We start from the raw sequence: 144179 nt of genomic DNA, 5'->3' as shown, positions 1-144179 counted from the left end.
CCATATACCCATCATACATCCTTCATATCATAGTCCCATGCCAAAAAAACCCATCATACATATCCTCCATCCCATAGTCCCGTGCCTATATATCCATCATACTTATCCTCCATCCCATAGTCCCGTGCCCATATACCCATCATACATATCCGCCATCCCATAGTCCAGTGCCCATATACCCATCACACATCCTCCATCCCATAGTCAACCATTATGTCATCATAATGAGCCGCGGCAGGGCTTGCAACCTATGATGACATCAGCGTCGCCATTGCAACCATTGTGACATCATAATGAGGGGCGGGGCTTGATACGCACACAGTTTCCCCAGTATGCAAATAGGGGCATTATGATATCATAATGAGGGGCGGGGCTTGACGCGCACACACTTTTTCCCCAGTATGTAGACAGGGGCAAAATTGTTTGGTGAATTGGAACGCGTGGAGTTAAAATTTCACCTCACAACATAGCTTAGGGCGCTCTCGGGGTCCAGACGTGTGACTGTGCCAAGTTTTGTGGCTGTAGCTGTGACAGAGCGGATGCCTATCCCGGACATACACACACATACATACACACACATACATTCATACATACATACATACACACTTTGAGCTTTATATATTAGATTATATATATATATATATATTGTAAATGTACTAAAATATAGTATATATATATTACACACACATACACACTCGTTATTGCCAAATACAATTATTCTAGTGTTGTTCTAAATAATGGACATGTATTTAATAAATAAATGATTATTTCCAGGAACAAAATGGTGTGGGGTCCCCCTATAATTTACAATATAGACAGCAACACTATACTAGTTGTATTTGTCACTGATATATATATAAATGTATATATCTATATATATATATATGGGTCGCCCCCCATCCCAGGGCTGTGGGGTACTCGGTACCGGGCCGGTGTCAGGGGAATGTGTCACAGCAGCAGTGACCCGGTCCGTGGCCCTGGGCGCCCAAGTAATGGGGGTTTGTAGTGAATGGAATGGAATAGTTTGTGACGCCACCTGTGGTGTTTGGCAAGCAAGATGTTAACCCAACGCTGCGTGCAGATCCTCTGGGGCTGATGGTGTGTTGCAGCATAGATGGTGTAGCTCCCCACAGGTGAAGCTGTAACCCCAGGGCAGTGAATAGGCACAGGCGGTGTGAGAAATGTTGGTACCCAGAGGTAGCGGTGCTGACGGTGTTGGCACACAAATGAATGGAGGACACCAGAGCTTGTAGTTCCAAAGCTTTACGCACTGTTCGTGGTGCACACTGGTGCCTGCCTCCGTGCCGTGTCCTCCGGAGTAGAGACTCAATCAACCTCCCGGGCAAGTCAGGATTCTCCTCTCCAACACTCCGCCAACATGTACCTTTCCTGAACGACTCCTCTATTGCGCCTTGTAGTGTGAAGAGCTCCAGTACCATGGTACTCTGAAGTTCCTCCTGTCAGATGTTCCTAACAACTCTACTTGTATGACAGACAGCTGTAGCCTCTCTCAAGGACTCCCTTCTCCGGAGTCCTGGCTCTCTATCCAGTTGCTGTTGTGTCCCAAGTCTTGGATGGGAGTAGTGCATTTACAGCTAACTACTCCACCGGTGTCGGCTGCAGAACCATAAGTTTCCATAAAACCTCGGGGACCGGGCCCCGGCCTTGCGCTGAGAACCTATAGGCAGGTTTCCTCTTCCAACCCACAACTCCTCTATGTTCTCCAACTCCTTCATTCCGCGCTGTTCCTTCTCTCCCATATGGAAGCTTAGGTTGCAGTTCTACGTCTTTCTCCTTCTGTTCCCTTCCCGTGCCAGCTGGCTCTGGTCACTGAGGCAGCTGCAGCACTCCTTCTTCCATCCCTTCTTCCAGGGATCCATCCTCAGTCTCTCCTGACTGACTGACCCCCTGTCAGACTGACCTCAGACTCCTCTCACACTGTCTGTAATTCTAAACTTTCCCACTCTTTTATATCTAACTCCACCCACCTCCCAGCACATCTCGTGTTACGAAGCAAGGAGCCACGAAAGGTGCTCTGCTACCCTCTAAGCATGAAGCCGCAATCTGGTCCATTGCTGAACGATCCTGTGTGTGAGTGCAGGTGTTGGAGTGTGGAAAGGAGTTCCCAACTTACCTAGGTGGTGGGGCACTACACCTTAGGAGAAGGTGCACTACCTCTGTGGCGACTGAGCCTCAGGGGCGCCACATACCCCCCGTTAAACACAGCATGTCCGTGGGCTGCAAGAAAACAAAGTAGACAGCAAAGAAATATACAAAAATTTTGTAATGCATAACAAACCTTTCTTATACTAATCTTACTAGTATAGGAGGTACTCATCTTGAACTTTACAAACAATTCTATCTTAAATTCAATCTAAAATTTTTAATTCTAAGTGCAATTCTCAATTCAAAGTGCTATTCTCTGTAACACATTTTTCTCTCATTTTTCTCTCTTTTTCTAGATGCAAGACTCTGACCGCAAATACCTGGTCCTTCTCCTGTCACTTTCAATTCTTTACTCATATTACTCATCTCTATATCAGAAATTCCTAATTCTTCTATAAAAGCCATTTCTCAGTTACTAATACTCTTATAAAACACATTATCAAATGCTTCACAGTAAAACATTCAACAGTTATTCTTGTAAGTGCTGGACACCGCTCCCAGCCGGGATTTCTTTGAGGTAGACATCATCTTCGAAAAGTGTCCATGCAAAACATTAGCTTCGCAAAGTGTCCTTATGTAAAACATTATCTTCGCAAAGTGTCTTTTATATGTAAAACCAAGAGAGGGCACCTAAAGAGGTGCAACTATTTACAGATGAGAGTTTTTGGATCACTCCAAGTTCATGATCGCTAGTTCAAAGTTGGAAAAACGCTGCCATTGCAAAAACTGGGCAACAAAAGTTCTACCAGCAAAACATGATAACAAAAAGGCACAACTGGTGCAAACAAACCCTCCTGGGTAACGAGATTTGAAAAGTGTTTACTTGTAGTACCCTCCTGGGGTTCTGGAAGCTGAACTGGAACTGCTACCCGATTCAAGGTAATCGTTGACAATCTTTAAATATTCTTCCTCCCGTGGTGTCAAGCCAGGGATCTTTGGTCTGGGCTGCCGTACTGGAGCGGATGCAAGAGCAGTCTGGTTCCTGGGATCAGGTACCTGAGCAGCCTGGGTAACAACGGTGGGTGGAGAGGCAGCAACAGGTGGCTTTGGCTTGTACCTCTCAATAAGCTCTTCTGGAATACGACGTACATTCAGGGCATACCACCCCCTGAGCCCCTCATGCCGAGTGAAGGTCATATACTCCCCAGGCTGCAGGTCTCTGTCAGGATGTTCTTTTCTCAGATGTGATTCGACATCCCTCCTGCTGAAGAACAAGTCACTAATTCTCTTGGGGTCCGCAATAAATCCAAAACCCCACTCCTTGTTCACATTCAGCACTTGCCCCCATCCGGCTGCATCCCAGGGACCGTAATGACCTGCACGGGCCCTCTGCTTCCGGGACAGATCCGGGCCCAGCACAGCCATCTTTCTCTGCTCTCTCTCCTGATATTCCGCTGCCATCTGCCGGATGGTGGCCCAACATCCTGCCCAGCTCTCTTCTTCCTCCCGCTCATCCCTGAAACACTCCTCGCCCACCTGGGCCCGCGGCACCACCGTTAGGGGTCCAGATGTTTCCCTCTGGGGACAGTCATCCCGGTCCCAGACCAGGTCTAGCACGACCTGGCCAGCCGCTGCAGCCGTGGTGCACCCCAGGGTCTTCCCAGGTGGAGGAATATCTGATTTACCTAAGACCTCCTGGCGGTGCAGTCTCTGCTCCGGTGCAGGCTCGTGACGGTGGGCAGCTGCAGGGATATCCACCAGAATGGGTGGTCCAGGCGTCGGTGGTGGTGAGGCTGATGGCAGCTCTGGGTCCGCGCGGGTTTCGGTCGGGACCTGCGCAGCCGCAACAGGTCCGGGCGGGTGCAGGGTCTCAGCTCTCGGATCCTCCGGTACACTCAGCCACACAGACAGCGTGGAGGTGAAAATCAGCGCTGCCGGAGGACAGTCCGGTGCAGCGGTAGCAGGTACTGGTGGAGCGGGTACCACAGGCGTAGGCCCCTCGTGGGCCTGCTGCTGTCTCAGCTGCTCCAAGGCCTCCTGCCTCAACTGCAGACAGGTGGTCAGTTCAGCAATTTCGTCTTCTAGTTGCTGGTGGTTCATTCCGGAGTTCGGGTTGGAGCTGTCAGCCATGGCACCAGGGAGATCCGTTTCCCCGCGCTCCGCAGGCCTCCTTCCCTCACTCTCCAAAATGGTGTTCTGGCGTTCTTCCTGCCTCGGTCCCTTTCCCGCCACTAGCTTCTTCAGCCCCTTCTTCCGGGGGCGGCGTCTTCTTCCAGCGTCTCCACACCAAGCCAGTATACGAACCCCTCGGGGGGTGGGCCATGTATCTGTCACATAGTAATTCAGGCAGGGAAGGCCCAATACTCTTCGCGGTCTTTTCCTAGGACCTCCCATCTCTTCACGCCCTTCTCCTCCGCGCCAGTGGCCATTTCTAATGTCCATTTTACAGTCTATTAAATTAGGTCTTCTGCACATTCTCAAAAGTTCAAAGACTCACAAATTTCAAGCGCACAGAACCCAATGTGTTATGAATGAGTCACCGAGGAGGAAAAAACAAAAAGCAAGCTAAGCCCATAAAACCGGAGAGGTTGGTAACTAGCGGATTGCTGACCCCTGATCCTATCCACAACAACTAGCAGTAGCCGTGGAGCGTGCCTACGGTGGTCCTAGACGCCTTGTCACGGCCGGAGAACTAAATAAGCCTAAAGAAAGAAAGGGAAAATCTAAACTGCCCCAGAGCAGACCCCAAAGCAATAGACAGCCCCCAACATGTATTGTCGGTGAAACAAGATGAAAACACAAACACAGATAGAAAGATAGGCTGAGCAAACGATGGGGCCCTCACTAACTAGAAAGGACAGGAAGAAAAGCTGCTGTCTGCAATCAAACCCTGCCAAAAAATGTCCAACACGTCTGATAGAAAAAGGCCCTGAAGTCGCTAGACTTCAATTCCCTATATCAGCACTCAGGTATATTCTGAAGACAGATCCAAAGAGATCAACTGATCAGAGACAAAATGGGGATTCAGCCCAGTCCCAGCCAGGGCTGGCTGAACACAAAAACTAAGTAAACCAGACGAAAACTCATATGAGCAATAGCAGAGAAAACTTAGCTTTAAGCAGGCAGGAACCAAACTGGAAACCAGAAGCCACAGTCAGGAGAAATCACCAGCAAGAAACTAGGGAGTCAGCTGCCTTAAATCCAATCAGAAATTCCTGATGTCCAATCACAGTCCTCTTCCTCAGGTGGCTGGTCTCTGCCATTTAGATCAGCTTTATTACCTCCCTTCACCAACAGAGGGAGTCCAGATAGAGAACTCACTACTACTCTGTCAGCACAGCAAGCTCCATAACCCTCACCAGAAGCCAGAGGCAAACCCGAAAATGAGCTCACAACAGTACCCCCCCTTGAGGAGGGGTCACCGAACCCTCATCCATGCCACCGGGCCAATCAGGATGGGCCCGATGAAAAGCACAAACCAATCTATCGGCTTGAATATCAGAGGCACAGACCCCTGAATTGTCCTCCTGGCAATAACCCTTCCACTTGACCAAATACTGGAGTCTCCGTCTAGCCAGACGAGAATCAAGTATTTTCTCTACCTCATATTCCACATTACCTTTAACCAATACAGGGTCAGGAAGTGCCACCATAGGAACTACTGGCTCAACATATCTCTTCAACAGCGATTTATGAAACACGTTATGGATCTTAAACGTAACAGGAAGAGCCAATCGAAAAGAAACCGGATTAAGAATCTCCAAAATCTTGTAAGGTCCAATAAATCTTGGCAGCTTGAACTTTGGAGAAGCCACCTTCATAGAGATATTCTTTGATGACAACCAAACCATATCACCCACTTTAAACCGGGGACCAATGGTCCTATGCCGGTTAGAACACCGCTGGGCCTTTTCCTGGGAGAGAGACAACTTATCCACTAGTTGGTCACAAATCTGCTGCATTCTCTCTACCACAGTGTCAACACTGGGCAGGCTGAAGATTCCATTTGCCCTGAAGAAAATCGAGGATGAAACCGAAAGTTACAGAAAAAGGGGGACATCAAGGTGACAGAACTAGCTCTATTATTTAAAGCAAATTCTGCCAAGGGCAAAAATGAAACCCAATCATACTGATCAGCAGATATAAAACATCTCAAATAGGACTCCAAAGTCTGGTTTGTTCTCTCCGTCTGCCCATTGGTCTGAGGGTGAAATACAGAGGAAAAGGACAACTGAATTCCCAGCTTGGAACAAAAGGCTTTCCAGAATCTGGAAACAAACTGAACTCTTCTGTCCAATACAATGTTCTCAGGAATCCCAAGCAACCAAACCACCTGTTGTAAAAACAAGGGTACCAACTCTGAGGAAGATGGCAACTTTGGGAATGGTACAAGATGGACCATCTTAGAGAATCTATCACAAATCACCCAGATAACAGTCATCCTCTGAGAGACAGGAAGATCAGAAATAAAATCTATTGAATTATGGGTCCATGGCCTCTTAGGCACCGGCAAGGGCATCAACAACCCACTAGAGCGAGAACAGGGTTTAGACCGGGAACAAGTCCCACAGGACTGCACAAAATTCCTGACATCACGAGATAAGGCAGGCCACCAAAAAGACCGACTCACCAAATCTCTGGTACCAAAAATACCTGGATGATCAGCAAATGCGGAGCAATGAACTTCAGACATCACTCTCTTCCTCCACTGGTCAGGAACATACAATTTTCCCATAGGACAACGCTCAGGTTTGTCCTCCTGGAATTCTTCCAGAGCACGTCTTAAATCGGGTGAGATGGCAGAAAGAACTACCCCCTCACCTAGGATGGTAGTAGGCTTGGTCACAATAGGAGAATCGCAAAGAAACTCCTAGAAAGGGCGTCTGCCTTAACATTCTTAGTGCCTGGAAGAAAGGAGACCACAAAATCAAAACGCGTAAAAGACAAGGCCCACCTAGCCTGTCTTGGATTCAAGCGTTTGGCCGACTGTTACGGATTGTGCTAGGATGGCAGAAAGAGTTACAGCAACCCGGAGTGGACCCTCTGGGCCATGGCTCCAGAGCCCCTGCGGGCGAGCTGACCAGGTGGAGCCACCCCCTATACAGGGAGTGTTAGGGGCAGGCCCACAAGGGATGGAACCATGACAGCCGGAGCCAAAGGGGCGACTGGGTGAGCACCAGGGAGACTACGGTGGAGAGTCAGAGGAGCAGCAGAGTGGGGTGACAGCGAACACGGAGCTGCAGAGGGACACGGACGTCGAGCACTCAGGACTGGAGGAAGCAGGGGACTGTAAGTGAGAGAGCGGTAACAATAGAGATTAGGACATGAAATAAAAACGGACTAGGAGAACAATGGACAGCCGGTACACAGTAGGACACCAGAGACAGAAGGGAAGGAGCCAGAGGTGAGACAGGGACAGGAAATGGCGAGGAGCTGCGCACAACAGCAAACAAAGAAAGCACAAGCAGGGCAGACAAGAAAGAGACAGGGGCCTGGGAGCGTAGTGAATGTTGACCATACGGACAGCGACAGCACAAAGATACACAGGCGTCTTACCTGGGGAGGGAAGAAATAGACGGTGGGCGCTGCCATGTTGGGGGCGGAGCCACCGCATCACAGGAACTAGACAGAGCATCGGGCACAGGAGCGAGGGACAGACATCGCCGAGGCCGGATGTCAGGAGCGGGAGCGCGCCGTGGAGCGGGTGCACGCCGGGAGGTGCGCACGGGGTCGCACAGGTAAGTACCGGTGAAGGACGTGACAGTACCCCCCCTTCTACTCCCTCCCCTCCTAAGGTTGTCAAAAAATCGTTTCATGATTAGAGGAGCATCAATGTTTTCTCAGGGTTCCCAGGACCTCTCCTCAGAACCGAAACCTCTCCAATCAACCAAAAACAAAGTTCGACCCCTAACAGTCTTCATAGCGAGTATATCTTTAACCTCAAAGGTATTATCAGAACTGCTGGGTTGAAAATTTTGGGAAGAAGTTGAGTGGAAGTGGTTAAACACCGCAGGTTTGAGGAGAGATACATGAAAAGCATTGGGAATTCTTAGCGAAGCGGGCAATTTTAATTTGTAGGTTACGTCATTGACACGTCTCAAGATTTCAAAGGGACCGATGAAACGTGGACCCAATTTATAGGAAGGGACTTTTAGCCTGATATACCGAGAAGATAGCCAGACCTTCTCCCTGGGGTTATACGGAGGAGCGTCTAAAAGTTTTTTAACTGCATAACACTTCATTCTGTGACTGCCTCTCTCTAGGGCCTCCCTGGTGTCCCTCCAAATCTGGGAGAAATCTACAGACAAGGAGTCCGCCGCCGGTACACCCAAGGTGGGGGAAACGGGAAGGGGAATACCAGGATGTTGTCCGAAAACCACAAAAAAGGGAGACTTGGAAGAAGCTTCACTGGAATGATTATTGTATACGAATTCAGCCCATGGGAGGAGAGAAACCCAGTCATCCTGGTGAGCGTTGGAAAAATGCTGGAGGTAGGAAGTTAGAACTTGATTGACTCGTTCCACCTGCCTGTTAGACTGGGGATGATAGGCTGAAGAGAAATCCAGATTTATCTTCATCAGTCCGCAGAGAGCTCGCCAAAATTGGGAGGTAAACTGGACTCCTCTGTCTGAGACGATATGCTGAGGAAAGCCATGGAGTCGGAAAACATGGAGCATGAAAATCTTCGCCAACTCAGGGGCAGAAGGTAGACCAGACAATGGGACAAAGTGAACCATCTTGGAAAACCGATCGACGACCACCAAGATAACCGTACATCCCGAGGACGGCGGTAGATCGGTGACAAAGTCCATAGCAATGTGGGTCCATGGAGTCGTAGGTATGGGTAATGGATGCAGGAGCCCAGGAGGGTGGTGTCGAGGAACCTTGCTCCTGGCACACGAAGGACAAGAAGCGATGAAGTCCAAGACGTCTTGGCGAAGCGATGTCCACCAATAGTGGCTGGAGACGAGAGAGAGAGTCTTCTTAACTCCAGCATGTCCAGAAAATTTAGACAAGTGCCCCCAACGTAAGACCTTTGGCCTGTCCCCACTTTGAACAAAGGTTTTACCCGGTGGTGGTGAAAACACGCTGAGCGGAGCCACGGTAAGGATTTTCGCCGGATTGATGATATGCGTAGGACCATCCTCATTGTCCACAGGCGAAAATGAACGAGATAGGGCGTCCGCCTTGACGTTCTTGTTCCCTGGCCAAAAATGGAGTTCAAAATCAAAGCGCCCAAAAAACAAAGACCATCTGGCTTGACTTGGGTTGAGTCTTTGCTCGGACTGAACATAGGCCAAATTCTTTTCATCCGAGAATATGATGAACGGGTGAACGGCTCCCTCAAGAAGATGGCACCACTTTTCAAGGGCAAGTTTAATGGCCAGTAGTTCTCTGACTCCGATGGAGTAGTTTCGTTCTGGAGTGGTAAAAGCTTTAGAGAAGAATCCACCGGTGACCATGCGACCAGAGGAGGTCTTTTGCAGAAGGAAAGCTCCAGCTCCCACGGACGATGCATCAACCTCCAGGAGGAATGGGCTATTGGCATCTGGATGATGGAGCACAGGGGACTTGGCGAATTCTTGCTTTAAAACCTCAAAAGCAGCCTCAGCGTCCGTAGGCCACATGTTGGGGTTGGCCCCTTTGCGATCGAGAGCCGAGATAGGCTTGGTCAATGAAGAAAAATGAGGAATAAATTGCCTGTAATAACTGGCGAAGCCCAAAAAATGCTGAATTGCTTTCACACCTTGGGGACGCGGCCACTTGAGAATGGCAGAGACCTTTTCAGGATCCATCTCCAAGCCGGAACTTGAAACGATGTAACCAGAGAACGGTAGTGAAGCTTGCTCAAAGAGGCATTTCTCCAATTTGGCAAATAAGTGATTCTCCCTGAGACGGTGGAGAACTTGACGGACGTCTCGGCGGTGAGTAGACAAGTCGGAGGAGAAGATCAAGATGTCGTCTAAATAGACCACAACACAGACATAGAGGAGATCACGAAAGATGTCATTGACGAGTTCTTGGAATACTGCAGGAGCGTTGCAGAGTCCAAATGGCATGACTAAATACTCGTAATGACCGTCCCGTGTGTTGAACGCGGTTTTCCATTCATCCCCGGACCGTATGCGAACAAGGTTGTAGGCTCCTCGCAGATCTAGCTTGGTGAAGATTCGTGCTCCTCTCAAGTGGTCAAAGAATTCCGGGATTAGTGGAAGCGGGTACTTGTTCTTCATCGTGATGCGGTTGAGGCCCCGATAATCAATACACGGACGAAGAGACCCATCCTTCTTATTCACAAAAAAGAAACCTGCTCCCGCAGGTGAGGACGATTTCTGAATTAAGCCTCTGGCTAAATTTTCATGAATGTACTCAGACATGGCCTACGTCTCAGCTAAAGAGAGAGGGTAGATTCTCCCAGGGGGAAGAGTGGTACCAGGAATGAACTCGATAGGGCAGTCATCGGGTCGGTGTGGCGGAAGAACCTCAGCCTCCCTTTTGGCGAAGACATCCGAGTAGGCTCTATATGCAGGCGGTAATCCGGAGGGATCAGGGAGAAGACAGGGAACACCTATGGGACGCACCGGCCGCAGTCACCGAGACTGACAGGACTCCCCCCAGCGCAGAACATTGCCGTTACGCCAATCCAAAGTAGGCTCATGAAGTCGCAACCAGGGAAGACCAAGGAGAACAGGATGAGAGATACCGGCTAAAACATAAAATGTAATTCTCTCCTTGTGCAGGACTCCAATCTGGAGCTCGATCTCATGCGTAACTAGCTTAACAGTCTCTTGCAAAGGATTACCGTCTACAGAAGCAAGAATATGTGGGCTCTCAAGGGTCTTAACCGGGACAGAAAATTTGGAGACTACATCGAGCCTAATAAAATTCACAGCGGCGCCCGAATCCACGTAGGCTGCCAAAGAAACCCGCTTGTTACCTACATGCAAGAGGACAGACAGAGAAAGGGGTTGAGAGGAATCATGCACACCTAGGGAGGCCTCTCTTACCTGACCTAGGCGGAGAAGTTTTCCGGATGTTCCGGACAGGTTCGGAGCAAATGAGAACCACTGCCGCAATAAAAACATAGACCGTGGGAACTTGCCTCCTTGTGACGCTCTTCGGAGAGCTTTAGGAGATCCACTTGCATCAGCTCGGGCACAGACGCAGAAGGAAGAGCCCTGGAACGAGGACTGGGTGGTCTACAAGTGGATAGCATTGGGCGTGCGAGTCTTCTCTCACGAGCCCATTCCTGGAACCGAAGATCGATTCGAGTGGCTAGAGAAATTAGATCCTCAAGGGCAGTAGGAGTGTCGCAACCCGCCAGCTCATCCTTTATATGACCCGAAAGACCCCGCCAAAAGGCTCCCACCAGTGCCTCATTGTTCCAACCCAAATCGGACGCCAGGGTCCGAAATTGAATGGCATGTTGGCCCACAGTTAGAGAACCTTGGCTAAGACTGAACAGAGACTCCGTAGCGGAGGCGAGGCGGCCAGGCTCGTCGAATACTCGACGAAAAGTATCCAAAAAATATGTTAAGTGGGCAACCAGGGGTCATCGCGCTCCCAGATGGGGTTCACCCATACCAAGGCGTCGCCCTCAAGATGGGAGATTATGAAGGCTACTTTGCTGCGGCATTAATTCGAAATGGGGGCGACATTGGTTCAGGAAACCTCGGCATAATTTTGTATCACCGCTATAGTGGGGTGGTTTGGCCAACCGCGGTTGAGGGTGAGGAGTAGCGACTGGGGAAGAAGCAGCAGTGGCTGCCTGGAGCGAGAGCAAGCGACCATCAACCGAGGCCATGTAGCTGAGATTATGAGTCTGAGCGTCACGCTGCTGCGCTAGCTCTTGCTGTAAGCCGGCCAGCTGAGCCGCATTACCAGGATCAGAGGTTTGAAGAGCGGAGAGGCGCGCGTCCATAGATTTCATGAAGGACATTATACGCGTTTGATTCTCTCGTAAGAAAATTAACTCCTTCTGAGTAGCCGTGACTCCAGCGGGGTCCATGGTCTGTGTGTCTGTTACAGATTGTGCTAGGATGGCAGAAAGATTTACAGCAACCCGGAGTGGACCCTCTGGGCCATGGCTCCAGAGCCCCTGCGGGCGAGTTGACCAGGTGGAGCCACCCCCTATACAGGGAGTGTTAGGGGCAGGCCCACAAGGGATGGAACCGTGACAGCCGGAGCCAAAGGTGCGACTGGGTAGGCACCAGGGAGACTACGGTGGAGAGTCAGAGGAGCAGCAGAGCGGGGTGACAGCGAACAAGGAGCTGCAGAGGGACACGGACGTGGAGCACTCAGGACTGGAGGAAGCAGGGGACTGTAAGAGAGAGAGAGGTAACAATAGAGATTAGGACATGAAATAAAAATGGACTAGGAGAACAATGGACAGACGGTACACAGTAGGACACCAGAGACAGAAGGGAAGGAGCCAGAGGCGAGACAGGGACAGGAGATGGCGAGGAGCTGCGCACAACAGCAAACAAAGAAAGCACAAGCAGGGCAGACAAGAAAGAGACAGGGGCCTGGGAGCGTAGTGAATGCTGACCATACGGAAAGCGACAGCACAAAGATACACAGGCATCTTACCTAGGGAGACGCCGGGAAGAAATAGACGGTGGGTGCCGCCATGTTGGGGGCGGAGCTACCACCTCACAGGAACTAGACAGAGCCGACGTCGCTGAGGCCGGATGTCAGGAGCGGGAGCGCGCCGTGGAGCGGGTGCCCGCCGGGAGGTGCACACGGGGTCGCGCAGGTAAGTACCGGTGTAGGACATGACACCGACTCAAGGTAAATCAAATTCTTGTGGTCAGTGAGGACCACAACTTGATGTCTAGCTCCCTCCAACCAATGTCTCCACTCCTCAAATGCCCATTTCATGATTAACAATTCCCGATTCCCCACATTATAGTTGCGTTCAGATGGGGATAACTTTCGGGAAAAGAAGGCACAGGGATTCATTTTAGACGTCACCGGATCTTTTGGGGACAAAACAGCTCCTGCACCAATCTCTGAAGCGTCTACCTCCACCTGAAAAGGAAGTGAGACATCAGGTTGCCGCAAAACCGGAGCAGAAGTGAACCTCCGCTTCAGCTCCTGAAAGGCCGAAACAGCCTCTGAAGACCAATTCAGCACATCAGCACCCTTCTTAGTTAAATCAGTCAGTGGTTTAGCAATATCAGAAAAATTAGCTATAAATTTACGATAAAAATTAGCAAAACCCAAAAACTTCTGGAGAGCCTTCAAAGAAGTGGGTTGAACCCAATCATAAATGGCCTGTACCTTGGCCGGGTCCATTTCAATAGTTGACGGAGACAAAATAAATCCCAAAAATGAAATCCTCTGTACACCAAAAAGGCACTTCGATCCCTTAACATACAAGGAATTCACTCTCAAAATCCGAAACACAGTCCGAACATGTTCCACATGAGAATCCCAATCCCTGGAAAAGATCAAAATATCATCAAGATAGATGATCAAAAACTTATCCACAAAGTCCCAGAAAATATCATTCATGAAGGATTGGAAGACAGAAGGGGCATTAGTGAGCCCAAAAGGCATCACCAGGTACTCAAAATGTCCCTCTGGAGTATTAAACGCCGTCTTCCATTCATCCCCATGCTTGATGCGAATAAGATTATACGCCCCCCTGAGGTCAAGCTTAGTAAACCAGCAAGCACCTTTAACTCTGGAGAATAAATCAGAAATCAGGGGTAACGGTTACTGATATTTAACCGTAATTTTGTTGAGGGAACGATAGTCAATACAAGGCCTTAATGAACCATCTTTCTTGGCCACGAAAAAAAATCCACCACCTAAGGGCGAAGAGGATGGTCTAATATGACCCTTCCCCAACGACTCCGTAATATAAGATTGCATAGCCTCGTGTTTGGATCCAGATAAATTGAAAAGTCGACCTTTGGGAAATTTACACCCAGGTCTCAACTCAATTGCACAGTCATAACTCCTATGAGGAGGCAAAGACGCAGACATGCTCTCACTAAATACATCATAAAAATCAGCCAAATAGTCAGGAACATCATGCGACTGGGGAGAGGTGGAGAAAACAGGAATGTTGCCAAGAGCACACCGACAACCCCAACTCACCACAGACACAGATTTCCAAACCAAAACCGGATTATGTATATGCAACCAGGGAAAACCCAGAACAATGGTATCATGTAAATTATGCAACATCAAAAATCTGCAATTTTCTTGGTGGTCTGGGGCGACCCGCATTATCACCTGGGTCCAAAACCAAGGTTTATTCTTTGCCAAAGGAGTAGCATCAATACCCCTCAAAGGAATAGGCGTCCACAGAGGTGTCATAGGAAAACCACAACGTTTAGCAAAATCCAAGTCCATCAGATTAAAGGCCGCTCCTGAATCCACAAAAGCCTTCACGGAAAATGTGGATAAGGAGCAGATCAGAGTAATTGCCAAAAGAAACTTAGGTTGTACACCACCCACAGCAAATGTGTGTGCAAAACGTTTCTCTCGTTTCGGGCAGACAGAAATACCATGAGAGGCATCTCCACAGCAAAAACACAGCTTATTACGCCTTCTAAACTCCTGACGTTGCGCCCTAGACAAAACTCTATCACATTGCATAGGTTCAGACATTTGTTCAAAAGGTGGCAGTGCCTCCCGTGTAGTCTTGCGTTCACGTAAACGCCGATCAACTTGAATGGCTAATGACATAGAATCATCAAGACCAGAGGGAACAGGAAATCCCACCATAGTATCCTTTAAAGTTTCGGACAACCCCTTCCAAAAGAGAGCTGCCAATGCACTATCATTCCATGTTGTAAGGACCACCCACTTTTGGAATTTCTGACAGTATAACTCTGCAGGATCCTGACCCTGGTTCAATGCCAATAGGGCTCTCTCAGCTTGATCAATAGCATTAAGTTCATCATATAACAACCTCAAAGCTTGAAAAAATGCATCCACATTAGTCAAAACAGGATCTTCAGGTGTCAAAGAAAACACCCAATCCTGGGGATCGCCGCACAGCAAGGAGACGACAATTTTAACCTGTTGCGCAGAGCTCCCCGATGAGTTAGGCTTCAAGGCCAGGAATAATTTACATATATTCTTAAAATTCAAAAATTTAGACCGATCCCCAAAAGACACATCAGGAGTAGGGATCTTTGGTTCAACAGCATGTGAATGAGTGAGATAGGTGGAAATTCCCCGCACTTCAGCAGCAAGCTGCTCCACACGATCAGACAATTGCTTAATCTCCATCAAGGAGAAAAAAAAAAAATCCTCCTACGGCCCCAGAGAGAAAGCGGAGAAAATATACATATACTGTATATATATATATAAAAAAAAAAAATTAAACACTTTTTTTTTTTTTTTTTACAATTCTCTCCTGCTTTTGAGTACTATAGAATCTGCAGTATTGCTGGTGATCCTGTTATGAATGAGTCACCGAGGAGGAAAAAACAAAAAGCAAGCTAAGCCCAGAAAACCGGAGAGGTTGGTAACTAGCGGATTGCTGATCCCTGATCCTATCCACAACAACTAGCAGTAGCCGTGGAGCGTGCCTGCGGTGGTCCTAGATGCCTCGTCATGGCCGGAGAGCTAAATAAGCCTAAAGAAAGAAAGGGAAAATCTTAACTGCCCCAGAGCAGACCCCAAAGCAATAGACAGCCCCCAACATGTATTGTCGGTGAAACAAGATGAAAACACAAACACAGATAGAAAGATAGACTGAGCAAACCATGGGGCCCTCACTAACTAGAAAGGACAGGAAGAAAAGCTGCTGTCTGCAATCATGCAAAAAACCCTGCCAAAAAATGTCCAACACGTCTGGTAGAAAAAGGCCCTGAAATCGCTAGACTTCAATTCCCTATATCAGCACTCAGGTATATTCTGAAGACAGAGCAAAAGAGATCAACTGACAGAGACAAAATGGGGATTCAGCCCAGTCCCAGCCAGGGCTGGCTGAACACAAAAACTAAGTAAACCAGACGAAAACTCATATGAACAATAGCAGAGAAAACTTAGCTTTAAGCAGGCAGGAACCAAACTGGAAACCAGAAGCCACAGTCAGGAGAAATCACCAGCAAGAAACTAGGGAGTTGGCTGCCTTAAATCCAATCAGAAATTCCTTATGTCCAATCACAGTCCTCTTCTTCAGGTGGCCGGTCTCTGCCATTTAGATTAGCTTCATTACCTCCCTTCACCAACAGAGGAAGTCCAGATAGAGAACTCACTACTCCTCTGTCAGCACAGCAAGCTCCATAACCCTCACCAGAAGCCAGAGGCAAACCCGAAAATGAGCTCACAACACCAATGGCATCGGGTCTTGTCATCCTGTTCGTGATGCCAAAATTGGGTCGCCCCCGTCCCAGGCTGTGGGGTACCCGGTACCGGGCCGGTGTCAGGGGAATGTGTCACAGCAGCGGTGACCCGGTCCGTGGCCCTGGGCGCCCAAGTAATGGGGGTTTGTAGTGAATGGAATGGAATAGTTCGTTACGCCACCTGTGGTGTTTGGCAAGCAAGATGTTAAGCCAACTCTGCGTGCAGATCCTCTGGGGCTGATGGTGTGTTGCAGCATAGATGGTGTAGCTCCCCACAGGTAAAGCTGTAACCCCAGGGCAGTGAATAGGCGCAGGCGGTGTGAGAAATGTTGGTACCCAGATGTAGTGGTGCTGACAGGGTTGGCGCACAAATGAATGGAGGACACCAGAGCTTGTAGTTCCAAAGCTTTACTTACTGTTCGTGGTACACACTTGTGCCTACCTCCGTGCCGTGTCCTCCAGAGTAGAGATTCAATCAACCTCCTGGGCAAGTCAGGATTCTCCTCTCCAACACCCCGCCAACATGTACCTTTCCTGAACGACTCCTCTATTGCGCCTTGTAGTGTGAAGAGCTCCAGTACTGTGGTACTCTGAAGTTCCTCCTGTCAGATGTTCCTAACAACTCTACTTGTATGACAGACAGCTGTAGCCTCTCTCGGGGACTCCCTTCTCTGGAGTCCTGGCTCTCTATCCAGTTGCTGTTGTGTCCCAAGTCTTGGATGGGAGTAGTGCATTTACAGCCAACTACTCCACCGGTGTCTGCTGCAGAACCATAAGTGTCCATACAACCTCGGAGACTGGGCCCCGGCCTTGCGTGGAGAACCTATAGGCAGGGTTCCTCTTCCAACCCACAACTCCTCTCTGTTCTCCTACTCCTTCGTTCCGCGCTGTTCCTTCTCTCCCTTATGGAAGCTTAGGTTGCAGTTCTATGTCTTTCTCCTTCTGTTCCCTTCCCGTGCCAGCTGGCTCTAGTCACTGAGGCAGCTGCAGCACTCCTTCCTCCATCCCTTCTTCCAGGGATCCGTCCTCAATCTCTCCTGACTGACTGACCCCCTGTCAGACTGACCTCAGACTCCTCTCAGACTGATCTGTGATTCTAAACTTTCCCACTCTTTTATATCTAACTCCACCCACCTCCCAGCACATCTCGTGTTGCAAAGCATGGAACCACGAAAGGTGCTCTGCTACCCTCTAAGCATGAAGCCGCAATCTGGTCCATTGCTGAACTATCCTGTGTGTGGGTGCAGGTGTTGGAGTGTGGAAAGGAGTTCCCAACTTACCTAGGTGGTGGGGAACTACACCTTAGGAGAAGGTGCAGTACCTCTGTGGCGAATGAGCCACATCTATATTTACAATATATATTTTATATGTATAGATTATATATATATATATATATATATGTATATAAAATATATCTTATATATATAACATGTATGTCAGAAACTGACCATGTACCAGAGTCTACAGAGAGACTACAGACTGGCTCCATACCTGGAGAAACTCTCGGACCCCAGAGACTGACAGATCCTGAGCCGGTATAGACTCAGTGCCCACAGTCTGGCCATCAAGGTCGGCTGGCACAAACCGAGCTATAAGCCCAGGGAAGGCAGACTGTGCCTACACTGTGACCTGGAGGATGAAATCCACTTCCTGCTTCACTGCTCCAAATACTCAGCAGTGAAGGACACTCTCCTTAGGAGACTATGTAATCTTTTCCCGGATTTCAGCTCCATGAAGGAGGAAGAGAAAACATATATCCTGCTGGGGGAAGAAGAACGCGCAGTGATATGTGAGCGCATGCTATAGGCTGCGAGAAAGACAACCATGATATGTCATAGACGCCCTTACCCAATCCATCGTTCCTTCAGTCCCCCACCCATTATCCCCACAGTCCCTACTCCCTATTTCCTACTGGACACATGCTTTGGCAAAGCTAAAGTTTATTTGGTCCTGCCAATAAAGCTTCTTTGAATTTTTTATATATATATATATATATATATATATACACACACACACGCACACACACATACACAGTATATATTTATATTGCACAGTATGACTAAACAAAAGCCATTGATTCATTTGTCGGCTTTTTGTAAAATAATTGCAAAAGCCGACAGGATAGGAGACATAGTTTACATACAGTAAGCCATTTTATTTCATTTAGTTTTTTTCTATGTCTTTGACAAATAATTATATTAGCACTAGAAGTCCCAGAGAGGGGTCATTTAACATTTCTACCTTTGGAACCCAGAGATGGGTCCAATGACCTGAAGGATTTTATCTAACATCCTATAATCACTGTCTTTTGTTCTGTAATTAAGGCCACTACTGTCGCACCACAGGAGGTTGTTGTTTTCCATTGAGTTTAGCATTTTAGTTTCTAGTTAGTTCTATTCAGTTTATTGTATTTGATAAAATAAAGACAATGCATATTGTATTTAGTATTTAGTTTAGTTTTATTTGAGCAAAAAAGCACTGAAACAATGAATCATTTTTTATATATTTTAAATAGAGAAATAGAAATTTTAGAGCAAGGTACAGCTGTGAGTAATGACCAGAAGCATTTGTGTCTAAGTCAAGAGGACTGAAATGTCAGTGTGAAAAATATACAAAAGAACAACTGTTATTTGTCTCCATGCTTTTTATTTTTTATATAAAAATAATAAAAAAATTACAAGGAATAAAACAATTCCACACATATTTACAATAGGTGGCAGTGGGGGCTGCATGTGTGTGTGTGAGTGGCATGTCCTTTTCGTGTGACTAGCATTTCAGCACTCACCGAGCAGTCTATCTGCACTGTCGGAACATACCTGGCACTGCCTGGGTATGTCCCTGGTACATTTACCACACATGTATTTGTGAGTGGTTGAGTGCTGAGCCTTCTCTGCATTTTGTTTCTTGTGAACAAAATAGGTGAAGCAGTCACCTATTTATCCCCAACAGCACAAAATGCTGCATGCACATTTGCTAAAGTGCTAGCAACCTTATGCATATCCCCCGCACAACAATGCAGCTGGGGGTTATGCAGACACACTCAAAAGCAGCTTATATTCTTTTGCTCTTTTACAAGACCTTTGTTGAGGTGGAGCAACACAATTAATATGTTTTGTTTTTTTGTCTGTCATTTTTAACCCACTTCTTTCACATCTTTTTTTAAAAGAAAAACATAACTAAATTCTTTTAGAAAAATTTGAAAAATTGAAACAGATTGTATGTTTTGCAAACTATATGTACATTTGGCAAAATGACCTGGATAATGCAGCACAACATCACGGATCAGCAGCAAAAGGTCACATCTCTCCCAAAACACTTCATGTGTGCTTCAAAACAAAATGTGTGGTTTATACAAATTGTCAGTTCCCTCAAAATGCAAAGTCTCTTGACCTGTGTTTCACACAGTGTTTTAAAGATGAATTCAGCTCTACTCCCCCCTGCAGATTCCTCAGACAACGGCCACATTTACAAATGAAAGGATGCTAATTGGAGCCATCAGAGTCGTCAGTTCGGACTAAGGGTCATTTGACCCTCTTTCGGGACTTCAGGGGGAGCTCGAAATTTCTGGGACTTCTAGTGTTAGAGCATGTGTGTAAAATTTGGGACGTTTAGTTGTTAAATTAAGGGGTTAATTTGTTGAAAAATATTGCGTGGGCTCCCACGCAAATTGTTCCACAAGAAAGGGAACGCCAGTGAGCAAGGGCAGATTTTAATAGCCATGAGAGGCACCATTGTTTTTGCCCCCCCCAGCAAAAACAATCTGCCCCCTGACACCCCAGAAAAGGCGCATCAATAAGATGAGACTTTTCTGGCACTTATCTTCTCTCATCACACTCCAGTGTAGCCATGAGATATGGAGTAATAATGGGTTAATGTCACCTTGCTATTGTGAAAGGTGCCATTAAGATGATTAATAATGGAAAGGGGCAATAAGACACCTCTCCATTATTACCCCTAGACTAATAAAGGGCTAAAAAAAAACACACACAGATATTAATTAAAATTCTTTTAATGAAATAAAGACACCAAGTTTTTTACCACATTTTTATTAATCTGCTAATCCATAAATAAACCATGGACCTGTAACAAAATTAAAACAAAAAAGCAACAATTTCCTTACCTCTCCGCTGGTCAGTGAGGTCCCCCTCTGAAATCCATCAGAAGGGGTTAACAGGTTTACAATGGGACTGGTGCTAATGCGACCAGCCCGCTGTAAACCACTGCCAGAATTAATTAGTCTGCCGGAGATAAACTAATGAGCGTGGGCAAGTTTTTGCATTTTTTACCACTCTCATTAGTTCACCTCAGGTCAGCCAGGGGACTCCGCATAGCCTCACAGACATCAATGGTAATAAACCTGTTAACCCCTTCTGATGGATTTCAGTGGGGAACCTGACTGACCAGTGGAGAGGTAAGGATGTTGTGGCTTTTTTGTTTTATTTTTGTTACAGGTCCATGGTTTATTTATGGATTAGCAGATTAATAAAAATGTGGTAAAAAAACTTGGTGTATTTATTTCATTAAAAGAATTTTAAATTAATGTCTCTGTGTGTATTTTTAACCCTTTAATAGTCTATAGTTAATAGTGGATAGGTGTCTTATTGACACCTCTCCATTATTAATCGGCTTAATGTCACCTTTCAATAGCAAGGTGACATTAACCCATTATTACCCCATATCCCACTGCTACAAGGGAGTGGGATGAGAGAGGATTAGTGCCAGAAAAGACACATCTTATAGATTGTCCAGGTTCGTTCCCCATCACCCACCACCTGAGGATCTCCTCTCTGCCCAGCACATATTCACGGTTGGCTGGCAGTGGTGGTTCAGCACGGAGGCAGGCAGTCTGCGAGGCGCTCCTACCCTCCAGTGCACCTCAAAGAGAGCATCCCTGCTCCAGCAGGAAGCTCTCACCAGTGCCATGTTTCTCAGAAGGGCCCGCCCACTCAGCAGAGAGGCTGGAACTTTGAATTACCGGAGATACATCACAGCTCAGCACACCCACTGCATCAAAGAATCGCACAGATATACTTAGTTAGTGCCCTGGTCCCTGCAGCATCTGCCATGGGATCCAGAAACAGAACTTCATCATCAGGCTCTGCTGAAGAGCCAAGAAACCCCCTGCCTAATCCAAATAAAACAACCCCTCCAGCTTCTGTCCAGCCCTGCGCAGCCCCTGCACAGACCTGTGCAGCCCTTGCAGGCTCTAGCCAGCCCTGTATAGCCCGTTCAGCCTCAAGCCAGCTTGTTTTTACACCCCCTCAGATTCTAGCCAGCCCTTATAGGCTGTGGTCGCAGCAGCACCCCCTTTGTTCTGTGATCCACAGGCACAGGTGCAGATGCAGGCTTTACCCACTTCTGCTCCTATCCCGCCAGGTTCCAATATGCCTGGAGATGGTACCCCTGTGGCTCCTACCTCTTCAGCCCACCCCCACAGAGGTAGACATGACAGGCGTAGATGCCATAGTTTGTATTTTTCTTCTTCTTCCTCATCCCCTTATCCCAGCCATGGCCACAATACCTCAGATCGGCACAATAAGCACTCCGCACATTCATGCTGGAGGTCAAAATCCCACAGATGCCATAGATCTCGGTCCTCGAGACGTCGCTCTCCATCTTCATCATCTGAGATATCAAGTGCGGCTGCGAGCTCCGATCGCATGCCTTGACCTCCCTATGACAGATGGGAGTCAAGGGCACCTTCAAGAACTTCCAGCCTGGTCGAGCCAAGTGCACCACCGGGAGCTTCAAGCCATGGCCACAATTTTTCATCCGCCTATTCTGGAGCTGGAGTTCCTCCATCCGCTGGAGTCCCTCCTCCAGCTGCAGATTTGGGTGAGTGTATCTTAACAGGAATTCAAAGCAAGAATAGTATCGCATTAGTTGCTGCCCTTGAGGCACTGTTGGATCAGATATCTGAACCAGTTAGTTCAATGAAAGACACTAATAAAGTTACTTACCCTTAAGCTAGCATGTATAAAGATGCATTTTTTTGCGAGGTTAGGCAAGCTCGGGTCTCATTTAGATGAGGACGCCAAAAATGAGATTTGGAATAATGATTATATTGACATCTGGTCTCTAATTTCGGTTGACCAACATACTATTGATAAAGAAAGGAGAACAGCCAAAAGGACATTTGATAGGGCTAGGCAAAAGGTGGCTAAAACAATAAATTATTGGTTGCAAGCATTTTCAGTTTTGAGTTGCATTATGGGCTAGAGGCACCGGGAACGCTGTTCAGAACTATTCATATATCAGGACATGATATATTACTTGTACAAGGTGCACGGCGGCACTGCTTGGTGGTGCTACGATGAGGAGTTTGGGAGGAGGCTGGCCCTGCAACCAGAAATTGGCTGGGGGGTAAAAGCAACTGATGTTTGGCTGTGTCTTATGTTGTAACAAAAGCAATTTCATTTTCCAGCAGTGGCTACTGGACAAACTACAACAGGCCAGGTCATACGCAGAACCAGTGCCTGCTGGTTGTTTAATGAGGGACGTTGTCGTTTCTATGGCTTATTCAAATTCAAGCATGAATGCTCCACTTGTGGGGGATCCCACCCTGCTGCTTGGTGCCCCTGTCCTGCAGGAAAATTACCAACCAAACCCCGGCAAACAGAATGCAAGGACCCCGGAGAGCATAATCGTGATGGGCCCGTGGTTAGACCAGTACCCTAAAAAAGACGCGGTGGGCCAGTTACACTTCGTGTTCACGCACGGTTTCTTCATTCCGTTTAAACTGCAACGTTCGATTAATGTTTCAAAAAATTTAAGATCCATTCGTGAACATCCGGATATCCTCCATAGTAAGATCGGGAAAGAAGTTGCGTTAGGCAGAATGGCCGGGCCTTTTCAAGCTCCTCCTTTTCGAAACTTCAGAGTTTCTCCACTGGGTGTCATTCCAAAAAAAGACCCTGGCACATTTCGTCTTATAAATCATCTGTCATATCCTAAAGGGAACTCTGTCAATGATGGGATTTCACTGGACGAGGTTTCGGTATCCTACACATCCTTTGACAGAGCAGTGGCACTGGTCCGGGATGCGGGAGCTGGAGCCTGGCTAGCGAAGTCTGACATTGACTCCGCCTTTCGCTTATTACTGGTGCATCCTGATTGTTTTTATCTATTGGGATGCCAAGTTGACGATGATTACTACTACGATAAGTGCCTTCCAATGGGTTTTTCTATCTCATGTTACTACTTTGAACTTTTCAGTTACTTTTTAGATTGGGTGGTGAGGTATGAAACAGGCAGCAGTGCCTTCACCCACTATTTGGACAATTTTGTATTTGTCGGCCCCAAAAATTATGATTTATTCCAAATGTTGATTAGTAAATTAAAAACTTTCACGCAACACTTTGGTATAGCTGTCACCTGAAAAAAAAAATGGACCGATCCATACATTGTCTTTTCTAGGCATAGAGATTGATACCGTAGCAATGGTTTTTCGCTTGCCTGATGAAAAAATCCAAAAGGCGCTTTGTTTGATTGAGGGTTTCGTTTCCGTGAGGAAGGTAACCTTATTGCAGATGCAATCTTTGCTAGATTTACTGGCTTTTGCTAGTAGGCTTATGCCAGTAGGCAGAGTTTTCTCACGGTGGTTGTCTTTAGCAAGAGAAGGTATGTCACAGCCCAACCATAGATTATGGATTACCAGATCCATATGTGCTGATCTAGATGTTTGGAAGACCTTCCTGCTGTCGTTTAACAGTCACATATGCTTTATGTTGCCAGAAATTTCGAGCTGGGAATTAAAATTATTTATGGGAGCTGACGAATTAGCGGGTTTTATAGCGGTTTTTTGAAGCCAGTGGTGTAGGGACACATGGCCAGCATCCTGGAAGACTCAAGGACTGTGTCGAGATCACACCATTTGCGAGCTTTTTCCTATTGTAGCGTCGGTTGAACTTTCGGGTGCACGGTTGTCTAACAGGAAAGTTTGCTTTCAGAATGAAAGCGCCAGTGATACACGTTGTATAAACCATATGTCTTCTGCATTGCTTTCTGTATTGGGCCATCTCCACAGGTTAGCTCTGCAATGTCTAAAACTCAATATCTAGCCCCAGGCTCGACAGGTACTGTAAGCTAATAAAATCCTTGCTAACGTTTTACCACATTTTGATTGACAGGTCTTCAGAGACACCTTTCCCAATGCTCACCTGTTGGGTTTACCTTGCCCTTCTTCCATCTGGGACGTGTTAGCGAACAACTGATGCTGCTAATTCATTCTTTGGTTGCCCCGTCAACCTGGCACGCATATGGTAAGGCATGGGTGGAGTGGTGCCTCTTGAAAGGAGGCAGACCGGTTCATGGTTGTGATCACTCCAGATTATAGGTCACTATTGAATTACCTTCTCAGCTTAATAACAAGGGTATATTACATACGTCTGCGCATCAGTGCTTATCGGGTCTAGTGTTTTACTTTCAATTGTTGGGTTGGATGGATGTTTCAAAATCATTTATTATTAGACAGTCAATGAAAGGGTGGAAAAGAACACAACCTAGCAATGAATGCAGACGCCCCATTTCTTTAGCATTGCTCAGCCTCATTATCGTCATCATGGCCGTTACATGCGGCTCTAATTTTGAGTCAATGCTCATATCTGCTGCATTTGGGTTAGCCTTTTTTTAGAGCACTGCATATTAGTGAACTCATCTGACGGTCAAAGATTAGCATGGGTGGTGGTATGTTATACGATGATATGGTCTTAGCGAATAATGCGATACGCCTTCGTATTCGCAAATCTAAAATGGACCCATCGGGCAGGGGTACTTGGTTGCTATTACATAATTGAGACAGTCCAGCTTGTCCCATCAGACTAATTATCACTTATAAAGCAGTTGTGGGAGTTTTTTCTTGACACACGCAGACGGTTCCCCATTAACAAGGTACCAATTTCAAACAGTATTCGGTAAATGTTTAACAGCTGCAGGAGTTTTGTCAAGGCAATATCGGACACATTCATTCCGCATAGGTGTAGCCACAGAGGACACTAAGGCAGGTTTATCTGATTCAGAAGTTCAGAGGATAGACCGATGGTGCTCGGCATGTTTTGCTAGATATATAAAACCAGATTTGTTAAATTAATGCTGCTACTTTTATCTACAGGTGTCATCAGACCAGCAGTTTGGTTGTTGTGACATTCCTACATTTTTTGGGAAGCGCAACGGTATGAATGCCGTCCAGGCACAAGGAATTTGGGTGTGACGTCCGTCTGGTGCGAGTCTGGGCTACAAGTCAGACAGCACCCCGAGCAACCCTGAGACCCTTTACCCCTATACAGGGATCTGGAATTACAGAAGAGCCCAGGAGGTAGCTGTCTGTATAAGTAAGAGCAGCGGACCAGAGCAGGACGGTCACCAGAAAGGGATTAATAAATGGGACCGAAAACGTAGTCAGGAGTCCAAGTCAAAACCGGGCGGACAGCAGAGGTACAAAATCAGCAGGCTGAAGCAGAGTCAAAATCCAGGCCAAGGTCAGAGTCATAAACCGGGAGGGCAGCAGAGGTACAAAAACGGCAGGCAGTAGCAGAGTCAAAATCCAGGCCAAGGTCAGAGTCATAAACCGGGAGAACAGCAGAGAGACAAAATCGACAGGCAGTAGCAGAGTCAGAAATCCAGGCTAAGGTCAGAGTCAAAAATAGCAAATACAACACTAGCACACTGGGGAAACCAAGACTATATCTGGTGGCTTGCAGGAGAGGCCCCAAGTATTTGAAGGATAAGGCTATCCCTCACAGGCTCACAGTCTGATGACCTCATCTGGACCGCCCCCAGAACCAGGCCAGATGGCGATGCACCAACCCCTTCACCTCTGACAGAGGAGCAGAGCCTGCGCCCACCAGATGCCTGCGCAGGAGCCCCTTCTCTGTCACCACCATCTCCCATGGGAGAACCATGGTGATGCCCCATGAGAGAGGCATGCGTCAAAGGAGTGGACCCACATGAGGACATAGCCCTCCTATTGCCGGCACCACCAGTCGAAGGAGTCCAGCACCTCCCAGTGGCCGACGCAGGAACAGCAGCCCCCGAGTCTGATGGTGACGTGACAGTTTGGCGCCTCCCAGTGGCCGAGGCCAGAACACCAGCCCCCGATTCCGATGGTGACATTGGGATTTTGAGGTGTGAATTTTACGTGGCGGGGTATCAGAGGATTGCAATGGCCGCAAGTTTTCCCTGAAGTAGTGGACATTGCAAGAGAGGCCATGAGTCCGGTAATTCTGGTTTTGCATGCTGGTGGTAACGAACTGTGCTCATACAAAGTGGTGGAGCGGATGACTATGATAAGGTCAGATATGGAGCGTTATCACAGTTTCTTCCTGGAGCTCGTGATAGTTTGGTCCAAAATTGTTCCTAGGGCAGTTTGTGTAACGAATGGAAGCGGAGGCAGAGATGGTGATGTTCACATTCGTTTTTATTTTTTAAGTGGAACGTTGGGACCACGGTCCGGGGGGCTCCAAAGGGGGTGTGACTAGTGAGCCCCGGGCACCCGTAGTAAAGCCCCTCAAGCAGGGCCAGAATGGAATACCCAGAAGACACAGGTGCTACCTCCAGTTAGACCCTGAACACGCGGCAGCTGTCCCAGCGGGACCAAAAGGGATAACAAAAGTTACAGCAGAGTCCGTAATGCGCTGGGTCCTGGATCCGGCTAGTTGGTAAGGAGTCGGTTCCAGTGACCTTCACACAGTCCTTGGACTCGGATGGCTGTAGGCGGAACGGGATGGCTTAGGCCCACATGGTTGCTGATATAACCAGGTAAGGCTGGTTTCACATTTGCGTTTTTTAGCGCTGGAAAAAAACGCATACGTGCGCATGCGATTTTTCCCCTATATTTAACATGGGTGCGCATACCTGCGCACTTGTAAGCGCATGTATGCGATTTTCATGCGCTGCGTTTTTTTGGGGTGTGCGTTGGTATTTTCCAGACGCTGCATGTTGCATTTTTTGGCCCTTGAAAAAATCGCATGCGCACGTATGCGCACGTTTTGCGCTAAAAATGGCCATTATAGCCTATGGATGCGCATACGTGCGCACTGGCATGCGCAGGTATGCGCTTTTTTAGCGCAGCGTTTTTTGGGTGGTGTCCACTTTTTATCCTAGTTAGAATCTTCTAAAGTCCAAAAAAAAAAGGCTATATAAAGGAGGTGCCTGCCAAAACTCTGCCACTACTACACTAGACAGATTGAAGAGCAGACATTCAACCAAGAACCCATTATATCAGCGAAGAATGTGAGTATATTACATTATATGCCTGTCCTTTTAAATTATGTATGTACTAATGATTTTTATTATTTTTACATGCAGTATGTCTTCAGAATCGGAGTATTCCCCATCGCGGCAGGAATTGGCGCAAGCAGACCGTGAGGTGATTATTTTCGTGCATCTGGTAAGTATATCTGCTGCTTCTCCAAATCTCTTACTTTTTTTCAACTTTCAGACATCGTCATCATCATCTGCGGACGGGAATAGTGAGGGCAAACAGCAGGAGCAGCGAAGCCAAGTCCCGGTGGTGATACGTAATGTAAGTATCAAATGATTTGTAATGGTTTTTTTTTTTTTTTATCTTCTATTTTTACTCTTTTTTTTTTTTCTTTTTTTGTAACTTTTTAGTCAATTTAAATTTGATTATTCTAATGAATGTGTTTTGTCTAGGTTCCACAACGGGATGAAGACGTCTACCTGGATAATGAGCAGCTCATCAGCCTGGTCCAGGAGCGTTCGCCGTTGTGGGACAGCCGTGACCGGCTGTACAAGGACAATGTGGTGACACGGCGGCTATGGAATGAGGTGGCCGCAGCGTTGATGGATGGCTGGGACAGCGCCACAGCATCCGCCAAAAAGGCGTTTAGTGAGTATTTCCCTGCTCTGTATTGTGCCGCAGTGACTGTTGTCCTTGACGGCACTGTTGGGTTTCGTGCTAGGCGTATTCTAGCAGGAAACCCAACAGTGTCATCGGGGTCTACAGTGACTGCTTTGAGTATTGTATTGCTACATTGTGCCGCAGTGACTGTTGTCCTTGACGGCACTGTTGGGTTTCGTGCTAGGCGTATTCTAGCAGGAAACCCAACAGTGTCATCGGGGTCTACAGTGACTGCTTTGAGTATTGTATTGCTACATTGTGCCGCAGTGACTGTTGTCCTTGACGGCACTGTTGGGTTTCGTGCTAGGCGTATTCTAGCAGGAAACCCAACAGTGTCATCGTGGTCTACAGTGACTGCTTTGAGTATTGTATTGCTACATTGTGCCGCAGTGACTGTTGTCCTTGACGGCACTGTTGGGTTTCGTGCTAGGCGTATTCTAGCAGGAAACCCAACAGTGTCATCGGGGTCTACAGTGACTGCTTTGAGTATTGTATTGCTACATTGTGCCGCAGTGACTGTTGTCCTTGACGGCACTGTTGGGTTTCGTGCTAGGCGGATTCTAGCAGGAAACCCAACAGTGTCATCGTGGTCTACAGTGACTGCTTTGAGTATTGTATTGCTACATTGTGCCGCAGTGACTGTTGTCCTTGACGGCACTGTTGGGTTTCGTGCTAGGCGTATTCTAGCAGGAAACCCAACAGTGTCATCGGGGTCTACAGTGACTGCTTTGAGTATTGTATTGCTACATTGTGCCGCAGTGACTGTTGTCCTTGACGGCACTGTTGGGTTTCGTGCTAGGCGTATTCTAGCAGGAAACCCAACAGTGTCATCGTGGTCTACAGTGACTGCTTTGAGTATTGTATTGCTACATTGTGCCGCAGTGACTGTTGTCCTTGACGGCACTGTTGGGTTTCGTGCTAGGCGTATTCTAGCAGGAAACCCAACAGTGTCATCGTGGTCTACAGTGACTGCTTTGAGTATTGTATTGCTACATTGTGCCGCAGTGACTGTTGTCCTTGACGGCACTGTTGGGTTTCGTGCTATGCGTATTCTAGCAGGAAACCCAACAGTGTCATCGTGGTCTACAGTGACTGCTTTGAGTATTGTATTGCTACATTGTGCCGCAGTGACTGTTGTCCTTGACGGCACTGTTGGGTTTCGTGCTAGGTGTATTCTAGCAGGAAACCCAACAGTGTCATCGGGGTGTACAGTGACTGCTTTGAGTATTGTATTGCTAAATTGTGAAGCAGTGACTGTTGTACTTGACGGCACTGTTTTTTTTTATCAACAGTGGACAAAGTCCGAACACGTTGGCGTTCGATCAAGGACCGCTTCAACAGTGATGTTCGTGCTGAGGGCCAGGTTCGCAGTGGATCTGCGTCAAGGACCAGAACTAGATACCGTCACTATCACGCGTTGCAGTTCCTAAGACCGGTCCTTGCCACAAGATCGTAAGTATTATACATTTTGGGTTTTTATTTTTATTAATCTGTGTTTTTCTAATCCACAGCTGATGCTTCTTGTAAAGGCATGGTAGTAATGATTTTCCTTTCTTCCACAGCACCTGGAGCAGCACCCTGCAACCTGGCCCTGGAGCGGTCCTTCGTCGGACGTCCTCTGACCCGTCCCAGCCATCCGACAGCCAGGAAGCACCTTGCAGGTCCCACACACACACAGCTGGTGACCAGGAAGCTGGGCCATCAGGTGTTCCCCTGTCCCAGGTCTCTGCCACTGGTTATGCGGGCACTACCCGCCAGCGGCAGAGGGCCTTGGACAGGAATGTCTTGCCCGAGTTTATGCATTTGAGCGAGACATTTAATTCCAGCCTCAAGTCACTGTCCGACAGAGTTGAAAGCGGTTTTGCACTGATGGAACGTGGTTTTAACCACTTTGAACACCGCTTCAATTCTGTAGAACAGCGCCTTGACCGTCTGGAGGCCGACCTCAACAGACCAGCACACCATTTTTTTAGTAAGATTGAAAAGGGCATGGCGGAACACCTTAGTCCTGATCAACAGCTGAATGTGCTGCAGGCCTGCAACAATGCTTTCTTGCAGGCTATGCAGCATAATCGGTACGGTCAGCAGTCAGTGGTGTCCTTTCCACCTGTGCCACCATTGACTCGCTTCACCTCACTACCGACTTGTGCTGCATACCACTGCACGGACACCTCTCTTCAAAGGCTGGACACCCACCGTTACACCACCACAAGTCTGAGTGCAGCTGGTCACTTCACCGACACCACCATGGCAAGCGCTGCTCCTGTCTGGAGCACCACCGCCAATCCCATGCATGCGTGGAGCTCAGCCACCACTAGGCAAACATGGAACAGCCCTGCCGCTACAACAACATGTAGTAGCCCTGCCACCACCACTCTGCAAACCTGGGCCATCACTGCCGCCACCAGTCCTCCTGCAAGGACGAGCACTGACCAAGAAGAGCAGCATCAGCCACCTCAGCAGCAGCAGCCAACTCAGCAGCCGCCACCTCAGCAGCAGCAGCCACCTCAGCAGCAGCCGCCACCTCAGCAGCAGCAGCAACCACCTCAGCAGCAGCCGCCACCTCAGCAGCAGCAGCAACCACCTCAGCAGCAGCAACCACCTCAGCAGCAGCTGCCACCTCAGCAGCAGCCGCCACCTCAGCAGCAGCCGCCACCTCAGCAGCAGCCGCAACCTCTGCAGCAGCAGCCGCCACCTCAGCAGCAGCAGCCATACCAGCAGACGGGGGACCTACATTCCATATTTGCCCCTACTTCAAGGCGAAATCAATCAAGGCGGGCATTGGGCCAAAGTCGGTCCAGGCACACAAGCCTACGGCGACATGCCATTACAACTAATGTAACTGAACAGATTTCCTCTCCTACAAGTGTTCCAAGTTTAATTCCCTTAACTGGACTACCTTCCCCCACAAGTTTTGTTGCCCCTTCCCCTCAAACACCGTCTTCAACTGCAAGTGTTGCATATTCCCTGCACACCCCCAAATTGAAACCATCTGCCCCCAAACGCCGTAAAAAATAATTTTTAAATTTTTTTTTGTGATAAAAAATAAATTTACATTTGTGGTTCACCATTAATAAGTTTCATTAATGTTGTTTGCGCCGCTCACACACACTGATGGGTAAATACATGTTAAAAACCAAACCAAGGGCTAGTATAGTCATATGTGAAATAACATGGACTAGTATAGTCATTCAAAGGCCTAGTGTAATAACTCTAGTTTTACCAAATAGAATCTGGTTTCATGAAAAACAAATTGTTGAAACTTGTCTAAAAAATAAAGTTTCTTTCTAGTTTCACCACTTTGTTTTTGGTGAAACAAGATGCTAGTTGTTTAAAATGCTAGTTGTTAAAAATCGAGTTATTACAGTAGGCCTTGGTATGACTATACTAGGCCGTGGTATTTCACATATACTACTAGCCCCAAGGCCTAGTATACTCATATTTGAAATACCACGGCCTAGTATAGTCATTCCAAGGCCTAGTGTAATAACTCTAGTTTTACAAAATAGAATCTGGTTTCATGAAAAACAAACTGTTGAAACTTGTCTAAAAAATAAGTTTCTTTCTAGTTTCACCAGTTTGTTTTTGGTGAAACAAGATGCTAGTTGTTAAAAATCGAGTTATTACAGTAGGCCTTGGTATGACTATACTAGGCCGTGGTATTTCACATATACTACTAGCCCCAAGGCCTAGTATACTCATATTTGAAATACCACGGCCTAGTATAGTCATTCCAAGGCCTAGTGTAATAACTCTAGTTTTACAAAATAGAATCTGGTTTCATGAAAAACAAACTGTTGAAACTTGTCTAAAAAATAAGTTTCTTTCTAGTTTCACCAGTTTGTTTTTGGTGAAACAAGATGCTAGTTGTTAAAAATCGAGTTATTACAGTAGGCCTTGGTATGACTATACTAGGCCGTGGTATTTCACATATTACTATACTACTAGCCCCAAGGCCTAGTATACTCATATTTGAAATACCACGGCCTAGTATAGTCATTCAAAGGCCTAGTGTAATAACTTTTAATGGAGCAGATTACATTCATCCACTCAATGCTGACTTGTATTCCCCATGGACTTTCATTGGGGTTGGGTTTTGAGTGTTGTGTTTTGAGAAAATCACATACTTTGTTTTAAACTATTTGCACAATTTTTTCTTGAAAAAAAATGGTTTCCTGATTCATGGCCTGCAGCTTTGCTCATTCCAATATATTTAACGCAGACTAGCAATGCTGCATTTTAACTCGTATGTGTATTTACCTGCCCAGGTGTGTGAACATAACAAAATTCAGTTATACATGGGAAGTTTTTTAATTAATCGGAGTTTAAAAAATATAGTGCACTCAGTAATGGTATCAAATAAGGATTTTTATTACCATAAACAACAACATTACACCATTTCATCTTGCCAGTGCACCCGTCCTACATCAGAAATAAAGTAGGCCGCAAATTTGTCCCTCATTTGGCCAACTTCAACGGATGACCTGAGAGTGTGCTGAGTGAATTCAGGCAATGGGTTAGGAGCATCATCGTCCAGTTCAAAGGTCGGGTGCTCTTTAGCCATCACAAAGTTATGTAGAACCACACAGGCCTTCACCACCTCATCGACTGTTTCAAGTTTAAGATTAATGGCCGTGCCCAGAATTCGCCATCTGGAAACAAGAATCCCAAAAGCACACTCGACAGTTCTTCTGGCCCTGGTCAGCCTGTAATTAAAAATTTTTTTGGTGTGGTCCAAGTCCCGGCTGGAGTAGGGTTTCAGTAAGTTTCCGCACATTTGAAAAGCCTCATCGCCAACCATTACAAAGGGCAGTGGCGGAGCTTCGGTGTGAGGAAGAGGCCGTGGCATAGGGAAATTAAATTGGTTGCCATACAACCTCCGGCCCATGTCTGAGTTTTTAAAAGCCTGCGAGTCATTACCACGGCCAAATGCTCCAATGTCCACTGCTACAAACATACATCCGGCATCCGCAATTGCAATGAGTACTATTGAAAAGTACTTTTTGTAATTATAGTACTCAGATCCCGTTCTTTGGGGTTTGATGATCCGTATGTGTTTCCCATCAACAGCTCCCAAACAGTTGGGAAAATTGCATACTGTCCAGAATTTGTCAGCAATTTCCATCCACTTTTCAGCGGTGGGCAGGGGCATAAATTCTGGGCAAAGAACATTCCAGAGAGCCCGGCAGGTGTCAGCAACAATTCCAGACAAGGTAGAGATTCCAATACGGTACTGGAAGTGTAGTGAGGATAGGGTTTCTCCAGTCGCCAGGAATCTGTGAACAGACAAAGAAGTAAAATTAATATTTATGTATATTATTTTTAAAAACTATAAAAAAAATATTAGTACATTCACGAAAACTAATTACCCAAGGTTTTGAATACTAAATTTACAAAAAAAAACATCAGACCACACCCCTTTGTTTTTAAAACATACCGTAATGTCACCAGTAGCCGTTCCTCAGGAGGAATCGCACGACGGAGCTGTGTGTCCTGTCTCCGGATGGATTGTTGGACACGAGCAAGCAAATCCATGAAACTTTCGTGGGACATCCGGATATAATCAGTAAATTTCTCCGGGTTTGCACGTAGCTCGCTGTAGAGGGTGTGGTATGCCCCACGGCTCTCCCGGAGTTCAACAATCGGATGTATCCACAAACGCCGCCGTCTTCGCTGCCTCTCTCTCTTCCTTTGTTCATGGCAAGCAACTGCATACGCCTGAGCCATCGCGATGTCCAAATCCAAGTTGAAGTGAAAACTCTTCCAGCGCAGATCCATGGTCACGAGAAGAATCAAGCAAATGTGAAGAATACTGTAGACAGGGTGTATATATATTAACATACCACACCCACAATGAAGTCCCATTGGTCTTGTGTGTTGTTGAATGGTTGTTTTTTCTTTTTTGTGGGGTTTTTCCAAAATCTGTAAAAAAACGCAAACGCACAAAAAACGCATACAAACGCGCAAAAACGCTGCGTTTTTTTCCTGCATGCGCATTAAAATGCTGGAAAAAAACGCAGCGTTTGTATGCATTTGTATGCGTTTTTTTAATGCGTTTTTTTGCGGGAAAAACGCGCTGCAAAAAAAAGCAAGTGTGAAACTAGCCTAACACAGGATACTGATATGCTGTGGAAACAGAGAGCATTAGACAATGCACAGAGACTGCAGATGCGGCGCAGACAGGTTAGCATGAGAACCGGATGTAGCAATGATAGATACTCGTTGCTCCGGCGCTCTCCCTATGGAGGAGAGGCCAGAAATAGCAGCCAGTGAGCTGCCATTGGTAAATTGTATTTTTTGAATAATGCGCGCCACCCCTTTAAGAAGGCAAGAGAGCGGGCGGGCGTGCCCTAATAGGCTTAGCTACAGATCTCCTCACAGGGCGCCAGGAGGAGGAGGCAAGAGGGAGGACAGAACGCTGAGCAGCAGCCTGAGAGGCTCGAGGTGAGTGCCCAGAACGGAAAGCAGCAGCAGACCTGGATGCAGCGCCAGGACGGGGGCCAGGTGTAACAGTGACAGACCTGGATGCAGCACCAGGACGGGGACCGGGTGTAACAGTTTGTCAAGGAGCCAGGGATGGCATGACCATTGAGTGCACTAGGAGGACAATCAACGCTCATATATCAAAGTTTATAAGGGAAAGATTCGGTGCTCTAAAAAGGCGCAGACAACTGGAAGGTAATAATGTAGCACTGTTAAGGCTGGATGGTGTACATTTGACAGATACCGGGCTCAATATCTTACTATCGAGGCTACAATATGAAATTGAACAGGCATTATTGTTGATGGGTGGTGGTCGGAGATCTGTGTGTAAGAACACATGATCCTCCGTGGCGGTAAAGGAAAGAAAGGACACATGGTTTATTCTGTTTTAGTACATTAGAGTCTGTAACAGGCAGGGTGGTGAACAACTGTACCAAAGCCCAAGGAAAACCTGGAGGGGCATGACTAGGAGCCTCACCCAATCTGACCACGGACACGCAGCAGCTATCGACACTGCGGTCTGTGAAGATATAAGGGAGGTGATCCAGGTGCTGCTCCAGGACTGATCTTGGGTAGATGGTGGCTGACCCTAAAGGTACTGTCACACTTAGCGATGTACCAGCGATCCCGACCAGCGATATGACGCGGTCAGGATCGCTGGTACATCGCTAAGTGGTCGCTAGTGAGCTGCCACATAGGCAGATCTCACTAGCGACATCGCTGGGGACGGGGATCGCTACTTACCTGTCACACTAGGCGATCCTGCGTCCTCCCGCCCGGCTCCACGCGTCGCTCGTCCTCACAGCAGGAAGCGCCACAGGAAGCTGACGACGAGAAACAGTCCTGGACGTTCTCGCGCGATCAGCGATAAGCAGCGGGGGAGCCGGTCGCTGGTAAGTATCAGACACAGAGATATCGCTAGCAATATCGCTATAACGTCACTAGTTATAGCGATATTGCTAGCGATATCTCTTAGTGTGACATGCCCTTAAGAGAGGATAGCTGGAATAGCTTGGGGGAATGTCCAACAGATGCAGGCAGATAGAAATGATAATGATAATCATTTATAACAATATAACATATTTTTGCAGGGCAATTGTCCTGCTCTTACCCCCATTTAGCTTCCTTTTGCAATCCACTAGCCCTCACTATGACTGTTTTACAGCCATTTTAAAGTACTGAAGTTCAGGTCCCCATTGACTTCTATTGTGTTCGGGTCCAGGGTCAAGTTTGAGGTCAAGTTCAGACATGAACTGAATTCTTAACTCTATGTTCGGCGAACCTGGCAAACCCGAATATCCATGGATTCGCTCGTCTCCACTAATAATCTAGGAATTTCAATGCAAATAACATAACCAACACCTCTAACCCACATTACTAAATGCTGTATTCTTACCACATTTTTGCTGAAACAATATAGATTTTTTGAAAGAAGCAAATTTTATTCCAGTGTCTGTAATTTATATCCTCCTGCATTCATCACAAGAACCCCGGATGAAGTCTATGCAAATATGTATGACCCCAGCATATAAAAGGTTAGATCATTCTACTCCTAATCTCACTTATCTTCCTCACATTGTAAATTGATCAGTGACAATGTATCTTCTATTACTGCTGGTGATTTCCCCAATAAGTAAGATTTAGATTGTGTCTGTATTGGATATAATAGTAATTATAAGCGGCTATAAGTCACATATTTCTTACCATGTTCTCTGTATTTCAGGTGTCCTCAGTCAGACATTACAGGAGTCCGGTCCAGGACTTGTGAAACCTTCACAGCAACTGAAATTAACCTGTACAGTCTCTGGGTTTGAGTTAACCAGCTATGATATAAACTGGGTCAGACAAGCCCCTGGGAAAGGATTGGAATGGATTGGAGGTGTATGGACTTATGGTGGTACTGCTTATACTGATTCACTGAAGAGCAGAACCACAATCACAAAAGACAATGCCAAGAAGCAGGCCTATCTCCAGATGAGTAACATGGAGGCTGCAGACACTGGAGAATATTACTGTGCGAGACACACATACATATAAAGTAATGAGGAGATCATACAAAATCCTGCTGTGTCTCACTGGTTATAGGAAACCACAAGAGGAAGAAAGTTACTGATCTGTGAAAGGGAAACGTGTTGTACCAGCAATTAGGTGGTTAATGTAAAAACGTACTAAAAAAAGGAACTTGAAACTTGAAAAATTGAACTGTGAAAATATCACTCATATTTATCCACTTAAAAAAAATAAAGAACATCCAGGAGCAGGGGCATAACTACCACGGTCGCAGTAGTCACCACTGCGATGGGACCTGGCAGGCATATCTCCCAGTCATCCCGATTCTCACAGGACAGTCTCATTTTTGCCCCCCCCCCCCCACCGGCGTCCCACAGAGACCCACTGCACTGACAGCAGCCTGCCGCTAGGCTGTTTTCTCCAATGTGCACACAGGACCTGTGATGAGGTCACAGGAGAGGAGGAATCAGGAGTGACATGATCAGGGGCCTCTGTGTCTGCACTCTGCAGAACTCTGCTGTGCAGGTTGTCATGGGGCTGGATGAGGTAAAGTTTATGTGTGGGGTCAGGAGGGGTTTACAATGTGGATGAAGCAGAGCTGTGTGTGTACAAAGTGTATGGAGCGGAGCCGCGTGTGTACGAAGTGCATAGAGCGGAGCCGCGCGTGTACAAGGTATACGGAGCGGAGATGTGCGGGTATTTTGGCATTGGTGGGCCCATTTGAAAGTTTGCTCCGGGGCTCATAACTTTTTAGTTACTAGAGTTGAGCAAAACGGGTCGAAAAAATTCAAAAGTCGACGACTTTCGTCAAAGTCGGGTTTCATGAAACGAAACCCGATCTTAGCGTGAGGTCGGCGACCATCGAGCCAAAGTTGCGTTTCAAAAGATGCTTTAGCGCCCTTTTTCAGCCAATCAGGAAGAACGGACACTGTGGGCAATGTGATGACATAGGCAGTGGTCACCACCAGCTTTGAGAAGGGCATGCAAGTGATTGGCTTGCTTTGTGTGGCGTCACATGGGGTATAAAAGGGCGTGCACGCCGACCGCCATGTTACTTATGCTGATCTCAGAATAGGGAGAGCTGCTGCTGCTGATGATGATTCTCGAGGGAGAGTGTTAGGAAGGCCAAAAGAAAAAAAGCGCTTCTGCTGATAGCGCTTTTCACTGTAGTTAGTGTGCAGTGAAAGGTGAAGATTTTTGATTTTGTGCAGCAGCGCTGGTGGTGATTAGGCTGCCTTTTAAGGCTACCTGCATTGCTGTGTGCACACTGGTGTTCAAACTGCTTTTTTAAAAGCAATCCAAATTTTATTGTTTTGTCCTGGTGAGGTACTGAGCGTTCATTTCTTCACACACCGTACACCGGTGTACGCTCCTCACACAGTACCGTGTACCGGCTGTTATCGCGGCAAAATTGAAGCTAAGTGTGTGACTCTGTAAGAAAAAGCTGAGGAGTTTGTCCGTTATTACAGACGTACACCTTAGAGATTTGTCCGTTTTTCAAACAGTTTTGTATATTTGCTGTTTGATTACATTCAAAACTAGAGAGAGCGTGTGTCAGTCCATATACAAAAGCACGGAGCTTGACAATTTTACATACACACACCGTACAGTGTTGTACGTGTATGCTCCTCACACAGTACCGTGGTGTTATCACGGCCAAATTGAAGCTGTGTGTGACTCTGTAAGGAAAAGCCAAGGAGTTTGTCCGTTCTTATAGACCTACACTCCAGGGAGATTCCAATTCTGCCCAATTCTACATACACCTTGTAGTTTGTCATACACTAGGCAATTTCTGCCTGTTACATTGTGGTGTAATATATACGGCCTGACAGAATAGAACTCTGTCCTGAAGTCTGTAGAGAGATTCCATTTCTCCCCAGTCCTCTATACACCTCTTTTACACCATCCAGTATTAGCCTGTTACTTTGAGGTGTAATATACACAGGGCCTGACAGAATACAACTGTGTCCTGAATTCTGTAGAGAGATTCCATTTCTCCCCAGTCCTCTATACACCTTTTTTACACCATCCAGAATCAGCCTGTTACTTTGAGATGTAAAATACAGAGGGCCTGACAGAATCAAACTGTGTCCTGAAGTCTGTAGAGAGATTCCATTTCTCCCCAGTCCTCTATACACCTTTTTTTATACCATCCAGAATCAGCCTGTTACTTTGAGGTGTAAAATACACAGGGCCTGACAGAATACAACTGTGTCCTGAAGTCTGTAGAGAGATTCCATTTCTCCCCATTCCTCTATACACCTTTTTTACACCATCCAGAATCAGCCTGTTACTTTGAGGTGTAATATACACAGGGCCTGACAGAATACAGCTGTGTCCTGAAGTCTGTAGAGAGATTCCATTTCTCCCCAGTCCTCTATGCACCTTTTTTACACCATCCAGGATCAACCTGTTACTTTGAGGTGTAAAATACACAGGGCCTGACAGAATCCAACTGTGTCTTGAAGTCTGTAGAGAGATTTCATTTCTCCCCAGTCCTCTATACACCTTTTTTACACCATCCAGAATCAGCCTGTTACTTTGAGGTGTAAAATACACAGGGCCTGACAGAATACAACTGTGCCCTGAAGTCTGTAGAGAGATTCAAATACTCCCCACTACTATATACACCTTGTACCTTGTTTTACAGTACCATATAGTTGGTGGTATTTTGGGTACATTTTCCCCAAAAATGAGGAAGTGTGGTGGAAGAGTCCGTGAAAGTGGGCGGGGATTGGCAGCTGGTAATGATGGTGTTGATGGTGGATCTGTTGGTAGTGGCAAAAGCAAAATAGCACCAAATGCAGGAGGTGTTGAGCCTGCGTCATCGTCTGGCTCCACAAGGCCTTTGAAGGCTCCCTTTTCTGGGAGTAGGTAAACCGCTTTTAAAGTCGGAGCTTCAGGAACAAGTTTTGGCTTACATTGCTGACTCAGCCTCCAGCTCTATCGCCTCCTCTTCTGAAGGTTTAAAAATAAAAGCACTGAGTCGTCATTGGAGGATCATGGTCATGAACCACACCTTTCCTTGTGCCCTTCACCCCAACCAAAATTGAAGGATGCGGCAGGCCACACTACAGATTACTCCATGGAGCTGTTTTCACATACCATGCCTGGGTTATCAAGTAGAATCGTGAATTACCCAGGCCAAGATGAATCTGACATGGAGTGCACTGATGCACAGCCTCTGCTAGATTTATCTGCTGGTACATTCACTCAGAGCACTACATTGTCCTCGTAGGGCCAGTATCTGTATGTAGTATGCATGTTGTATGTATGTAGCATGTATGTAGCATGTAATTTTTTTTTTTTTTTTTTTTTTTTTTTACATTCAACACATTAGCCGGATGATGAGACTACTACTGTCCCATCATTGGCTAATGTGTTAATCACTGTCATGGTAGCAGGCATCGCCCGATGGGACTTGTAGTCCCATCGGACGATGCCTGCACAGACCACCGGAGCCTGCACAGCCCACCGGCAGGCCGGCACAGCCCCCCGGAGCCTGCACAGCCCCCCGGCAGGCCGGCACAGCCCCCCGGCAGGCCGGCACAGACCACCGGCAGGCCGGCACAGACCTCCGGCAGGCCGGCACAGCCCCCCGGCAGGCCGGCACAGACCACCGGAGCCTGCATAGACCACCGGCAGGCCGGCACAGACCACCGGAGCCTGCACAGACCACCGGAGCCTGCACAGACCACCGGCAGGCCGGTACAGACCCCCGGACAGTCGGCACAGCCCCCTCGAAGGCCCGAACTGACGGCGCATCATGATGCGCACAGACAGCGCATCATGATGACGTCATTTCGGCAGCCAATCGGAAAGCTCAACACTAGTCAGTAAGGGGACACAAAATCGCTAAGACTCCTATTTTTTTTTTTTCAGAGTTTAATACAAGCAATTCTAGTTTCTTAGCGATTTTGTGTCAGCAGAGGGACACAAAATCGCTAAGAAACTAGAATTGCTTGTAGTAATATCTCTCTCTCTCTCTCCCCAGCACAGGAATCGCTGCAATACTCGCATCCCCATTCATTAACAATGGACTTGCTAGACTCGCAACGAGTAGTGAGTTTCCGACTCGGACTCGTTACAGTCTAGCGATTCCGAGTATTTCAGGATTCGCCCATCCCTACCTTCAGTGTTTTGAGGAATGCACATGGCTGGTAAGCGCAGACGATGCCATCATAAGCATGAGCATCCCACATATGCGTCTGCTCATGCAAACTTTGATGCACATTAAGGAGCAGACGTCTGCAGCCGAGGAGGAAGAGGAGGAGTGAAGCCTTGATGAAAGTCAGCCATTGTCTGGTCAGGGAAGTCTCATGGACGAGGTGGAGGAAGAAGAGGAGGAGGAGGAGGATGATGATGGGGATAATTATTTAGGGAAGGAGGATACTAGAGAAAATTTTGGCGTGGCAAGGTCTGGTACAGGGTTTGTGCGTGACAGGAGGGATGTGGATTTGCCAGAAAGTGCTCCTCCACCCAGCACTTGCAGTGCATCATTGACACCGGGAACATTGGCCCACATGTCAGATTATGCCTTGCAGATCCTAAAAAGGGACCCCCGCATTGCCAAAATGATGAACGATGACGACTACTGGTTGGCCAGCATCCTGGATCCATGCTATAAAGGCAAATTCCAAAACATAATGCCACAGGAGAACCTTGACCTAATATTGGCTAACAAATAAGCAACTCTGGTAAACCGGTTGGTTGAGGCATTCCCAGCACACAGCAGCGGTGATGGTTCTCACACGAGCCGTAGGGGCCGGGGGCAGCTTGGAAGAGGTATTCGTGGTGCACACAGCAGAAGTGGCGTTGGAGACAGGGGTTTCAAGACCATGTTGTGGACTGATTTTTCAAGTCCCGCTCACACGACTGGTAATATTGCATTGATTGAAAGTGACAGGAGACAGCAGTTGTCAACTATGGTTACAAACTACTTCTCATCCCATATCGATGTTCTCCCTCACAGGTCATTCCCATTTGACTATTGGGCTGCTAAACTGGACACCTGTCCAGAATTGGCACAATATGCTATACAGGAGCTCGCTTGTCCAGCTGCAAGTGTGCTATCGGAAAGAGTCTTCAGTGCAGCTGGATCAATCCTGACAGAAAAAAGGATCCATCTGTCGACCGAAAATGTGGATGATCTAGCCTTCATTAAAATGAACCATGCATGGGTTTCAATGGATTTTGTCCCACCTTACCCTGATGACACATAGGTTGCCAGAAAAATGGCTTGCTTTTGTCCTCCTCTTCCTCAGACTTGACCAATTTCGCCTTTAGCAGCAGCTGAATGTCCCACATATGCCATTTTGTAAACCTCCCTAACTGGGCTGCCTCCCCCCCCATGGCCGGGGTCACAACCTAGCGCATGCAACCATGCGAGTGCCGTTGCCCTGGAAAGGTGGGTAGGCCGACTCTTGGGCGTAGGGACTGGCACAGGGTCCCTTATAGTGTAATCAAGTGTCTCTGATGGTGGGGATGCACACCCGCTGTCAGACACACCGCCGTACTATGAGGAGCCCAGTGCCAGTACCGATGCCCACGAGTGTGCCCCCCTTGCTTGGGCAGGGCCACAGAATTTGCAATGTTTACCTCTCCCTGCTCCTCCGCTGAGTAGTCTGGGCTGTCAAATCCTTCACTGGGACTGCCACTACAAATTTGCTGAACTGATAGATGATGGTTAAAACGTAGCTATGCCGTCCCGCTGGCCGGGCTCTAGCTTCAGATGATCAATGGCTTCCATTTCTTATCAACATCGACTCACAGTGCCATGCAGTGGTGGTTTATCATCAGCTTTCACAGGTTTCCTACTCACAGACGTGTGACATTCTGGCGCACATTTTTAAATGTGCCCTCTCATGCCAATCCCATAGAATTGCCTATGGCCTGTGGCTTCTGTCTTTTGCACTCCAAAGTTACGTGACAGATCATGCATGATAGGAAGTGAGCACCATGTTTACATCTCTCCCTGTGATAAAAATTTGATGGAGATGAGTAACGCTGATGGGATCAACGGTACTGCGATACAGCAACACTTTCTTCACAAAGAAATGTTTTCGCTGTCTCCACACACAAATTAATTGAGGGTCAGCATCGCCTCTGAGAATTGTGATGGAAGTTTTTCCCGTGATTCTTAATTCCTAGATTTCTGCAATCACTAGACTTTATGTCAGTAATTGTATGCATCTCATTTCCTATTGCGGAGAGGCTGGACTGTCTTACTGAGACAGAAATATATATGAATATTTAAAAATACCACCAAAAGTGTATACTGGTGTACGCTTCAAATACATTTCCTTTTTTCTACTTTTTAGATTGTTGTCTAATCCATACTGAGAACACGGAGATTTTAAATGTTTAAACTATGCTATATATACACCTGCTATCCTGTGATAATGTACCCTTTATCAACTTTGTACTATCTGGTCAAATCCATACTGGGCCTGAGACCGTCTGAGCCTGCCTCCTGATCTATAGACATAGGTTTTTAATGTGTAAACTATGCTATACATACCTTTATTCCGGTGATACGTTACTCTTTCTCACCTTTGTCCAATCACGTCTAATCCATACTGGGCCAGAGACCGTCTGAGCCTGCCTCCTGATCTATAGAAATAGGTTTTTAATGTTTAAACTATGCTATATATACCTGCTATCCAGTGATAATATACCCTTTCTCAACTTTGTACAATCTGGTCAAATCCATACTTGGCCTGAGACCGTCTGAGCCAGCCTCCTGATCTATAGACATAGGTTTTTAATGTGTAAACTATGCTATATATACCTGCTATCTAGTGATAATGTACCCTTTCTCAACTTTGTACAATCTGGTCAAATCCATACTGGGCCTGAGAACGGCTGCCGAGCTGTTAAGCAAGCTACAGCACCTGTGGTTTGGACACGTAATTTTTTCATTTTTTCAGGAATGCCGGTTAGGCCTAATTCCATAATTGCGGTTGACCTGCACTTACTGGGAAATCATCTGGAATCCCAGATCCCCATCATTAACGGTGTTCAACGGGTTATCAGCACCTGTAAGCGACAAAAGCTGGTCCTTTCAGTGTAGCGCGCATTCAGCCCCGGACATGTTAGGGCATGATAAACCTGTTATTGCTCGATCTCGCGTGCCAGAGCCTCGCGTATCCCTCTAGTTAGCTTGACGTGTACCGCGGGGGCATGCCGGAGTCTCGGTCGTTAACGGAATAAAGCTGAGAAATCGCTAGCACAACTACAAACAGACATACCACACCACACACAGAATCGACAAAGTTTGCAATCTGTCCATCTTTTCTGTAGCTTGTATGGTTGTGGTTTCCCGGGTGGAATCCAATTAAGCCACAGGTGCCACTCCTGGTGGTGCCCTTTTGGACATTCCTTTAAGGTTCAACTTTGCAAACATACAGCCCCTGGAAACCAAACACTTTGCCTTCATGGACGCTGTTTGGAGGTTCCTTGGAAAAACACCACCCCATCAGCAGTTGGCATAATTTATTGGTGGGAAGTCCGACGGTATATGATCATGTTCGGTTTCAGAATTTTTTTTTATTTTTTGGTTTGTATTTTACATTTTTATTCCAGCCTTTCTGAACTTCATAAGGGCATGACAAGCCTATATCTGTGTCTCCTCCACCTCCTCCTTTTACTCCTCCACCTCTTTTCTAAATGTAGTTGCCCTTTTCAATATGTTATTTTTGTCTTCTGAGCATTTTGTCTGCTTTGGGACACCTTTAAAGGTGTTTTGTAATTGTTTTCTATGTGTTTGTATGTGTTTGTGTTGGCCTGCCATTGTTTTCAATATGGTTTGACGGTGTTCTTCGAACGTTTGACAAACATTCGACAAACTTGCCTCCTCTGCGACAAACCAAAACACTAGCGGGGTGGCTCAACACTACTCCTGATATATAGACGTACATTGTTAATGTTTAAAGTATGCTATATATACACCTGGTATCTGGTGATACTGTACCCTTTCTGCCAGGAAGTCCTCCTCCAACCAACACTCTAAGGCCTCTTTCACACATCAGGTTTTCGCCGTCAGGCGCGATCCGGCACTTTTGACAAAAAACGGATCCGGCTAAATGCAATGCCGGATCCGTTTTCCTTCCCATTGAATTGCATTAGCGCTGGATCGGGCCGGATGGCCATGCGTTTCATCCGGTTTTCGCCGGATCCGGCAATCTGTCGAAATCCGGCGTCTGGAAAAAACGGCTACTGTAACTTTTTTGTCTCCGGCGAAAAAGACGGACACGCCGGATCCGGCGTATCCGGCTTTTTCACACAATGAAAGCCTATGAGCGCCGCAATGCGCCGGATCCGGCTATAGCCGGATCCGGTGGCCGGATCCGGTTTTTTGGGTCTGAGCATGCTCAGTAGCTCTGCCCACAAGCCACATATATAAAAGCATGACAGTGGGACCCTCAGCCACACCCAACATGCCACCCAAGACTGCAACCAGGCGCAGGAGAAGGCAGGAGACCACTGCAGCACCATCAGCACCACCACCACCACCCCAAATGGAGCAGCATGCGGAACAACGGGAGGGGAGTCCAGCAGCAGATGAGAGACGGTAATTATCAAATCCCCCATTCCTCAAAACTAGGGCCATGGAATATCAAGATATTCATTGGCCCTTTGTTTCTCTTTATTCAACAGCCGCCCAAGAGATTCAGCAGCAGCAGCAGTGGCAGCACTGGCAGCACTGGCAGCAGCAACAGCACCACCCACAGCCATGGAGTCTGGCCATCAAGAGGACAGCACATCTTCTTCTGGGAGCCCTCCCTCGTATCGTCAGCGTTTGACGGTAAGTTTTTATTTCCAAAATCCATCATCTCTGGAATATATGTATATTCATTGCCTTTTATTTCAAAACAGGATTCACAAGCTGAAGAGGAGCTCCCAGAAGAAGAAGGAAGGGGTGGACAGACACCTGGAGTGGGCTCACAATTGGTAAGTTTTTTGCATCAAACGCAGAAACACAACATCACACTACACACAACACATAGAAAACAATGTTCTGCAGACCACACACAGCAAACAAATGCCTACATCCAAACACATACATTTTTTTCTTTTCTTCTCTAGTCTTCCCAATCTGGTGCTCGGCCAAGAGGTCCTCGCAGTGCCTCCCAGGGTCGTCGGCGACAGCAACGCGGCGGTCACCAGCGTGTAAGTATAATATTTAAGTTAAATTTTGGTACACTTTTTATTTCATGTCTTAAGTGTGGTGACTAATTTTGCTATTTTTCTCTTTTACTTTAACAGCCTTCACAGCGTGCTCCCGACTCAGACGGTGAGGATGGAGGAATAGATGTGGACCACCTCATCGATCTCGTCAGAGAAAGGGAGCCGCTATGTAATATGGCTGACCGCTGCCATGCTGACCTGATCGTTACCCAACGACTCTGGGAGGAAATCTGTTCGCTCCTTGTGGCCCGCTGGGAGGACCTCGATGCTCGGGCCCAGATTAAAGAGCGTAAGTATATACAGTACCGGTTGCTTGATGTAAACCAGTATTTCCCGAACTCCAGTCCTCGTGGTCCCCACGGATCATGTGTTCAGGATTTCTATTTACTATGGAAATCCTGAAAACATGACCCCTGGGGACAATGAGGACTGGAGTTTGGGAAACACTAATGTTGTATACTAACTAGAGTTGAGCGATACCGTCCGATACTTCAAAGTATCGGATCGGAATGGATCGGCCGATCTTTAAAAAAAGTATCGGTATCGCCGATTCCGATACCGGAAGTCCCATTCAAGTCTATGGGACTTCCGGTATTGGAATAAGAAAAACCCTGTTTTTGCCTTGTACAGCCTCTCTGGGGTCTGTACGGGCCTTTCGGGGGGCTGTGCCGGCCTGCCAGGGGGTCTGTGCAGGCTCCGGTGGTCTGTGCCGGCCTGCCGGGGGGCTGTGCCGGCCTGCCGGTGGTCTGTGCAGGCTCCGGTGGGCTGTGCCGGCCTGCCGGGGGGCTGTGCCGGCCTGCCGGTGGTCTGTGCAGGCTCCGGGGGGCTGTGCCGGCCTGCCGGGGGGCTGTGCCGGCCTGCCGGTGGTCTGTGCAGGCTCCGGGGGGCTGTGCCGGCCTGCCGGGGGGCTGTGCCGGCCTGCCGGTGGTCTGTGCAGGCTTCGGGGGTCTGTGCAGGCATCGTCCGATGGGACTACAAGTCCCATCGGGCGATGCCTGCTACCATGACAGTGATTGACACATTAGCCAATGATGGGACAGTAGTAGTCCCATCATCCGGCTAATGTGTTGAATGTAAAAAAAAAAAAAAATTACATGCTACATACATGCTACATACATACAACATGCATACTACATACATGCTACATTCATACTACATACTACATACATGCTACATTCATACTACATAAATACTACATACATACTACATATATACTACATGCATGCTACATACATACAACATGCATACTACATACATGCTACATTCATACTACATAAATACTACATGCAACATACATACTACATATATACTACATACATACTACATATATACTACATGCATGCTACATACATACTGCATGCTACATACATACTACATGCTACATACATACCACATATACTACATACATACTACATGCATGCTACATACATACCACATACATACTACATACATACTACATACATACTACATGCATGCTACATGCATGCTACATGCTACATACATAACACATACATACTACATGCATGCTACATACATACTACATGCTACATACATACCACATACATACTACATATATACTACATGCATGCTACATACATACTGCATGCTACATGCATGCTACATACATGCTACATGCTACATACATACTACATATATACTACATGCATGCTACATACATACTACATACATACTACATGCTACATACATACCACATATATACTACATACATACTACATACAATACATTCATACAATACATACATAGACATACAGTACATATAACATAGAGTAACATACTTACCAATACTTGTCACATTGTTCCCCGAAGCCATTGTCTTTTCCGGAATAAATATTAACATAACAAACCACAAAAATACTCACCCACGATCCGAAGCAGTCCACGAGTGTGTCCCACGACGATCTTGGGTAGAGAACGGCAGCATCAGCTGATGCTGCCGTTCTCTACGGGCTGCAGGAATCCAATGACGGAAGGTAGGTATCCTTCCGCACTGTATTCCTCCGCCACTTAAAAAAAAAAAAGTCCCTAGTCTCACTTTATGCCATTGCTGTGTGGGACTTGTAGTCCCATCGGACGATGCTTGCACAGACCCCCGGACATCAGCACAGCCCCCCGGCAGGCCGGCACAGCCCCCCGGCAGGCCGGTACAGACCCCCACAGGGTGCACAGACCACCGGCAGGCCGGCACAGCCCCCCGGCAGGCCGGTACAGACCCCAACAGGGTGCACAGACCACCGGCAGGCCGGCACAGCCCCCCGGCAGGCCGGTACAGACCCCGGGCAGTCCACACAGCCCCCCGGCAGGCCGGCAGAGACCCCCGGAAGGCCCGAAATGACGGCGCATCATGATGCGCACACACCGCGCATCATGATGACGTCAGGCTGTCAATCAACTTTGAACTTCCGATTCCGATGCCGAATTCCGATATTGAAAAAATATCGGAAGTCGGTATCGGAATTCCGATACAGCAAGTATCGGCCGATACCCGATACTTGCGGTATCGGAATGCTCAACACTAATACTAACCACTTTGTCCTTTCTCGTTTCAGGGGACAGAATTGTGAAGCGGTGGCGGTCTGTGAGGGATCGTTTCAAGAAGGAGTTCAATAAAGAGATGCGGGCCCCGAGTGGATCTGGAGGACGCAGGAGCAAGTACAAGTACGCACGAGCCCTGTCGTTCCTCCGGGATACAATGATCACCAGAAGGTAAATATTACACACCACATGTGAAAAAAAAATGTTTAGATGTAACAATTTTTTTTCAGCCAGGGCCATGCCATGTCACTATTTTAATTGTTTTTTTTTCTCTTTATTCCACAGCACGGGGAGCAGCACTTGGGAGCCTGCACGATTGGACCCTTCTGAGGCGATCCCTGAGGAGACCGGCACCGAGGGACACTTCGACCGCCCCGGTACATCTGCACCTTCCCAGCCTTCCCACACATTCGACTCATCTGTCCCATCCACCATCACAGGAGCATCGTGGCCGCCTACATTACATGAAGCTGCTGGTGAGGAGATCGCTTTCCCTTTACCCCACCCTTCTGCCCCTGCCACCTCTAGTACACCTGTGGGTACTGGGCGGCAGCGGCAGAGGGGTCAGGAAAAGACTTATGCGCCAGAGTTCTTGCATCTGAATGCATCTTTCCAGAACTGTCTAAAAGTCTTGTCAGAGCAAATCTCTGCAGGCTTTCAGCAGATCAACTCCAGAATTCTGGAGGTGAAGACACTTCTGCAAACCATGCATTCAGAAGCAAGATCTTCGCCAAACCACACCTTTTTCAGGTCTGTTGTGGAGCGCATGGCAACGCTCTCTCCTACCCAGCAGATGCATGTAATGCTTTCGTGCCACGGTGCTCTACAGCATGTTACCTCCCAACCTCCTCCTCCCACCCCAGTAGTTTCTCCACCTGCACCCCCTCCAGCCACTTTCCATCCTCCCCCTCCTATTACATACCAGCCACCTCCCCAGTACCAGCAACCTCCCCAGTACCAGCAACCTCCCCAGTACCAGACATCTCCCCACTTCCAGCAACCTGCCCCATACCAAACTCCTTCCCCATACCAAACTCCTTCCCCATACAACTTGCCATCAACATCATCTGCTCCTACAGTCCCTGCCCAACCCTCCACTCCACCGCCCACCACCTCTTCTGCCTCCCACATGTCCACCCATTCTGTAGCTTTTTCCACACCTTCACCTCTAACTGTTCCTTCCCCACCACGATCCCAGTCCTCTCTCCACACTCCCAGTGTCGAAGTGTCCTGCAGCCCCTCCAGCAGTATTTCCACCCCACACTACACAGATTTATAATGTGTTTTTTAATAAAAATGGTCATTTGGTTTAAAACATTTATTAAAAAAGTTTTTTTCACTTTAAAAACATTTTACAAAAAAAAAAATATTTTAAATAAAAGTTAAATTATCGTTTTACAATGGTTGTCTGTCATTTCTTTCTGCGGCGAACTATGTTTAAAAAAAAGGTTAAATACAGGGTATTTCAAAGGTAAAAAGGTATTCAAAACCAGGTATATAACTGTGGGTAAATTTTAGCTTTTTGCCACAGTTGTATTCCTGGTTGTGTTTGAAGCAAAGTATTTCACCTAAAAAGTTGTGTTTATTGTTGGTGATTTCCTAACAATGTACACAACTTTTGTTAAAAGGTAAAATACTTTGCATAAAACACAACCAGGTACACACCTGTGGCCTAAAGGTAAAAATAGTAAGACCATGACAAGATAGCCAACTTTGGTTGGCAAAGGTATATACTGTTGGTACAGAAGGTACACAAGTTTGGTTAAGGGCACAAATCTTTCACACTCTGTCATCCTGCCAGTGTACTCTGCCTTGAGGTGACATAAAGTATAGTGCAAAATTGTCCCTCATTACTGAAACCGTCACAGGACTTCTAGTGGTAATATCATGGTAATCTTGCAAGGTGGTTTCTTCAGAGGTGTCCTCAATGGAAATGGGTTCCTTGCAGATAACAAAATTGTGGAGTACCACGCAAGCTTTGATCACCTCGTCCACAGTTTCTGTCTTGAGGTTGATCGCAGTCAATAGGACCCGCCATTTGGCTGTCAGAATACCAAAGGTACATTCAACCATTCTTCTTGCTCTTGTGAGGCGGTAATTAAAAATGCGTTTTGGTCTTGACAATCTTCTGCTACCGTACGGTTTCAAAAGGTGTTCTGACAGCTGGAAGGCTTCATCCCCTACACAGACAAATGGCATAGGTGGGCCAGATGTTTGCGGCAGCGGTCTAGGGGGTGGAAACTGGAAGGTGTTTCCATACAGTTTACGCCCCATGGCAGACAGTTTGAAAACTTGAGAGTCATTGGAGCGGCCATAGGCCCCAATATCAACAGCAATAAATTTGTATTCCGCGTCAGCGATGGCCATGAGGACAATTGAAAAATATTTCTTGTAATTGAAATATTCCGATCCCGATCCGGCAGGCTTTACAATGCGGATATGTTTCCCATCCACAGCGCCCAAGCAGTTCGGAAACTGACATATCTGTTGAAACTTTTCTGAAATTTCAATCCACCTCTCTGTTGTGGGCTCTGGTAAAAACTCTTCAGCTAAGGAGTCCCACAGTGCACGGCATGTGTACTTCACTATTCCAGATATGGTGGAAATCCCGAGTCTGTACTGGAAATGCAGTGACGAAAGGGATTCTCCAGTTGCAAGAAATCTGTGGGGAATTAAAAAACAATCAATTAGTTTAAAATCACAGCATTACATACCAAAACTCAGCTATAACACTTGGATATGCAAACTACCACCAACAAGATTGCAGTGAAAGTGTGCTCTGATGCGAGCATATCCAATAATTGTGGCTTACCTTAAAGTCACCATCAGACGCTCTGCGGGTGAAACAGAGAAGCGGCAATAGGTGTATGATTTTCTTATGAGGTGTGCAATACGCTCCACCAAGTAATCAAAGTTCTCCATTTTCATCCGAACATATCCAAAAAATTTATCCGGGTTTCGTCGAAGGTCCATGCAGAGTGTAGAATAGACCCCACGCGTCATTCTCTTGGCTGTGATGGGGTGGATCCACAAACGTCGTCTACGATGCCTGATGCGCTGCTGACTCGCTCTCTCCTTCTCCAGAACAATCACCCTCAAACGATTCGCCTCCGCTGTAAAATCCGCCAAATTCTTCAAAATATTTCCAATCACAACATCCATCTTCGCCAGTAACTTGCTCTTCTCTCCAACCTGCACTTTCTCCTCTACAACCTGTCAAAGAAGGGCTGTAGGAACACGATATATATAGTTTTTCAGTAGCCAATCCCTTTCGGAAGGCCACAAGGGGCGATTTTAAAAACCAGATCCGGAGTAATCCATCGAAAAACGGATCGAAAACCGGATGAACCGGATGAGACGGATCCGGTTTTGGCTGTCAAGCGGAAGACGGATCCGGCAGAAAACCGGATCCGTCACATCCGGTTTTAATAAACATTTGCCGGATCCGGCGCTCCGGCACGACGCCGGAACGTGCCTGACACCGAAAACCTGATGTGTGAAAGTAGCCTAACATTGTCCCACATGTGTGATTATTTCTTGCGGATCTTCTTGTTATATTGTGGTGTGATCCATCCTGAGCATGTGAGTGTCTATGGGTTACTCCTGCAATTTAGATGCACATTTAAAAATTACCTCAACACTGTATGCAGCTCTACGCTTGTGATACATTACCCATTTACTGCTTGTTATATTCTGGCCTAATCCAAACTGACCAAGTGAGAGTTTTCTGACTGTGGAAATAAATACTGAGATTGACAACAATGACACCCACACTGTGTATAGCTGTACTCTTGAGATCCATTACCGTTTTACGGCTTTTTAGATTGTGTGGTAATCCAATACTGAGCCTGAGAGTGTCTGTGTGTGCCTCCTCAAATATCTACAGAGATTTAGAATGTTTAAACTGTACTGTATATCTGATGATACTGTACACGTTATCTAATTTTTATATTCTTGTCTAATCCATACTGAGCCTGTGAGAGTCTCTGTGTGACTGATGGAATATATAGGGAGATTGACAATTATCCTTTGACTGAATAGAGCTGTATGCTGCTGATACAGTGCCATATATCTGATGTTATTTTGGGTCTATTTTCTGCAAAATTTTGAAGTTTGGTGCAAGGGGCCGTGGACGTGGGCATGGGGGAGCCAGCTGGTGATGATGGTGGTGGTGCATCTGCTGGTAGTGGCAAAAGCACAATAGCAGCTAAGGCAGGAGGTGTTGAGCCTGCGTCATGGTCTGGCTCCGCAACGCCTGGAAGGCTACCTTTTCTGGGAGTAGGTTAACCGCTTTTAAAGCCGGAGCATGAGGAACTGGTTTTGGCTTACATTGCCGAAACAGACTCCAGCAAATATGCCCTCCTCTTCTGAAGTTTCAAAAAATGCAAGCACTGAGTCGTCAAGTGCTGGCTCCTGGTCAGGAAGAACCCCTTTCCTTGTGTCCTTCACCCCCACCAAAAGTGAATGATGCAGCAGGCCACACTTCATATTAGTCCATGTAGCTCTTTCTATCATACCATGCCTGGGTTATCAAGTCAAATCGTGAATTCCCAAGTCCAAGATGAATCTGACATGGAGTGTGGGTGGCCAGCCAGGGCAGTGGGGTTAATCGGTACTGGGCCGGTGTCTCACAGGGATGTGTCACGGTGGTGGTGACCCGTTCCGTGGCCCTGGGCATCCATGCAAAGGGGTGAATTACATTTATAGGTGAATGATACATGATGCCACCAGTGGTTTCTGATTAGATTGACCAGCGCTGCAGTGTCGCTTCTCTGGGACAGATGTTATATTGCAGCTAAGATGTAGAACCCCTGCCCAGGTAGGGCCGTAGTCGCAGGGCAGATGAAAGAGTTGGTAGATGGTGTGCAGTGCAGGATGTAGCAGAGCCGTGCGCCAGGCGCAGGAGAAAGATGACAGACACAGTTGTTCAGTTCCTTCACCTGTACTTGGTAAGTGCCGTCCAGGAACCAGAGTACAGATGGAGAAGGAGTTGGTCAGCCTGGAAGCCAATTTCGAATTCTCTCTCTGCAGATAGGTAGTGTGGCCTCCATTCCAGCGCTTATCTTAGGTACTCGCAGTGCTGAGTTCAATGAAGTTCCCCCTGTTGACCCTCTTTTGGAACTTTCTCGCATGGCAGGCAGCCGTAGCCTTTTCCTTCTGGCTCACACACGTCGATGCTGGGGCCTCCGAGCCTTAGTTGGGTACAGAGCATTTACAGCTGCTACTTCCTCCGGTTTCTGCTGCAGGAACGTCAGTGTCCCTACAAACTCGGAGACCGGAATCCGGACCATGCGCTCCAGCTAGGAGTGAGCCTTAACTCTGCTCATCCTCCAGCTCCCCTTCTCATGTCCACACACTTCCCCTTCCCTTCACAGACTGCCCTAACTTACCTCCTCCCGACCACAGAGAGCAGCTCCTCAGCAGTCAGGTTCAGAGGTCTCCCTGCTGGCCTGGAGTGGGAAATGTGTTGTGTGTTGGTTTAACTGCTAGAGAGATCCTTCGTTGCTCCCAAGCATGACCACACTCCCTAGGAGGAAGGTAATGCCATTGTGGCGACCGTACTCCTGGGGACACCACAAATGCACTGATGCCCAGCCACTGCTACATGATTCTGGTGGTACATTAACCCAGACCACTACATTCCCCTCACACTCAACCAGAATCTGACCCTGAGGAAACTCAGGTTCCCCTTCCCGCATACTATACCACCTTACACGGTGACAAAGAGGAAGGTGCAGATGAAAGTGCAGGTTCTTTGAGCAGGTGGGGGGGCATACTCATAGGCGACAGCACTGGCACAGGGCCCCTCATAGTACGCAAAAGTATCTCTGCCGGTGGGAGGGCCCACACCCGCCGTCAGACACACCGCCACACACCGTCGTACTATGAGGGGCCCTGTGCCAGTGCCGTCGCCAACAAGTGGGCCCCCCCTGCTTGCTCCAGATCACAGCACTTGCAAAGTTGAAATACTTACCTCTGCCATGACGTCTTCCGCGTGACAGTGATATTCTGATCAGAGAGCGCAATGTCATCACATTTGTACACCCTCTGCCTAAACAGCCAAGTGCAGTGAGATGGAAGATGGGGACGACGAGGAGTCCAGACTAGTACAGGGATTCCCTAGCGAGGAGACTTATTTAATTGTTTTCAATGTTGGGACAGCAATTTTTGGGGAGCACTATACTCTGGAGAATGATATATGGGGCCCACCATACAATGGAGAATTCCAAAGGTAGACATCAAACACTGGAGCAGCATTTACAGGGCCCATTATACACTAGAGCATTGGAAATGGGGCCCATTATATATGGAGCATTATTTGGGCCCATAAGACAGTGGAGCTTCATCCATGGGGACCAACATATACTGTAGCATTATGTGGAGCTCATCATATACTGTTTCAAACATTATATGGGACCAATGATTCTGTATGGAGAAATATATGGGCCTCATTACTCTGTATAGCGCACTATGCGGTGCCCATAATACTGTATGGAGTTATATACTGTCCGTTTTTGGAGCTATTGGAGAATTTAAAATGGATATCAGTCATGAGATGTAAAAAGTGAAGTATTTTTCATTGTACTATACCGCTATTTCTTTGCTGTATCGGAGCATCATTAGTTGTGGTATGTGTTAAAGGGGCGCTCTTTGGCCCAGGGCACATGAAAACCTGGAGCCAGCCCTACCCACCCACAACTTTAGCCAAATAACCCCCAGTTTTCAGTGCGAAACTATTATTATGAAGTAAATTAAGGTTGACAAGCTTCAGTAATAAAAATTGATGTTTTTGCCATTCAAATGGGCACTGTAGGTGTGATTAATGTCCACCACTCCCTGCCGACTTTGCTTTCCCATTGACTTGCATTGGGTTTCGTGTTTCAGTCGACCTTCGACTTTTCACGATAATCGGCTAATTTCGTTCGACCCGACTTTTGAGAAAGTCGGGTTTCATGAAACCCGACTCGACCCGAAAAAAGGCAAAGTCTCTAGTAGTTACGCCACTGTCCAGGACCGCTATTTTTCTGCCACCTCGCCTCTCATTAAAGAGAAAAACTTTGTCTGTACTCCAAAAAGATAACAATAAACACTACATTTTTACCAGAGAAAAAACAAATATTCAAACTTCTCCACTAGGGCAAAGAAAAAAATAGTTAAGGGTCTCAGATACAGATGAGCTGATATGGTGAGATTCAAATTTGCTAATTTTACTGGAAAATTTGATTTGCAGCTAATTTATTGTCCATGAATTGAATATCCCTTACACTCTCTGGGTTCTAGAGAGTCCATAGAGCATAATAAGTGTAAGGCGTCAGATGCTTCATCAGTGTCTCTATGAGAGTTTTATCAGCGTTTTATGAGAGATTTTACAGCGTCAGTTTTTACCATGAGAGTTTGGTGAAAGTGTCATCATTTTTTTGAAAAACACAATTATGAAGGTTTCTCTTTAGAGATCACATTACATCTCCACATCAGCAGGCAGGCTAATATACTGTAGATAATAACCACTTTAGTGGGGCAGCATTGTCTATATACTAGCTTTCTTTAGCAATATACTTTCTACTAGCTGAAGAGCCCGGCGATTAATGATAACCTGGATAAGCATGTCATTGATAGCAAAACAGCCACATTTCAGACAAACCCACATCCCATTACCCCCGTTTTCTATGTCCTTCCAAAGATTCATAAATCTCTAACCAACCCACCTGGTAGACCCATTGTGGCATCCACCGACTCCATCTGTCATTCCTGTTACTAGGTACCCCATGAGTAAGATCCGGGAGGATTTTTGATTTTTGGCACTTTTTTTGTCTAGACTGGATGTTCTTGAATAAAAAATTTACTATTTTTGCAAAGTATCAAGTCTTAGTGTGCGGTGGATTATATTCTTTATTTGTATCAGGGGCCTTCACGGTCCAACCCACCAGCACCTTACCTCTTTAAATGACCTGAGTGCACACCATTTTCTACCGTTGCTCTTGGGGTCAAGACGTGCGACTGTGCAAAATTTTGTGGCTGTAGCTACGATGGTGCAGATGCCAATACATACACTTTTTCCCCATTATGTAGATAGGGAAAAATTGTTTGGTGAATTGGAAGGCGCGGGTTTAAAATTTTGCCTCACAACATAGCCTATGATGCTCTCGGGGTCCAGACGTGTGACTGTGCCAAATTTTGAGGCTGTAGCTGCGACGGTGCAGATGCCAATCCCGGACATACACACATACATACATACACACATACATACAGATCGAGCTATATATATTAGATTACTTTGACTGCTAATTTTAAACAATATAGGGAGAAATAAATGTTCCACTAGATATAATAAGTTACATTTTTTATCAGTTGGTGGAAGCAAGTTATGATTTTTCCCAATAGGACAATTTGTAAATAGTGTGCGTCATATACTGAACCACATGCTGCAGGTCCAAAACTTTCTTGTATACAATAGATCACATAGTGGGTTCACAGCTTTACAAGAAGCGCCTTCCTTATACCACCCTAAGGCCGGGATCACACATGCGAGAATCACTGCCAAGTCTCACATGTTAATACCCGGCACTGCCGCCAGCACTTGGGAGCAGAGCGTGCGGCCGCATAGCAATACATGCAGCTGAACGCTCCGCTCCTTAGTGTCAACGGCAGTGCCGGGTATTAACATGGGAGACTCGGCCGTGTTTCTCGCATGTGTGATCCCGGCCTTAGGCAATTCATTAGGGCATATTCCCACGATCCGGAATAGCAGCATTTTGTAAGTAGCTCACCTATGATGCATTCTAGGTTACAAGCACAGTGCATGTGATTTCTATAAATTCCATGCCTATTGTGTTTCTTTTTGACACTGCATAAACTCATCTGCGGGGCGAGTTTACGAGCTGAGGCATGTCAATCATTTGCAGCGGAGATGTTATTCTACTACTCCAATCGCCTGTGCTAAAGATAGCAGGGTTTCAGCCCTGTTAGGGCATGTTTCCACGGTCCGGAAACAATCAGGATTAGCTGCGGATTGAATGCTGCGTCCTGCCGCAGCGTTTAAACCGCAGCGACCAGATGTTCCAGCATAGTGGAGGGGATTTTATGAAATCCCGTCTCCGCTATGCGTCTGATTACGCAGGTGACACATCCGCTAAACCGGACATGTGGCGCCCATGTGGCGCATTTTTTTAGACCGCAGCATGTCGGTTTACCTTGCGGAGACGCTCAGTCTCCGCAAGGTAAACTGCCTACTCTATGGTTACCCTGCGGCGATTCCGGATGTGCTTAATGAGCACATTTGGAATCTCCACGTAGACATAAGGGGGCGGGCTTTGGGTGGAGCGGGGTTTCTGCTCCATTCAAAGCGCTGCATTAATGGTACGTGGAAACATACCCTTAGTGTAGGAGAACTGATCATCTGCTTTGAACGCCAGCTACTTGGTGGCACTCCTCGCAAAGCGGCAATGACAACCCCCAGGGTCTCCTGCCTGCAGACCCAGAATTGTCATGCCAACCCATCTGCACCCGGCGATCATGTGAGAGGGGAGATGATGGGCGGGTTTAGTAGTGTATTTCCAGCGCGGCCATGTTAAATGCCGGTGTCTGAGATTGACAGAGGCATTTAACATGTTATCAACTGAGGGTGGATCGCAATTCCTCACGGAGCTATGAGGGGCACGTCAGCTGATGAAATCAGCTGTCATGGGATACCAGACATGCGGGTTCAGCGCCGGAGCCCGCATGGAATGCAGGGACAGGACCTATGACGTACATATACGTAATAGGTCATGAAGGATATAATAGCTCCATATTAGGGGAAAAATTCCTTCCCAAATCCACACAGCAATCTGACTAGTTCCCTGGTTCCATGCACCATCAGAGAATCTAGTAACCATAATCTGTAATATTGTATTTAACCACTTTACCCCCAAGGGTGGTTTGCATGTTAATGAAAAGGCCATTTTTTACAAATCTATCCACTGTCAATTTATAAAGTAATGACTGTGGAATACTTCCATGGATCCTGGTGATTTTGACAGTGTTTTCTTGTGACATATTGTACTTCATGGTAGTGGTAAAATTTCTTTGATATGACTTGATTTTATTTGTGAAAAAAAGGAAATTTGGCGAAAATTTTGAAAATTTTGCAATTTTCCAACTTTGAATTTTCATACCCTTAAATCACAGAGATATGTCACACAAAATACTTAATAAATAACATTTACCACATGTCTGCTTTACATCAGCACAATTTTGTAACCAAAATTTTTTTTTCTTAGTAAATTATAAAGGTTAAAATTTGACCAGCGATTTCTCATTTTTACAACAAAATTTACAAAACCATTTTTTTAGGGAACACATCACATTTGAAGTCACTTTGAGGGGTCTATAAGATAGAAAATACCCAAAAGTGACACCATTTTAAAAACTGCACCCCTCAAGGTGCTCAAAACCACATTCAAGACATGTATTTACCCTTCAGGTGCTCCACAGGAATTTTTGGAATGTTTAAAAAGAAAGAATGAACATTTAACTTTTTTTCACAAAAAATTACTTCAGATTCAATTTTTTTTTTATTTTTCCTAGGGTAACAGGAGATATTGGGTGCCAAAAGTTGTTGGATAGTTTGTCCTGGCAGAGCTTGGAAGGGAAGGAATGCCATTTGACTTTTCAATGCAAAATTGGCTGAAATTGAGATTGGATGTCATGTCGCGTTTGGAAAGCCCTGATGTGCTTAAATAGTGGAAATCCCCACAAGATACACCATTTTGGAAAGGAGACCCCCTAAGGAACTTATCTAGATGTTTGGTGAGGACTTGGAACCCCCAAGTGCTTCTCAGAAGTTTATAATGTAGAGCTGTAAAAAATGGTCTTTTCGCCCCCAATTTTTTATTTTCCCAAGGGAAACAGGAGAAATTGGACTGCAAAAGTTGTTGTGCAATTTGTCCTGAGTAGGCTGATACCCTATATGTCAGGGTTAAACCACTGTTTGGGTGCCTGGCAGTGCTCGGAAGGGAAAGAGCACCATTTGACTTTTCAGTGCAAAATTGGCTGGAATTGAGATCAGATGCCATGTCACATTTGGAGAGCTTTTGATGTGCCTAAACAGCGGAAACCCCCCAATTCTAACTCCAACCCTAACCCCAACATACCCCTTACCCTAATCCCAACCCTAACCATAACCCTAACCACAAACCTAACCCTACCACACCCCTAACCCTAATCTCGGCCCTAACCCTAATCCCAACAGTAACCTTAATCCCAACTGTATCCGTAATCTTAACTTTAGCCCCAACCCTAACCCTAACTATAGTCCAAACCCTAACACTAGCCCTAACCCTAATGGGAAAATGGAAATAAATACTTAACTTTATTTTTTTCCCTAACTAAACAGGTGATAAAGGGGTGCTTGATTTACTATTTATAGCGGGTATTTATAGCTGTTTTTTATGTTTGGCACCTGTCACACTCTAAAAGATGCTTTTAATTGCAAAAAATAGTTTTTGCATCACCACGTTTTGAGAGCTATAATTTTTCCATATTTTGGCCCACAGAGTCATGTGAGGTCTTGTTTTTTGCAGGACGAGTTGACATTTTTATTGGTACCATTTTCGGGCACATGACATTTTTGATCACTTATTATTCTGATTTTTGGGAGGCAGAATGAACAAAAACCAGCAATTCATTACTTTCTTTTGGGGGGCGTTTATACCGTTCCACGTGTGGCAAAATTGATAAAGCAGTTGTATTCTTCGGGTCAGTACAATGACAGCAATAGAGCGATACCTCATTTATATAATTTTTTTAATATTTTGGCGCTTTTATACAATAAAAACTATTTTATATAAAAAATAATTATTTTTGCATCCCTTTATTCTAAGAGCTAAAACTTTTTTATTTTTCCAGTGAAGGAGCTGTATGGCAGCATCTTTTTTGCTGGACAAGATGACGTTTTCATTAGTGCCAAGTTTATTTATATCCATCTTTTTGATCGCGTGTTATTCCATTTTTTGTTCGGTGGTATGATAAAGCATTGCTATTTTGCCTTGTTTTTTTCTTTAATGGTGTTCAATAAAGGGATTAACTAGTGGGACAGTTTTATAGGTCGGGTCGTTACAGATGCGGCGATACTAAATACAGTATGTGTACTTTTATTGTTTAGATTTGTTTATTTAAATATTTATTTATTGATGGAATAAATATTGATTTTTTCATATTTTTTATTTTCTTTTTTAATAGTTTTACAATTATTATAATTATTTTTTCAATTTTAATTCTAACTTAAACACTGTGTCCCACTATAGGACACTCATTTTGTGCAGGCTGATCGCTTCTATAGCATGCAGATCTGCATGCTATAGAAGCTGTCAGCGCTACACTTTCTGCACACTGAATTGACAGACTTCCTGACATGCACTGTGCATGACAGGAAGTCTCTCAGCTCGGGAGACCCAGGTGTCATCATGATGACATCGGATCTCCATGGCAGCGATCGGGACCCCTCGTCATGACACAGCATCTCCGATCCAAAGGCAGGAGATAAGAGTGGCTGATCGCTCATGATGTACTATACCATCCATGGGCATTAAGGCCCAGGGCACATGGATGGGATAGTACATCGAATGTCGTGAAGGGGTTAATAAAGAAAGGCAGCCAGAATCTTCTTCAATTTTAGTAGTGAAACAACCATTACAACATCATGTGGTAGAGAGTTCCATAGTCTCACTGCTCTTACAGCAAAGTATCTGCATCTGATTATGATTAACCCCTTTACCCCCAAAGGTGGTTTGCACGTTCATGACCGGGCCAATTTTTACAATTCTGACCACTGTCCCTTTATGAGGTAATAATTCTGAAACGCTTCCATGGATCCCACTGATTCTGACATTGTTTTCTCGTGACATATTGTACTTCATGTTAGTGGTAAAATTTCATTCAAATAACTTGCTTTTATTTGTGAAAAAAAAACAGAAATTTGGCAAAAATTTTGAAAATTTCGCAATTTTCCAACTTTGAATTTTTATGCCCTTAAATCACAGAGATACGGCACACAAAAAACTTAATAAGTAACATTTCCCACATGTTTACTTTACATCAGGACAATTTTGGAACCAAAAGATTTCTCATTTTTGCAACACCATTGTATTTTTACGGACCACATCACATTTGAAGTCACTTTAAGGGGCCTATATGATAGAAAATACCCAAAAGTGACACCATTTTAAAAACTGCACCCCTCATGGTGCTCAAAACCACATTCAAGAAGTTTATTAACCCTTCAGGTGCTTCACAGGAATTTTTTGAATGTTTAAAAAAAATGAACATTTAACTTTTTTCAAAAAAAAAATAATTCAGGTCCAATTTTTTTTATTTTACCAAGGGTAACAGGAGAAATTCGACTGCAAAAGTTATTGTGCAATTTCTCCTGAGTATGCTGATACCTGATATGTGAGGGGGAATCACTGTATCGGTGCATGGCAGAGCTCGGAAGGGAAGGAGCGCCGTTTGACTTTTTCAATGCAAAATTGGCTGGAATTCAGATCGGACACCATGTCACGTTTGGAAAGCCCCTGATGTGCCAAAACAGTGGAAACCCCCCACAAATGACACCATTTTAGAAACTAGACCCCACAAGGAACTTATCTAGCCCAAGTATGCGTGACATCAGAAATCTTCATATTAACTTCTATAACTTTTACAAGTTTATTTTAAAATTGCTAAATAAAATATGATTAGTAAACAAAATTTTAATTATAATTTTTCACCGAAAACACAAAACATTTTTTTTTCCAAATTTCACACAAACATATGAAAAAACGCACAAAAACGCATAGAAATCTATACCAAACTAGCCGCAGCTACATTTCTATTATGTTTCTTTTCTATTATATTAGTCTTCCAAACAATTTTGACAAGTTATTTTTTCAGAAGAATGTTCTTTGTAGATATTTTCCTTACAAATTGAACAAAATCTCTCAGTTTTCCTTTTTAAGTTTCTTGGCGCTTTCTTTTTCTTTCTCCTGGCCTTGGAATCATCTGAAACTGTACGCCACACTGCTTCATTGCTTCTTTAGTTTGCTTTAGCAAGCCTTTCACGTTGCTTCATTGTATCAGATTTTGATTCCATATTTGGCTGGCTTGCTGGGCATGTATTGTATGAACTTGCAGCGTCCTCTGAACCGTACAAGCTGCTCATCTACTGTAACATTAGTACTAGGATTGTAAAGTTTGGTGCAATTTTTGATAAATATGTTCCAGATGTAACTGATAGGGGCTAATATGTCTGTTTCAAACCTCAATGCACGTGTTCGCTTATCATCAAATCGATTATGTCTTCTAATTTCCTCATATCTGTCCACTGACATTGTCGCCTTATAGTGTGGATCAGAAAGTGAGTCCAGAAATAATGCTCGTATTGGAACATCATATGATTTTGACTCCCTGCCAGCAGTAAAAGTCCAATGTATGCATAAAGTTCCTCTTTTGAGATATTTTTCCAGGACTTATTTTTTGCAGAAGCGATACGTCTTCCTTCTATGTTTGAACATAAAAGGACCTCTTCTGCAATATTGTCAGAAAAAAAAAGTACAGAATACGTCTTTAGGGGAAAAGTAACTGGGACTTCCCACAGCTCCTTGAGCCTGTCTCACAATATTATGGATTGCAGTACGTCCGACTAATGTAGGATTACTGTCCCAAAAAACATTCGTTTTGGAAGTTCTACTTATCACTTCTTGAGGATCCACTGTATTCACTTCTTTCATCATCACTTTGAAGCACAATTGCTTCAATCTCTTGGTCACTCAGACACTTGGAGGAAGACTGTGCCATTGCTGACTAGAAAATATATAAAGTGCTCTCAGTGAGAGAAACAAAATAGGAATCATCAGGCTGAAGGGACGTAAGCAGTCCCGAAAGCTTGCTCTGTAACAACATTCACTATTATTTGTTAGCCATTAAAAGGTATCATACCCACAAGATTCCTATTTTGTTTCTCTCACTGAGAGCACTTTATATATTTTTTTCTACTGGCTAACACGGTACCAAACCACTTTTTTCATATTGCTGACTAGATGTTAGCAAACTAAAAGAAAAAAACAGTGAACACAATCAGGGTTGTCCACTCTTTGCTTGTGTGTGACACACTGTAAGTGTAAAGTGCCCCCTCCCTCCTCTCACCCTCTCTTACCTTTTATACTTTCTTTTAGGTGTTGTACAATTCTCTGGATGTCTGTAGCTCAATAGCATTACCCTTTACAGGCTTCTTAGAATCAGAGAAACTGAAACTGAATCAGACTTCCTCTCAACATCTTACCTTATCTCAGGTCCTTCACAATTAGCTCACAGTGTATACAGTCCTCCTTAAGGTACCGTTACACCTAGCGACTCACCAGCGATCCCGACCAGCGATATGACGCGGTCAGGATCGCTGGTGAATCGCTAGGTGGTCGCTAGTGAGCTGCCACTCAGGCAGATCTCACCAGCGACATCGCTGGGGACGGGGATCGCTACTTACCTGTCAGACGCGGCGATCCTGCGTCCTCCCGCCCGGCTCCACGCGTCGCTCGTCGTCACAGCAGGAAGCGCCGCAGGAAGTAGACGACGAGGAATGGTCCAGCAGCTTCTCGCGCGATCAGCGATAACCAGCTGGGGAGCCGGTCGGAGGTAAGTATCACATGCAGCGATATCGCTAGCAATATCGCTGTAACGTCACAAAATCGGAGACTTTACAGCGATATTGCTAGCGATATCGCAGTGTGTAACGGGGGCTTTACTCTCTACACAGCTGATTACTGTGTTCAGAAGGACCTGAGATGATGTTATGGCCTTATCTCTACCTCCAAAAATCTCATGACATCCTCATATGGCATTATCCACACCCTGGACCCTCCACCAGCAATACTGAGTACAAATAAAGTAACTTGAGACACAAACACTACTGAGAACATGATCAAAAATACATGGGGCCAAAAAGGCCCCAATCCATACAGATGTGGTTTTCACCAAAAAAGCATTGTTACACCGAAATGCCCATGAAAAAAATTCTATGAACAAGTGGATATTACCAACAACGACATACTTGAGGATTACCTGGAGTTTTAAAATTCTAACTTAAGCAATTTTGTAGATAATAGCAAAAAAGTAAGCATGGGGGCCTAAAAGGCCCCCAATATGCATGCTAGGGCTAGATGTGTGGTGAGAACTTTGAACCCCCAAGGGCTTCACATAAGTTTATAACGTACAGCCGTACAATTAAAAAATCATACTTTTTCCACAAAAACCCCCAAGTGCTTCACAGAAGTTTGTAATGCCCGGGCATGAAAATAAAAAATCATTTTTTTCCACAAAAATGATATTTTCACCCCCAATATTTATTTCTCCAAGGGTAACAGGACCCAAGTTATTGTGCAATTTGTCCTGAGTACGCTGATACACAATATGTGGGGGTAAACCACTACTTGAGCGCATGGCAGAGATCGGAAGGGAAGCAGCGCCATTTGACTTTTTTGGCTGGAATTGGGAATGAACGCCATGCCGCGTTTGGAAAGCCCCTGATGTGCCTAAACAGTGGAAACCCCCCAGAAGTGACACCATTTTGGAAACTAGACCTCTAAGGAACTTATCTAGATGTGTGGTGAGCACTTTGACCCCCCTAGTGCTTCACAGAAGTTTATAACGCCCAGGCATGAAAATAAAAAAAATCATAATTTTTCCACAAACATGATCATTTAGTCCCCAATTTTTTTATTTTCTCAAGGGTAACAGGAGAAATTGGACCCCAAAATTTGTTGTGCAATTTGTCCTGAGTACGCTGATACCCCATATGTGGGAGAAAACTACTGTATGGGCACATGTCGGGGTTCGGAAGGGAAGTAGTGACGTTTTGGAATGCAGACTTTGATGGAATGGTCTGCGGGTGTCATGTCGCGTTTGGAGAGCCTCTGATGTGCCTAAACTGGTGAAACTCCCCACAAATGACCCCATTTTGGAAAATAGACCCCCATGGAACTTATCGAGATGTGTGGTGAGCACTTTGAACCCCCAAGTGCTTCACAGAAGTTTGTAACGCCCGGGCGTGAAAATAAAAAAAATCATTTTTTTCCACAAAAATGATATTTTTGCCGCCAATTTTTTTTAATTTTCCTAAGGGTAACAGGAGGATATGGACCCAAAAGTTGTTTTGCAATTTGTCCTGACTACAGTGATACCCCATATGTGGGGGTAAAACACTGTTTGGGCACATGGCAGAGCTTGGAGGGGAAGGAGCACCATTTGACTTTTTCAACTCAGAATTGGCTGGAATTGAGATCAGATGCCATGTTGCATTTGGAGAGCACCTGATGTGCCCAAACAGTGGAAACCCCCCAATTATAACTCCAACCCAAACCCCAACACACCCCTAACCCTAATTTCAGCCCTAACGGTAAAATGGAAATAAATACATTTTTTTAATTTTATTATTTTTCCCTAACTAAGGGGGTGATAACGGGGGGGGTTGATTTACTATTTATGGTGGGTTTTTATATTTGGCAGCTGTCACACGCTAAAAGACGCTTTTTATTGTAAAAGAAGTTTTTGCATCACCACATTTTGAGAGCTATAATTTTTCCATATATTGTGAGGACAAGTTGACTTTTCTATTGGTACCATTTTCGGGCACATGACATTTTTTGATCGCTTTTTATTCTGATTTTTGGGACGCTGAATGAACAAAAACCAGCATTTCAAGAATTTCTTTTGGGGGATGCGTTTACACCGTTCCGCATGCGATAAAATTGATAAGGCGGTTTTATTCTTTGGGTCAGTACAGTTACAGTGATACCTCATTTAGGTCTTTTTTCATGTTTTGGCGCTTTTATGCAATGAAAACAATTTTACATAAAAAATAATTATTTTTGCATCGCTTTACTATGCGAGCTATGACTTTTTTATTTTTTCACTGATGACGCTGTATGGCAGCTCATTTTTTGCGGAACAAGATGACGTTTTCAGCGGTACCATGGTTATTTATATCCGTCTTTTTGATTTCGCGTTATTGCACTTTTTGTTCGGCGGTATGATAATAAAGCATTGTTTTTTGCTTTGTTTTTTATTTTTATTTTTTAAGGGATACACTAAAGGGGTTAACTAATGGAACAGTTTTATAGGGTGGGTTGTTACGGACGCGGCAATACTAAATATGTCTACTTTTATTATTTTGTTTTTTTATTTAAAAAAACATGAATTTATTAGGGAATATTTTTTTTAATTTAATTTATTTAGCAATTTTTTATAAATTATTTTTACACTTTTTTTTAACTTTATTATACTGTCTCAGGGGGGACATCACTGTCATGTGACAGATCGCTGTGAGAGATCAGCGATCTGACACAGGCAGTGCTGGAGGCTTCCTCATGCCGGCGCTTTGCAGGCATGAGGAAGCCACCTCCCTGCAGGCCCCCGAAGGTCCCCACCACCATATTGGATCCGCGGACCTGCAGGGAAGGAGGCCCCTGCAGCAACACTGCACACTGTACTGATGCGGGGGTCTCAGGGAAGCACGGAGAGAGCCTCCTCGCTGCCGATGCTTCCCTAAACCCACGTTACACTGCGATCGTGTTTGATCGCAGTGTGCCAGGGGTTAACGTGTCGGGGGAGGTCCGTGTGCACCTCTTACACAGTGCCGGGTGTGAGCTGTGATAATCAGCTGACACATGGCCGCAATCAGCGGCGCTCACCCAGTGAGCGCCGCTGATTGCGCTAGACGTATTATCCCGTCCGTGGGCAAAGGGACCCGGGTCCCATGGACAGGATAGTACATCAGATGGCAGAAAGGGGTTAACCCCTTAATGTCCAATGACGGACACAGTCCGGCATCAGACATTTCCCCTGCTTTGATGAGGGTTCCAGCGCTGAGCCCGCATCAAAGCCGGGACATGTCAGCTGTTATGAACAGCTGACATGTGCCCGCAATAGGCGCGAGCGGAATCGCCGTCCGCCCGCGCCTATTAACTAGTTAAATGCCGCTGTCAAAGCTGACAGCGTGCATTTAAATAGCATTTCCGGCCGCCGGGCCGGAAATGACGTCACCGCCGACCCCCGTCACGTGATCGGGGGTCGGCGTCATGTTGCCTGGACAACCAGAGGTCTCTATGAGACCTCTATGGTTGTTCCAGGCATATGGCTTTCAGCGCCACCCGGTGGTCGGCGCTGAAAGCACAGCAGTAAATCTGCCACATATGGGCGATCTGCTCATCGCCCATATGTAGCAGAGCCGATCGGGTTGCGCATGCTTCTATTGAAGCATGCCAAAAGTAAAAAAAAAAAATGTTTAAAAATAAAAATAAAATTAAAGAAAACCTAAAAGTTCAAATCACCCCCCTTTCGCCCCAATCAAAATAAAACAGTAAAAAAAAATCCCACATACACATATTAGGTATCGCCGAGTTCAGAATCGCCCGATCGATCAATAAAAAAAAAGCATTAACCCAATCGCTAAACGGCGTAGCGAGAAAAAAATTAAAAACGCCAGAATTACGTTTTTTTGGTCACCAAGACATTGCATTACAATGCAATAACAGGCGATCAAAAGAACGTATCTGCACAAAAGTGGTATCATTAAAAACATCAGCCGGGCACGGAAAAAATAAGCCCTCACCCGACCCCAGATCATGAAAAATGGAGACGCTACGGGTCTTGGAAAATTGCGCAAATTTTTTTTTTTTTTAGCAAACTTTGGAATTTTTTTTCACCACTTAGATAAAAGAGGACATAGACATGTTTGGTGTCTATGAACTCGTAATGACCTGGAGAATCATAATGGCAGGTGAGATTTAGCATCTAGTGAACCTAACAAAAAAGCCAAGCAAAAAACAAGTGTGGGATTGCACTTTTTTTGCAATTTCACCGCACTTGGAATTTTTTTCCCGTTTTCGAGTACATGATATGGTAAAACCAATGATGTCATTTAAAAGTACAACTCGTCCCGCAAAAAATAAGCCCTCACATGGCCATATAAATGGAAAAATAAAAAAGTTATGGCTCTGGAAAGAAGGGGAGGGAAAAATGAAAATGTAAAACCAAAAATACCCCTGGTCATTAAGGGGTTAAACCTTATTTTCCTTTCGATGTAGAGGATGCCCCCTTGTATCTGTTGCAGGCTGCATTACTGTGTGAGGACAATGTGTGTGAGGACAACAGCCAGCGACAGTTCCAATTTCACATATTCAATGCTTACATATTGAATCCTACAGAGAACAGTTGGAGTATAACGCCCAAATATAAATCAAACAAGTAGATTATAGTAAGAAATACATATAATCTTTATTAATACATACACATATAAAAATAAAGTGCATTAAGAGAATTCAGTAATATGATCAGAACATGGCGATGACACAAAGGACATCCACAGCAACATAATAAAAGTACAGCGCATTGGTACAATTATAACCAACAGTTTCCCAGCAACATCTCCCTAATTTATATACTTTAAGCCCATCTAACATTCTAGCTCAAAACAGAATATAGAGGGTGGATGCAAAAAAGTGGCACACCCAATAAATGATACGGAGGGCAAAGAAAATGATGCATTGCAAAATAAAGTGCTAAGTGCAAACATAAAGTGAAAGTGCTGACGTATCAATGCTTACCCATGTGGGACATAAATTCGCTGCTTGTCAGTTTCCTAGCCACAACGCATGTTTCGCCCTTGGCTTCGTCGGGGGGGCTTGTGTACGTTGATGCATGATGCATGATTTTTAAATCCTAATGTCTCAGCTGGCACTAATCACCGCCGCTCTGTGGGGTGCATGAGAGTTGGGCTTCGGGTCACAGGCACATCACATCCTGCTGTCTCACTCTATGGGAGGGTCAGGGAGAAACACAGTTCTCCTGATGTCAATGACATGCCCCAGGCTGTAAAGACTCCTTCCAGGACGCACTCAAGACCGCGGGTCCACTGCACATGCGCACATCGCGGCGGCCATTTTTTATACTGGGCACAAACAGGACATGGGAAGCTAAGTACAAAAATAACAAAGGTTTGCACATGAAAATGACTCCTAGCTATTTAGTCACATAAACATCAATGGCCCATCCCACTAGGGGCACCCCGCAGGAACGTGTGCAAGGCTACGGGTTACCGTGGCCATTTATAATACTGGATAGGATCCAGGCATAGAGAGATAGGAACAAATAAGGAAATACATATGATTGACACATGATACTCAGTCACAAATTAACATACAACCACAACAATAAATTCATACAAATGTAAAAGTATATGTAATAACTTGTTCCACTTTTGGAAAGCAGGCATATGTTCCAATGGCTTGTTGTCCACGTCAATGTCCATGTAACTCCACCCCCACAGATCCATACCAGTTGATATGTATATCCTTTATATAAAGTCCCCAATGCAGATAAGGAGTCCCCATGGTAAAGATCCCATACATATATACACTGATAGTAAAATAAAAACAGCAACCATTAAAAACAAGAGAAAAAAAAAATGACAAAACAACAATGACAATTCAGGACATAAAGTACATCCCATGTCTCAGGGAGCATGCTATAGGAAAGGGGTAATAAGCCGGATTACTTACCGGTAGTGCTCTTTTAATGAGTCCACAACAGCACCCACTTGGAGAGAGGGATCCGCCCATAGGAACAGGAAACCTACAGAGATAAAAGAGGGCGGTCTGCCTCTCCTCCTCAGTTGGATTTCAGAGTACCCGGAGGACCGCCAATTATTAGGCCATTATATTATTCAGTATTCAAATTTTATTAATTTTACAACTAAGAAGGTGTATATACATTATGTTAACTTTTAGGGAGGGTTAGTGAACGGGTGCTGTCATGGAGGGACCACCGTGCCGAGGACCGCTCTACCAAAGGCTAGGTCAGATGAGCATGATAAATCAAGCCTATAGTCGTTATAAAAGGTAGAGGGTGTAGACCAAGTTGCAGCCTTACATATAGACTCAATTGCGACGTTTCCCCTCTCTGCCCAAGAGGAAGCCATAGCTCTGGCGGAATGTGCCCTGATACCCTCCGGAGGATCTTCATTGCTCTCGGAGTATGCCAGACCAATCGCGTTTCTGATCCACCGAGACAGAGTACCCCTTGTGACCTCATATCCCTTCTTTTGGCCCTGGAAGGAAACAAATAGAGCCCTACTCTTCCTCCAGCTGCTAGACCTCTCGATGTATTGTAATACAGCTCTTCTAACGTTTAGTGTATGGAACTTTTCTTCCTCTGGAGTAGAAGGGTTACTAAAAAATGAAGGAAGGGAGGTGGATCTCTTGTGATCTATGAACCTTCCCTGCTACCTTTGGTAAGTATGAGGGTCTGGTTTTAATATTAACTGATCCTGGAATGTCAACAGAAAAGGGGGTTCTATTGAAAGTGCTTGTATGTCGCTAACTCTTCTGGCTGAGGTTAGTGCAACTAGCAGTACTGTTTTGAAAGATAGGTGTTTAAGGGATATTGAGTCTAATGGTTCAAAAGGAGGACGTGTTAGGGCCTCCAGCACCAGATTCAAGTCCCAAGGAGGAACTCTGGGTATGTGCACTGGCTCGCTCCGCTCACAGGCCGAGATGAATATGGCTATCCATCTATTGCCTGCCACGTCATAACTATAGAGGGCCCCTAGAGCCGACACCTGGACTTTTAGTGTGTTAACAGATAGTCCTAAATCTTTCCCTTTCTGTAGAAACTCTAGGATTGCTGTTATCGGAATTTCTCTGGAATCAGGAGCTGTGTGAAACCCTAGGAATTTTCTCCATACCCTGGTGTAAATTTTTGTCGTAGCCAATTTTTGACTTTGTAGGAGAGTATTGACTAACCCCTCCGAGAATCCTCTTGCTCTCAACATTTCCATTTCAAGTTCCAAGCTGTCAAGTGGAGATTGTCCACTTGAGGATGGAAGAATGGCCCCTACGAGAGGAGCCTGGGGGTTGAAGGAAGCACCCAAGGGTCTGTCACTGACATTGCTTGCAGGCATGAAAACCATGGCCTCGTGGGCCAGAATGGTGCTATTAAGATTATTCGTGCTTCCTCTGCCCTGATCTTCCTGATCACCTGCGGTAGTAGTATGATTGGGGGAAATGCATATGCCAGTTTGAACCGCCACGGGGCATGGAGGGCATCCAGAATTTCCGGATTGTCTGTCACGTTTAAAGAGGCGAACCTTCGCAACCTCCTGTTTTCTCTGGTGGCGAAGAGATCTATTTGGGGAAGACCCCGTAGTGACACGATGCGTGTGAATATCCGCTGGCTCAGGCACCACTCTCCTTGTCGCAGTGTATGGCGGCTTAGAAAATCTGCTTCCAAATTGTCTCTTCCCCTTATATGGAGGACTGAGAGAGACAAAAAATGTTCTTCGGCTAAGGATAAGATCCTTCTTGCGGAAGACATTAAGGCGACTGATCGAGTCCCGCCTTGTCTGTTCAGATATGCGACCACTGTGGTGTTGTCTGAAAGGATTCTCACGTTTTCCCCTTGTAACTGTGGAAGAAAATGATATAATGCATGACTGACTGCTTTTAGTTCTTTTAAATTTGACGAATCCTGATCCTCGCCTATATCCTATAGGCCTTGGGTAAAGGTGTTCCCCATATGAGCTCCAAAACCTATGGGGCTGGCGTCAGTAGTAATTATATGGGAGGGTGTTATAACCCAAGGTACTCCTCCCGATAGATTATCATCCTTTAGACACCATGCCAGGGAGGTTAGGACCTTCTGGGATAAGGTGATTTTCTTTGTCAGATTCCCCCGGTCATGGGACTCCTCTAAGAGAATTTGGTGCTGTAGTTCCCTCGTGTGGAACTGGACCCACCGAAGTGCCGGGATGCAGGAAGTAAGGGATCCCAGGAGGGACATCGCCTCCCTTAAGGATATGTGTGGCCCATCTATTGCTAACCTGACCTTCTTTTTAATTGCTGAAATTTTTACCTGTGGCAGCAGACATTTTTGGTATATGGAGTCTAGCTCAAGACCCAGGAAGGACTGAACGGACCGCGGCTCGATTCTGGACTTCTTGAAGTTTATTATCCACCCTAGAGCCTGTAGGGACAAGATTGCATCAGCAACTCGTTTATTACATTGCCGAGTTGAGTTCCCTACTATCAAAAAATCATCCAGATAGGGTACTACCAGTGTGTCCTTCTGGCGCAAAAAAGCCATCACATCCAGCATCACCTTTGTAAATACTCGTGGTGCGATGGAAAGGCAGAATGGCATGGCTGTGAACTGGAGATGCTGTATCGTGCCATCGAAGAGGACCGCCACTCTGAGGTATCTCTGATATGGGAATATGATAATAAGCATCCTTCAGATCCAAGCCTGCCATCATACAACTGGGGAAGAGGAGCTTCATCGTAGATCTTATGGATTCCATCTTAAATTTATGATTTTTTATAAATGAATTTAATTTCTTCAGGTTGATTATCGTCCTGAATGATCCGTCTGGTTTAGTTATCAGAAAGAGAGGGGAGTAAAATCCTCTCCCTTCCTGTCCTTTAGGCACATGGACCAAAACTTTTTTGTCCAGCAGACTCAAAATCTCAGCCTCCAGGGCCTGCTGTTGGTGAGCTGAAAGATGTTACGATTAGTGAATTACGGGGTACATGATGGAACTCTATCTTTAACCCTTCTTTAACAATGCCCAGAACCCAAGGGATAGCCGTAACTTTCTCCCATTCCCGAAAAAAATTTTTTAGCCTCCCTCCTACTGGAGGGAATGGCTCCTCAACTCCTGTCCCTGCGGAAGGAGTATCCTCTAAACATGGTATCTTTGCCCTTTTCTTCCTTTGTGGCCCAGCGGTTTTGATTTTCTGCTGGTCTTCTTCTGCCAAATGGTCGTCTCCTAAACGCCCTCCTATAAAATGGGAGAGGAGGGTTAGGGAATCCTTTTTTCCTTTCTTTTGCCTTAGTAAGGATTTCATCTAAGGCTTTCCCAAACAAGAACTCACCCTCGCAAGGAATGGCACAAAGCTTTGCTTTGGATTGGGTGTCACCTCTCCAGCTTTTAAGCCATAGGCTACGTCTGGCATTATTAAGCAACCCTACTGTTCTGGCTGCCATGCGTAATGAATCAGCAGAAGCATCTGCTATATATGCAGCTGCGCCACAGATTAGTACTAGCTATCGCCGGTTTAAACGTGCCGGTAGCTACCTCTCATGCCCTCTTTAATGAGGCATCAGCTTTTCGGTCAAGTGGGTCTTTTAGGACCCCTGTGTCCTCCACTGGTAAGGTCGTTTGTTTTGAGGCGGAGGCAACTGCTGCGTCCACTTTCAGGACCTTAGCCCATGTCGACAATTCTTCATCGCTAAAGGGGTACCTTCTTTTTGAGGTTGAGGGAAGATACCCTCTCTGGTCCTGCCTCTCCCATTCCTTCTTAACTAGAGCTTTTATCGCTGGTATAACCGGAAAAACTCTCCTCTTTCTGTCTGTCAGACCTGCAAACATGATTTTTTGTGTCGTTTGCGGCTCATTTGTGTCTGTGCACCCCATAGTATTCCTCACAGATTTAACTAAATTGTCCATATGATCTAAAGGAAAGCAGGAATGCCGCTCCATATCTGAGGAGGATGCTGATGTGGATGCATTGGAACTATCAGAGGCTATTGCTTCGTCCTCATCAGTGTCTACTGTAACTGCTGTTGGCTTGCTAGTTTTGGAATTAATAGGCCTGCTAGACTGGGTTAGGGCCTGTAATTCTTCCCTAATTATAGCCCATATGTCTGTGGCTGATGTTGATGCCTGTTTTGCTGTTTCATTAATGCATTTTTTGCATAGCCTTTTTGTGTAAGGCCTCTTTCACACATCAGGTTTTCGGCGTCAGGCGCGATCCTGCGCTTTTGACTAAAACCGGATCCGGCGAAATGCAATGCCGGATCCGGTTTCCCCCCCATTGACTTGCATTAGAGCCGGATTGAGCCGGATGGCCATGCGTTTCATCCAATTTTCGCCGGATCCGGCAATGTGACACGATCCGGCGTCTGGAAAAAACGGCTACTGTAACGTTTTTTGTCTCCGGCGAAAAAGCCGGACACGCCGGATCCGGCGTGTCCGGCTTTTTCATACAATGAAAGCCTATGAGCGCCGCAATGCGCCTGATCCGGCGACAGCCGGATCCGGCGGCCGGATCCGGTTTCTTTGGTCTGAGCATGCTCAGTAGCTCTGCCCACAGGACATATATAAAAGCAAGACAATGGGACCCTCAGCCACACCCAACATGCCACCCAAGCCAAGAACCAGGAGCAGGAGAAGGCAGCAGACATCTGCAGCAGCAGCATCATCAGCACCACCCCAAATGGAGCAGCATGCTGAACAACGGGAGGGGAGTCCAGCAGCAGATGAGAGACGGTAATTATCAAATCCCCCATTCCTCCAAACTAGGGCTATGGAATATCAAGATATTCATTGGCCCTTTGTTTCTCTTTATTCAACAGCCGCCCAATAGATGCAGCAGCAGCAATGGCAGCAGCAGAAACACCACCCACAGCCATGGAGTCTGGCCATGAGGAAGACAGCACATCTTCTGGGAGCCCTCCCTCGCATCGTCAGCGTTTGACGGTAAGTTTTTATTTCCAAAATCCATCATCTCTGTAATATATGTGTATTCATTGCCTTTTATTTCAAAACAGGAATCACAAGATGAAGAGGAGCTCCCAGAAGAAGAAGGAAGGGGTGGACAGACACTTGGAGTGGGCTCACAATTGGTAAGTTTTTTGCATCAAACGCAGAAACACAACATCACACTACACACAACACATAGAAAACAATGTTCTGCAGACCACACACAGCAAACAAATGCCTACATCCAAAGACATAACATTTTTTGTTTTCTTCTCTAGTCTTCCCAATCTGGTGCTCGGCCAAGAGGTCCTCGCAGTGCCTCCCAGGGTCGTCGGCGACAGCAACGCGGCGGTCACCAGCGTGTAAGTATAAATATTTTTGCTTTGTTTTTTTGCACTTTTTATTTCATTTCTTTTGTGGAGGCTAATTATGTTATTTTTGTCTTTTTCTTTAACAGCCTTCACAGCATCCTCCCGACTCTTACGATGAGGATGGAGGGATTGACGTGGACCGCCTCATCGATCTCATCAGAGAAAGGGAGCCGCTCTGGAATATGGCTGACCGCCGCCACGCTGACCTGATCGTTACCCGACGACTCTGGGAGGAAATCTGTTCGCTCCTTGTGGACCGCTGGGAGGACCTCGAAGCTCGGGCCCAGATTAAAGAGCGTAAGTATATACAGTACCGGTTGCGTGATTTAAACCAGTGTTTCCCGAACTCCAGTCCTCATGGTCCCCACGGATCATGTGTTCAGGATTTCTATTTACTTTGGAAATCCTGAAAACATGACCCCTGGGGACCATGAGGACTGGAGTTTGGGAAACACTGATGTTGTATACTAACCACTTTGTCCTTTCTCGTTTCAGGGGAGAGAATTGGGAAGCGGTGGCGGTCTGTGAGGGATCGTTTCAAGAAGGAGTTCAATAAAGAGATGCGGGCCCCGAGTGGATCTGGAGGACGCAGGAGCAAGTACAAGTACGCACGAGCCCTGTCGTTCCTCCGGGAGACAATGCTCACCAGAAGGTAAATATTACACACCACATGTGACAAAAAATGTTTAGATGTAACTTTTTTTTTTCAGCCAGGGCCATACCATGTCACTATTTTAATTGTTTTTTTTTCTCTTTATTCCACAGCACGGTGAGCAGCACTCGGGAGCCTGCACGATTGGACCCTTCTGAGGCGATCCCTGAGGAGACCGGCACCGAGGGACACTTCGACCGCCCCGGTACATCTGCACCTTCCCAGCCTTCCCACACATTCGACCCATCTGTCCCATCCACCAGCACAGGAGCATCGTGGCCGCCTACATTACATGAAGCTGCTGGTGAGGAGATCGCTTTCCCTTTACCCCACCCTTCTGCCCCTGCCACCTCTAGTACACCTGCGGGTACTGGGCGGCAGCGGCAGAGGGGTCAGGAAAAGAGTTATGCGCCAGAGTTCTTGCATCTGAATGCATCTTTCCAGAACTGTCTAAAAGTCTTGTCAGAGCAAATCTCCGCAGGCTTTCAGCAGATCAACTCCAGCATTCTGGAGGTGAAGACACTTCTGCAAACCATGCATTCAGAAGCAAGTTCTTCGCCAAACCACACCTTTTTCAGGTCTGTTGTGGAGCGCATGGCAACACTATCTGCTACCCAGCAGATGCATGTAATGCATTCGTGCCACGGTGCTCTACAGCAGGTTACCTCCCAACCTCCACCTCCCACCACTGTAGTTCCTCCACCTGCACCCCCTCCAGCCACTTTCCATCCTCCCCCTCTTATTACATCTGCACCCCCTCCAGCCACTTTCCATCCTCCCCCTCCTATTACATCTGCACCCCCTCCAGCCACTTTCCATCCTCCCCCTCCTATTACATACCAGCAACCTCCCCAGTACCAGCAACCTCCCCAGTACCAGCAACCTCCCCAGTACCAGTCATCTCCCCACTTCCAGCAACCTGCCCCGTATCAAACTCCTTCCCCGTACCAAACTCCTTCCCCGTACCAAACTCCTTCCCCATACAACTTTCCATCAACATCATCTGCTCCTACAGTCCCTGCCCAACCCTCCACTCCACCGCCCACCACCTCTTCTGCCTCCCACATGTCCACCCATTCTGTAGCTTTTTCCACAGCATCACCTCTAACTGTTCCTTCCCCACCACGATCCCAATCCTCTCTCCACACTCCCAGTGTCGAAGTGTCCCGCAGCCCCTCCAGCAGTATTTCCACCCCACACTACACAGATTTATGATGTGTTTTGTAATAAAAATGCCCATGTTTTTTTCAAACCTTTATTAAAAAAGTTTTTTTAACTTTAAAAACAGTTTACAAACAAAAAAATATTTTAAATAAAAGTTAAATTATTGTTTACACTGGTTGTCTGTCATTTCTTTCTGTGGCGAAATATGTTTAAAAAAAAGGTTAAATAAAAGGTATTTAAAAGGTAAAAAGGTATTCAAAACCAGGTATATAACTGTGGGTAAATTTTAGCTTTTTGCCACAGTTGTGTTCCTGGTTGTGTTTGAAGCAAAGTATTTCACCTAAAAAGTTGTGTTTATTGTTGGTGGTTTCATAACAATGTACACAACTTTTGTTAAAAGGTGAAATACTTTGCATAAAACACAACCAGGTACACACCTGTGGCCTAAAGCTAAAAATAGAGACCATGACAAGATAGCCAACTTTGGTTGGCAAAGGTATATACTGTTGGTCCAGAAGGTACACAAGTTTGGTTAGGGCACAAATCTTTCACACTCTGTCATCCTGCCAGTGTACTCTGCCTTGAGGTGACATAAAGTATAGTGCAAAATTGTCCCTCATTACTGAAACCGTCACAGAACTTCTAGTGGTAATGTCATGGTAATCTTGCAAGGTGGTTTCTTCAGAGGTGTCCTCAATGGAAATGGGTTCCTTGCAGATAACAAAATTGTGGAGTACCACGCAAGCTTTGATCACCTCGTCCACAGTTTCTGTCTTGAGGTTGATCGCAGTCAATAGGACCCGCCATTTGGCTGTCAGAATACCAAAGGTACATTCAACCATTCTTCTTGCTCTTGTGAGGCGGTAATTAAAAATGCGTTTTGGTCTTGTCAATCCTCTGCTAGAGTATGGTTTCAAAAGGTGTTCTGACAGCTGGAAGGCTTCATCCCCTACACAGACAAATGGCATAGGTGGACCAGATGTTTGCGGCAGCGGTCTAGGTGGTGGGAACTGGAAGGTGTTTCCATACAGTTTACGCCCCATGGCAGACAGTTTGAAAACTTGAGAGTCATTGGAGCGGCCATAGGCCCCAATATCCACAGCAATAAATTTGTATTCCGCATCTGCGATGGCCATGAGGACAATTGAAAAATATTTCTTGTAATTGAAATATTCCGATCCCGATCCGGCTGGCTTTACAATGCGGATATGTTTCCCGTCCACAGCGCCCAAGCAGTTGGGAAACTGACATATCTGTTGAAACTTGTCAGCAATTTCAATCCACCTCTCTGTTGTGGGCTCTGGTAAAAACTCTTCAGCTAAGGAGTCCCACAGTGCACGGCATGTGTACTTCACTATTCCTGATATGGTGGAAATCCCGAGTCTGTACTGGAAATGCAGTGACGAAAGGGATTCTCCAGTTGCAAGAAATCTGTGGGGAATTAAAAAACAATCAATTAGTTTAAAATCACAGCATTACATACCAAAACTCAGCTATAACACTTGGAGATACAAACTACCACCAACAAGATTGCAGTGAAAGTGTGCTCTGATGCGAGCATATCCAATAAATGTGGCTTACCTTAAAGTCACCATCAGACGCTCTGCGGGTGAAACAGAGAAGCGGCAATAGGTGTCTGCTTTTCTTATGAGGTGTGCAATGCGCTCCACCAAGTAATCAAAATTCTCCATTTTCATCCGAACTTATCCAAAAAATGTATCCGGGTTTCGTCGAAGGTCCATGCAGAGTGTAGAATAGACCCCACGCGTCATTCTCTTGGCTGTGATGGGGTGGATCCACAAACGTCGTCTACGATGCCTGATGCGCTGCTGTCTCGCTCTCTCCTTCTCCAGAGCAATCACCCTCAAACGATTCGCCTCCGCTATAAAATCCGCCAAATTCTTCAAAATATTTCCAATGACAACATCCATCTTCGCCAGTAACTTGCTCTTCTCTCCAACCTGCACTTTCTCCTCGACAACCTGTCAAAGAAGGGCTGTAGGAACACTCTATATATAGTTTTCCAGTAGCCAATCCCGTTCGGAAGGCCACAAGGGTCAATTTTAAAAACCGGATCCGGCGTAATCCGTCGAAAAACGGATAGAAAAACGGATGAACTGGATGAGACGGATCCGGTTTTGTCTGTCATGAAAAAGATGGATCCGGCAGAAAACCGGATCCGTCACATCCGGTTTTACTAAACATTTGCCGGATCCGGCGTTCCGGCATGACGCCGGATCGCGCCTGACGCCGAAAACCTGATGTGTGAAAGTAGCCTAAGAGTCCGGTAGGGGACGTGTACAAAGGGCACATTCTTTATTTTTTGATTTTTCTTTTCTCTTAGCCTGAGGTAGAGACATAGCGAAGGAGGGAGAGAGAGAGAGAGAGACATTTTATCAGCTTGATAGGCAGAGAGTCGTCCACTCACGCAGAAAAGCTGTAGTTACCGGCTCAGGAGGCTGAGAAGGAGGCTTGTTGGCGTGGCTTCTGTGGCTTCGATCCGAGGAACCTCGTCGTGCGTGGTCCTTGGCTGCCACTGCATCACCTGCCTGGGGATGCGTGTCCTGCCTTGGTGAAGACATGATTGCACGCCATATCTCTATACCCCAGGCCTTTTGTAATCCCCTCCATTATCTGGTACCTCCCCCTCCAGGTGCGCCTGGTTGCGGCTAATTAGCATGCGCTTAGGTGCTGAATCCAGCCGCCCGCGCTCTGTAGATTAAATCGTCCCCCTTTTTTTTTATGCTCTCAGAGGGGGCGGGGAGCACCTCTGCATGCCCGCAATGCTGTCCCAGCCGCGCGTGCGCTCTGAGCCGAGGTACCTCCAGTAACCCAGAAGTTCCTCCTTACCACTTCCTGCCGCACTGCATGTGCATCCTCCTGGACACTGAAGCCTTTTGGGAACGCTGGAGGCTGCTGCTTCCTCCGGTTCCTGCGCCCCCTCATGGACCGGAATGGATCCTTCCGCAATTCCGGTGTCGTGTAGATTTCTCAGAGGAACTCCCGGTCGGCCCCACCCGGTACCCGTGTTTCTGCCCACTCTGTGGTATACCAGCCGAGGAGGGAGCCGGACCCCAGCACTCCCCCGTCGCTGCTTCTGGACCGGAACCCCTGCCGTTCTCGCAGACACTGCATAGGCGATTCCTTGACCCAGGTAAGACTGTAGTGAATCCTGCAGTTCCCATTAGGAACAGGAAACCAACTGAGGAGGAGAGGCGGACCGCCCTCTTTTATCTCTGTAGGTTTCCTGTTCCTATGGGCGGATCCCTCTCTTCAAGTGGGTGCTGTCATGGCAAAGAGTAAAAATAATAATAATAATTTTTATTTATATAGCGCCAACATATTCCACAGCACTTTACAATTAAGCAGGAACATGTACAGACAATAAATTCAATACAAGTTAAGACAATTTAAGCAGTGACATTAGGAGTGAGGTCCCTGCTCGCAAGCTTACAATCTACAAGGAAATGGGGGGACACAGTAGGTGAAAGTGCTTGTTATTTCAGGTCTGGCAATTATAATAAATAGGGATTTTCATATAAAGCTGCATGATCCGGTCATCAGCCCGTGTGTTTAAGTGCAATAGTCAAGTATCAAGTGCAGTTATCGTGTGCATGGAGGGTGTGGAGACAGATGAATAGTAGGGTGCAGATTTAGAATAATATTTGGAAGGAGGGAACAGGGCAAAGTTAGTTTACTGAGTAGTTGATGTGGTAGGCTTGTTTGAAGAGATGGGTTTTCAAAGAAAGCTTCTCATTGAGTCCATAGGGTGCCATGGTACCCAAAGAGACTATCCAGCAGCACTCAAGCTGTGCTAGAGTTTTTTTCAAGTCGCCACTCCTGATACCAAAGTGCACCCTATTGATGCTCCGGACCTTGAATGCTCGTGGATCACAATTATGGTGCTGCTTGAAGTTCCGCAGGATAGTCTTAAGAGTAGTAATATCCGTAATATATCTCACCGTTTTAATATCCCTTATCTGCTCCCTGACCCTGATGCGAAGCTCCCTGGAGGTAAGGCCGACATAAATCAAATTACAAGTGCATACCGCGTAATACACCACATACAGTGGGGAAAAAAAGTATTTAGTCACTCAGCAATAGTGCAAGTTCCACCACTTAAAAAGATGAGAGGCGTCTGTAATTTACATCATAGGTAGACCTCAACTATGGGAGACAAACTGAGAAAAAAAAATCCAGAAAATCACATTGTCTGTTTTTTTTCATTTTATTTTCATATTATGGTGGAAAATAAGTATTTGGTCAGAAACAAGCAATCAAGATTTCTGGCTCTCACAGACCTGTAACTTCTTCTTTAAGAGTCTCCTCTTTCCTCCACTCATTACCTGTAGTAATGGCACCTGTTTAAACTTGTTATCAGTATAAAAAGACACCTGTGCACACCCTCAAACAGTCTGACTCCAAACTCCACTATGGTGAAGACCAAAGAGCTGTCAAAGGACACCAGAAACAAAATTGTAGCCCTGCACCAGGCTGGGAAGACTGAATCTGCAATAGCCAACCAGCTTGGAGTGAAGAAATCAACTGTGGGAGCAATAATTAGAAAATGGAAGACATACAAGACCACTGATAATCTCCCTCGATCTGGTGCTCCACGCAAAATCCCACCCCGTGGGGTCAGAATGATCACAAGAACCATGAGCAAAAATCCCAGAACCACGCGGGGGGACCTAGTGAATGAACTGCAGAGAGCTGGGACCAATGTAACAAGGCTTACCATAAGTAACACACTACGCCACCATGGACTCAGATCCTGCAGTGCCAGACGTGTCCCACTGCTTAAGCCTGTACATGTCCGGGCCCGTCTGAAGTTTGCTAGAGAGCATTTGGATGATCCAGAGGAGTTTTGGGAGAATGTCCTATGGTCTGATGAAACCAAACTGGAACTGTTTGGTAGAAACACAACTTGTCGTGTTTGGAGGAAAAATAATACTGAGTTGCATCCATCAAACACCATACCTACTGTAAAGCATGGTGGTGGAAACATCATGCTTTGGGGCTGTTTTTCTGCAAAGGGGACAGGACGACTGATCCGGGTACATGAAAGAATGAATGGGGCCATGTATCGTGAGATTTTGAGTGCAAACCTCCTTCCATCAGCAAGGGCATTGAAGATGAAACGTGGCTGGGTCTTTCAACATGACAATGATCCAAAGCACACCACCAGGGCAACGAAGGAGTGGCTTCGTAAGAAGCATTTCAAGGTCCTGGAGTGGCCTAGCCAGTCTCCAGATCTCAACCCTATAGAAAACCTTTGGAGGGAGTTGAAAGTCTGTGTTGCCAAGCGAAAAGCCAAAAACATCACTGCTCTAGAGGAGATCTGCATGGAGGAATGGGCCAACATACCAACAACAGTGTGTGGCAACCTTGTGAAGACTTACAGAAAACGTTTGACCTCTGTCATTGCCAACAAAGGATATATCACAAAGTATTGAGATGAAATTTTGTTTCTGACCAAATACTTATTTTCCACCATAATATGCAAATAAAATGAAAAAAAAACAGACAATGTGATTTTCTGGATTTTTTTTTCTCAGTTTGTCTCCCATAGTTGAGGTCTACCTATGATGTAAATTACAGACGCCTCTCATCTTTTTAAGTGGTGGAACTTGCACTATTGCTGACTGACTAAATACTTTTTTTCCCCACTGTAACTAATACTACAGGATATATAACATGTGATCCGGTAGTCCTTACATCCATCTGCCGTTTTAAATGAGGTTGCTCTGACCATGTTTCCACATGCCATGCATGAGCCACAAGGGTAACATCCCCATCTCTGAGGTCCCGCACCATATGGATTAACTGGTTTGGCCACATAGTGACTCCTCACAAGCAAGCCCTTGAGGTTACGACCTCTCCTTGCTGTGAGAAGAGGTCTATCTGGCGAAATCCTTTTAAGCGTTATATCAGTCTGTAAGACACACCAATGTTTATCCATGATTTCTCTGATTTTACTCCACTGGTTATTATATGTCATTATGCATCTAAGTGGTGGGTCCCTAGAAGTATTGACATGTTGTTTAGTGTAGTGATACTGTAAGATATGACCTAAGGTCCCCTGATTATTTCACTACACATGAGAATTTGCCTGTCAGCAGCTGCAGCCCCTCCTCCTTCCCCCACAGCTCTCACACACATTGCAGCTCTGTGCCTGCAGCTGGTAATACTACACCAGCCATTTCCTGCTCTCTTCCCCCCTCTACCAACAACGTAATTAGCTAGTGGAAAGAATGCTCTTTGTTCCCTACCATGTGGCGAATTCAAGTATGGGAGATATTAGCGAAGCCATAGCTCGGACCCCATGCACAACACAAAAAAAGAAACGAACATTTCTGCGACCTGCTCCAATACTGCTTCACTACAGTGGTCCTTGCTAAGGTCTAGCCCCGACGGAATCTGAGAAATGGATTTCTCCTAAATGGTGTGACATAATTACTGTATGTTTGGTGTTGAATTATTGCCTTCGACAGGCTAAAAAGAATGATACTATGTGCGTGTTTACACGAGGTACCCTCTGCAAGATATAGTTATTATAAGTTTTGTAGTCAGAATTGTAACTCCAAGAGCAGGGGGAGGACCCTCACCAAACTGCCCCTTTTGTGATGTCACTAGCCCAAAGCTATAAGGCATTGTCCCCTAAACCTTCAGCATTCTTGCCGGAGATTCCATGCTGTTAGGATCCCAGATGCAGGGAGACGTCTGGCCCTGCCTCCCCACATGGTTAGCCTAAGACCATCTAAGCACATGTAAGTGTTAATCTCTGCTTTTTTAAAACCTGTTCTTTTTATATTTGCATTGTACATATCTTATGTCTCAACTTTGTAAAATCATTTATCTTTGTAACACTGCCCGACTTTGAGAATAAACTATAAAACTTATTAGCTCTGTTCCCATGCTCTAAGATGAATTTACGTGCCTTTAAGATAATTACGCTACTAATTTTGGGTTGGCTTCAAACCCCTCCATTAAGTTTATAAATTAATCAGAGAAATCTGGTGCTGGTGGCCGCGAAGTGTGGTCTGGGTCCTGGGCACTGCTGAGAGTGACGGAAGGGATTCTATAAACTAAATTGGGTGGCTGCGGCCACAGCATTTTAAATTCCCTCACTGCAGCATGCCTGGTGGCCAGTCCTCATTGAAGCAGCCGGCCGGCGACCAATTATCCCAGGTGTAGTTCCCTGACTGACCAGAGGGTGAGGGGGGCACCGGAGAGCTGCGAGATCCAAAGTGGAACTGAGAAGTTTCGTGAAGTGTTCTTAGTAGTGGTGGGCCACCCAAAATAACCCCCCTGCGATAAATTGTTAGGGCAAGACTAACTTGCTGTTTTTTTTATCACATGGTGCCAGCGGTGGGATAACTAAGATAAGCCCCCCTGTGCCTATGATAGCCGTGTGTTGGTAGTGCATCGCGTCCCTCCGTCCGTGACATACCGATGTCAGCGGTTGTTCGTGACATTTAGCATCAAGGAGTTGGTGACGGGAAGTTCCCCTGGCACGATAATAACCCATCTTGATGTTCCTCATGCTATATCCTCGATCCCGGAACCGCTGCCTTGGGTCCCGAGCCTCATCCCCCATGAGAGCGGTTGATCACTCATGATGTACTATACCATACATGGGCATTAAGGCCCAGGGCACATGGATGGTATAGTAGGTCAAATGTCATGAAGGGGTTAATCAAGAAAGGAAGACAGACGCTTCTCAATTTTAGTAGTGAAACAACCATTCCAAATCATGTGGTAGCGAGTTCAATAGTGTCACTGCTCTTACAGTAATGAATCTGTGTCTGTGATTAAGATTAAGGCTGTGTGCCCATGTTGCATTTTTTTAAGCATTTCCGCAGCGTTTGTGCCGGCTCAGACGCTGCAGAAAGGCTTAAAAGTTGCTTCAAATTAATTTGCATGCTTTTTTGGCTTTTTATGCCAATGCTAAGCGTTTTTAGCTTTCCCCAATGTTCCCAGAAAACGCGTGTCAAAAAACGCGTCAAAAACGCACAGCTTTTTTGCACAAAACGCGCAAGAATCGCGCGGAAAAAAGATGCGCGTTTTCCGGGACGGGGATCAGTTTCCTGAGCATTTAAAAACGCTAGCGTGGGCACATAGCCTAAATCTTTTTTTCCTTTAGATATAGAGGACGCCCCCTGTCTCTGTTGCAGACTGCATTACTGCTGACGAAAACGTGTTAAGAGATGAAAGTACTTAGTGCTCAAATTGACCAATTTGTGAGAGGACCACAGCCAGGGACAGTTCCAATTTCTCATATTCAATGGTTACATATTATAGCAATTCAGAGTGCAGCTTTATAGCGCTTTCAGATGTCAGTGTGTCCGGTACATGTGGTGACAGTTTTCACACGTACCGTAGACACTTACACACATGCACGTGTGCACATGTCAGTGTGTTTACATGGACCGTGAGTACATGGGCAAAATATGCTGACATGTCCGTTTTTTAACAGCAGCCTATGCCACAAAACGTCCCACACACGTAAACTTTCCAAAATGGAGTCACTTGTGGAAGTTTTCGGCTGTTTGGCACATTAATAATAATAATAATAATAAATTTTATTTTTATAGCGCCGACATATTCCGCAGCACTTTACATTTCAGAGGGGATTTGTACAGACAATAGACATTACAGCATAACAATAATCACATACAGTAGATTATAACAAATAACAAGAGGAGTGAGGGCCCTGCTCGCAAGCTTACAGTCTATGAGGAAAGAGGGAGACACGAAAGGTGGGTGGTAACAGTTGCTCTGATTGTATGGACCAGCCATAATGTTAAGTGTGTAACAGTACAGACACAGAGGGCTAATGGATGCATAAAGCATGTGGGAACATGATGCTGGGAACCTGGTTATGGTAAAACTTTTGGCTCTGCCACACAGGGATAGGTTAGGTTAATGTGTTGAGGCGATAGGCCAGTCTGAATAAATGCGTTTTCAGGACACGCTTAAAATTGTGGGGATTGGGGACTAATCGTATTGACCTGGGAAGTGCATTCCAAAGAATTGGCGCGGCCTGTGTAAAGTCTTGGAGACGGGAGTGGGAGGTTCTCACTATTGAGGATACTAACCTCAGGTCATCAGCAGAACGGAGGGCGCGGGTAGGGTGGTATACTGAAACAAGGGAGGAGATGTAGGGTGGTGCTGAGCCATGGAGGGCTTTGTGGGTGAGGGTAATAAGTTTATACTGAATTCTGGAGTGGATGGGTAGCCAGTGTAATGACTGGCACAAGGTAGAGGCATCGGTGTAACGATTGGTGAGGAATATGATCCTGGCTGCAGCATTCAAGACAGATTGGAGAGGGGAGAGTTTGGTAAGAGGGAGACCGATTAGAAGAGAGTTACAATAGTCGAGACGAGAATGAATAAGAGAAACAGTAAGAGTTTTTGCAGAGTCAAAAGTAAGAAAAGGTCGAATTCTAGAAATGTTTTTGAGGTGCAGATGACAAGAGCGAGCCAGTGATCGAATATGGGGGGCAAAGGAAAGCTCGGAATCAAGTATGACCCCAAGACAGCGGGCATGTTGCTGGGGAGTAATAGTGGAACCACACACAGAAATAGCAATGTCGGGTATAGGTACATTAGTAGCGGGAGGAAACACCAGGAGTTCAGTCTTTGACAGGTTCAGTTTCAGATATAGTGAGGACATGATATTAGACACAGCGTTTAGACAATCGCCAGTGTTTTCTAGAAAGGCTGGCGTGATGTCAGGAGAAGAAGCGTATAATTGGGTATCATCAGCATAGAGATGGTACTGGAAACCAAATCTACTGATTGTTTGACCAATAGGGGCAGTGTACAAGGAGAAGAGGAGGGGGCCTAGAACCGATCCTTGAGGAACCCCAACAGTAAGGGGAAGGTGAGAGGAGGAGGAACTGGCAAAAGAAACAGTAAAGGAGCGGTCGGAGAGATAGGAGGAGAACCAGGAGAGAACGGTGTCCTTGAGGCCAATGGAACGGAGCATAGTGAGGAGGAGCTGATGATCCACAGTGTCGAATGCTGCAGAGAAATCCAAGAGAATTAGCATGGAGTAATGACCATTTGATTTAGCTGTTAGCAGATCATTAGAGACTTTAGTGAGGGCAGTTTCGGTGGAGTGTAAAGAGCGGAAACCGGATTGGAGAGGGTCGAGAACATAGTTTTCTGAGAGATAGCGGATAAGACGGAAGTGGACCAGGCGTTCCAGGAGTTTAGAGATGAAGGGAAGATTAGAGACAGGTCTATAGTTAGCGGCACAGTTTTGGTCGAGGGATGGTTTTTTAAGTAGTGGATGTATGATGGCATGCTTAAATGAGGAGGGAAAAATACCAGAAGAGAGAGAGAGGTTAAATATTTTAGTTAGGTGAGGGGTGACAGCAGGGGAAAGGGACTGGAGGAGATGTGACGGAAATGGGTCACTGGTGCAAGTAGTTGGGCGAGAAGATGCAAGGAGCCTGCTTACTTCTTCTTCTGTGACTGGTTCAAAATCAGAGAGTGAGTTAGATGCAGTGGGGGAGGGAGGACAGTGCATGGTATGAGGGGATTTGGAGATAATTTCCTGTCAGATCTGGTCAATTTTTTCTTTGAAGTAATTGGCCAGATCGTCAGCTCGGAGCTCCGTGGTTGGGGCCTGTACTCTTGGATTGAGTAGAGAATGAAAAGTGTCAAAGAGACGTTTCGGGTTGTTGGACAGTGAGGTGATGAGGGTGTTGAAATAGGTTTGTTTGGAGAGGTGAAGGGCAGTGTTGTATGTTCTAAGCATAAACTTAAAATGGATGAAATATTCGTGTAGACTGGATTTTCTCCACAGACGTTCGGCGCACCTGGAGCACCGCTGCAGGAAACGTGTTTGCACCGTGTGCCAGGGTTGTCGCCGTCTGTGTTGTGGTGTTCTATTTATAGGGGGTGCAAATTCATCCAGGGCACTTTGAAGTGTTTCATTGTAATGCTTCAATGCAGAATCAGGACATGAGAGGGAGGAGATAGGGGCCAATGAAGACTGCAAGTTCTTCAGAAGTTTCTGGGTGTTAATGGCCTGTATGTTTCTATAAGTCTGGACAGTGGGGGTGACCTGAGCAGCCTGGCAGTTCTTTATAGAGAATGAAAGAAGATTGTGGTCAGAGAGCGGGAGAGGGGAGTTTGCAAAATCATCCACTGCACAAAGCCGAGAGAAGACCAAGTCGAGGGAGTTTCCGTCTTCATGCGTTGGAGAATTAGTAAGCTGCGAAAGGCCAAATGAGGAGGTTAGAGATAAAAGGTGAGTAGCAGATGGGGAGAGGGGAAGAGCAATGGGGATGTTGAAATCTCCCATGATGAGGGTAGGGATGTCACAGGAGAGAAAATGTGGAAGCCAAGTGGCAAAATGATCCAGGAACTGATGGGAGGGGCCGGGAGGACGATACACCACCGCCACTTGCATGGAGAAAGGGGTGTAGAGTCTGACGGCATGGACCTCAAAAGAAGGGAAGACAAGTGAGGGTACTTGAGGGATAACCTGAAAGGTACATTTTGGTGATAGGAGCAGACCAACGCCTCCACCAGCTCTATTGTCTGATCTTGGGGTATGAGAGAAGTGTAGCCCCCCGTATGAAAGAGCAGCAGCAGCGGTAGTATCTGACTGCTGGATCCAGGTTTCAGTAAGAGCCAGGAGGTTAAGAGAATTAGAAAGGAAGAAGTCATGAATGAAGGAGAGTTTGTTACACACTGAGCGAGAATTCCAAAGTGCACAATTAAGAGAGACAGATGGCATGCAGGGAATATTAATAAGATTAGAGGGGTTTCTGAGTGTAGCAGTGGGGGGGTTTGACTTTCTATAACATGGGGGACCAGGGTTGGGAGCAATGTCTCCTGCGACTAGGAGAAGGAGGATAGAAAGAGTGAGCAGATGGTTAAGTGATTTGTGAGAGCGTCTCTGGTGTTGAATGGTGGGACTGCCTGGATCTGTGCAATTTAACAATGTATTGTGAATGCATTACAGAATGCATTCACAATCAACTACAGACAAATTTATGCTCCCAAAATCAATAGCGCTTTTTCATTTTAGAGTCGTGCCATGTGCCCAAACAATAGATTTTTATCACAGGAGAAATTGCGAAACAAATCATGTGGTCTGGTTTCTCCTATTATCCTTTGTGAAAATTAAAAACTTTGGGCTAAAACAACAATTTAATGACAATTTTTTTTTCGCTTTCATAGCCACATTTTAAAAAGTTCTGTGAAGCACCTACAGGTTCAACAAGCTCACCACACTTAGATGAGGAACTTTATGGATCTAGCTTTCAAAATGGGGTCACTTGTGCAGGTTTCTTCTGTTTTAGTACATTAGGGTCTGTAACAGGCTGGGTGGTTAACAACTGTGCCAAAGCCCAAGGAAGACCTGGAGGGGCATGACTAGGAGCATCACCCAATCCGACCATGGACACGCAGCAGCTAACTACACTGCAGTCTGTTGAGAGATAAGGGAGATGATCCAGGTGCTACTCCATGACTGACCTTGGGAAGATGGTGGCTGAACCCTAAGAGCGAATAGCTGGAATGGCCTGGGGGAATGTCCAACAGATGCAGGCAGGTAGAGATGATAATAATAATCTTTATTTTTATAATATATTATGAAAATGTCATTTATAACAATATAACATATTTTTGCAGGGCAATTGTCCTGCTCTTACCCCCATTTAGCTTCCTTTTGTAATCCACTAGCCCTCACTATGACTATTTTGCAGCTGACTATTTTACTGAAGTTCCGGTCCCCATTGACTTCTATTGTGTTCGAGTCCAGGGTCAAGTTTGAGGTCAAGTTCAGACATTAAGGCTGTGTGCACACACAGCTTTTTTTTTAGCGGATTTGCCAATAAATCCGCTATAAAAACGCTAAAAATAAGCTTCCCATTCATTTCTATGCATTTTGCAGTTTTTGTGCATATTGATGCGCTTTTTATCGCGAAAAAAAAGCTTTGCAGTAAAAAACGCAGCATGCTCATTAATTTCGCGGATTTTTCTGCATTTCTGGCCATTTCTATGGGTTTGGAACCACACAGAAAAAAAACACGCGTTTTTAGCGCAAAAACCGTGCAAAAAACGTGCGGAGAAAGCGCAGAAAAAAACGCGTGGTTTCTGGGATGGGAGTCCGGTTTTTAAGCAGACATTTTCTGCTACGTGTGCACATAGCCTAACTGAACTTTTTACTCTATGTTCGGCGAACCTGGCAAACCAGAATATCCATGGATTCGCTCATCACTAATAATTTTGTAATTTCAATGCAAATAACATAACCCACATTACTAAATGCTGTATTCTTACCACATTTGTGATGAAATAAAATAGATTTTTTGAAATAAGCAAATCTTATTCCAGTTTCTAATGTATATCTTCCTGCATTCATCACAAGAACCCAGGATGAAGTCTATGCAAATATGTATGACCCAGCATATAAAGGGTTGGATCCTTCTCCTCTTTATCTCAGTTATCTTCCTCACACTGTAAATTGATCAGTGACAATGTATCTTCTATTACTGCTGGTGATTTCTTCAATAAGTAAGATTTAGATTGTGTCTGTATTGGATATAATAGCAATTATAAGCGACTATAAGTCACATATTTCTTACCATGTTCTCTGTATTTCAGGTGTCCTCAGTCAGACATTACTGGAGTCTGGTCCAGGACTTGTGAAACCTCCACAGCAACTGAAATTAACCTGTTCAGTCTCTGGGTTTGAGTTAACGAGTTATGAAATTAGCTGGATCAGACAAGCCCCTGGGAAAGGACTGGAATGGATTGGAATAATATGGACTGATGGTGGTACTGCTTATACTGATTCACTGAAGAGCAGAACCACAATCACAAAAGACAACGCCAAGAAGCAGGCCTATCTCCAGATGAGTAACATGGAGGCTGCAGACACTGGAGAATATTACTGTACAAGATACACATAAATATTAAGTAATGAGGAGATCATACAAAATCCTGCTGTGTCTCACTGGTTATAGGAAACCACAAGAGGAGGAGAGTTACTGATCTGTGAAAGGGAAACGTGTTGTACCAGTAATTAGGGGGTTAATGTAAAAACATACTGAAAAAAAAGGAACTTGAAATATGAAAAATTTTGAACTGTGAAAATACCACTCATATTTATCCAACTAAAAAAATAAAGAACATCCAGGACCGTTGTTTTTCTGCCACCTCACCTCTCTCATAAAAGAGAACAACATAATTGTTATCTTTCTGGAGTACAAACACTACAGTTTTACCAGACGAAAAAAAAAAACATTCAAACTTCTCTACTAAGACAAAGAAAAATTATTTAAGGGTCTGAAAAACAGATGAGCTGATCTGATGAGATTCAATTTCGCCGATTTGATTGGAAAATTTGATTTGCAGCCTATTCTCCACAAATTGAATATCCCTTACACTCTCTGGGTTCTAGAGAGTCCATAGAGCATTGTTCTGTCCTCACTAAATGAAGCAGAATTCATGTAGCTTATACAGGCAGCTAAACCACTATACCGAGGTCCAATAAGGAGACTGTAGGTTGAATCTGTGCTTTATTGAACGTGGTGGTATATTGGCACAGTGAAACTACAAACAAAAACATATATGCATACAATCAATACTGGGTTCATCAGGGATTCATATATACATAATATATCATCTGCACTAATAGCTAACCAGGGGAGAACTAACTAAGCAGGCTAGTATGAGATAGGAATTGGATACAGGAAACATAAATACATACCAGTGACGCTGTCACAAGGGGAGAAGAGAAATGAGATGCTTCCTGAATGCAGGCAGAAGGAAAATGATGAATGAGGGAAAATGGGGGCTGAACTAACCATAACCTTTGCAAAAGGCTACCAGGATGCATTGCAACCTTACTAGAATGCACTGCAATGGAGGGAAATAGCAAATTGAAAGTAAAACACACAATAACACTGCGGTTTTGACTCTGGTCACTAGATGGAGCCAGAAAACACTGTAAACATTAACAAGCAGATAATCAGGGATTATGAGTTAAATGTTGGAGACAGAACACTCCCTGTCTGGCATCAAACGGATGTCACCATTCTTTTTCTCTGAAGACAACAATAGGACCAGCTCAGTTACTGGTCTGGAGAATGTCTTAAGTTCATTCTCTTTGGCCATCCTCAGTTCGACTTTGCGAACGCTGCCATCCTTACTCGGGAATGTTGTGGTCTCTAGACCAAGTGGCCACTGATTCTGATGGGCTTGACAGTCTTTCACAAGGACGAGGTCACCAATCCTCAGATTAGGCCAGGTAGATTGCCACTTCATCCGTAGCTGCAGGGTAGACAAATATTGTTTGCTCCACCTGTCCCGGAATGTGTTTGCAAGACTTTGTACCAGTCTCCATTGGTGCTTGTAGAGGTCCTTGGCATCGAACTCTCCTGGGGGGACACTGGATAGTCCTGTTTTCTGGGTGTGGAGAGTAGCTGGAGTCATTGTATGATGTGTAGACACCTGAGGGCGGAATCCAGTATCTGAGTCCTCTCTCACTAGTTCAAAGGTGTCTGGAAAATGTTCCTCAGTGTACAATAGTTTTCGTTCTGAGAGCCATGTTGCGATCCCTAGTCGACTTGCATCAACTGCTCTAGCTGCATGATCTGCAGGATTTTGGTCTATAGGAATGTAATGCCACTGTTTTGAATGGACTGATCTCCTAATTCATAGCACTCTGTTGTTGACATAAACATAGAATCATCTAGTTTCATTGTGGATGTATCCCAGGACTACTTTGCTATCTGAATAGAACTTGGCCTGTGTCAGGTCGATATCCATCTCGGATTCGATGAACTCTGCTAACTTGATGGCTAAGACTGCAGCACAAAGTTCTAACCTTGGTATGGTGTGCTCTGGTTGTGGAGCAAGTTTGGCCTTCCCCATAATGAATCCAAATGTGGCTCTGACATTTGGAGTCTACAGTTTTGAGATAGGCCACAGTAGCAATTGCTTTGACAGAAGCATCTGCAAATACGTCCAGTCTTTGGCTTTGTATTTCTGTAGACGGCATAGGGATGTATGGTCTTGGCACATTCAGGTTGGAGAGGGCTGCTAAAGAGTTCTTCCATACTTCCCACTGGATTCTCTTATCAGGTGGCAGAGGCACATCCCAGTCAGATGTTTCCTTAGTTAAGTCTCTTAGTAAGGCTAGTAGTTTTCCAGTTGACCGGTATTAACAATTTGGCCGCAGCAAGAATATGTTGGGCCAAAATCGATGCCTTTCTATGTTCAGGCCAGATCAAGAAATTCAATAAAGCTGTCTCTGGTTTCAGACTGTTTTTTCTGTACCACGGTATTAATAAGGCGCTCAACTTGTTGCCAGAATTTAAGGATGATGGGGCATTGCCACCAAATATGAAAATAGCTGCCAGTACCCGTTCCGCATCTCCAGCATGTAGGTGATGCATTTGCACTCCAACCAGAACTCCGGAGTGGTGTATGAAATCATCTCGTGATTATTTTGAAAGAGTTCTCCTGTGCTCGGACACTGCAACTCCAGGATAAGGTTCACTTACTTTATCATGTGGCAGAAACGGTGTCCCTGGTGAACCACGCTCAGGCTTCCTTCCTGGACATTTGGCAACCATGGGTTAACTATAGATCCTCATCCCTTATTAAATAAATTAAATCTTACTTTGCCGCATTCCACGACCTACCGTGCCTACCCCCCTCCCCCTATCCTCTTCCTCCCCCTTTCCAACTATTTCCCCTCTTACTGTACCTATTCTTATCTCCATTCCTCTCTTTTTAGTCTTACTCTCTGCTCTCCTTTTTTTTTTCGTATTTATATCTATAGATGATTCTCTACACTTTGATTTTCAGGCAAGATTGGTACACCTGAACGGACTCAAATATGTATTACTTTATTCTTGCAATGGACTTACACTCTGCACCATAACCGGTTCGTCCGGTTCTCTGAGGACTGAATCACTATCATGGTGCGGACCTCATTTCTCACCTTGTTTGTTCTCATACTGCTATCAACCGCTCATTTCACATTACCTAATCCCGTTTCACGTGTAGGAATCGTAACCTTTATGTGAATGTCTTATTTTTACTCTTTAATAAAAAGAATTTTGAAAAGAAAAGAAAAGTCTCTTAGTAAGGCTTTGCGCCTTGTATAGTAACAGGAGCTGCGAAACCCAATGGATCATACAGGCTGTTGATGGTAGACAGGACACCTCTACGTGTGAAAGGCTTTTCTTCCTGGCTAACCTGAAAGATGAAAGTGTCTGACTGTAGATTCCAGAGAAGCCAGAGGCTGCGTTGCATTTGTGTGGGGTCTGAAACCAGGTCCAGGTCTCTGAGACCGTTACACAAGTCTTGTTGCTTTCATGAGTTCTTGGCTGTTTGAGGCTATTTTGTGAAGCCTAAGGTTAGAGCAAGCAAGCATTTTTTGGGCTCTTCTGAGAAGACTGATGGCAGTCTCATTTGGAGGCATGGCTTCCAGACAGTCATCAGCATAAAAGTCTTTTTCTATGAATTGTCTGACATCTGATCAGTATTCTGTTTCTCCTTCTTGAGCTGACCATAAATGGCGACTGCAGGAGAAGGACTATTGCCCAAGATGTGCACTCTCATGCGATACTCTGTGACCTCTTTAGTAGGATCATTGTCTCTATACCAGAAGAATCTTAGAAAGTTCCTGTCTCTATCACAAGAAAACAATGTAACATTTGTTGGATGTCAGCCATGAAGGCAATGGAATCCTTATGGAAGCGCATAAGTACTCCCAGCAGTTTGTTATTGAGGTTTGGTCCTGTCAGTAGAACATCATTCAGGGAGACATAATCAAACTTAGCACTGGAGTCAAAGACCACTCTAATCTGGCCCAGTTTCTTAGGGTGGTATATTCCAAACATGGGTAGGAACCAGCCTTCTACAGAGTCTCTGAGAGTGGGCGCTAGCTCTGCATAGTTTTCGAAAATCTTTGACATGCAGGAGAAAAAGTCATCTTTCATCTCCGGTTTCTTTTGCAGATTATGTTTAAGAGATGAGAAATGTTTTAATGCTTGATTTGTGTTGTTCGGTAGACGTGGTCTGTGGGTTCTGAAGGGAAGAGGTGCGACCCAGCTGTTGGTCTCATCTTTTACAAGTGCCTTGTCCATTACCTCTTAGAACAACTTGTCCTCTGCCGACATTGCTACTTGGTTGTCTTGTTTAGTTCTCTGGAAGACTGTGCACCCCTACTGATCCTCATTGCTTCCCGACACCATACTGCTGTCATGAGTAAAGTCTATTAAATGATTGGGTAGTTGGATGCTGTGTGGTAGTTCCTTGACATGGAACTCGTTGCAAGGTTGAAACAAAGATGGGCATCCTTTCTCCAATGTATTTGTTAGCCTACTTGTCACAGAAGATGGGGCATGCATATGTCCCAAGCATACGTTTCCTATTATGACCCATCCTAGGTCTAGCTTTTGGGCATAGGGAGCATTGCGGAGTCCATTGATATGACTTCTTAATTTATGGACCTGTAGGTTATCTCTTCCCAACAGCAGTATTATCTGAGCCTGATGTTCGAGTTCCGTTATAAGGTGTGCTATGCATTTCAAGTGAGCGTGATGGATTGCCACATCTGGCATAGGTATTTCAGATCTATTGTCTGGGTTCTGTTTACACTCGATAATTGTAGTTAGTGGTAGGCAGAATTATCTGTCTAAGGACTCAATTTGTTAGTCAGTGGCTTTTCTACCTGCTGTTGTCACAGTACCTGCACGTCTTTAATGAGTAGGGAGTGCTTGGCCCTTTGATGTTGAATAGGTCAAAGAATGCTGATCTAGCCAGGGATCGATTACTTTGATCATCCAAGATGGTATACAGTCTCACAGCTTTGTCTCTCTGACTCTTTGGGTACACTCTGACGAGGCATATTTTTGAACACGACCTACTGTCTTTTGTCCCTTTACAGACTTCAGAACATTGTGAAGTGATCTCTGGCATAGCTGCATCAGTGCTCCTTTCCTCCCCGCCATGCTCACTGTCAGGTGGCGTGTTTTGTGCACGCCATGGAGCTGGGCCAGGATGTAGAGCAGTGTTATGATCTGTGGTTCCACACACTGTGCATTTTACACTGACCTTACAATCCTTGGTGAGATGAGTGGTGGATGAGCAGCACTTGTAGCAGACACTGTTCTCTTTCAGAAAGCTTCTGCGAGCTGGCATAGATTTTCCCCGGAAGGCTCTGCATTTCAGGAGAGGATGAGGCTTCTCATGGAGTGGGCACTGCTTGTCAGGGTCCTGTACCTTTGTCTCCGATTGACAGCGGCCAGCAGACCTGTAATTGGAACTTGGAGAAGAAACATAAGTCTTGTGCACTGCCACAGATGTTCTGCGTGGATTTGCAGCTGGTGACGGTGTGGCATATGACATTGCAAAATCAAGGCTGGGATCATTTCGGCACTTAGGAGTGGAGCATTCAGCTGCATTTATTGCTATGCGGCCGCACGCTCTGCTCCCAAGTGCCGGCGGCAGTGCCGGGTATTAACATGCGAGACTCGGCCGTGTTTCTCTCATGTGTGATCCCGGCCTTGAGCAATTCATTAGGGCATATTCCCACAATCCAGAATAGCAGCATTTTGTATGTAGCTCACCTGCGCTGCATTCCAGGTTACAAGCACAGTGCATGTGATTTCTATAAATTCCATGACCATTGTACTTTTTTTGACACTGCGTAAACGCATCCGCGGTACGGGTTTACGAGCCGAGGCATGTCAATTATTTGCAGCGGAGATGTTAGTCTCCGATTCGCAGTCTCACCCACAGCCATTCATTAGATGTAGTAAATCCACATGGTCCAATGAATAATTGCGCATTTACCTGCGTGATTAAATACAGTGTTATGGATGCATCAAAAATACGCTGCAACCAAAATGCTGCTATTCCGGATCATGGGCTCATGCCCTTAACTAGAACACCTAAAGCATATGCTAATATATGGGTATACTCAGTTGAACCACCATAAAGAAAACCCAAGACCTTTTTTCTTTCAAAATTTTTTTTGATACAATAGAGTAAATATATGTAGACAAATAACAAGAAACAAGGTAGGTTTTGAAAAAAAGATACAGATAATCTCAGAAAAAGAGGGGAATATCAAATATAAACCCTCTTGAATACCAATAAAAACAATATTTTTATTTAACAAAAATATATAAAAGTAGTCCTATTACAATAGAGAGCTACAAAGACGACATAATTAATAGTATACTACAAAAGGCAAAACCAACCTATCACCACCCAACAACAAACACACAAAAAACAGCTGAATAGCCAGTAGAGTTTTTATGTCTTTGAGGAAAAGAGCACCTGCTCCTAAATTGAAGCAGTGTGAACTATGATATAGCTCTCTAAACTTGGTGAAAACATTGTCTCAAAAAATGCCCGTAAAAAACTGACCCTCAATAAGGCTATGTGCACACGTCTGCAGTAAATTCCTGACTGAAAACCGGACTCCTTCCTAGAAAACGTGCGTTCTTTCCGTGCATTTTTTGCGGAAAAAACACGCATTTTTTATGCGTTTTTTCCGGAGCGTTCCCAGTCTCATAGAAAATAGCTAGAAATGCGGAATTTTCCGCGAAATTAATGAGCATGCTGCGTTTTTTTACCACGATGCAGTTTTTTTTCATCAATATGCACAAAAAATGCGGAATTCATTAAAATGAATGGGATGCTTCTTTTAAGTGTTTTATTTGTTAAAAACGCGAAAAAACGCTTACATGTGCACATACCCTTAGAGGTATTCTTCGCCAGCTAGTCATCCTGTAGACTGGGCCATATAAAGTACTAGATGGCCAAGAATTCCACTACCTGGATGTAATATGCCTAGTCTAGGAGCTTTCCCTCAAGCAATAAAAAAAAGAAAAAAAATGGGCTCTTATAGTGAAGTGCACATAAGCTTGATGTACAAACATGCTACTCAGCTAGTAAATATCTGAACATGCTTAGTAATTTATAGTCCTTATCAAATACAGGAATCCTACATCACAATTTTGGTCTTTGGTACAATCAATCCCAAGACCACAAGAAAAAAGCAAAAAGCATTCCCAGAAAACACCATAATAGGTTACTTATCTGAATCCAGTCCCAATATTAAGGCAGAGCCGAAGCCCCAAACACACAAGATGAATGTAATCATAGTGCACTGACTGGTGCCTCAGAAATCCTATTATAGACTAGGCCAGTCAGAAAGGACCTTCCTCGCTGGCCAATCCGGACTCGCCACAGGACCTGAGCAGCTGACAACCTACCTCCAATGGAAGGTTGCCAACTCACGAGCATGCTCAGTAGAGTGAATCCTGGACTTAGTCTCAGGAGTGACTGCTCTCCGCAGACTATTGCCAGTTACTATAGGTGAGCTTGGAGAGACAGCAGTAACCAAGCGCACAGCCGTAGTCTAATCAAAACCCTGCGACTGATGTCTTTGTTGAGCAGGATTCACTGTGTTTGAGACTAAATGGGAGGCAGCTGGAGAAGACAAGGCTTGGGATTCATCCTGTGCAGAGGAAGAATCCTGGCGCCCAACAGTCAGAATGACAGAAAATATCTAAAATTGACACCATTCTAAAATCTGCACCCCTCAAGGTGCACAAAACCAATTTCAAGAAGTTTATTAACGTGTCTTGATAACTATAGCAATGTGGAAGGAAAAATTAAACATTTTACCTTTTTCACAAAAAAATTACTTTGGAATCAAACTTTTTTATTTTCACAAGGGTATCAGGAGAAAATGGACCACAAAATTTGTTGTGCAATTTCTCCTGAGTACGCCGATTTCCTGAATGTGAGGAAAAGCCACTGTTTGGGCGCTTGGCAGGACTCAGAAGGGAGGGAGCACAGTTGGACTTTTGAACGCAAAATTGGCTGAAATCAAACCTAAGTAAGTCTTGAACACCAAGCCTATTCCCCCTTACACCACAAGCTTGTTTTTTCCCACTCATGTTGAATGTACCCTTACCCTCTTTTAACCAGGTTTCAAAACCCTATGCCCAGAGCTGTCAGTCACCTGTCACTAAATTAACAATCAGTATTTATTTGCTGAGATAGTGTCTGGCCCACACTATTAGGCCGGGATCACACATGTGAGAAACTCGGACGAGTCTCGGATGTTAATACCTGGCACTGCCGCCGGCACTCGGATCAAAGCGTGCAGCCGCATAGCAATACATGTTACCACATGCTCCACTCCTGAGTGCCGGCGGCAGTGACAGATATTAACATGCGGGACTCGTCCGAGTTTCTCGCATGCGTGATCCCGGCCTTAGCAGAAATGATTTAGATTGTGAAACGTAACCTGGTCTCTGGCCCATACTATTAGCCCAAATGATTTAGATCTGAAATGTGGCCTGGTCTCTGGCCCACACTCTTAGCATAAACAATGTAGACGCTAGTTCTATCTGAACTATCTGACTACTTGCAGCAGCTGGAGCAGCCTCTCTGCGCTGTTACACTGACAAAATGGTGCAAACCCAACATGTTCGCTTTTTAAATGGAGAGGGACATGTGACTTTGGCAGCCAATGACAGAAGCCCTTGTATCTGGACATTGTGGATGGTTTCTGCACCCTGATTGGCTGCTGGATCTCCACATCAGAGGTGTAGCTAGGGTTTCAGCTAAGGTGGCAAACCATCTAAGTGGGCCCCTAACCAGGTAACCATGATTACAACTAATTTTGGGCAAAGCGGAACCTCAGCATTTGAAAGTTAACCTATATACAAAAATGAACACTGATATTACTACCATATGGTGATCATTAATATACTGTATAGCAAAGTGGTCCCTTAGATCAACATTAGCTCATAAATGAGTAGCACTTCTGCATAGTGATGGGCGAGTCCTAAATTACTCGGAATCGCTTGACTCTAGCGAGTCCGAGCCCGGGACTCGCTACTCGTTGCGAGTCTAGCGAGTCCACTGTTAATGAATGGGGAAGCGAGTCTTAGCGAGTAATGTGCGATTTACAAATTACAAAGGAACATAACAGATTCTATATTTGCGAGTCCCGAATCCAGTATACAGGACTCGGGATTCGTAGACTCGCTCAGACTCGCTCACAATCGCTGTGTGTTGACATAGGCTGTCTTGGAAACTTGTAGGAACATAACAGATTCTGTATAAGCAAGTCCCAAATCCAGTATACAGGACTCGGAATCGTAGACTCGCTCAGACTCGCTGTTGACAGTGATGTGATATAGCGAGTCTAGCGAGTGAGAAAAAAAAACTCTGACAAAACTAGCATTGCCATTGACTTGCATTGGACTCGTTACTGTGCGAGTAATCACTGGGAGACTCGCCGAGTAACGAGTCCAGCGAGTCCCTTACTATTCGCCGAGTAACGAGTCCTAGCGAGTAGACTCGCCCATCCCTACTTCTGCATGAACATAGACTATCACAAAAGATTATTTGCCCTAACTCCCATATAGGGTATATAAAGGTAAAAAATAGAAGGGACAAATGTAATTGAACAAAATAAATGTATTTTATTAATATATATATATAGATGAAAAAACAGTATCAAATAAAAATCAGGAATTGGTACAGGAAGATTGGAGGCTGAAATAACTCATTAAAGGATATATATAGCAGCAATGTTATATATTAACCCCTTAGCGACCACCGATATGGCTTTTAACGGCGGCAGTTAAGGGTACTTAAACCACAGCGCCGCTTTTTAATGGCGCTGAGTTGTAAGGTTGCAGCGCCCCCCAGCATCAGAATTTCTCCGGGATCTCGGCTACCGGGGTAGCTGAGACCCCAGAGAACATAATTCGGGTCGGGTTTTACCGACCCTGGTGTTGCGATCACCGTTATTAATGATATAATGGCAACCGCAAAAAAAAAGTCAGATTTTCCATTTAATTTCTCTCTCCTCTGATGTTATCGCACATTAGAGGAGAGAGAGATAGGGTCCCCCCTGTTCCCTGATCATCACCCGGTACCTCTGGTGTGCCTGCATGCCCCCCTCAACTCCCTTAGGCTGCCAGTGTCTTCTTCCAGGAGAAAATGGTAGGTGCATGTGTAGTGCACCCGCCAATATCAGCCAGCTTGGGGGGTCAATATCCATGGCCCCTTACCAGCCTAAGAATACCAGCCCCCAGCTGTGAGCTTTAGCAAGGCTGGATGTCAAAAATGGGGGGACTCTATGCCATTTTTTTAAATGTAGTTTTAAAAAAAAACAGTGTGGGGACACCTCTATTCTTGAAAATCAACCTTGCTGAAGATGACAGCTGAGGGTTGCAGCCCCCAGCTGTGAGTTTTGCCTGGCTGGTTATAGAAAATACAGGGGAACCCATGCCATTTTTTTTCATTTATTTATAGCGCAGGTGGCGGCTGATGAATACCTACATCAGCCGCTCCTGCTGTCACTGTTATTAGCAGCAGCAGGGGAAGGCTGATGGGAGTAATAGTCCCAACAGCCGCCGCCTGCTGTCTTTTATCACTTAAATGTAAATCATCATTCTCCCCTGCTCGTGCCGATTGCCAGCAGAGCAGGAGAGAATGATGAGAGCAGTGTTCAGCATCGGCAACAATAGGAGATTTTTACTATTGATTCATTTTGATCACTGTGATAGACCTTATCACATTGATCAAAATAAAAAATAGTAAATCAAACCCGCCTTTATCACCCCCTTAGTTAGGGAAAAATAATAAAATAAAAAAATGTATTTATTTCCATTTTCCCATTAAGGTTAGAGTTGGGCTAAGGTGAGTTGGGCTAAAGCTAGGGTTAGGGTTGGGGCTAAAATTAGGGTTAGGTTTGGGGCTAAAGTTAGGGTAAGGGTTGGGGCTGAAGTTAGTGCTAGGGTTGGGGCTATGGTTAGGGTTGGATTATGGTTAGGGTTGGGATTACAGTTAGGGTTGGGATTACAGTTAGTGGTGCATTAGGGTTAGGTTTGTGGTTAGGGTTATGGTTAGGGTTGGGATTAGGGTTAGGGGTGTGTTGAGGGTAGGGTTATCGTTAGGGTTGGGATTAGGGTTAGGGGTATGTTGGAGTTAGAATTGGGGGGTGTACATTGGGGGTCTCCAAACACGACATGGCACCACCATTGACTCCAGCCAATTTTGCATTCAAAAAGTAAAACATTGCTCCCTCCCTTCTGAGCCCTGCCATGCACCTAAACACTGGCTTTCCCCCACACATGGGGTATTAACATACTCAGGAGAAATTCCACAACAAATTTTGTGGTCCATTTTCTCCTGATACGCTTGTGAAAATAAAAAGTGGTTACCATGTAAATTTTTTGTGAAAAAAAGTAAAAAGTTCATTTTTTCCTTCCACACTGCTTTAGTTCTCGTGAAGCACCTGAAGAGTTAATAAACTTCTTGAATGTGGTTTTGCACACCTTGAGGGATGCAGTTTTTAGAATGGTGTCACTTTTGGATATTTTCTGTTATATTGACCCTCCAAACTCACTTCAAATGTGAGGTGGTCCCTCAAAAATGGATTTGTAAATATTGTTGGAAAAATAAGAAATTGCTGGTTAACTTTTAACCCTTATCACGTCCTGACAAAAAAAAATTGTTTTCAAAATTGTGCTGATGTAAAGTAGACATGTGGGAAATGTTTTGAATTAACTATTTTGTGTGGCACCACTCTCTGATTTAAGTGCACAAAAATTAAGTTTGAAAATTGCCAAATTTTCATTTTTTTTATAAATAAACGCAAGTTACAATATATCAAAGAAATTTTATCACTAACATGTAGTACAATATGTTACGAAAAAATAATCTCAGAACCAATGGGATACATTGAAGCGTTCCAGAGCTATAACTTCATAAAGTGGCAATGGTCAGAATTGAAAAATCGGCCTGGTCATTAAGTACGAAATTGGCTCTGCCACTAAGGGAGTAAAGGATACATACAGTGGGTAAAAAAGTTTACTTTTTCCCCACTGTATAACTCTACAGAGTGCTACTTTATTTGTTCATTAGGGTCTGTGCACATGCTGCGGATTCTGCTGTGGATCCGCAGTGGTGGATCCGCAGTGGTTTTGGCCCTGTAGGGTGTACAGTAGCATTATAACCTATGGAAAATGAAAACCGCAGTGCAGACGGTGCAGATTTTTTTTCGCGGATTTGCTGCGGTTTTCAATCCGCAGAAAGAAATGACATGTCAATTCTTGCTGCGGATTCCGCTGCGGTTTGCTATCTGCTCCATTGTAGAGATGATAAACCGCAGGGCAAAACCGCAGAGCAATCCGCAGATAAACCGCAGGTCTTCTGACCTGCGGATTTACCTGCAGATTTTACTAAATCCGCGTGGACAAATCCGCAGAGCATTCTGCAGTGTGCGCCCACCCTTAAACAGTTTATGGAGATGGCTACTCTTAGTAAGCACACCTGTTTTCTGTTTGAAAGTGCCAGTCAGTCTTTTGATATTTATATGCCAGGATATGTGTCATATAATAAGAAAGGAACATGAATCAAGATGGGGGCTTAAACCACGATGGGTGCCATATACTAGGATGGAGGGGCCATATATAAAGATAGATGTCATATACCAGGATGGGGGACCATATGCAAGGATGCACTATATTGGCCCATTATAATGTGGAGCACTATATAGGGTCATTATACTGTGGTGCACTATATGGGGCCATCATATTTTGGTGCATTATATGGAGCCATTATGCAGAGGGTTCGGTGACTCTCATGAGTAATATAGTTACTGATGTCACTGCTCATCACATCACAGCCGATGGGTCTTGTGGAGGGCAGGAGGACCCGAAGTGGCTGCTGCTACAGCCTATGGAGTATCATTCTCTGAACAAGGCTCCATAGCCTTTGGACATTGGATTCGGGAATCCTTTTGGGACTTCCATGGACTACATCCGACCTGCATGTTTTATTTTTTTAAATAAATTGGTGAATCAGGGAAAGTGTCTGGGAGACTTTATTAAAAATATACAGTGTATATATTTTTCTGTCTGTTTTTTTTCATTAGTGGGTTAGTAATGGGGATGTCAGACATTACTCCATTGTCACAAAAACCCGGACCACCATAGTGTAGAAAAGAGGTAAAAAAAGTCATACTTTTATTTAGGTGTACAAAGGCAAACCACAAAAAAAACACTATAAAAACATCTAAAAACAATGTTTACAAGAAACAGATCAAATTCCCATTAGGCATTACGGACAAAAAGATTCATAATATCAAGTCAAATAATGCACAATGCCCAAAGTATGGATTATAAACAAACAGTAGTCAATATAAGAACAGTCCTGAGCTGGGTGTGTGGCTCTCTAATAATGGGGCCTTATTGGATTAACTTTCTCTTCATCATTCAGTCCATTTCAGATATGACTGCGGTCATCATTGTCTTTCATCTGTTGGATTTTTCTTGGTCCCTTCTTTTGATGACTATTTACCCTAAACTGGTCTGGACCAGTTGATTACACTTTCTACTACACTTGGCCAAGTGTTTTCTCTTACTGATTGTTCGGCTGATCCTTTATACATTTTTCTCTTGAGATTGATGGGTTGTCAGGCTTTCTATATACCACCATTTTTTGCTACATCCTATTATAATTTGCATGGATATCTGCAGTACCGTTCGTCTCTCTTGTACTTACCATATTTATTGACAAGTTCAGATAGTCTGTCCTCTCCTTGACAAGTCTGGTGATTCATTATTCTAGGAGTCGACATCGGGGATCTCCCAACTTCAGCTATAGAAAATGCAATTGATCTAACATTTCTTTGTCTAGTACCAGATTTGTGCTTTATCTGACACCATCATATCCACAGCACTTATTCACTTAACTGTCTGTATTTATGTGTACACCTTGTCTTTTTTAGTCCTTTTTTTGTGGCTCATTAATACCCGGCTCCATAATACGCAAGCACAAAACATCTGTTACAACTTTAATTTTGTGGGCCTGCTCGAGCATTGGTGCTAATTTTGACTTACATTTCTGAGGGTCTAAGCATGATAATTGTTTCTTAGAGTCTGTTTTTCGGTGCCTGCATCTCCATCACGATAATGCGCAAGTGTAAAAAGCCTGTTATTACTTTGTGTTTTTGTGAGCCTGCTCAAACAGTGGTGCCAGTTTTGGCTTACATATCTGATATTTTATGCATGATAATTGTGTTTTACAATCCACACATTTACATCCTTTAGGGCATATACAGTCATATGTAAAACTTTGGGCACCCCTATTAATGTTAACCTTTTTTCTTAATAGCAAGGTATTTCAATTTCATATAGCTAATAACTGATGGACTCAGTTATATTTCTGGATTCAAATGAGGTTTATTGTACTAACAGAAAATGTGCAATCTGCATTTAAACAAAATTTGACCGGTGCAAAAGTATGGGCACCCTTATCATTTTCTTGAACACTCCTAACTACTTTTTACTGACTTCCTGAAGCACTAAGTTGGTTTTGTAACCTCATTGAGCTTTGAACTTCATAGCTAGGTGTAACAAATCATGAGAAAAGGTATTTAAGGTGGCCACTTGCAAGTAGTTCTCCTATTTGATTCTCCTATGAAGAGTGGCATCATGGGCTCCTCAAAACAACTCTCAAATGATCTGAAAACAAAGATTATTCAACATAGCTTTTCAGGGGAAGGATGCAAAAAGTTGTCTCAGAGATTTAACCTGTCAGTTTCCACTGTGAGGAACATAGTAAGGAAATGGAAGAACACAGGTACAGTTCTTGTTAAGCCCAGAAGTGGCAGGCACCGGACCCTGATGATCAGGAGAAAGAAGGTATGGCCGCAGCCCCTGCATCTGAAGCAGCTACACCCCAGGCTGCTATTGCTCCCACCACAGCAAGTACCAAATCAGCACCACCAGGGGGAGCTCAACCAACACTGGAAGAAAAACTCCAATATGTCAAGCCCCGTGGAAGTCAAAGGGAAGTTCTTCCTTGGAAGCAACCAGGCTATCAGGCTTCCATTACCCCAGGAGGGGACCACTAATAAGGCATCTGTGAGCTAAAAGAACAGTTACCCAGGAGGGTATTTGCACCATTGTGCATATGTTGATTATTTTCCAGTTTTCTTTTTGCCTACTTTTTGGCATCAGTTTAAAAAACTGAGAGATCACGAACTGTGTGTGGTCCAAAAACTCTCTATGTAAATAGTTGCGCCTCTTAAGGTGCTCTTTCTTGGTTTTACACAAACCGTTTTCACACAAAAACTACCTCAGACCAGAACTAAAACTCGCGGGTGTGGCCGAACTCTGGGTCTGGAAGTAAAGACCAGTAAGTCCTGCAGCCAACCCAGGACCACCGTTGGAGGTTTAGGGCGAGTCCTCCACCAGCAAAAGAGACACTGCAAGAAATCCCGACTGGGAGCGGTGTCCAACACTTTCAAGAATTATTAATGTTTTACTGTGAAGTTTTTTATATTGTGCCTTATGACAATGTTGGTGGCAATGTTTAGCTGCAGTACTAGAAATAGATAACTTGCAGAACCTAGTTTAAAAGTAATGTTCAATAAAAATGTGAAGTTTTTAAATAAAAACTAGTACCAGGTTGCGAACCATAGCTAGCGGTTGTCACCAATTAGCACTTTGAGTTACAGGTAGCATAAATAAAGTTATTTTAGGTAATGTTAAAAAGAAAAGGTTCCTCTCCCCGGAGAAGTTTTATAGCATAATAAATATTATTAACTATAGGCAGTATTGTTTGAAAAATATGTATTGTTATCTACAGGTAGTAATGCTTTAAAAATGTTTTGTATGCTCTTTTGTAACATCTTGTGTTTTATTTTCAGCCCACAGACATGCTGGGTTTAACAGGGGGGAATGTGGCACCCCTGTGGGTCCAGTCGCCACAGAGGTACTGCATCTCATCCAGAGGTGTGGTATCTCACGACCAGGTAAGATGGGGGCACCTCACCACACTCTTAACACTACACTTAACACACACACTAGCTAGTCAGGGCACCTGGGTGTACCCTTCGTGAGGATGGCCTCATCCCAGATTGGCTAGGAAAGGGTGTGGGGAGCTAGTGGGGAAGGTAGGAAAAGGGGAGGAGCTTAGAAAGTGGAGTGATGTAGAGCAGCCAATGGGAACAGCGAGTGGATGGAGCTTAGAGAAAGAGTAGGAGATTTGAATAGAGTTGAAGAGAGTTCCCTCAGGGGAGAGCAGGTGGAAGGATGCACTTGGAGCAGCTCCTGTCAGGAGGAGCTGCTGGATAGATTGGCTTTGAGGAAAGCTCCCGGGAAGAAAGAGTGGAATTTCTAGAGTACCACGCTGATTGCCATCAGGTGGGGGAAGAAATTAGGTCGCAGAAGGGTCTCAGCCACTAGCCTAGCGAAGTGAACAACGAACTTAACTAGCAAGCTGACAGCTGTGGTTGCTGTATGGGCCACAGCGAATCCCACAGTTACCTTCCCAGAAAGGCAGCCACATAGGATAAGGAAGCCGCCTAAGTGACCAATTCTGACAGGATCCGCGGCAGCTGGCCTGGGACACTGACTGTGAAGGTGCTGGAAAGGGAGGAAGAAGAGTGGAAATCAGCACAATGAGACGGCCGAGGAAGGAACATACTGAAAGGGAGTGTTGGAGGGGTGTACTCATCTACCTGGAAGTTTACTGAACCCCTGACCTGGAGGACTCAGCACCAAAGTGGGCTTCTGTACTGCAGAACAGAAATGTGAGTAAAACCCTTTGGAACTGCATTGAACTGAGCCCTTGTCTCTTTTCTACAACCAACACTCAGCACTGCTACATCTTCCCATCCGCTTGTCACCATCACCCCTGAAACCACACTCAACAGACCTGGGACTATTGCTCTACCTGTGGAGAGCCATCGTCACCTCAGCTGCGTCACACCAAAGGACCCAGGAGAAACAACACCGCAACGGACCCGCCGCTGCCGTGACACCGTCCCCCATTGAAGTCGACGGGCCCAGTACTGAGTACCCCACGGCCCGGCGCTAGGGCGCTCCAAGCCTATTCTGTCCTCTGTGCAGACACCATAGATTTATTGCTGCATATTATTTGGCAGGCTTCTTTCCACATAGCATTAGGTTGTTTCATTATTCCAGAGTGGGCTACTCATCATGTATTATTTATTGCTGGCCTGTTCTGATTTTTCCAGCTCAGGACGGTTCTTATATTGACTACTGTTTGCTTATAGTGCATACTTTGGGCATTGTGCATCATTTGTTAGGTCCTGGTATGGTACACATAAATTGGCCAATTTATGCTCTAAGTATTCTCAGTTTTTCATATTTCTAGTGCTGTAATGCAATTCAATTTTCATGTTTCATGTTTGCATGCTGTAGCGCTGCAGAGTTCTGCCTTGTTTGTTTGATTGTATATAATTTAGCGACTCTAGGTAAGCACCTGTTCACACCTAATTCTTGTTTGGATGTGATGGTCAGTTTGATTTTTCAATTCTTTATACTATGGAGTCTTCAAGACTTCTCTAAGTGGCAATTTTGAAGAACTGCTCTCTATGTAGCTTGCTTATGGTTAAAATTTATGGCAATCAGTTACTATAGTTGCAACCTTGTAACCTCATTGTGTCACATCTGTCATTGTCAGTTTTGGGATATCTTAGTCAGGATCTTTTGGATATAGGGTTTTTGTTACGAGTAGCATTGATTTTCTATAGTTGGTATACTTGGGCTGACTACAAGGATTTATTGTCAATTTGGTGTATGGGATGGTATATAGCTTGCTTTTGCATAGACGTGATATTGTATACATACACATCTGGTGGTGCCCGAACTCTTTTCATCATGTAGACTTAACAGGAAAAATCTCTTAAGTGACAATTTTGAAAGAACTATTTGCCATATATACTTTACTAATTGCCAAATCCTATGGCAATTAGTTTTTTGTGATCCTGTAGCTCTCTTGCATGGTACCTCTTTTGGAAGTAGATGTTGAGATATTCAGGATCCATGTGAGGGTTATCTTGGAGTAGATTGTCCATGACATTCGTGTCCCTTTTTTTTAAGCAGCATTGATCTTTTTTTTGGATGATACAACCGGGCTTATTTCAATCCGATTTGGTATATAGGGTAGGATACGGTTCCCTTTTGTATATGCGGGACATTATAAATAAATACGTCTAATGGATAACATAGCTGTTGCTCTGGCGCATGCATACTGGTACACTTCCAGCCTGTGGAATGCTTGGTGGAACGCAAGCTCAAAGGCCACATCATTACCCGTGAATCATCTTGAGCCGCTATGCATCAGCGCTGATCTAACTTCCTCTATTTGGAACGCATGGTGATCCGCATGTGGACCGGTGGAATGGCTATAAACACGATGCATATGTAAATACGTTGCTGCTTTGCTCCTCGATTGCCAAGACAGGTGTTGACGATCCTGGTAACAATGGTAAGTGCACTTACCTATATTTACAGTTATTCAACACCTTCAATTCTCTCCTCCGCCCTCCAGCACCTCCTCCCTCTCCACTCATCTCAGCTGAAGACTTTGCCTCATTTTTCAAGGAGAAGATTGATAACATCAGAGACAGTTTTGGTCAACAACCCCCAGTGCCCTTCCTCCTACCTGCCCTACCCTCCTCCCCCAAAACCAACTTCTCCACCATTACAGAAGATCGACTCTCCACTCTACTCTCAAGATCACATCTCACTTCCTGTGCACTTGACCCGATCCCATCCCAAACCTCACCACAGTCTACATCCCAACCCTAACCCATCTCTTCAACCTATCACTAACAACTGGTGTTTTCCCCTCAAGCTTTAAACATGCCTCAATCACACCTATCCTCAAAAAGCCCTCTCTTGACCCACCCTCTGTATCTATCGCCCTATATCACTTCTCCCCTATGCCTCAAAACTATTGGAACAACACGTCCATCTTGAACTATCCTCCCACCTCTCTTCTTGCTCCCTCCTTGACCACTTGCAATCCGGCTTCCGGCCACACCACCCCACTGAAACTGCCCTAACTAAGGTCACCAATGACCTACTAGCCGCCTAGGCCAAGCGACACTACTCTGTCCTCCTCCTCCTGGACCTGTCCTCTGCCTTTGACACAGTGGACCATTCCCTATTACTACAGACCCTCTTATCTCTTTGTATCACAGCTTTGGTCTTCTTGGATTGTATCATACCTAGCAGACCGGACATTCAGTGTCACCCATTCGCACACCACCTCCTCACCGCGCCCCCTATCCGTCGGAGTCCCGCAAGGTTCAGTCCTAGGGTCCCTGCTCTTCTCCATTTACACCTTCGGCCTCGGACAGCTCATAGAATCTCATGGCTTTCAGTATCATCTCTATGCTGATGACACACAGATCTACATCTCTGGACCAGATATCACCTCCCTACTAAACAGAATCCCTCAATGTCTGTCTGCTATTTCATCCTTCTTCTCCGCTAGATTTCTAAAACTTAATATGGACAAAGCAGAATTAATCATCTTTCGCCCATCTCACATGACCCCCCCAACAGACATATCCATTAAAGTAAACGGCTGCCCACTCTCTCCAGTCCCACAAGCTCGCTGCCTCGGGGTTATCCTTGATACTCATCTCTCTTTCAAAACACATATCCAAGCCCTTTCCGCTTCCTGCCGACTTCAACTCAAAAATATTTCACGGATCTGTACATTCCTCAACCAAGAATCTGCAAAAACCCTAGTCCATGCCCTCATCATCTCCTGCCTTGACTACTGCAACCTAGTGGTCTGTGGCCTCCCCTCTAACACTCTCGCACCCCTCCAATCTATTCTTAGCTTTGCTGCCCGGCTAATCCACCTGTCCTCCTGCTATTCCCCGGCCTCTCCCCTCTGTCAATCCCTGCACTGGCTCCCCATTACCCAAAGACTTCAGTTCAAAACCCTAACCATGACATACAAAGCCATCCACAACCTGAGTCCTCCGTACATCTGTGACCTAGTCTCCCGGTACTTACCTGCACGAAACCTCCGATCCTCTCAAGATCTCCTTCTGTACTCCACTCTCATCTCCTCTTCCCACAATCGCATACAAGATTTCTCCCGCGCATACCCTCTACTCTGGAACTCTCTACCACAACATATCAGACTCTCGCCTACCATGGAAACCTTCAAAAAGAACTTGAAGACCTACCTCTTCTGACAAGCCTACAACTTGCAATAACCACCGATCCACCAAACCGCTGCACGACCAGTTCTACCCTCACCTACTGTATCCTCACCCATCCCATTGTGGATTGTGAGCCCTCGCGGGCAGGGTCCTCTCTCCTCCTGTACCAGTCGTGACTTGTATTGTTTAACCCCTTCACCCCCAAGGGTGGTTTGCACGTTAATGACCGGGCCAATTTTTACAATTCTGACCACTGTCCATTTATGAGGTCATAACTCTGGAACGCTTCCATGGATCACAGTGATTCTGACATTGTTTTCTCGAGACATATTGTACTTCATGATAGTGGTAAAATTTCATTCAAATAACTTGCGTTTATTTGTGAAAAAAATGGAAATTTGGCGAAAATTTTGAAAATTTCTCAATTTTCCAAATTTTATTTTTTATGCCCTTAAATCACAGAGATACGGCACACAAAAAACTTGATAAGTAACATTTACTACATGTTTACTTTACATCAGCACAATTTTGGAACCAAAATTTTTTTTTGTTAGTAAGTTATAAGGGTTAAAAATTGACCAGCGATTTCTCATTTTTGCAACACCATTCTATTTTTACAGACCACATCACATTTGAAGCCACTTTGAGGGGTCTATATGATAGAAAATACCCAAAAGTGACTCCATCCTAAAAACTGCACCCCTTAAGGTGCTCAAAACCACATTCAAGAAGTTTATTAACCCTTTAGGCGCATCACAGGAATTTTTTGAATATTTAAAAAAAAAATGAACATCTAATTTTTTTTCACAAAAAAAATATTCAGGTTTAATTTTTTTTATTTTACCAAGGGTAACAGGAGAAATTGGACAGCAAAAGTTATTGTGCAATTTGTCCTGAGTACGCTGATACCTGATATGTGGGGGGAACCACTGTTTCAGCGCATGGCAGAGCTCAGAAGGGAAGGAGCGCCGTTTGACTTTTTCAATGCAAAATTGGCTGGAATTCAAATCGGACGCCATGTCACGTTTGGAGAGCCCCTGATGTACCTAAACAGTGGAAACCCCCCACAAGTGACCCAATTTTGGAAACTAGACCCCCAAGGAACTTATCTAGATATGTGGTGAGAACTTTGAACCCACAAGGGCTTCACAGAGGTTTATAACGCACATCGGTACAATTAAAAAATCATATTTTTTCCACAAAAATGATCTTTTCACCCCCAATTTTTATTTTCCCTAGGGTAACAGGACCCTAAAAGCTATTGTGCAATTTGTCCTGAGTACGCTGATACCCAACATGTGGGGGTAAACTACTATTTGGGCGCATGGCAGAGCTCGGAAGGGAAGCAGCGCCATTTGATGTTTTTGGCTGGAATTGAGATCGGACACCATGTCGCGATTGGAAAACCCCTGATGTACCAAAACAGTGGAAACCCCCGACAAATGACACCATTTTGGAAACTAGACCCCCCAAGGAACTTATCTAGATGTGTGGTGAGCACTTTGAACCGTCCAGTGCTTCACAGAAGTTTATAACGCCTGGGCGTGAAAATAAAAAATTTGTATTTTTTCCACAAACATGATCTTTTAGTCACCAATTTTTTTTATTTTCCCAAGGGTACCAGGAGAAATTGGACCCCAAAAGTTGTTGTCCAATTTGTCCTGAGTACGCTGATACCCCATATGTGGGAGAAAACTACTGTATGGGCACATGTCGGGGCTCGGAAGGGAAGTAGTGACGTTTTGGAATGTAGACTTTGATGGAATGGTCTGCGGGTGCCATGTTGCCTTTGGAGAGCCCCTAATGTACCTAAACACTGGAAACCCCCCACAAATGACCCCATTTTGGAAACTAGACCCCATAAGGAACTTATCTAGATGTGTGGTGAGCACTTTGAACCCCCAAGGGCTTCACAGATGTTTATAATGCCCCGGCATGAAAATAGAAAAATCTTATTTTTTCCACGAACATGATCAATTAGTCCCCAATTTTTTTATTTTCCCAAGGGTAACAGGAGAAATTGAACCCCAAAAGTTGTTGTCCAATTTGTCCTGAGTGCGCTGACACCCCATATGTGGGAGAAAACTACTGTATGGGCACACGTCGGGGCTCAGAAGGGAAGTAGTGCCGTTTTGGAATGCAGACTTTGATGGAATGGTCTGCGGGTGTCATGTTGCCTTTGGAGAGCCCCTAATGTACCTAAACAGTGGAAACCCTCACAAATGACCCCATTTTGGAAACTAGACCCCCTAAGGAACTTATCTAGATGTGTGGTGAGCACTTTGAACTCCCAAGGGCTTCACAGAAGTTTATAATTCCCGGGCATGAAAATAAAAAAATCGTATTTTTTCCACAAACATGATCAATTAGTCCCCAATTTTTTTATTTTCCCAAGGGTAACAGGAGAAATTGGACCCCAAAAGTTGTTGTCCAATTTGTCCTGAGTACACTGATACCCCATATGTGGGAGAAAACTATTGTATGGGCACACGTCGGGGCTCGGAAGGGAAGTAGTGACATTTTGGAATGCAGACTTTGATGGAATGGACTGCGGGTGTCATGTGCGTTTGGAGAGCCCCTGATGTACCTAAACTATTGAAACTCCCCACAAGTGTCCCCATTTTGGACACTAGACCCCCCACGGAACTTATCTAGATGTGTGGTGAGCACTTTGAGCCCCCAAGTGCTTCACAGAAGTTTATAACGCCCGGGCGTGAAAATAAAAAAATCATTTTTTTCCACAAAAATGATATTTTTGCCCCCAAATTTTTTATTTTCCTAAGCGTAACAGAAGAAATTGGACACCAAAAGTTGTTTTGCAATATGTACTGAGTAGGCTGATACCCTACATGTGGGGGTAAAACACTGTTTGGGCGCATGGCCAGGGAAGGAGCACCATTTGACTTTTTCAACTCAGAATTGGCTGGAATTGAGATCAGACGCCATGTTGCATTTGGAGAGCACCTGATGTGCCCAAACAGTGGAAACCCCCAATTCTAACTCCAACCCGAACCCCAACACACCCCTAACCCTAATCTCAGCCCTAACCCTAGCCTTAACCCTAACCCTAGCGTTAAACCTAGCCCTAACCCTAGCCCTAACCCTAACCCTAATGGGAAAATAGAAATAAATACATTTTCTTTAATTTTATTATTTTTCCCTAACTAAGGGAGTGATAACGGGGGGTTTGATTTACTATTTATGGCAGGTTTTTATTTTTGGCAGCTGTCATACACTAAAAGACGCTTTTTATTGTAAAAATAGTTTTTGCATCACCACATATTGAGAGCTATAATTTTTCCGTATTTTGACCCACCGAGTCATGTGAGATCTTATTTTTTGCGGGATGAGTTGACGTTTTAATTGGTACCATTTTCGGGCACATGACATTTTTTGATCGCTTTTTATTCCGATTTTTGGGACGCAAGATGAACAAAAACCAGCGTTTCATGAATTTCTTTTGGGGGGGTGCGTTTACACCGTTCAGCGTGCGGTAAAATTGATTAAGCGGTTTTATTCTTCGGGTCAGTACAGTTACAGCGATACCTCATTTAGGTTTTTTTATGTTTTGGCGCTTTTATGCAATGAAAACTATTTTATATAAAAAATAATTATTTTTGCATCGCTTTATTCTGCGCGCTATAACTTTTTTATTTTTTCACTGATGATGCTGTATCATGGCTCGTTTTTTGCGGGACAAGATGATGTTTTCAGTGCTACCATGGATATTTATATGCATCTTTTGATCGCGTGTTATTTCACTTTTTGTTTGGCAGTATGATAATAAATCATTATTTTTTGCTTCGTTTTTTATTTTCGCTAAAGGGGTTAAGCAATGGAACAGTTTTATAGGGCAGGTCGTTACGGACGCGGTGATACCTAATATGTGTACATTTATTGTTTTTTTTTTTATTTCCAAAAAATGGATTTATTGGAGGAATATTTTTTTTTTAATTTATTTGGCGATTTTTTTTAAATTTTTATAACACTTTTTTTTTTTTAAACTTTATTACATAGTCCCAGATGGGACATCACTGTCCTGTGACAGATCGCTGATCTGTCACATCACAGATCACTGTGACAGATCAGCGATTTGTCACAGGCACTGCTGCAGACTTCCTCATGCCTGCGCTTTGCAGGCACTGAGGAAGTCAGCTCCCTGCAGGCCCCCGAAGGTCCCCGTCACCATCTTGGATTCGGGGGCCTGCAAGACAGGAGCCCCCCGCAGCAGCGCTGCATATTGCGCTGCGTTGGGGGGCTCAGGGAAGCACGGAGGGAGCCCCTTCCCTGCCGATGCTTCTCTTTAACCCCCGGTACACCGCGATCATGTTTGATCGTGGTGTGCAAGGGGTTAACGTGTCAGGGGCAGTCACGGACCGCCCCCGACACGTTAACCCCTTGCACACCGCGATCAAACATGATCGCGGTGTACCGGGGGTTAAAGAGAAGCATCGGCAGGGAGGGGGCTCCCTCCGTGCTTCCCTGAGCCCCCCACAGCAGCGCAATGTGCAGCGCTGAAACATTGTGCCGGGTGTCAGCTGTGATAATCAGCTGACACCCAGCCGTGATCAGCGCCGCTCGCCATGTGGGCGCCGCTGATCGCGCAAGACGTACTATCCCGTCCATGGGCATAGGGGCCCGGGTCCCATGGACGGGATAGTACGTCTGATGTCAGAAAGGGGTGAAGAGTACTGTACTTGTATGTATTATGTATACCCCTCCTCACATGTAAAGCGCCATGGAATAAATGGCGCTATAATAATAAATAATAATAATATTTATAGCCACCCAGCACACACTGTTTGATCTTCCTCTGATGAAGCTACACCGGGTAGCGATACATGTAGGGATGCTTCATATGGCTCCATACTATCTAGCAAGTATAATTATTCCTTTGCTTATGAGCATGTCTGGTTTGTACTTTCCTTGGGGGTGTATCATGTCCTATTAAGCTTTATATGGATGACTTGACTAAACACATAGCTTATTTATTAAGATTTCACATCAGCATTTTTGTAGATGGGCAAGGTGCTTGTATTTATATGTATTACAGCTAGTTAATACTTTTTGGAAGATTTAATAGATAGTTATACTTTTAAATATTTTTATGCCGATTTATGTGTACATGTGCTGATTGTTTATCTATGGTATTATACCAATATATTGTATGAGAGTAATATTTTGTATACCATTATATTAATTTATTGTGTGAGATTACTATTCTGTACACTATTTGAGATTATTTATAGTTGTGTCATTATGAATTATTGTAGCCATATTGTCAGTGTTTGTTTTTAAAATTATATATATACATATATGTATGTGCACTTCTAGTTGTTCCAATAAAGCTTTTTTTCACGTTTATATTTGGTGTATGCGCCTCATATTGTGCCTTTCTTTTCTTCCTTTGCTGTATCCATATTTATGGGCACATAAGTAGCACCCCTGTCACTTTATAGCGGTGCCCGCTTCTCTTCTTTAGCTTTCAGCACAGGTGCAGGCTGACAAGAGACTACTTCTCCCATCAGCGGCATCTGCTGTCACTGTTATCTGTGACAGCAGACGTAAGCTGATGGGAGAAGTAGTGTCTCATCAGCCGGTGCCTGCTGATTTGCAGTATGCTTTTTTCGGAGTTTATAGCATCTCTGTGGGGTAACGCCGACATCTGAAAGCGTGACCTCGCAGGGCTCTGATGATGGTAACGATCTACTGGCAATAATGTTACAGCCTATCAGATGCACTATGCTGGTGTTTCCCACGCTGTCACATAGCGTGGAAAGCACCAGCTTTTGTGCTGTGTATGGCGTTCGAATATATTCGGTGATTTAATCAGCGATTAAATCGACGAATACTGCAGATTCCACAATCATGATCCGAACTGAATATTAATATATCCGCTCATCTCTAGTGGTAATGAACCTCAATTTTAATCCCATATCTTATCTTAAGGACTAGTGGTAAGATAATTAGGGCCAAAAACAGCAAACACCTTGTGATATCTGAATACCAAAATACTCAAAACTTTGATTAAGGGTTCATGTAGATGTCCAAGAAATTTGGTCCATGCACGGACTATGGACTGCAATGCAGAGACTGTCAAGCAGATATGTATAACAATAAATAATTGTATTTCTATAGTGCCAAAGTATAGCACAGCACTTTACAGTTATGCTTTGAAATGTGCAGACAGTAAATACATTATCGATTAACTCATAGTTCCACAGTTACAGGAGGAGTGAGGGTCCTGCTCACAAGCTTACAATCTATGGAACGGAAATATTGGGACACAATAGAAAAAAGTGTTTGCTGTGTATGGTCCAGGCATCATTATAATAAATATAAAAGCCCTGTTGAGCTTGGGTCACGGAATCCACAGACAGTCTGTGCTCGAATCAACTTATGCAGACATTTGTATGAGAACCTGGCATCTAAAATGTCAAATTGTTCTGCGGAGAACTTTACATCTAAATACTGTACAGTTACATTTTTGCTAAAATGTGAATTTCTGTAAAAGAAGCAAATCTTATACTAGTGTCTGTAATTTATATCCTCCTGCATTCATCACTAGAACCCAGGATGACGCCTATGCAAATATGTATGACCCAGCATATAAAGGGTTAGATCATTCTCCTCTTTATCTCAGTTATCTTCCTCACACTGTAAATTGATCAGTGACAATGTATCTTCTATTACTGCTGGTGATTTCCCCAATAAGTAAGATTTAGATTGTGTCTGTATTGTATATAATAGTAATTATAAGCGGCTATAAGTCACATATTTCTTACCATGTTCTCTGTATTTCAGGTGTCCTCAGTCAGACATTACTGGAGTCCGGTCCAGGACTTGTGAAACCTTCACAGCAACTGAAATTAACCTGTTCAGTCTCTGGGTTTGAGTTAACGAGTTATGAAATTCACTGGGTCAGACAAGCCCCTGGGAAAGGTCTGGAATGGATTGGAGCTGTATGGCATGATGGTGGTACTGCTTATACTGATTCACTGAAGAGCAGAACCACAATCACAAAAGACAACGCCAAGAAGCAGGCCTATCTCCAGATGAGTAACATGGAGGCTGCAGACACTGGAGAATATTATTGTGCTAGAGACACATAAATATAAAGTAATGAGGAGATCATACAAAATCCTGCTGTGTCTCACTGGTTACAGGAAACCACAAGAGGAGGAGAGTTACTGATCTGTGAAAGGGAAACGTTGTAAGGACATTTTTATAAATGTAACCACAACCACTTTCTAAAAAAGAGATTGAAAGCAGTTTTCCTTGACATTTAACCACTTGCTGACTGTCACCACATATGAAGGTGGTTCAGGACAGGTCAACTGTATTATGCAGCTGACACTTGGCTGTAAATGCTGGCATTAGAATTGCTCTGATCTTGACAGTCTAAGCTCTTCGGCCATATGCACACCTTGGTGCAGCTGTCAAGCTTTCCCAGATGAAGCAGCTTCAGGAAAACACCAGCGGTTATTTTCCTAAAGTGGCTTTGCTGTTGGTCTTGTTGCATCTCTGTCATGGGCAATTTCTATTCTATACTTCCAGTATAGAGGCTGTAGAATGAACATGATACTTTTGCTAACCGCTTCAGGGTTTCTGAAGTGGTTAAAAGAAGTGACATAAGATAGAAGATCAGCTCTACAATTCCATTTTAACAAGACATTTCGGTGCACCATGTACTTTTTGTTTTATTTGCTTTTGCTGTGCTTTTTCTGGTGAGTTTCAGTAGGAATCCACATGAAAAAGACCTCATGTTTACATACTTTTATATGGTCAGTTTCAATGCAGCAAGAAAGATGGATAGAAAACCCTATTTGATAACCTGAACGCAGGATTGCATGAGAGGTGTTGCCACCGGTTGAACAGACATCTGAACCTATGCAATGTGATAGAGTTTTGTCTAAGGCGCAACGTCAGGAGTTCAGAAGGTGTAATAAGCTGTGTTTTTTCTGTGGAGATGCCTCGCATATTATTTCTGTTTGTCCTAAACGAGAGAAATGCTTTGCACACACGTTTTCTGTTGGTGGTGTTCAACCTAAGTTTCTTCTGGCAATTACTCTGATCTGCTCCCTGTCCACATTTTCCGCCAAGGCTTTTGTGGATTTGGGAGCAGCGCTAAACCTAATGGACTTGGATTTTGCTAAACGTTGTGGATTTCCGATGACACCTCTGCAGACGCCTATTCCTTTGAGGGGGATTGATGCTACTCCTTTGGCTAAAAATAAACCTCAGTTTTGGACCCAGGTGTTCATGCGGGTCGCCCCAGACCAACAAGAAAATTGCAGATTTTTGGTGTTGCATGGTCTGCATGATGCCGTTGTTCTGGGGTTTCCCTGGTTGCAAATTCATAATCCAATTTTGGATTGGAAGTCTGTGTCTGTGGTGAGTTGGGGTTGTCGGTGTGCCTTTAGTGAGGCTCCGGTTTTTTCCACCTCTCCTCAGTCGCATGATGTTCCTGACTATTTGGCGGACTTTTATGATGTATTTAGTGAGAATGAGTCTGCGTCCTTGCCTCCTCATAGGAGTTATGACTGTGCAATTGAACTAAGCCCGGGGTGTAAATTTCCCAAGGGTCGGCTCTTCAATTTATCTGTACCCGAGCACGAGGCTATGCGGTCCTATATTAAGGAGGCGTTGGAGAAGGGTCATATTAGACCATCCTCTTCACCCTTAGGTGCTGTTTTTTTTTTTGTGGCCAAAAAGGGTGGTTCTTTAAGGCCTTGTATTGATTATCGTGCCCTCAATAAAATTACTATTAAATATCAGTATCCGTTACCCCTGATTTCGGATCTATTCTCTAGAGTTAGAGGTGCTTGCTGGTTTACCAAGCATGACCTCAGGGGGGCGTATAATCTTATCCGCATTAAGCAGGGGGATGAATGGAAGATGGCGTTTAATACTCCGGAGGGACATTTTGAGTACCTGGTGATGCCTTTTGGGCTCACTAATGCCCCTTCTGTCTTCCAGTGCTTCATGAACGATATTTTCCGAGACTTTGTCGATAAATTTTTGATCATCTATCTGGATGATATTTTGATCTTCTCCAAGGATTGGGATTCTCATGTGGAACATATTCGGACTGTGTTCCGGATCTTGAGGGAGAATTCCCTGTATGTCAAAGGATCGAAATGCCTTTTTGGAGTACAGAGGATTTCATTTTTGGGATTTATTTTGTCTCCATCAACTATTGAAATGGACCCGGCCAAGGTACAGGCCATTCATGATTGGGTTCAGCCCACTTCTTTGAAGGCCCTCCAGAAGTTTTTGGGTTTTGCTAATTTTTATCGGAAATTTATAGCAAAATTTTCTAGTATTGCCAAGCCATTGACTGATCTGACTAAGAAGGGTGCTGATGTGTTGAATTGGTCTCCGGAGGCTGTTGCTTCCTTTCAGGAGCTGAAGCGAAGATTTACCTCCGCCCCGGTTTTGCGGCAACCTGATGTCTCACTCCCGTTACAGGTAGAGGTGGATGCTTCTGAGATTGGTGCAGGAGCTGTTTTGTCCCAAAAGGATCCTGTAACATCTAAAATGAATCCCTGTGCTTTCTTTTCCCGAAAGTTCTCTCCATCTGAACGTAACTATGATGTGGGGAATCGGGAACTGTTGGCCATGAAATGGGCATTTGAGGAGTGGAGACATTGGTTGGAGGGAGCTAAACATCAAGTTGTGGTCCTCACTGACCACAAGAATTTGATTTACTTAGAGTCGGCTAAACGTTTGAACCCTAGACAGGCTAGGTGGGCCTTGTTTTTTACACGTTTTGATTTTGTGGTCTCTTTTCTTCCTGGAACTAAGAATGTCAAGGCAGACGCCCTCTCTAGGAGTTTCTTTGCTGATTCTCCTGTGGTGACCAAGCCTGCTACCATCTTAGGCGAAGGGGTAGTTCTTTCTGCCATCTCGCCCGATTTGAGACTTGCTCTGCAAGAGTTCCAGGAGGACAAACCTGAGCATTGTCCCAGTGGAAAGTTGTATGTTCCTGACCAGTGGAAGAAGAGAGTGATGTCTGAAGTTCATTGCTCTGCATTGGCTGGTCATCCAGGTATTTTTGGTACTAGAGATCTGGTGAGTCGCTCTTTTTGGTGGCCCACCTTGTCTCATGATGTCAGGAATTTTGTGCAGTCCTGTGGGACTTGCTCCCGGTCTAAATCTTGTTCTCGCTCTAGTGGGTTGTTGATGCATTTGCCGGTCCCCAGGAGGCCATGGACCCATATTTCAATGGATTTCATCTCTGATATGCCGGTCTCTCCCAGAATGACTGTTATTTGGGTGATTTGTGATAGGTTCTCTAAGATGGTTCATCTTGTACAACTCCCTATGTTGCCATCTTCCTCTGAGTTGGTGCCCCTGTTTTTGCAACAGGTGGTTCGCTTGCACGGGATTCCTGAGAACATTGTATTTGACAGAGGAGTTCAGTTTGTGTCTAGATGTTGGAGGACTTTCTGTTCCAAGCTGGGAATTCAGTTGTCCTTCTCCTCTGCTTTTCACCTTCAGACCAATGGGCAGACAGAGAGAACAAACCAGACCTTGGAGTCGTATTTGAGATGTTTTATTTCCGCTGATCAGGATGATTGGGTTTCATTTTTGCCCTTGGCCGAATTTGCTTTAAATAATAGAGCTAGTTCTACCACTTTGATGTCACCTTTTTTTTGTAACTTTGGGTTTCATCCTCGATTTTCTTCAGGGCAGGTGGAGCCTTCTGCCTGCCCAGGTGTTGACACTGTGGTGGAGAGAATGCACCAGATCTGGGACCAAGTGGTGGATAAGCTATCTCTCTCCCAGGAAAAGGCCCAGCGGTTTTCCAATCGACATAGGACCATTGGTCCCCAGTTTAAGATTGGTGATATGGTGTGGTTATCATCAAAAAATATTGCTATGAAGGTGGCTTCTCCTAAGTTTAAGCCTAGATTTATTGGACCTTACAAGATTTTGGAGATTATTAATCCGGTCTCTTTTCGTTTGGCTCTTCCTGTCACATTTAAAATCCATAATGTGTTCCATAAGTCCTTGTTGAAGAGGTTTGTTGAACCAGTTGTTCCTGGGGTGGCACCTCCAGACCCTGTATTGGTTGAAGGTAACATGGAATATGAGGTAGAGAAAATACTGGATTCCCGTCTGGCTAGACGGAGACTCCAGTATTTGGTTAAGTGGAAGGGTTATGGTCAGGAGGATAATTCCTGGGTCTCTGCCTCTGATATTCATGCCAAAAGATTGGTGCGTGCCTTTCATCGGGCTCACCCTGATCGCCCTGGTGGCGTGGTTGAGGGTTCGGTGACCCCTCCTCAAGGGGGAGGTACTGTTGTGAGTTTATTTTCCCCTTCGTCACTGAGGTCTGGTGAACTCCCTATTCTGGTAAAGGAAGGTAATGAGCCTGATTATCAGGCACCTGAGACTAATGAGGATGACTGGCTGAGTGGAGTCACTGACTGAATATAAGCCTGCCGACGCCCTTCTGCCCTGTGGGTGATTTCTCTGTGGACTTCTAGGACACCAGTCTGATTCCTGCTTCCCTAAAGCTAAGTTTTCTGCTTTGCCTGTTTGCATTTATGTTTTGTTTTTGTTTTCCTTGCTTTTCTGGATTCTGCCATTCCCTGCTGGGATGAGCTGAATCTCCTTTTGCCTGTTGCTCTGTCTTCAGAATATTCCTGAGTACTGACATAGCTTTTTTGAAGCCTAGCGTCTTCAGGGCCTTTTTCACTGTCAGTCTGTAGGCTCTTATTTTCATAGGGTTTTTCACGGATTGCAGACAGCAGCCTTCCTGTCCTTTCCTATCTAGGTAGTTTGGGCCCCGTCTTTGCTCAGTCTATCTTTCTGTCTGTGTTAGTGTTTTCATCTTGCTTCACCGTCATTATATGTTGGGGACTGCCTATTGCTTTGGGGTCTGCTCTGGGGCAGTTTAGATTTCCCCTTTCTTTCTGTAGGCCTATTTATTTCTCCAGCTGTGATCGAGGGGTCTAGGGCATCGTAGGAACCCCCCACGGCTACTGTTAGTTGTTGTAATAGGATCAGGGGTCTGCAATCCGATAGCTTCCAACTGCTCTGGTTTTCTGGACTTAGCTAGCATTTCTGTTTTTGCCTCTTACGGTGACTCAATCATAACACACGTTGCTGTTGTGCCTCCGAGTCTTATGTGGGAACAGAATGTATGATTTCCAGCGAAAAAATGATTTTTAATATACAGTACATACAGTATAGACGTTTCGGTCACATTGACCTTTATCACAGTACTGCAAAAAATAATAATTGAAATAATCAAAATAACAGAAGTATATACAATAATCAGAGTATCTGGGACACAAAGAAGGTTGCAGATGATGTCCGTAACATATCAAACATTAGTAGCACATACATGATTATATTTCAAAAAAGAGCATCAACGTTTTTTGCAGAATCCAAAATATGGCACATTCCCATGCTTGCAATGCACCCAGTGCAACAATGTGTTAAAAGGCAGTTCTTTTTTTCACCCACAAACTGGTAAAAGGTATGATATAAAGGGATATTTCACATGCAACACTTCATACGTGATATATTTGATTCAGTGTCCTTGTGGTTTGATGTACGTGGGTGAAACGACCCAACCGATCAAGGATCGTATTTCACAGCACTTCTGGAATACACAGTGACGTCATCACTGAGACCTCCCACTCTCCCACTCCCTCCTGCCTGGGGATCGCATTAGGAGTGCACAGCAGTGTCTCATACTTCCTCTTTGGCCGCCATCTTGGCCCCTATTTATAGAAGCAGCAGACATTAAAAAGGGCCCCTCTGACGCGCGGTGGATGCCGTGTCATTGCCCTACATGCTGCATACTGACCGGACTGGTAAGCACTTCACTCCTACCCCTCCCCCACCGCTGTAGGACACTCTGCCTCTTTGCTCTGTCTGCTAACAAGGAGCATTTTCCATTTTGATTCCACAGACTCTGCAAAGCTTTGCCTTTTGTCCCTACTCCCGGGGGTATGTACTCTTTAACTCCTCCTGTCACCTCTCACATTGTACTTTAGTTAATGGCATACAATAGGAGATTTTTATCTCTCACCACACAGGACCACTTACCTTTTGGCTCTCCCTCTTTTGAGCATTATGCAAATGACAGCAGTACAATACATAGGTATGTTCACTCTGCATTTAATGAATGATTCATCCTATTGGTATTATTATCTTGGTTTTTGGGGAAAAATGCTCTTTCTTGAAATATAATCATGTATGTGCTACTAATGTCTGATATGTTACGGACATCATCTGCAACCTTCTTTGTGTCCCAGATACTCTGATTATTGTATATACTTCTGTTATTTTGATTATTTCAATTATTATTTTTTGCAGTACTGTGATGAAGGTCAATGTGACCGAAATGTCTATACTGTATGTACTGTATATTAAAAATCATTTTTTCACTGGAAATCATACATACTGTGTGTGCCAAGTTTCTATATTCATATGATTACGGACTAGGATTCTACTTATTGCACCACCACTTTATAGCTGTGCTAAACGGTTTTGTGTTATGTGGGAACAGAGCATTTATAGCTTCCTATTCCTCCGGTTTCTGCTGCAGGAACATCAGTATCCGTACAACCTTGGAGACCGGACTCCAGACCATGCGCTACATCTAGAAGTGAGCCTGAACTCTGCTCAATCTTCCAGCTCTTCTCCTCACATCCACACACGTTTCCCTCCTCACACGAACTGACCAATTTCCCCTTCCTGGCCCCCAGAGAGCAGCTACTCCCCCAGTTTAGGTTCAGAGCTCTCTCTGCTGGCCTGGAGTGGGAACTGTGCTGTGTGTTGTGTTTAACTGATAGAGAGACCCTTTATTGCTTCTAAGCATGACATCACACTTCCTAGGAGGAAGGTAATGCCACTGTGGTGACCATATTCCTGGGGGCGCCACAAAAGGACTTGCACTCTAGTGACACCTATTGGAAGTAGCAATCCTACAAGCCAATATCCACTCTTTAATAAGCCTTACAATATGACTTAGGGTAAAAGCCAAACCAGAATCCCAATTTGCAGACGCGGCGTTTTGGGGTATTACGCTCATCAGTGCAAAGTATGAGATCTGATTTGGCTTGGTGAGAGGCTATGACTGGGATATAAGAAGTAAGGTTTCCTCCTTGTGGAGAGTGACATGTCAGGTCTGGCATGCCAGTATAAGAAATCTTAAATGCCTTACATGCTCCTCTGGGAAATTAAATATTCAAATTGTGTCTTCCGAGAGGAAGAGGACTTGAACTCTGGTGCCACTTACTGGAAGTAGCAATCCTACAAGTCAATATCAACCCTTTCACGTGCCTTGCAATATAGCTTGGGATAAAACCAGAATCACAGTTTGCAGACACATTATTTCGGGATATTGCCCCTCATCATATTTAATTTCTCAGATTAGAATGCAAGGCATTGAAGTCTCCTCATACTGGCATGCAGACCCTGGCTTGTCACTCTCTACAAGGAGAAACCTAACTCCTTAAATACCTGCAACTAAGCAATCACTTTTTAAAGTAAAAACCCTCAAATACTTACAAACTTTAAATCAACCCAATTATCTCATTTAAAATATAAAAATTAAAAAGACATATTTTTCAAATTGATGAATCATCTTTTAAAAGTTTGAATTTTGAAAATAACATTATTTATTTAACAGAGTGAATCCTGGAAAAAGAGTCAGAATTGCTGTTTTTCTGTCAGTTTGCCTCCCAAAACATAGAAGAAAAGTTGTTTGTATGTCAAATATGTACCAATAAAAATTACAGACCATTCAGGAAGATTAAAACAATTCTTCAAACAGCTCCACTGGCAGAAAAATCAAAAGAAATAAGAGTCTAAGAATATAGTGATAAGCACCTTTTTTATTTATTAATGTGTTCATTTATTAATTTATTTTAATGCAGGAAAACATTAAAAATGGGATAAATCTGATAACACTGTAATACTAATGTTTCTTTAAAATGAAGTGAACATGTCATTTTTACTGCAATGTTGAAAACAAGAATCGTAAATCACTAGTGGAAATGCTGAGTTTTTCTATTCCACAAGTTAGAGAATCTTTTCCCTCTACATAGATACATTATATGACTATGTTGATAGAAAAATGCAAAAATTCCCCCAGTTGTGATTATAATGGGGTATGACATTTCTACAATTACTGAATTCAGCTACCTCATTAACGTCTCCTTTGGCACCCAATGAAACAATTTACTTTTAAACTTCACATGGTACTGAGGCCATAAAGAGATCATTTTGACCTGTTTTCTGCTGGTGACCTTTTTGATTTACTGAGGTCTATCGAAGATATTCATCTGTAATATTCTGGCAATTGGAAGTTTCTGAACTGTGAATAGGAAAATAATTTAAAGCTTGGGCAACTCGGCAACATGTGTCAGTGAAATCAATTCTTAGAAAAGTCATGAGACAAAAAAACATCAGTACAAATTGTCTGCAAATTGCTGTTACACATATATTTTCGAACTTTAAATTTGCCAAACTGTAGATAAATTGAACCCAAATCGCAGTCGCATGTGACTTGCATTAAAGTCTATGGCAAGTGAGTCATATGTGTCTTGTGACAAGCAACAGAAAATGTAAAACATTTTGAGACAGTGACTGTTCGACATCTTAGGAAATTATTATAATGCTTTGACCATACTATGATGTCTATGCGCTTCATAGACATCATCATCATTGTCCCCAATGGGGCTCATAATGTGTGGGAGGAAACCAGAGTACCTAGAGGAGACCCATGCAACCACAAACTCTTTGAAGATGTTGCCCTTGGTGGGATTTGAACCCAGGACTCCAGCGCAGCATAGCAACAGTGCTAATTACTGAGCCACCGTGCTTTCCAAAATATTAGATCTGATGTCATATTGTGACATTGCAATGCTTTTGTTGTGTGACACATTATCATGTAACCTTGCTGTTTTTAACAATGAACAGTAATATTATTCTCCAACAGAAAATGGAGAGTAGTCTTACTGCTACATTAAACAAACAATTCCCTTCCCAACTTTCATCATATATGAAAGAAGGATGTGGATGAATGTCAATGGTGTTGGGTGCTGAGTCCTCCCTATACACAGTAGGTGCATGGTGTCATACAGCTAATATCTGCCTGTAAAAGATCTCATTATGGAAGTTTAACTACATAGTGTTAGGAACGGAGGAAAGCACTAAATAAAAATAAATAATAAAGTGCGTTCGCCGCTCGGGGTCCACCGTGCAGTAGGTGTTACACCGCTGCTAGGTAATGACAGACGAGCAATATGGCGGTATAATGCGCACGGGTTCAACTTCACCCGAAGTGCGCAAAGCGGGCTCTGTTCACACACAGAGGCACCGCAACATAAACATACAAAAACGCTGAGCCTGTTAGTGTCACAGACCACAGGGAAATGCACAAACGGTATCTGGTCACAGGAGCAGGACCCAAGGCAGAGGAGCTGTGTCCGTCTAGACCTACCGTGTGTGCGGCGTCGCTACTGCGGACGCCAAGGAAGGCTGCAACTGCATAGGACACAGCCGCTAGTCGACAAAGCTAGGAAGCAGGCACAATGTCGGACGCTAGAGTAGAGGTACGGTGTGCACAGTGGCCTAAGGCTTGCCACTGACTGGCGCTGACTACTGCACTAATTCCCTATCCAAATGCGTAATATCAGAGGGAAGGGGTTTCAAATGAGTCAGTCACCAGAATCATACATCCGTCACCATTCACACATTTAGCTTGAAAAGTCTATACTAGCGAATGGTCATGCGCGCTTTTTATATCCGTGTGGGACCTTCCAGATCTCCGAGATGGACCAATGAGATCTGGAGCAAGACCTGGGCACATGACTCCCGATCTCCAATGGGAGATCATCTCGTGAGCATGCCCAGTAGGAGCACAGAGGAACTTAGTCTCTGGAGCGGTCTGCTGCAAAGTAATCTTCTCTGCAGTAGGTAGACAGCAGGAGACCGCAGAATGTGAGGCTCTGGATTCCTGCAGAGCAGACTCAGAAACCTGATGCCTAACATTACCCCCGTCCTAGGGCCCCCTCCCCTCTGAGCCTTCCAATCCACCACCTTGTGCCCATCAGAGGCATAGGCCTCAGACTCGTCCGAAGGCAAGTCTGATGTCCCGGTAGATGACACGGAAAACCAGGACACGTGGAAGGTATCAGAGGTGGCAAGATCGCCAGGTTTAAGATGGGACACGTGGGAGACAATGGGAGCGGCAAAACCGCCCGGAGCATAGGTTGAAGTGGAACGCCACGGTGTGTCGGCGGACGTTTCCACTCTTTGTTTAAGGAGGCTATCCCGAGCGCATGAGGTGCATGCCCGAATATATTTTTTAATATCCCGAGCCCTGTGCGGCCACTAATACGACCCTGCCAGGAGTTTTGTGGTCTGCATGTAGCCACAGTGACCACCCGCTCTGAACGCATGTGCCCACGCGAGAACCTTCTGCCGAAGGCGAGGGGATCAAAGGTCTTGCCCAGCGGCACAGAGTTTGGCCATTGTGGGACCCCATTATCCTGGGGAACAGAGTGCTGACAGTGGTAGCCGCAAGTGGAGCTTAGTGTCAGACGACAGTGGTAGCCGCAAGTGGAGCTTAGTGTCGGACGCGCCTCGAGACTGGCGCGAGACACCTCCATGGGCTGTGGGAGTGAATCCTCTGGCTCGGGTGATTCCAGAGGTTCAAAGAGGTTGGGAACCAGAGTAACCCTCCGTCTGGATTGAGCACACTCCAGCCCATGCTCCGAGAAACGGAGATCAATGCGGGTGGCAATGGCAATCAGCTCCTCCAGACTTGCAGGAACCTCTCTGGTAGATAGAGCATCCTTAACATGCTCAGCTAAACCTCTCCAAAACACAGGGATGAGGGCTTTATCAGACCACTCCAGCTCGGAAGCCAGTATCTGAAAACGAACGGCATACTGGCTGACCGAGAGGGATCCTTGAGTTAATGCAAGGAGTTGAAGAGAGGTATTATCGTGCGTGACCCGTGGTCCCAGGAAAACCTGCTTGATAGATGTTAAGAAGTGAGCAGCGGTCCGAACCTCAGGGTCACCACGCTTCCACAGTGGCGTGGCCCACTCCAACGCCCTGCCCGACAGAAGGGAAATAATAAACCACACCTTAGCCCATTCTGTAGGGAATCACGCAGCCAGTAACTCCAGCTGGATAGAGCACTGGCTCACGAAACCCCTACAGGAGGTGCAATCGCCAGAAAATTTATCGGGCAACAGGAGGCGGGAAACTGTCAGCGCAGGGAAGGACGTGGACATACGTGAAACCGCCTCTGTGATCGCCTGTACAGCAGCCACCGAAGACTTCGCCGCTGAGATAACACTCTCAAGAGTAGTCAACCGGCCCTCTAGCTGGCTAATGCACTGAAGGAGTTGCTGCTGATCTGCCATTACTAGCCAGACCCTGGCGCTAGTATAATGTTGGGAATGGCAGAACTCACTAAATAAAGATAAATAATAAAGTGCGTTCACCGCTCGGGGTCTACCGTGCAGTAGGTGTTACACCGCTGCGAGGTAATGACAGACGAGCAATATGGCGGTATAATGCGCACGGCTTCAACTTCACCAGAAGTGCGCAAAGAGGGCTATGTTCACACACAGAGGCGCCCCAACATAAACATACAAAAACTCTGAGCCTGTTAGTGTCACAGACCACAGGGAAATGCACAAACGGTATCTGGTCACAGGAGCAGGACCCAAGGCAGAGGAGCTGCGTCCGTCTAGACCTATCGTGTGTGCGGCGTCGCTACTGCGGACGCCAAGGAGGGCTGCAACTGCAGCGCGGCGTAGGACACAGCCGCTAGTCGACAAAGCTAGGAAGCAGGCGCAATGTCGGACGCTAGAGTAGAGGTACGGTGTGCACAGTGACCTAAGGCTTGCCACTGACTGGCGCTGACTACTGCACTAATTCCCTATCCAAATGCGTAATATCAGAGGGAAGGGGTTTCAAATGAGTCAGTCACCAGAATCATACATCCGTCACCATTCACACATTTAGCTTGAAAAGTCTATACTAGCGCATGGCCGAACGGTCATGCGCGCTTTTTATAGCCGTGCGGGACCTTCCAGATCTCCGAGATGGACCAATGAGATCTGGAGCAGGACCTGAGCACATGACTCCCGATCTCCAATGGGAGATCGTCTCATGAGCATACCCAGTAGGAGCACAGAGGAACTTAGTCTCTGGAGCGGCCTGCTGCAAAGTAATCTTCTCTGCAGTAGATAGACAGCAGGAGACCGCAGAATATGAGGCTCTGGATTCCTTCAGAGCAGACGCAGAAACCTGACGCCTAACACTTAGACACTGTGGCAAACAAATCTAGCAAGTAAGCAGTAAAACAGTTCATTTGTGACCTCTATGATATCCTCTTCAGACATCTTCACTCTACACCAGGGATTCAGGTGCCTGAGTACAAGGTGAAGGTAACCAAAGAGGAAATCATGTGTTGCAGGAAAGAAAAAGTTGTACATAGCAGAAGACTGGAAGGTGTGCTGCAGCATCAGCTGGACAGGTGAGCATGAGCACGGTATAAATATATATATATATATATATATATATATATATATATTTAATTAATTCCCAACACACTACAAATCAGCAAAATGCTGGTCTTTTGCTTTATTCAGCCAAGGCAAATCACAAAGCATTCGGATACACATTTATTGTAAAATTCCAGACAAATTCAATTCACTTTCAACAAAACTCTAAAAGTTATGGACAGTTGGTCTTCTTTCTGGTGAAGATGTTCACTTTTAATGTCTTTCGCAAATAGTAATTACACCCCCTTAGTGCCATTTAAATGATAAAATTGCCACACAAAATTCTTTTTAATGCCCTAAGTGTGAAACCTAGAGTAATCATGTCTTCTTTTTGCCTTCTAGTAAGTAATAATTCCTTCTGTGTGTCCTCTTGATGAAGCCATGGTTTCCTGGCTGTTGTCTCTTGCAGGAGGATATAGATCCCGTCTTATACTCACATCTGTGGTTCACACCATCATCCACAGGTCAGGAGGAAGGTGGAAAGAGTTTAATTATCTTTGAGTATTTAATCAATCTACATAGTTTGGCCTTCACTGGTTTGCAGTCAACAAGCTTCATGAACTTATACAATGTGTAATCAACAAGCATCGATTGTTCAATGACCCTGCATCCCTGTCCTCCAAGAATAGCTGTACAATAAACTGTTGGAGCTGATATAAGAGGCAAACAGCAGCCATTCAACAATTAAAAAACATTAATTCAAGAGTAAAACATTCAGACAATATGAATGTTTCTTGACCTACTACAAATATATGTCTGGCATAATTTAGATTAAATGCTGTCTTGTCACACCATTCTCATCTGCCAAGACATTGGCAGACTGGAAGCAATATTTTGCCAACTCTCCATTTTGTAAATCACAGAAAAAGGACAGACAGAAGGCACAATTAAATAAAAACAACTTGTAAGGAGGCACTCATGCTTGTAAGGCCAATACTAGCCATCGTAAAATCAAAAAAGAGATTGGTCTACGTTTATTATTTTGTTGAAATTCTTTTTTCCAACCTCTAATGATCACTTTTATATTATAACTAGCTGAAGAGCCCGGCGCTGTCTGGGCATAGTAACTAAATGTGGTTAGTTATAACAAATTATAATTATCCTCCATCCCATAGTCCAGTGCCCTTATACCCATCATACATATCCACGATCCCATAGGCCCATCCCTTATACCCATCATACATATCCTCCGTCCCGTAGTAGAGTGCCCATATACCCATCACACATCCTCCATCCCATAGTCCCATGCCCATATACCCATCACACATATTCGCCATCCCATAGTCGAGTGCCCATATACCCATCACAGATCCTTCATCTCATAGTCCCATGTGTTGTGAGTTCATTCTCACTGTCATGATCCAGTGTTGGATCTGGCAGTATTAAAAGCACAAAGTGAACTTTTTTTACTTTGGTTAAGTTCAAAGGTGTTTTGACTGTCTCCGGTGGTGGTTGTGGTATTGCACTTTGGGTTTTTGTGCACTTGATTGGGTATCAGGTGTGACACCCTATAAGGGTGTGCTAGAGGGGTGCAATCACTGCCTGTGATATTGTGAGTTTGTGTTCACTCTGTTTTTGGAGAGCCTGGAGGAAGGATGGAGCTGGTGAGGAGTCCTGCGCAGCTTAGCCAGGGGGGATGTGTTTCAGCTATGGTGTCTGGACGAAGGGCTGGCATGGCGTGGTGGAGTCGCAGTGATGGTGTCAGCGGGAAGTGTCTGCATGGGCTGGTGGAGTGGCGACTATGGAGAGTGGCACTCACCATGTGGGACTTGGCCGCTGAGCTGGACTCAAGCATGCTCGACTTCGTGTCAGCAGCTGAACTCATCCTTGGGATTCTGGTTCTAAGCAGCTGCAACTGGTGTTGGACTCTGCTCCAAGGCTGCACTAAGGTGAAGGATCCTGTTATGGTGATGGATCCAGGTGGAGGAGAAGATGCACTCAGGTGGAGGGCTCTGTTGCTAGGAGCACACGCAACAGAGCAAAGCTAAGTGGTGTTTCCCCTGTATTGTCTCTTTCCTCATGTGTGTTATTAGTGCAGTGGTGGGATTAGTCTCCGCACCGACCCATTCCCTAGTGAGGGTTTAGGTTCAGGTTGAGCAAGGGCGTTGAGGTACGCGTGCGGCGCCAGGTGCGAAACCGGCATAGGGAACGTTAGGAGTGCAGGGACACTGGCTCAGGGGAGCTCAGGAGGTCTCCAATTCCCTTTTCCCTATTGCAGGGCCCACCATTGTTAAAGTTACCCAGGTTCCCCCCTTTATTATTTAAATGCGCCTTACTGGAGGCGGTGTTTCCAGATATTGTATGTATAACGTGTAATACCTAAATTCGCCAGGTGGAGGCGGCGTATCCACCTGCACGTTTTTATTATTTAAATGCGCCCCACTGGAGGCTGTGTATCCAGGGTCACGTGTGTTATGGGTCCGCCTTGCGGTAACATCTGCGTCCTGACACACAGTGACCATGACATTATCACAGGCCATACAGTTTTTTTTCTGGTGAGCTTTGGCCATGTGGAGACCGCTGAGTAATTGCTGCCGGGCCTCACTGAGGTGAGTGGGGAGCGGCAAGGTGTTTAGAGCCGCTGCAGCAGCAGTTATCACGGTCTGGGGCCTCTGCTCAGATAACCAGAGAGAAAAAAAAAAAAAAAATGGCGGCTGCGGTCTGGCAAAAGCCCCTAGAGTCGCTGCTGGGGAGCGGGACTTGCTCTCGCACGGGGAGGTACCCAGGCAGGTGGGAGGAATGGTGCCCCACGGAGCTGCCTGGTATTCCCCGAGGTGAAGGGGTACGTCCCTGTAGGGAGCAGATTGGTGTATAGTCTGCGGGGCTCATGCCAAATCTTCAATGCTGCCCCCTCCTGGTCGTGTGGAGGCGACCAGCGAGAGTATATTTCCTCCATTTCCCGGTCCCCTTCTCCCCCTGGTGTGTGCAGCAGGTGTGCTGCGGGGGAGTAGGGACAAATCTCTACCCTCGCCATTAACCAACCCTAGGAGGCGCAGTCCTCATGGTGAAAGGGTTGGAGGGTGGTGATCCCTTGGTGAATAGTGGGGGTGTGAGTGTGGTGACACAGGGGGACGCCTTTGTTGTCAAGTCCAGAGTGAGTTCACCAAAAAAAAAAAAATGACAAATGAATGTGTGTAATAAACGTTCAGGTCCGGACCTGTGTGTGAACGAGCGTGTATGTGTGCCACCAAAAAACATCTTGGAAATGTGTTGTGGAGTCTGATCAGCTCTTAGCATACATACACATACATAATCTCGTTCCCCAGGTCGGCGCTGTGGAGAGGAGTGGTGCCTCCAAAATGAACATGTATTGCCAATACCAGCGGTGCTTTTGTCATAAACCTGAAGTGTCAGGTAATGGTGGGGTGAACTCAGGGTCTGGGCGTCCCCGCTGTAGGTGTTTCCCTAATGAGGGGTGGTCTTGAGGGTCCAGAGGCCCCTCATTAAGGAGGGGGTACTGTCATGATCCAGTGTTGGATCTGGCAGTATTAAAAGCACAAAGTGAACTTTTTTTTACTTTGGTTAAGTTCAAAGGTGTTTTGACTGTCTCCAGTGGTGGTTGTGGTATTGCACTTTGGGTTTTTGTGCACTTGATTGGGTATCAGGTGTGACACCCTATAAGGGTGTGCTAGAGGGGTGCAATCACTGCCTGTGATATTGTGAGTTTGTGTTCACTCTGTTTTTGGAGAGCCTGGAGGAAGGATGGAGCTGGTGAGGAGTCCTGTGCAGCTTAGCCAGGGGGGATGTGTTTCAGCTATGGTGTCTGGACGAAGGGCTGGCATGGCGTGGTGGAGTCGCAGTGATGGTGTCAGCGGGGGCTGGTGGAGTGGCGACTATGGAGAGTGGCACTCACCATGTGGGATTTGGCCGCTGAGCTGGACTCAAGCATGCTCGACTTCGTGTCAGCAGCTGAACTCATCCTTGGGACTCTGGTTCTAAGCAGCTGCAACTGGTGTTGGACTCTGCTCCAAGGCTGCACTAAGGTGAAGGATCCTGTTATGGTGATGGATCCAGGTGGAGGAGAAGATGCACTCAGGTGGAGGGCTCTGTTGCTAGGAGCGCACGCAACAGAGCAAAGCTAAGTGGTGTTTCCCCTGTATTGTCTCTTTCCTCATGTGTGTTATTAGTGCAGTGGTGGGATTAGTCTCCGCACCGACCCATTCCCTAGTGAGGGTTTAGGTTCAGGTTGAGCAAGGGCGTTGAGGTACGCGTGCGGCGCCCGGTGCGAAACCGGCATAGGGAACGTTAGGAGTGCAGGGAAACTGGCTCAGGGCAGCTCAGGAGGTCTCCAATTCCCTTTTCCCTATTGCAGGGCCCACCATTGTTAAAGTTACCCAGGTTCCCCCCTTTATTATTTAAATGCGCCTTACTGGAGGCGGTGTTTCCAGATATTGTATGTATAACGTGTAATACCTAAATTCGCCAGGTGGAGGCGGCGTATCCACCTGCACGTTTTTATTATTTAAATGCGCCCCACTGGAGGCGGTGTATCCAGGGTCACGTGTGTTATGGGTCCGCCTTGCGGTAACATCTGCATCCTGACACACATGACCATGACACTCCCCTTCACCTTTGATGTCTGATGAACTCCATCTGCTGGTGAAGAGAGGTAGTGAAATTGATTGGGATGGGAAGAACCTGTCATCTGAACAGGCGGAGTGTGATTGGACATCTGGAATTTCTGAGTGGATATAAGGCAGCCGACACCCTGCAGGGCTGCTGGTGAACCTTTCTGCTCTGAGCTCTTGCATCCAGTTTAGTTCCTGTCTACTAAAAGCTAAGTTTTTGCCCTGCTATTATTCCATGAGATTTTGTCTGGTTTCCTTAGTGTTTGTATTCAGCCAGTCCTGGTTGGGACTTGCTGAATTCCATTTTTGTCTCTGATCAGTTGATCTCTTTGCTCTGTTTTCAGAATATACCTGAGTGCTGATATAGTGATTTTGAAGTCTAGCGACTTCAGGGCCTTTTTCCCTATCAGACGGTTGGGACATTTTTGGTAGGGTTTTTTGCGGATTGCAGCCAGCATCTTTTCTGTCCTGTCCTATCTAGTTAGTTGGGCCCCATCGTTTGCTCAGCCTGTCTTTCTGTCTGTGTTTGTGTTTTCATCTGTTTTTCACTGACAATACATGTTGGGGGCTGTCTATTGCTTTGGGGTCTGCTCTGGGGCAGTTTAGATTTCCCCTTTCCTTCTTTAGGCTTATGTAGTCCTCCGGCTGTGACAAGGGGTCTAGGGCACCATAGGAACCCCCCACGGCTACTGTTAGTTGTGTATAGGATCAGGGGTCTGCAATCCGATAGCTACCAACCTCTCCGGTTTTCTGGACTTAGCTTGTATTTTTGTTTTCTCCTCCTCCGGTGACTCATTCATAACAGAATCACCAGCCATCCCGCAGATTCTAGGGTGCTCAATAGCAGGAAATAATTGTAAAAAGGAAAAAGGAAAAAAAAAAAAAAGTGTCAGAATTTTTTTTTTTTTGGTGTACATTTTTTCCTCTATTTCTCTGAGGCCGTAGGGGGAATTTTTTCTCAATGGAGATTAAGCAATTGTCTGATCGTGTGGAGCAGCTTACTGCTGAAGTGCAGGGAATTTCCGCCTATCTTGCTCATTCACATGCTGCTGAACCAAAGATCCCTACTCCTGATGTGTTTTTTGGGGATCGGTCTAAATTTCTGAATTTTAAGAATAATTGTAAATTATTTTTTGCTTTGAAGCCTAACTCATCGGGGAGCTACGCGCAGCAGGTTAAAATTGTCATCTCTTTGCTGCGCGGTGATCCCCAGGATTGGGCGTTTTCTTTGAAACCTGATGATCCTATTCTGACTGATGTGAACGCATTTTTTGTATGATGAACCTAATGCTATTGATCAGGCTGAGAAGGCCCTGTTTGCATTGAGCCAGGGTCAGGTTTCTGCAGAGTTGTACTGTCAAAAATTCTGAAAGTGGGCGGTCCTTACTACCTGGAATGATGGTGCCTTTGCAGCTCTCTTTCGGAAGGGTTTGTCAGAAGCCGTAAAAGATACTATGGTGGGATTTCCTGTTCCCTCTGGTCTTGACGATTCTATGTCAATAGCCATTCAGGTTGATCAGCGTTTGCGTGAACGCAAAACTGCACAAGAGGTGTTGCCACCTGTTGAACAAATGTCTGAACCTATGCAATGTGATAGAGTTTTGTCTAGGGCGCAACGTCAGGAGTTCAGAAGGCGTAATAAGCTGTGTTTTTTTCTGTGGAGATGCCTCTCATATTATTTCTGTCTGCCCTAAACGAGAGAAACGTTTTGCACACACATTTGCTGTGGGTGGTGTTCAACCTAAGTTTCTTCTGGCAATTACTCTGATCTGCTCCCTGTCCACATTTTCCGCTAAAGCTTTTGTGGATTCGGGAGCAGCTCTGAACCTGATGGACTTGGATTTTGCTAAACGTTGTGGGTTTCCTATGACACCTCTGCGGACGCCTATCCCTTTGAGGGGTATTGATGCTACTCCTTTGGCGAAGAATAAACCTCAGTTTTGGACCCTGGTGGTAATGCGGGTCGCCCCAGACCATCAAGAAAATGGCAGATTTTTGGTGTTGCATAATTTGCATGATACCATCGTTCTGGGGTTTCCCTGGTTGCAAATCCATAATCCAGTTTTGGATTGGAAATCTGTGTCTGTGGTGAGTTGGGGTTGTCGGTGTGCCCTTAGTGACGCTCCTATTTTCTCTACCTCTCCCCAGTCGCATGATGTTCCTGACTATTTGGCTGATTTTTATGATGTATTTAGCGAGAATGAGTCTGCATCTTTGCCTCATCATAGGAGTTATGACTGTGCAATTGAGCTGAGCCCTGGGTGTAAATTTCCCAAGGGTCGACTTTTCAATTTATCTGTACCCGAGCATGAGGCTATGCGATCCTATATTAAGGAGTCGTTGGAGAAGGGTCATATTAGACCATCCTCTTCACCCTTAGGTGCTGGTTTTATTTTTGTGGCCAAGAAAGATGGTTCATTAAGGCCTTGTATTGACTATCATTCCCTCAACAAAATTACTATTAAATATCAGTATCCGTTACCCCTGATTTCTGATCTATTCTCCAGAGTTAAAGGTGCTTGCTGGTTTACCAAGCTTGACCTCAGGGGGGCATATAATCTTATTCGCATTAAGCAGGGGGATGAATGGAAAACGGCGTTTAATACTCCGGAGGGACATTTTGAGTACCTGGTGATGCCTTTTGTGCTCACTAATGCCCCTTCTGTCTTCCAGTGCTTCATGAATGATATTTTCCGAGACTTTGTGGATAAATTTTTGATCATCTATCTGGATGATATTTTGATCTTTTCCAAGGATTGGGACTCTCATGTGGAACATGTTCGGACTGTGTTCTGGATTTTGGGGGAGAATTCCCTGTATGTCAAGGGATCGAAATGCCTTTTTGGTGTACAGAGGATTTCATTTTTGGGATTATTTTTGTCTCCGTCAACTATTGAAATGGACCCGGCCAAGGTACAGGCCATTTATGATTGGGTTCAGCCCATTTCTTTGAAGGCCCTCCAGAAGTTTTTGGGTTTTGCTAATTTTTATCGTAAATTTATAGCTAATTTTTCTGGTATTGCCAAACCATTGACTGATTTGACTAAGAAGGGGGCTGATGTGCTGAATTGGTCTCCGGAGGCTGTTTCTTCTTTTCAGGAGCTGAAGCGAAGGTTCACTTCTGCTCCAGTTTTGCGGCAGCCTGATGTCTCACTCCCGTTTCAGGTAGAGGTGGACGCTTCTGAGATTGGTGCAGGAGCTGTTTTGTCCCAAAAAGATCTTGTAACATCTAAAATGAATCCCTGTGCTTTCTTTTCCCGAAAGTTCTCCCCATCCGAACGTAACTATGATGTGGTGAATCGGGAACTGTTAGCCATGAAATGGGCATTTGAGGAGTGGAGACATTCGTTGGAGTGAGCTAAACATCAAGTTGTTGTCCTTACTGACCACAAGAATTTGATTTACCTGGAGTCGGCCAAACGCTTGAATCCTAGACAGGCTAGGTGGGCCTTGTTTTTCACACGTTTTGATTTTGTGGTCTCTTTTCTTCCAGGCACTAAGAATGTCAAGGCAGATGCCCTCTCTAGGAGTTTCTTTGCTGATTCTCCTATTGTGACCAAGCCTGCTACCATCTTAGGTGAGGGGGTAGTTCTTTTGCCATCTCGCCCGATTTGAGACGTGTTCTGGAAGAGTTTCAGGATGACAAACCTGAGCGTTGTCCCATTGGAAAATTGTATGTTCCTGACCAGTGGAGGAAGAGAGTGATGTCTGAGGTTCATTGCTCCGCATTGGCTGGTCATCCAGGTATTTTTGGTACTAGAGATTTGGTGAGTCGGTCTTTTTGGTGGCCCGCCTTGTCTCGTGATGTCAGGAATTTTGTGCAGTCCTGTGGGACTTGCTCTCGGTCTAAACCTTGTTCTCGCTCTAGTGGGTTGTTGATGCCTTTGCCGGTGCCCAGGAGGCCATGGACCCATATTTCAATGGATTTTTATCTCTGATATGCCTGTCTCTCAGAGAATGACTGTTATTTGGGTGATTTGTGATAGATTCTCTAAGATAGTCCATCTTGTACCACTCCCTAAGTTGCCATCTTCCTCAGAATTGGTGCCCTTGTTTTTGCAACAGGTGGTTCGCTTGCACGGGATTCCTGAGAACATTGTATCTGACAGAGGAGTTCAGTTTGTTTCTAGATTTTGGAGGACTTTTTGTTCCAAGCTGGGAATTCAGTTGTCCTTCTCCTCTGCGTTTCACCCTCAGACCAATGGGCAGACGGAGACAACAAACCAGACTTTGGAGTCGTATTTGAGATGTTTTATTTCTGCTGATCAGGATGATTGGGTTTCATTTTTGCCCTTGGCCGAATTTGCTTTAAATAATAGAGCTAGTTCTGCCACTTTGATGTCACCTTTTTTTTTGTAACTTTGGGTTTCATCCTTGATTCTCTTCAGGGCAGGTGGAGTCTTCTGCCTGCCCAGGTGTTGACACTGTGGTGGAGAGAATGCACCAGATTTGGGACCAAGTGGTGGATAAGTTGTCTCTCTCCCAGGAAAAGGCCCAGCGGTTTTCCAACCGGCATAGGACCATTGGTTCCCGGTTTAAGGTGGGTGATATGGTTTGGTTGTCATCAAAGAATATCTCTATGAAGGTGGTTTCTCCAAAGTTTAAACCTAGATTTATTGGACCTTACAAGATTTTGGAGATTCTTAATCCGGTCTCTTTTCGATTGGCTCTTCCTGTTACATTCAAGATCCATAACGTGCTTCATAAGTCTCTGTTAAAGAGGCTTGTTGAGCCAGTAGTTCCTGTGGTGGCACCTCCTGACCCTGTATTGGTTGAAGGTAATGTGGAATATGAGGTTGAGAAGATACTGGATTCTCGTCTGGCTAGACGGAGACTCCAGTATTTGGTTAAATGGAAGGGTTATGGCCAGGAGGATAATTCTGCATCTGATATTCATGCCGAAAGATTGGTTCGTGCTTTTCATCGGGCCCATCCTGATCGCCCTGGTGGCATGGATGAGGGTTCGGTGACCCCTCCTCAAGGGGGAAGGTACTGTTGTGAGTTCATTCTCCCCTTCACCTTTGATGTCTGATGAACTCCCTCTGCTGGTGAAGAGAGGTAGTGAAATTGATTGGGATGGGAAGAACCTGTCATCTGAACAGGCGGAGTGTGATTGGACATCTGGAATTTCTGAGTGGATATAAGGCAGCCGACGCCCTGCAGGCCTGCTGGTGATCCTTTCTGCTCTGAGCTCTTGCATCCAGCTTAGTTCCTATCTACTAAAAGCTAAGTTTTTGCCCTGCTATTATTCCATGAGATTTTGTCTGGTTTCCTTAGTGTTTGTATTCAGCCAGTCCTGGTTGGGACTGGCTGAAGTCCATTTTTGTCTCTGATCAGTTGATCTCTTTGCTCTGTTTTCAGAATATACCTGAGTGCTGATATAGTGATTTTGAAGTCTAGCGACTTCAGGGCCTTTTTCTCTATCAGACGGTTGGGACATTTTTGGTAGGGTTTTTTGCGGATTGCAGCCAGCATCTTTTCTGTCCTGTCCTATCTAGTTAGTTGGGCCCCATCGTTTGCTCAGCCTGTCTTTCTGTCTGTGTTTGTGTTTTCATCTGTTTTTCACCGACAATACATGTTGGGGGCTGTCTATTGCTTTGGGTTCTGCTCTGGGGCAGTTTAGATTTCCCCTTTCCTTCTTTAGGCTTATGTAGTTCTCTGGCTGTGATGAGGGGTCTAGGGCACCGTAGGAACCCCCCACAGCTACTGTTAGTTGTGGTGTATAGGATCAGGGGTCTGCAATCTGATAGCTACCAACCTCTCCGGTTTTCTGGACTTAGCTTGTATTTTTGTTTTCTCCTCCTCCGGTGACTCATTCATAACACCCGTGCCCATATACCCATCATACATATCCTCCATCCCATAGTCCCGTGCCCATATACCCATCATACATATCCGCCAACCCATAGTCCCGTGCCCATATACCCATCATACATATCCTCCATCCCATAGTCCAGTGCCCATATACCCATCACATCCTCCATCCCATAGTCAACCATTATGACATCATAGTGAGCGGCGGGGCTTACAACCTATGATGACATCAGCGTCGCCATGGCAACCGTTATGACATAAACGTCCTCATTGCAATCTATGATGAATCAGCATTGTCATGGCAACCATTGTGACATCATAATGAAGGGCGGAGCTTGATGCGCACACACTTTTTCCCCATTACGTAGATAGGGGCAAATTTGTTTGGTGAATTGGAACTCGCGGGGTTAAAATTTCGCCTCACAACATAGCTTAGTACACTCTCGGGGTCCAGACATGTGACTGCCAAATTTTGTGGCTGTAGCTGCGACGGTGCGGATGCCTATCCCGGACACACACACACATACATACACGCACACATACATACATACACACACTTGAGCTTTATATATTAGATGTCAGACAAACCCCATAGCTGTAACAAGAAAGAGACCCCGGCCAGGTGCTTGACCACTCTAGATGCGGACAAACTATCCTTTTTGATTTTATCCAACCATTTAAGCATATTAGTCTGACATACCTCTTATGGTAATCTCTCATCAGTAGGCATACAACTTAACCATTCTGCCCAGGCTTTACTGTGGCTTGACCAAGTTGTTACTGAAATGGCATTCATATTTAGAGACCGCAATTATACCACACCAATTCCCACAGAAAATCCATTCAGGGCAAGAATTTTATCTCTGTCTGGAGATGCAGTTCCCAGAAGTGATGCCACTGAAAGCGAGAAAAAACATCAGCTTCACAATTGAACTTACCAGGCACAGCTTTTGCTTTAAATCAGTGGCGTAACTACAAAGCAATGGGATCCGGTGCCAACTTTCAAATGCCCCCCCATTCCAAAATACATGCACATCTCCGCTCGTACATACACGGCTCTGCTCTGTACACCTCGTACACGCACGGCTTCACTCTATACACCTCGTACACACGCGGCTCCTCTCCCTACACCTTGTACACGCACGGCTCCTCTCCGCACACCTTGTACACGCGCAGCTCCGCTCCGTACACACGCGGCTCCTCTCTGTACACCTCGTACACACACGGCTCTGCTCCGTACATCTCGTACACACACGGCTCTGCTCCGTACATCTCGTACACACACGGCTCTGCTCCGTACACCTCGTACACATGGCTCTGCTCCGTACACCTCGTACACACATGGCTCTGCTCCGTACACCTCGTACACACACTGCTCTGCTCCGTCCAAAATTGTACACACACAGCTCTGCTACATCCACCATGTAAACCCCTACTGACCCCACAAAGAAACTTTACCTCATCCAGCACAGCAAAGTCCTGCAGACACGGAGGCCCCCTGATAATGTGACCCCTGACTCCTCCCCTCCTGTGACCTCATCACAGGTCCTGTGCGCAAAGAAAAGAACAGCCTAGGACGTCATTGCAGGCTGCGGTGGGTCTATCTGGGAGGCTGAGGATGGGGTGCATGGGGGGGTGGCGGCTCAATGCAGTGCGGGAAAAATAGACTCCCGGGCAGGAGGCGGTGGGTAAAAAATGGGATTGTCCCACGAGAGTCGGGATGGTTGGAGGATATCATGGTCTGACCTGCCGGGCCACTGACTCCCCCAGGCCTGGTCGCAGTGGCGACTGCTGTTATCACGGTAGTTACGCCTCTACTTTAAATGTTATATTTTGCAAGCAACCACACAGTAAGTGTCTAAGCATGGCTAAGACTGGCAATGAAGATAATGATAAACTATTCACTGCATGAACAACACTTTGGCTGTCAGACCAGAATCTGATGTTTGTTGCGCATTCATTCAGACCACCATTCCAAATACAATTGGAAATAATTCTAAATGAGTCAGATTTTTACATAACATTTGTAATTTCTAATTCTCTAGCCAGCCAAGAACATTCCAAGAACTGCACCACAGCCTGTCACACTACAGCATCTGTATACACAGTTAGGTCCTTTGACCACATGTTTCCTTCACAGCAAAACTTTCCAAATGCAATCACCACACCTCAAATCAACTCCAGGCCTTTTATCTGCTTAATTGAGAATGACATAACAAAGGGATTGCCCACACCTGTCCATGAAATAGCCTTGGAGTCAATTGTCAAATTACGTTTGGTCTCTTTAAAAACAGGGTGGCACATGTTAAGGAGCTGAAACCCCTAAACCCTTCATCCAGTTTTAATGTGGAAACCCTCAAATGAAAGCTGAAAGTCTGAACTTCAACTGCATCTGAATTGTTTTGTTTAAAATTCATTGTGGTAATGTCTAGAACCAAAATTAGAAAAATGTTGTCTCTGTCCAAATATATATGGACCCAACTGTAATGTAAGACCAGTGCAGATAACCTACTCTAGAAAGTAAGAGAAACATCTCAAAATAATGACAAGATATAGAGCACCCCATCTGTAAATAAGTTAAAATTACCTTGCCTTGCAATTTACAACCTAGTAAATGAAAAGTACTGGGATGAGCAGGGAGGAGGCAGACCTCAGATTCATTATCTGATGTTCCCAGCAACACACTACGACCAACACCTTCAACCAGACATAATGCCTAATCGAATGACAAATAAGACATGGCCACCTCCTCCTGGCTAATTCCATCGTTCCCTGACTTGCCCCAGTGGCATGGAAACATGATGAATTAGGTTACATTTTCCAAATTTCTTTTTAGGTATAAGTCTTGGACAAGATATTCTTAGGTTAGCCAGAGGAGGTTCCATGAACAAGCCCGCCATGTGGCCCAACCCAACTTTCATATCCAATTCTTCCTGATCCTTAATGGGATTTTTATTTATCGA

The sequence above is a fragment of the Dendrobates tinctorius genome, unplaced genomic scaffold (genome assembly GCF_039654945.1).
Source record: "Dendrobates tinctorius isolate UK_male_01 unplaced genomic scaffold, ASM3965494v1 ptg000044l, whole genome shotgun sequence".
Taxonomy (NCBI): Eukaryota; Metazoa; Chordata; class Amphibia; order Anura; family Dendrobatidae; genus Dendrobates; species Dendrobates tinctorius.
This window is presented reverse-complemented; position numbering follows the sequence as displayed.